Below are 138,941 nucleotides of genomic sequence, written 5' to 3' on the forward strand. Positions count from 1 at the left end.
CGATGGTCAGGACCACCACAGAGCAGGTATTATTTGGGTGGTGGATCATTCTCAGCACTGCAGTATCCAGCAAACAGCATCCTGTGACCACTGATGAAGGTTTAGAGGATGACCAACACAAACTGTGCATCAACTGTTGAGCTACTTTCTCTGACTTTACATCTACAAGGTGGACCAACGAAGTAGGGGTGTCTAATAGAATAGACAGTAAGTGGACACAGTGTTTAAAAACTCCAGCAGCACTGCTGTGTCTGATCCACTCGTAGCAACACAACACACCACCACATCAGTGTCACTGCAGTGCTGAGAATGATCCTCCACCCAAATAATTCCTGCTCTGTGGTGGTCCTGTGGGGGTCCTGTGGGGGTCCTGTGGGGGTCCTGACCATTAATGAACAGGGTAAAAGGGGGTTAATAAAGTATGAACTACAAAATACATCTTTATTGTAAATGGACCTGATAAACTGGACAAAGAATGTAGATACAAGGTAGGTGTACTTAATGAAGTCACTGGTCTTTGTGTGTCTGTGTGTGTCAGCCATTGACATGATGTGTCCAAGTCCATTATTTTCCCAACAAATAATTTAACAAATACATGACATATCAAATTATTCAGCTCAACCTCTTTTATGTGAAACAATTTTCAGTGCGTTCACAAAATTTATTTGTTTCTTTTTGTTCCAAAAGACTAAAAATGTCAGGTGGTGCAGCTGTCCAACAATTTGTCAATGAAGTAAACTACTAAAAAGGTAGTTTAGTTATATAAAATTCCAGATAAAATAGTTTGGCATGTTTTTATGTTTGTTTTCATTTTAAAAATTTAAATGTTGCTAAATTAAGCGACTTTAAAAGTGCTCAACTCACTGAAACTTTTGTCCACAAGTTCTCACTTCCTCAAATGTCAGGTGGCACAACCAAAAACAAAGGACTTTTATTTTGTTGTGCTTTCATGAAAGAGGGCCAGGCTTGCAATGCCAAGATCCGTAGCCCATTTACAAATTTTGGAAAAAATATCATTTTGGAGTCGTGGTTAGAATGGTTCAGTTTACCACATCAGGTGGTGTGACCTCAGAAAAACCATTAAATATGTGTGATTGTTATAATATTGTTTATTTATTTTAAAAAATATAAGTATAAACTCAAGGTAAAAGGTTTCTGCGTGTGTCTAAGTAAATCTGTTTAATTTACAATTAGTCTGTAAAGTCAGGTGGCACAGCCATTAATTCAAATGGCACAACCAGACCAGTATAGTTTTAATAACTGAAAGAGGCAATTTAAAGCTTTGATATCACTAACTGTATTTAAGATAGAAAATGTGCATAGATATAAATGCAAATATGATATGCAGATGCATATCATGTCCTTTTTGATAAGATTTTTAAAAATTGTCATTTAAAAAACCTTAGTTGTCATTGACTCTTGTATATACAGGGTTGGTATGTAATAGAATGCAAGTATTGGGAATGTGTGTTCAGAATGCAAAAATTAAGTATCTGTATTCAGTCCAAGTTACATTTTGTAAAGGCAGTATGCAGAATACAGTTATTTTTACATTTTTAGAAGAATACGTGTAGAATACTTGCCCACTAAATAAAAAACATACAGTACTGAAAAGAACCACCATCAATGCTTGTTTATGAACAATTCTAGAATCATCGCACAGCATGTAGCAAACATGCTCATTACACAAATTCTAAAGAGGAGCTCAATTAAAGGCTTGTTTACAAACACTGAAGTTCCTGTTAAAGCCTGAGTAGACTGATTTATCAGTGTGATGAGTCAGTTATTAATCTCAATGTTACTGAGCTCTGCTAAAGCCTGAGTAGACTGATAATGTGATGATCAGTTATTAATCTCAGTGTTACTGAGCTCTGCTAAAGCCTGAGTAGACTGATAATGTGATGATCAGTTATTAATCTCAATGTTACTGAGCTCTGCTAAAGCCTGAGTAGACTGATAAATCAATGTGATGAGTCAGTTATTAATCTCAGTGTTACTGAGCTCTGCTAAAGCCTGAGTAGACTGATAAATCAATGTGATGATCAGTTATTAATCTTAGTGTTACTGAGCTCTGCTAAAGCCTGAGTAGACTGATAAATCAATGTGATGATCAGTTATTAATCTCAGTGTTACTGAGCTCTGCTAAAGCCTGAGTAGACTGATAAATCAATGTGATGATCAGTTATTAATCTCAGTGTTACTGAGCTCTGCTAAAGCCTGAGTAGACTGATAAATCAATGTGATGATCAGTTATTAATCTCAGTGTTACTGAGCTCTGCTAAAGCCTGAGTAGACTGATAAATCAATGTGATGATCAGTTATTAATCTCAGTGTTACTGAGCTCTGCTAAAGCCTGAGTAGACTGATAAATCAATGTGATGATCAGTTATTAATCTCAGTGTTACTGAGCTCTGCTAAAGCCTGAGTAGACTGATAAATCAATGTGATGATCAGTTATCAGCCTCAGTGTTACTGAATGATCAAACTAATCATCTACATGTTTGCAACTGATAAATCTATTATTAGTGTTGTATTGAACATCTGCTCAGGGGATTGTGGGAGCATTAGTGGACTAAAGCAGGCAGTGAGAGAGGAAAAAGTAAGGAATTTTTTATCCTACTACCAGCTTGAATGACAATGTAATTTTTTTACAAAACAGGAGAAAATGATATTCGAGACATTTATTTTTTCATATGAATCAATCCACTTATATTAAAGCTTTATACATTTCTGGCAAAGTTCATGCTATAGATAAATAATCATGTTGCAATATAATGTTAACTATTGTAAAACATTTTTTTCATTGTTCATTGAATTTTGATGTTTGTGAGGCATTTCCTGTTTAACCAGGGAATCCAGAAGCAGTCTGTTCCTGCAGGAAGAAAAGAGTAGAGGAGAAGAGAGAAAACTGGAAATTGTCAGATAAGTGCTCTAAAAATACCATATAGGCCTGCTCTGTATCCAATGGTAAGGGATGTGAAAGACTAATTTTAGCCCCGAAGCATGGAAGATCACAGCTCTAATTTTAGCCTAAGGTGATGGGCCCCTAATGTGAGCCAATCTCAAGGGACCAATCCTTGAGTATCTGATGACGACTAAGAGTCTGTTTTTCATCTTTTTCATGTAGTCTGAAAGATCTCACCCCCACTCTCCTGCAGCACCCTGGGGACTGTGTAGAGAAAACAATGGTAGGACTGGGTGATTGACACCACTGGCCATCTCGAGTGTTCTTACCACTATATAAAGACAATGCAGCAGGTTATATAAGGCTTACCTCTGGGAGACACTGGACCCTGATATTCACGGAGTGGTGACGCAGGTACTTTGACCCCTCGCGCTTGTACGGCCTGAGCGGGGTGTGATGGTAACAGCTTGAAGGCAGTAGGTCGTTTGAGGGTTTAAGGCCTGAATCACAACCTTTTTGGAGCAACCAATGGTTTCATAGGTCTCCTGCCAGGCAAAGGTGAGAGATGTGAGAAGTAGTCCACGGGAAGTATAATATTTACGACACATGATAAGAAGCATCACCTTAAGGGATCATCTTCAATAGAGCCATGGAAACAGCCTGAATGAAAAATGACTGCTATAACCTACACTAACTGGTGCAAGTTGTCCACTGCCCTTTTTGAAATTATGCAAGGATAGTTGGGTCTCTAATAGCTGTGTAGTTACACATTAACAATGTGTGCAATAACAATGTAACTACTGGTGATGTATTTACTTTTGAAAATGAATTACAGTAGTACAGCTTATCTAAATGCAAGTTTGCCATTTACTTCCATTTTTACTCATACAATTATACATGTATACCTTGATAGTTACAACAGCATGTTTTCTCTTATATAATTACACATTTATAATGAGTGAGTGTAATTACAATTGTATAAATTGCTGCTTTTCCAACAAGACTTTTTCTGATTTTAACAGTTGTGTGTATTTAACTACATTATGAGAGAACCTGCACTGCATCTGCACAGGGAATGCCAACTTTCCCAACATTTAGCAAGCTGTAGTATTATGCTAGTGTTGTGACATGGTAAACAAAGTTCTGGCTTTAAACCATTCTGTGATGTGCAAATGCCTCAAATAAGTGTGCATAAAAGTTCTTTTATAATGTAGGTTATTACACACCAACTGTAATAATCAGAGAAGTCTTGTTGGAAAAACATCAGTTATTAACCTATTATATACACATAATTACATAAGAGAAATATGCTGTTACAACTATATACACTTGTGTAATTGTTTGCATTGTTAATGTGTAACTACACATTTATTAGGACCAGTAGGACCAATGGTTGTTGAATAAAGTACAAGGCTGAGTATATATATATATATAAATATATATATATATATATATATATATATATATATATATATATATATATATATAACCCCAAAATAGATTGTGTTATACTCAGTGACAACAGAAGAAGGATGTACTAACCAACTCTGGAATTGGTTAGTATGGTTTAATATGGTTTTCTACACTCTTTTACTGTACCATGATCATTTGTTGCAGCAGTTAATAGTCCTTCCTTTTTCTTCTTAATTATTATAACATCATTATTGAGGTATTTTGCTGAGATATTGATAGCAATATGCAGACAAAGAATTTCAGTGATAATGGAAAAAGAATGTCATTGTAATAAGCAACAAAAGTGATTCTCTTTACAGTATTATGATATTATTTCTGTTATTATTTGCTTTTTTGTTTTAATATTGATACATAAAGCACATATGTAAACCTAAACTTCCTGATGTTGGTCCCCCTCAGACCAAACTGACCCCTGCCCTCACTCTATTTTAACATGTAGAATATAGATACACTTTGAAGTTTTTCAATTATTGACTGTAGCCCATCTGCTGCTTCAAAGTTTGCAAGCCCCCTTTTTCCCCACCATCAATGGGAAGGGACCACCACAGGATCACTGCTGACCAGATGTTGTTTGTTTGGTGAGCCATTCTCAGCACAGCAGTGATAATTGGCAGGGGGTGCTGCACTGGTACAGGTGTGTCAGGCACAGCAGGCTTGCTGGGGTGTTTAACACTGTGTGTACTTACTTTCTACTCGATTAGATACACCTACCTTGTTGGTCCACCTTTAAGGCGTACAGTTTGTGACTATAGCTCATCTTTTTTCACCAATTTGTCAGTCATCTAGCCCTTCATCAGTGGTCATTTTCTGACCACAGAATGCTGTTGCCACTTGTAACAGCACCACACATGTTACTTTGCCTCTGCCATACTGAATTCACTGCTGTGCTGAGAATAATCAGTCACCCACATAATATCTGCTCTGCGGTGGTCCTGTGGTGGTCCCTTTCCATTGATGGATGGGATACAGGGAGGCTAATATATTGTACGGCAGCAAATGGGCTTTATTCAGTAATTGTAAAGTACATCCATATTCAATGGCCAATAGATGTAAATGTACTTAATCAACTGGATAAACTGGATGCAACGAATCATTCAGATAACATGTATGAACTGGTGAAGCAATGTCCAGACACTGCAAAAAGGTTCTTACTGTACCTTGTCCACTCCGTCATGTATGAGGTATAGCCTGAATATCAGCTTTTGAAGTTTTGCGACTGAGATTCTGGTATTCCTCTCTCCTTGAAGAGGGGACCGCGGGGGTCTGATGTGTACCACAATCCCTTGTTCCGTCACATTCAGCTTAATTTTTGGTGGACTGAAGATGGCTGTAATACAGAAGAAACTGTTTCAGTTCACATAATGTGTGTCACACTTTTTTAAAAAAAAAAACATAGGTTTCAAATTGGCACACCATTATTAATTTGTGGTGAAGTTTCCCGTGGTGCCCTGGCAAGAATAACAACACTTTTTTGTTTTTTTTTAATGCTTAACAAGGTGGGAGAACACTTGCAATACATCTCCTGTTCCTTTATATTCTTGGGTCTTCACTTGTTGACTGCCCTCTTCAATACACACCACAGATTTTCATTAGCATGGATTAACCAAAATAGCTGCCAACTCAAATAAGACAGACGGTTGTGGACCTGCACAGATTAGGAATCGGTTATTAAAAAGTTGGGTTCAAATCTGGGGGCCAATGAGGGGGCCATTGCAAAACTTTTTTTTCCTGCAGTTATTTCTGTGTGGATTTTAATGTGGGTTTGGGGTCATTATCTTGTTGAAACGTCCACACACGGCCAAGTTTCAGCCTTCTGGGAGAGGCCGACAGATGGACTAAAATCTCCTGGTGTTAAGTGGATTTCATTACATCATTGATTTTTACAAGTGTCCCTGGACTCCAAAGCAGCCTGTGAAAAACTTTGATGTTTGTGATGACGAACTAAGAGGGTTCCTCTTAGCCTCTCTTACCATCTTCCTTACTGTACACTGTGGCAGTATACTCATGCATCCTCTTCCTAGCAAATCTTCAACTTTTCTGTGCTTTTCAAACTTTTATTATCACCCTGATTGTGCTTAATGGTCGTTTCAAGTGGCTGTTTGGTTTTACCCACACAGATGGATGACAAAGGAAAAATGTGTAACCTCATATTTATGCCCCAGGGAGACATGAAATGGTCATAGACTACAATGGAGTTGCCAGAGTCACGGAGTAATAAAAAGAAAGTTTTTTTTTCCTCAAAGATGTAGATTCCTTTGGTTTCAGTAAGAATATTCTTTCAGGGTGCCAATAATTTTGCCACAAAAATTTATGCACACACACACCACCCAAATAATACCTCCTCTGTAGGAGTCCTGACCACTGAAGAACAGCGTAAAATGAGGCTAACAAAGTATGCAGAGAAACGGATGGACTACAGTCTGTAATTGTAGAACTACAAAGTTCTCCTATAAGGTAAGTGGAGCTGATAAAAAGGACAATGAGTGTAGACACAAGGAGTGGTTTTAATATTATGGCTGATCAGTGTATGTCTATGTATGTTTGATAATTAGAAGAAAATATCTTACAATAACTCTGTGCTAAAACATTTTACGAAGTAACGGACAAAAATAGTAACTTTGCCTCTTACTGTCCCATTGCGGGTGAAATCTGGAGCTGATGACCCATGGTGACAGACCTTCTGAGGATGCAGACTGGACCCTGGCGTAGTACCACTCTCTGGGGTCTGATGTCTCCTGGCTCAGGTCACACTGAAGCTCTCGGATGGCCTGACAGAGCTCAGCTACGCTCCACTGCTTATCTCCATAGCTGAAACCAAGACAAGCAAGTCACCATAGAAACTCTCCATAGGGGAGATAACCAAAGCTGCTTAGCATTGACTCAATCCTGTGTGCCATTTTACCAGTTTAAATGCATTCGTTCAGTTGTTAAGTTTGTGTTTAGGCATATCAGATGCTACTGCAAAGATTACAGCTACAAGACCTACTCAGTGTGATCAGGTGAAATCATCACAGTGATGTATATACAATGTATACATGTACATGCAACATACATACATGTATGTACAATACAATACAATATAATATTCAACTTATCGTACAGAGCCCTGCTGGTGACATCCTGTATTGATAAAAATAACGCATGGCCATGACTTAGTAAGGTGTGGGAACAAGATAATTAAGTAGTGGCCACGCAATAGGATCTTGTTCCCACGTGTTAATAAGGTGTGGCCATGCATTATTTTTATTTGTATGGGATGATCACCAGCAGGCCTCCGTATTATTGAAATTTATAAAATGATAGTTCCGGTCCTAAAATCTGATTGGTTGAGCCGTTGTAAAATCCACGATATACCACACCTATGACCACCTCACAACAACTGAACTATGTATTACTGCGCTACGGCACAAAAACCTTGTGCTGTTAATGGAATAATCTTAGAATCTCATACTGCTCACATGGACCTCTGAGAATATTGATGAAGTAAGAAGCCATTTTTTCTTTAAACTGAGGGGCTGGTGACTTGTGTTCTTAACTAGAACTAGGCTAGTCAGCTAGCTAACAGGCTAAAAGATAGCCAACAGCCTAAACACCTCCATCAGTAATATCACAGGCTTGAATTAAAGCACTTACAGTATGACCAACTGTAAAACAGCAGTATAAAAGTCTAAAAAATGTCACTCGAATGGATTATGCGCTTCAAATGTTGTTTCAGTCAGAAGTTGCGTCAAACCCACCCTGTATCCCAAATGGCTCCATACTGCCTAAATAGTGTGCTAACTATGAAATTTTAGAAATTCTAGCCTCTACAGCCAAATAATGCAGCATTTATCGAGTATGGATGTGGCTGAATCCCAAATGAGTATTTCTTAGTTGTATTTTGCACCATTGGGGTGCAGCATCCAGTATTTAAATTCCTATGTAGTGCACTTTGTAGGGAGCAGGAAGCCATTTGAGATTCAGCCCCAGTGTGGGAAGAGGGGCGACACTGGATTTGTGCTAAATAAGACTCTGTGGTAATTTGGTGACAAAAAATTATATTATAAAGCGAAGATTTATTGCATTAAACAGTGCTGTGTTATCATATGTTCATTCTTATATGACAAAATTAAAAAAAATATATATAAGAAATGACTGCAATATACAGCAATGAACATTCTCCTCATTCAGCAGTCCATGGTTGCTTGGCAACAGTGCTTTAGTATTGTACAGCACTTATTGAAATATATTGTATTGTGCTATGTTTAATTCTGTTTCTTTTTCTTTAGGCATCAACATAGGCTTTGGTTTCTAGCAATATCTGAGCTCAGGAGTAGCTTTCTCTCTAACCTATTTGTAACTAGCAAAGATACTTTCTCTGAGTGGACAACAAAGCACTTTTGTAAGTCGCTCTGGATAAGTGTGTCTGCTAAATGCTGTAAATGTAAATTATACCTTTTTTCTTGTACTTCATTTGAAAAAGCCAATTGCCTTTTACATTTCATGACATATGGGCCAAAAGAGATGTTCCAAAACTGACTTGAAAATAAATCTTGTTACTAAGTTCAGAAAGTTCAAACTCCTATAAAGTTCAATAAAGTTAACAATGTGTGTGAAGTTCATCATGAAACTTATAAACTTACATTTTATACTGTACAAAGTACTGCAAGTCCTCTGGTGCCCTGGGATGGTGTTTCCAGTGCAGGACGTTTCTGAAGTCCACTGAATGGAATTCCACCTCGAGGGGCGCCGTGTCATCCTGCAGAGGTACAGTGCCTTAAAGACACAGAGTGGTGAAATAGTAGTTATATTCTCAGAAAGCAGCATACCTGATCATGACTCACCAGACCCAAGCTAGAGCTGAAGAAGACAGAAAAGTAGCAGAACTTAGACAGTAACTTACAGTCAACACAGCAGAGGAGCATTATATTACAGAAGAGCAGCAGTGTGGTCAGGACAGACATGTTCTCTGCTGAAATGTTAAGGGCTGCTTCACCTCTTCTAGGCTTCAGTAATTCCTCTTCCACCTCTCCACCCCCTCTCAGCTCATTAGTTTCCTAATATGGGCTGAGGAAGTACATATATATGTCTGACCTTCTTTCATTTATTTCATTTCCAGACAGAACACTCATTAAATGCAGGTTAGATGTAACTTAATCTATTAGCACAAGGAAGGAAAAAGTCAAAGGAAAAAAACACTTCAATAGTTTTTTTTTTTCAACAATATAGAGAAAAAGGCACTCCTAACAACCATGCAAGACCTGGTAGAGCACCAAAACTCACTATCACATAAACAGTACTTAGACCTTTCATCTTTGAGAGAGAGGAGAAAATCAAGCTCCACTCTTACTTCAGATCTGAAAAAAACTCACAGGTGTTTCTGTCCATCCTTCTACTGTGAGAAGACAACTTAGCCCTGAGCCTGAAAGGATGTGTAGCTGTCAAGAAGCCCTTAAAGAGAAAAGAAAATAGACAAAAATTACCGTTTGTTTGAATGTTGGATAAAAGAAATGAGCCGCTGGTGTTCTCAGAACAACGGGCTGACCACCCCAGAGTCCAGACCTCAACATCACTAAATCTGTTTGGGATTATTTGGATCATGAGAAGCAGAAAATGCAACCAACTTCTAAGACTGAACCTTGGAGGTGTGGATTTCTTTGAAAAGAATGGAAGCTGTTATGAAGGCAAATAGTGGCCACAACAAATACCGTGAAATTTTAATATTAAATTTAGTTGCTGAGGTTTCTGTGTAATTATTTGTTAAATATACAGTACAGTTTTAGGTACTCAAAGGTTTATTGGCTCTGAAAAACTAATATTCAAATAAATACGAATAACATTAATACAGTAAACAGTGATTTTATGTATGTCAATGTGTTTGTTTAACCATTTCCAAACCTTGTCTCCAGAAAGCTCCGTATGAATTGTAGCTATCATCCATTAACTAAGTTGGCTAATCAGTGCTGTAATAAAAGAAATCAGGGGTGCTTCTGATCCCTGTAATGTCTAGGCTTTCCAATTACTTTCCTGAAGGAAAAAAAGTCTTGTTTACTGTATCTGTGTGGATTTTATCTTTACTGTATTTATGTTTATTTGCCTTATTTCAAATTATATATGGTGATTTTACAAAACAAAAATTTGGTACAAAACACACTTATTGCCCAAATGGTTTTAAATAATGGTTTTAAATAATGGTTTTAAATAATGGTTTAGGTGCTTCAGACTTTTGCACACAACTGTATGTGTTCTGCTTTTTTTTCTATGAAAAACTTGAACTTAATGGCCATTTTGATCGGATGTTAAATAAATGAAGGGTGACCTCTGACTTTTACAAATTGTATATATGCATATATAAACAAATAGAAATACAGTAAAATGTAACAATATTTTTTGGTATAAAAAAAGTAAATCAAGGTAAAACAATAAAACAAATAGATATATATTTACAGGATTTACGTATGATTTTTTTCAGAGGCCTAAGACTTTAGCCCAGTACATGATGTACATAGCACTATCTCTAAGCACAAGCTCAGAGGAGTTTTATTATGAACTCCTCCCTTTTAGCTCTAGCTTGCTGGTGAGACTGTAGCCGATCTGCTGATGCACAGTTTGTGTTAATCATCCTTTTACCCTTCATCAGTGGTCAGTTTCTGATGGTGCCCCTGGCTGGATAGTGGACCACTCTCACATAAAACTTCTGGAAGTATATGTTCATCCATACATTAATGTCTGTGTAACAGCCCAATTAGATTGCTGCATTGCTTTCTACATATTTCAAATTTTAACTTTTATAAACCTCTCAGTACAACAAATAAAAAAACTTTTCTTCTGTCATAGCTATAGTCCTATTGATTGAGGTCAAAAGCATTTTTCATTTATGATGCTAATGGGAAATGACTGAACAATTGCTGTCTCATGTCTCGTGTACTCATCTTCCTGCTTCCTTTTTCTCCTTTGTGATCACTCGTTACTACAGGTTAGTCTATACAGCAGAAAAATGACAATGCGGGCCACATGAAGCTGGGAAAACCACTACCACATTTCCTCCATTACCTGAGTGCGGTGTGAAATGTGTTACTTTCCCCATTGTGATACACATGACCTTTTCTTTTGTTCCTTCGTCTTTGGTCTACCGCGCTCTCAATTCACCTTTACTGTTAACGTGGCATTTATGTGACTGCCATTTTCAATATGACTCAGTTGCGGTGGGCCCTCTTTACTGATGGGCATTGTTCATGCGTTACCCATCAAATATCACATCCGCAACGCAGCAGCATTGGGAAATATGACAAACTGGTTTTGCAACGATGACTCTACTCATCAGCTGTGTTGAGGCAAGGAAAATACAAACATATGCAAGACCGGGATTGACTGTAATGAATCAGGTTCAACGGTGTTTTACCAAATTGCGCCAAGACAAATTACCTTCTACATGAGCTTAACATCCTCCCAAAGCTCAACATTTGAACACATTAGAATGGGTAAACATGCATTGCTTAGAATGAAGCTTAATAGAAAAGGATGTGATGGTGAAGTCCATTGTGCAATGGGATTTCTGGCCTGGTGGATAATTAACCTGCTCTGCTGCAACGCATGTTTGAATTATGCCATTGTGTTAATTTCCTCGTAGCTTCGATTTGGCTACTTCCCTAAAACATTAAATAATAATTAGCAGCCATAGGCAGGACATGGTTGAATAGGGGTGAGATGGAATGAGCAAAACAATACAAGACATAAGATACAGAGTTTCTTGAGACAGTCCATGTTTACCTCCTCAGTCCCAAGACTGGACACATTAAAAACATGTTTTTTCATAAAACATGTTCTCCGCTGCGTAGGCCTACTAAATAACATAATATGGTAATTAATTTATGTGTACTAGGATGCATGTAATATTCAGTGTCCAGTATACTGGACACTAGAAGTGTGTAATGTAAAAGTTTCCGATAAATAAACATATTTATTATAATTAAGAAAACAAGACACAAAGCAAAGCACTGAACTTTTTCTGTGTTTGCATGTAATGGTTTCTGAACTCTAGGAACTACCTGAAATAATTTTCATAATAATTTTTATATTATCATAATGAATCAAGAGCTTAAGCACTGATTTACATGATTATATGTAAAATTAACAGATGGTTGAAACAACCAAGCCAGAAAACATTACATAATCTATGTTACATATTACATGTATTTATATGTAAAGTAAATAAATGATATACATTTATATGCTAGCCCAGAGTCATAGACAGAAATGGCATTTCTGTGTTTCAAAAATAACATTATAATAAATCTTGCAAATTCCATCTGCCTAATTCCAATGTCCAGTGTACTGGGCAGTGAAATCCACTGAAATAAAAAAAAATTATATATTATTCCCGAATTCTCAGATTATCATCTACTGTCATTTCAATATACACATAAGATTCTTCTACTTTTAACAAAATAAAGGAAAATCTTGAATGATTGTGTTTTGTAATGCATGAGTCTACTTTACTAATCAAAGCATATTTTACTATTCAAATGTCCAGACTACTGGACATTAAACTTTATCTCAACATTTGTGTATGTAGAAATAAATATCTACCATTTCCTTTTTTACCTTTCACAAGAGGGACCTTGTAGAGCAGGGGTGTCCATTCTTATCCGCAGAGGGCCAGTGTGGCTGCAGGTTTTCACTCCAACAAAGCAGGAGATCACCTGATGAAATGTTTGAAGACTAAGACCAACCAATGCAGTTGTCAGGTGTGCTTCAGCTTGTTTGGAGTGAAAACCTGCAGCCACACCAGGCCTTTGCGGATTCAATTGGACACCCCTGTTCTGGAGGGACATACAAGAACATTTCTGAAATAAATAACAGAAACAGAAACAGTGTTTCATTTGGTCTTGGAGGTGGTGAGCATCCATCTAGCTGCCATATTTGTTTTTGTTTATGACAAGAATGAAAAAGAAAACATTCTACTAAACGATCAACCAATACAAAGAGTTCCTAAAAGTGAGTGTGGTGACGAACCTGCTTCTATAGAGCTAGAATACCTGGGAAAATACTGTCTAGTATACTGGACGTTTGGAAGGAGAAGATTGAGCATGTAAAAACCATAAATGAACATTTCAAGGATCTATCTTACGGTGTCCAGTGCAGTGAAGGGACAGGCTACTTTCTGCTGACCAGGCTTCAAGGCCTTTTGTTGCTGTGGTTTTATTGTCCCTCCCCACAGCTGTCCTGGCACCTCCGCCCTGCTCTGCCATGTCCCATTCTCCTCTCTCTGATTTACAGTCCTCCCCTGTGCGAGCTTTGTGTTGGTGCTGAACTGTGACGCTTCCCCTTGGCATTATTTCTTAGGATGCTTCACGCTATTCTGTGGATGCATAGCTTCTGGCTGAAAGGGTCTTTGAGGAATGCTCTTTTGCTGGCAAAACATTCCTTGTCTCGCATCCAAGCCACATGCAGTAAATAAAGGGCACGGATTCACAAATGATTTACAATGGCTAGCAGAAAGTTTAACGTCTCTTCTCTTCACGCAACATGAGAAGAAGAATCCAAAAGGCTGCATTCCCCCCAGCATCTCACCCATACCACCCCCGCATTTGTATTAGTTGTGTCTGCTATTGTCAGATGACATGATGTGCATTTGTTTGGAGGAACCTTGACTTCCCTTCCCCCTCATAGTACATGCTCTGGATTCAGAAATGCCAGTTCATGAAGTTCAATAATGTGTGAGCAAGAAAACATGATAATGGCTCAGCCAAAAATTTTATTTACACAATTGTCCCTTTACTAAAAATCTAGCTGACCAGCCAAGACATGTTTGGTGTCTGAAGTTGGCTTTTTTAGTTTTGCAATGGAACTATGTCTATGACTATAAACTGCATTCTTAAATGATCACACACTGGCCAAATACTGTATCAAGCTGTTAAGTAATCTCAAATAGACTTGCTATGGTTCCTGACACTTTATGCTACATACTATTACCTATAAAAAAGATTAGACTTGCATAGTTTGCTGGACCACTATCCGCTGCGTGGTGTTTGTGTTACACAACTGCACAGAACGGCCTTGCATTATGTGCATGGTGCGAAACATTTTAGTCCACCTGTGCAATGTCTGGTGGATGCCCACTCAGTTTTTTTATCAGCCAGTTTTTGTCAGTAAATGCAATAAATGAATAAGTCACATCTTCTACTTTCATAGCTCTGCTACTACTACTACTAATGCTAGTACTATAATAATACAATCCAATAAAATAATAAAAACAGACTAAAATCTGTGGCTAATCTTCGTGGATTAGTTTTATAATTCTGACATGACATCCACTGCTATGTCATAAAAAATTAATTAAGACTGATTCAGCTAGCTCTGTAGCTAGATCTAAATTAGCAGGCTGTGGGACTGTTATTAGCATATTAACAGACTCTAAGATGATTTCTACTCACACAAATGTCTACAGTTTGCTGCAGTTACAGAGTCAGGAGTAAAGTCAAGCACATTGACCATTTCCTCTTAAGAATGTACAAATATGACCAAAATCCACTTATACTCTTGCTGCTAGCATATATGCTAATAGTGTTAGCCTTATAGCTTCCAGGCTAGCTAACTTTACATTGGCAAACTGTTTTCAAAGTGATTTTAAAATAGTGACTGACATATCAATAAATTATTCCAGTTTACATTCGGGAGCACTCAGTGGTCATAGTGCTTGATGACTCTATCCTCACCTGAAACATTGCTATTTAGCATGACTTAGGCCTGACTCACACATACTACCTCTGCGTGGTGTGAGCCATTTTCATGATGCGGGGCAGTATTTTAGAGAATAGACCAGAAGCTGAATTTTTCCATATGCTGCACGCATCACATGGCAAAATCCATTGAAATAAGCTATGAAAATCTATGAAAATTAAACTGAAAACTGAATAAAAACTTAAAAGATGCTACTTATCTAATTAAATTAATTCATGAACGTAATCAAACAAAGTACTAGCTAAATCAGAATGCTGTCATGGGTAAACAAGCATACTGTGCTCTTTTATAAGTTACATTTTATTGATCAGAGTGACTGATTTGAGTTTTTATTCTGAAGGACTATCTGTATAACTTTATGGCTGCTCTGCTCTGCGGCACAAACGCAGGATGTATGAAAGGCCAGCATGTGCAAGTTGTAGCACTCATGCTGCGGCATCACTCACGCCACACTGCCGTACTGAAGTCAGACGCAGCACGAGCTCAAATAAACACTTAGTACTCATGCTGTGTTACTGCATCCCTCATTAGAAACAGTTTAAGGGAGATTTTAAGATAATATGAAAGATTTGTCAGGTTACTAAAGTAGTAGATCATTTAATTACTAAATATATTTTGCTGTATGGCCCTCTCTCTGTAGGCTCCAGCACCCCCACCGTGACCCCAGAAGGATAAGCGGTTTAGATGATGGATGGATGGATGGCCCTCTCTCTGTATGTGCAGCTCTCTGTGTGTGTGCTTGGATGTGACCCTGAGGGTGTTATAAATTGTATTAGTGTGTGCCAACTGAGCCTCATCAAAGACTATGGCCTGGAGAGTCACACACACACACCGAGATTCTGTTGTACCATCTATTATTAAGAATGTCTTTGAAAAGGAGAAGCACATATGTAGAGCATAGACCCCTCCTTTGCCCAGAAAAGAGAATAAAAGTTGTGGGTGTTTTAGGGTTGGTCAGTTGCCGTCTGGGCCAACTCAGATTAACGCTTGCCTGTTGGGAAGCCTTAATCTCTAATAAAAGAACCTGCCAATTCTGGTGTTTTGAGCTTTATTTTATTTATTTATTTTTTATTTGGAGCAAAGCTGCCTATTTTGCTTGTGCCATTTCTAAGAGGTTCTTATAAAGGACCACTGCTTGAGCATCTTGAAACTGAATTATCCTACTAAAATTCCTGTTTACCCAGGTGAAAGGTGCCACTGTTGGACAAGACTCTGAGATCCATGATGATGAGGTGAAGAAGGTACTTCAAGAGAAGGTGTCATGAGCCAAGACGAGAAGGTTATTTTGAAATTGTCCTGGCCACTCCAACAGCAGTATAGTGAAAGGCAGGAAGGTGTGGTACTACTGTTCCAGAGTTCCTGAACAAGGACAACCCCAGAGAGCAGTACAGGATGACATGAGAGCAGCTGCAGCAGAGGGAGAACCTTTACAGGCTGCTGATCCTGAACGACAGCCTGGAGCAGAGGGAGCAGGTCCATCACAATAGCATGGAAGAGATTCAACAGGGGAAGAGCCTGAGACTTCAGATGGACGTGGAGATGTTAGAGAAGCTGCTGCCGATGCCCAAGAAGAAGACTATTGGGATGGGGCTGACATTGTTCTCCAGACGATGCTGATGGTGTTCCTAGTGTGGGTAGTGATGGTAATCTTGAAGGACATGAGAAGTGAGTACTGGGATCCTGATATCCATGTGGCACCAAGCACCACTAGAATGGGACGAGTGGAAGACAGCCCAAGTCCCAGAAGGTTTGACGAGTGGGACAGCAGAATCCTACACCATGGCGAGAGAAGCGGGGTTAATGGCAGGTAGAAATAGTAAGTGTACTGATCAGTGAAACAAGGACAACTGCTGAAGGATCTGGCTTTTTGTTGACGAAAAAAGGTGGACAAGGGACGACGGAGTAGCGTGAGAGCGTTATTGTTCCTCAACAACTAAAGACACCCATATGAGAGCACCTTACTTTTCTAACCAGGTAAAGCCTGAATCTAATGATCATGAAGAGTCTGAATCCAAGCCAAGGAGGACTTGGGGTTTCAGGAATTGATAAAGGTAACATGTTGTTTTAGTACATGCAGCTTACAGTTCAGTTAAACTCTGAAGATTTGTGTGTGGCCTGCAATAATAACTGCCTGAAATATTTCCATTAAGGGGCTTGGACAATTGTAAGGCAAACAAAGTACAATGCCCATTGCCTTGTTACACTACGTGAACCCTCAGTACTATATAGAAGACATCAGTTCCTGTAATGAAGAGAAGCTTCGCAGACCTATGACACCCCCACCACATGTTGTTTTGGATCCAGGTGTACACTATCCCATTTGTACAATGCAAATAGAGAGAAAAAAAACTTCGCTGACAAATGTGATGGACTTCTAGATGCCATGGGAAAATGGATATACTCTTCTGGTGCGACAATGCTGTGGATTATACTGGAGGGACTATGCCAGTGGCTGATGTTTTCTGGGTTTGTAGGGAAGATGAACTATTGAAAAACTTGCCAGAAGGATGGGAATGTTGCTGTGCCCCTGTAGCTCTGACAAGTAATATAGTGTTGCTCATATCTGACCTTTTGCATGGAACTATTTTTGGTACATTCAGCAGAGATTTATGAGCTATACTAATGGTGTGCTAGAAGCACTAGGGGGACAACTAAATGCTACATCTAGAATGTCTATGCAAAATAGGTTTGCTGTAAATGCAATGAGAGCACCAGATGAGGGTGTCTGTGTCCTTTTTGGTGATCAATGTTGCAGCTACATTCCAATGAACACTGCAGATGAGGGTAATTTTACCAAAATGATGGATAAGTTGAAAACCCCTAGAGATGAACATGTTAAGAATATTCAGGGTGAGAGTGAAATAGAAAGCTGGTGGTCCTGGTTACTTTCTGAAGGATGGAAAGCTAGGCTCACTAGACTGGGAATGATTGTGTTAATAGTACTGGTGGTCCTGTTGGTAACCTCTTGCTGCATAGGTCTGTAGCAAGAATTAAGCCTAAAAAGGTTAATATGGAGACTTCCAACATTCCATGAGGCCTGTAGAGTCAACTAGGCCTTGAAAGGTTGAATTGTGAACACCAACTCCGCTCAGTTAACCATACAATAAAACTTATTTTGATGGAATTTATACATGTAGTTATTAGGTCATGGTTGCCCTCAAGAGTTATGTTGGATGAATTAGTTTATGATTTATTTTGATTTATGACATACCTTAATTCACTTTTCTTGATTTATGTTGATTGTTTTATGATGTATGTGCATGATTTATTTTTGATTGATTGTTTTTGAGTTAATGATTCCATATCTGTGATCTTGCAAACAAGTAACGTTGGTGATTGGTTTTTGCAACTTGGAAGAAGTCTTAAAAGGATGGACCAGGATTGTAATGTTGATTGGGTGCATGTGCTTGTAACTTCTCACCAGTCCACCACCATGCCTGTTCTACTCAGCGAATAGTCACATACAGGCAGAAGATTTAACCGCTTGACAGCCTTGTGTGGTGATCTACTATGGACTTGCCTTTTGGTTGCCGCTGTAATGTTTATTGTAGCCTCACATCTTGTGCTGATCTCAGTTTGGAAATAATGGAAGAAATTTGATAAGAAAAAAATGATGATGTGAATAATGACGTGAATAATGATGTGAAAAATAATCGAAGAAACAATCTAATCTTAATGAAAGGTTAGGAAATAATGGTATTCAATGATTTGGAGATAATGGTGTAAAAATCAAAAGAGATGAAACATTTGGGAGGAGCAAGGAGGAGTCAGGTGTTGATCCCTCCTTGCCCAGGGAAGAGAATAAAAGTTGTGGGGTTTTTTGGGTTGGTCAGTTGCTGCCTGGGCCAATTCAGATTAACCAGCCTGTCTGTTGGGAAGCCTTAATCTTTAATAAAAATATTGTGCCTTTTACTGCTTTTTATTTACTTTGAGCCTTATTTTATTTTATTTTTTTATTTGGAGCAAAGCTGCCTATATTTGCAACGACAAGTTTTTGTTGTTTTTGTAAGATCCATGACATGTTTCAATGAATGGGTGTTCTGCTTTCTTAAATTATTTGTATGGCAGCCCTACATTATGGAGTATGCAGGCAATGATGTCACTTCATTTAATTAGGTGTATACTGCCACCTACTGTTTGCCCACTGTTTGTTATAATGTTTGCACATGTGCATTTCAACAATGGGTATCAGTGAGTCACTTAGTGAGCCAGTCAGACTCAGCGAGAGAGCAACTTAGTAAGCCTAAGCATTGAAGGTTAGAGGAAATTTGGGTAAATTAGATTTTTGGCCAAATCACCACTTTAATACACAATATTAAACAAAAATCATTAATAGAAAAGAAAAATTAAAAACACTGCCCAAATAAAGCAAGTGCTGATAGAAGTGGGCGTCTGATTTACAAGCAAACAATAGCTTATTTTTTTAAGTTACTGAGGATCGAATCCATCATATCTACAGTACAGAGTGTCTGACTGTCAGGTCTGTAAACATTTGGACATCAACAAAATTATTTCTGTTTTAGCTGTCTACCACAGCAGATTGGAATTTAACTTGAACATTGAATATTAGCTTTAATTATTCAGACTTTAAGTTTAAATCTGAGAATATTCACATCAAATACAAAGCCTCTCATTTTTACACACTCAAAAGTAACTTGACAATCCGCTAATTAGCTCTTCCATGCCCAGGTGTGTTGTTCCCTCATTATTTCACTTACAGGCAAGCAGATAAAAGGTCTGGAGCTGATTTCAAGTGTCATATTTGCATTTGGAATCCATTGTTATTAGCTCTCAAAATGACAAAACGGTCCAGACTGAAACACTTCTTATAACTTCAGTTTTAAATGGGTGGGGCTAAACTACTGCAGTCTGACTAGGCGGCCATTTCTGAATGCAAACGTAAATGGTTTGTTTTTTCATGACATCACAAAACCAGTGCAATTCAAAATGCCTGTTTTTGCAGCTTCCATGTATGAACTGTATGGACTGGAGAGTAAACGGTATGTTTTGAGACATTAAAAATACAGTGTAATTTGTGTTTTCATGGGGCTCTTGTCTCTCTGGGGCCCTAGGCAGCTTACCTAGTGCAAACATCACCCCTGCCACCAGCAGTGAAGTTAAGGTTAATTTGGAAATGAACTGAGACCTGCAATTTTGGTTATTTTGTCACACAGACCACAGAATTTCTTTTTGATAGGCTGGACCAGATATCGGCGACCTGAGTGGTTGAATTCAAACTGACACAGAATTAAACCAATCAATCATAAAGAAGACAGAGTCATGTGACTGTAGAACACAAAAAAACAGCTTTTAATAGCTTTCCAACAAAAGTGAAGCCACACTGGGAGAAGTTGTGTTTAAGGGAGAATTGGAGAGTACGGTTATTTTATATTGTTGGATTGTAGTTAATTGTGTTACTGCTATATGCTTATTCTGTCTACCAGAATAGTTGTTCTGTCTCTAAGGGCCTGATCTTCTAAAGTCATCTCAGAATCGTCTAAAACTTTGATATTTGTGAGGAGGCGTTATTTGGGTCATTTTAGGGTGATAACACTCTCTGCAATTATTGTTTGCTCTCGCTCTCTGTGGGAGAATCAACTAAACTGGTGATCTGTGAACATCTCTGTATGAAGACATCTTGAAATAAATCTAACTTTCTCGTCAAAAGAGCACGACTCCATCTAGTTTATTCTCATTAACTTCGATAACGACTCCACAAGTCAACAGTATTACCAGAACATAAGTGGGAGTAATTTTTAAATAATTCTTAAAGAAATAAATAATTAAATATTAATCTAACAGTAGCAATTGTTAAAGGTGAAACATTATCTCGGAAAACAGAATGATGCAGGTTGGTACAGTGTAGTGGATAACAGCATCAAACAGAAGTAGGAGAGAGAGAGAGAGAGAGAGAGAGAGAGAGAGAGGTATGAATGGTCTCCAGCACAGCTTGGGAGAGAAGCAGAATCATTTTATTGTTGAAATATAGGCTAATACTGTTGAATCAGTATCAACAAACAGTATAAATAGCATGTAATTATGGAATTGTAGATGTAAAGCATGGTGTTATGAACACTGTGTAAAGAGTAAATGGTAATGTACACTAAGTGAACATAACAATATTCTATTTGCACTTAGTGTAAACAGCATCTGCCTTGTTTTATTACTTATTACTAATTATAGCTTATATGCAGACCTTAAACACCTTTATTTTAATGAAACACAGTGAGTGAGATACATGAGTGAGATATGTCTTGTTCTAACTTCTAATCAGAAATTGAGGATTAAAAGCTAAAACTGCTTTTCGTATTTAACCAGGCTACGATAATCACACAAAGTCGCTATGCGACCTCCTGCAATGCGGGTGTGAGACACGTGGTGTCGCTGTGGGTTTTCTACAGAACAGAGTTCAGGCGCGAGTGAGAGTTTTAACGATTACGTCATTTTCCCGCCCTGAGTTCGGATCAGTTTGTTGGCGGGATTCTCAGAGCAGGAAGTCAAACAGCGGCGGGTCCATTATTGTTTTCGTTGTGTTCGTATCTAATCGCTTTAGGCAGTTTTGTGAGTTTAATAGCATTAACTACAGAACCTTTGTGTGACTTTTTGCTTCTGGCGAAGCTTGTAGCTGGTAAGAGCCGCTAGCAGACGGTGTTTTACATGGAGAGCCACGTAACCTAGTTAACCTAGTTAACTTAGTGCTTAGCGTTAGCTCGCTGACGTAGTTCGCAAATAAGACCTTAAGTTGTGCTGTAGTTGAAGTGTAATGCTTTTAAAGTGCATTTCTGGTTGACATGCTGTATGATGTTCTTCCATGTAAATGTTTGCAACCAAAGCCAAATAATTTAACTACAAGAGGCTACTCAGTGTTGTATCTCATCTTTTGATGGGTAACTAAGCTAGATTGTGTAACTTTAAAATACTTGGCTAAATGAGTAAATAAGTCGTTTTTCTCTTTTTGGTTAGGAAATCATCATGCAGTTCACAGGCAGGAGAAGAAAGCTGACCGTTCATCCGCAGAATGAGCTCTACGGCCACTGTCTGCAGCTGTATGGACAGCCACCTCTGGAGAACATCTCCCTCAGCGAGTTTGAAACCTTTGCAGTGGAGAGGCTGAAACGTAAGCTCAGTACTTCATTGTCTGTTTACTAGAGGTGGCAAAGTGTAATATCACGATACTTCAGGATGATGTGTCACAATATTTTATTCTGATATCTGATGAGTTAGAACAGACAAAGAAGTGGCACATTTATAAAATACTGTTAAAAATCGATGACGACACTTACTTGTATTCAACGTTTCATGTATTGTGCCACACTAAATCTAATTAAGCCAGGCAAATTATTCTCTGTTTGTAATCAAACATGCAGTGGGGAAGTGTTGTTTAAGTACTGATGATATCCACAATATGCTCAGAAAGGCATATTGTGATGTAATTTATCATGATAACGGTATGTTTTGTCCCGTTGCCGAGCTCCACTTCTAACCATTTCGCACAGTGTGAGAGTTTGGTGTTACAGGACTGGTTCAGATTCATTCTTTTTCTCTCCAACATACAGTCTAACATTTTCTGCAGTTATTGTTTGAACTAATAATTAGTCAAGGACCTCAGCACAGACTTTTTTGTCCTGCAGTGTTGAAGACCGTGGAGAACCTTGGTGTCAGCTATGTGAAAATGTCGGAGCAGTATTCTAAGAAACTGCATGCTGAAATCTCCAGCCTCCATTTCCCACACCGACCAGAAGTGGTGAGGGAATGTTCAAGTTTCCAGTTATACCACTGACATTTATTGTTATTAGCAATATTAGCAATTCGTCTTCTAAAAGAAATAGTTGGAGAGCAGAGTTTAGTATTGCCATTTGTCTTAGAAAGCTACAGGTTTGTTTGTTGACAGGCATCACAGCTGTCTTTGCTTCAGTGATGTTTATTGATATTTTTTGATAAATTAGGATGAATCAAGCTTGAACAAAAGTCAAGCCGTACCAACTGAATATGAGAAGCGAAGGAAAGACCACATCTCTCATTTTATTCTGCGCCTGGCATATTGTCAAACGTAAGTGTTTTTTTTCCTCTTTCATAGGGATGTCCTGATATAGGAATCGTAGGCTGATACCGGTATCTCATATTTTTCATGTACATATCACATTGCTTTGTGTAGAGATACAAATGGAGCCAAATCAGTAAAGTGCAGAGACTTTAGCACATTAGCCCAGTGTTGTGTAAATATTCTGCTCTTCTGGAGTACAATAAAACATCACCATGTATCAGTTTTAAAAACCAGTAAAATCTAAACATCTGTCCGATACTAAAGTGTTTTAAATGCAGTTATCTGCCTATACTGACATGATTCCTATAATCATTGAGCACCTCTGTGTAGTTGTTTTAATGAAATTGCCATTGTATAATAATGTCGCATTCAGTACTTTTAGAAATGGGAGCTAGTTTCTATTTCCCGTCTGTGCTTCTGGCACGTTGGTCACCCAAAGGTTGCCAATAGCATAACATAAAGGATACCTATCGGGTGGAATCATCCTGTTTTAGAAAACAGGTTTTTGAATGCTCCATTCAGTTCCTTGGGTATAGCATCTAGCAAAGGCACTTCCTCTACAGCACACTGTTGATGCCTGAGACTGGAGTTCCTCTTTAGTATGACTAGCCATGCTCTTCTTCTGTGGCACAGATGACAGAATCATTTTCCTGCTTTAGAGTAATGCGGGTATTTGTGCTTAGTAGTGGACAGAGAATGTTGAGGTGCTTCTTAATGCGGCTCTTATATGACAGGAACATACATAATATAATAGGAAAGATCTGTGACTAACGTTAGCTAAACTGTCCAATACACTGTTGTGTATTTTTACAAGCCGAGCTATGCATTATGGCCCATTCCACAGGTCACGCGTGGCACAGCTAGGATGGTAGCAGTAGGGATAGCAATTGCAAAATCTCAGAAACAGAAAATTCAGTATATATTTTTTTAAAAGTTTAAGTAAAACTTTTCTTGTTTTACAATACAGAATTGAACATGTAATTATTTAAACTGACCAGTTGGTCTTTGTTCTGTAGTTTTGAAATTAATGCAAGAATATTGTTTATTTTTTTTTTAAAACTGAGACACAGACTGAGGTTTAAACTTTCTTTCAGGGAGGATCTCAGACGGTGGTTTATCCAGCAGGAGATGGATCTTTTTCGCCATCGTTTCACTGACCTTCCACCAAAGTTCAAGACTGAATTTCTGCATAGAAATAATCTGAAATATGACACGGTAAGACTGTTTTTCTTATGCTTCATTTTACTCTCCATCACTAGGTATTACAGGATTTACAAGAGATTTTTTTTATCTCTGCTGACAAACCTGTGAAAGGTACAAACTGAAACAAACCGATTACTGTTTAGGCTGATTACTATTTAGTTTTCAAACTTGACAGGTTCGCTTTAATTAAAATGAACCCTGGTGCAAGTTCTTTGTTAGTGAATGCTATGAAAAAAAGGACCAAAGAACTCTTAACTGACCCAACAGAATGTCTTTTGTCTCTTAACCTGCTTTGGTACGTGGAAATAACAGATTTCTGAAGCTGTTTTGACACATGCATGTGTATAATCACAGATTCAGAAGGTCTGAATCAGTAATTATAGAATGGAAAGTTCCAGTTTTAAAACGAGTCTGAGGCACGCTTGAAGCCATTAAAAAATACTCGACTTACACAGACAGTACTGTACCAACGTTTTAGGCACCTGAAAATGACAATTTAAAAAGCTGTTATCTGGAAAATAAGCATTTGTATGTTCTGAACATTCATAATAGGCTGAATACTAATAACATCAGTACAGTTGCAGTTGCTTTGTGTGTGTGTCAGTGCGTTCAGTTAGCCATTTCCAAGCTTGTCTTTGAGGAAGCCCAGCATTATTTGAAGTTCTCATCCAATTCTTAGTGTGGCTAATCTGGCCTTTATTATGTTAAATTAAGGGCGCTGCTGGTGTAATCTAACAATTCCATGCGATGGAGAAATCTGGAACCAAACTTCAAAGTAGGCTGCACAATATTAACTGTAGTTATTTTACTTTTTACTGTATTTTTTATTTTACTAATTACTGTTTATTTATACTTATTCTAATAATGTATGGTGTGTCTGCTAGCAAAGGCACACTTACTGCTAAGATAAATGGTTTGTAACAGCGGTAGGTGCCCAAGACTATTACACTGTATTGTGCATGACAACACTTAATGTGGCAAGTCCTTAACGTTTTATTAAAGCAGTTATACACTCAAGTCTTTGTTACAGTGATTTCGCTCTACTTGGAGTCGTTGGAAAATCGTGTTAACACATGACCTCTCATGGCCAATTGGTTTAAATTATCACAAGACACAAATGAGACATATGTTCATAAAACAAATGAGCTCGATTAAGCAAGAGCACAACATTTAGGAAACAGGAAAGTTGGACGTTACCATAGTCATTTTCCTCAAAATGTATGTCACAATATCTGTCCTATCAGTTGTGACTTTGTAGGACTCTTGTTTACATCTTTTGGTTCTATATCAATGTTGGAACCATTCGATTTGGTGACCTAGATTGAGTCACATGAATGGTACAACTAATCTAGTCAAAGTGACAGATACCTACTGTCAAATCTAAATCCAATCTTAATTGTATGTTAAATATAATTGGCTGTGTGAATTAATTCCCACTGTTAATACCTCTGCTCCAACTGCTTTGGCTTTGCCTCCCAATTTAAAAGGCATGTACAGGTTTGAACAGCAGGTGGAGCTGGATGCTCACAAGAAAGACCTCCTGTTTCCATGAGAAGATTTTCGAGCATGTTCATTATGCAACTCTCATTTGTGTCCTGGTTGTTGTAGTGCAGAATGGGTTTGAAGTGGTGTTCCCTCATGTACATGGCTTTGTAAAGCAAATGGAATTTGGTCCAGAGAACAAGCTAATTCGTGTCTTATTTGTCAGTGCTGGGCTTGCTGGCTGGCGGCCTTCATTTTACAAGCTAAATAAAGCGTTTACAGAGAAAGGTTGAATAATGGTAATCCTAGTGAACTAGCACTGATAACCTAATTTCCCCAAAGGCTAGATATAATTTTTATAACATATTAGAACTGCTGTTATTTTCTAATTTTCTAATCTCTCACTGATTTTGCTCATATTTCTACTAGTTCATGTTTCTAGTCCAGCATCTTTGATGGTCTTACACCAACAACCAACATCATGCCCCCTTTAATACTACACAGATTGTTCAGCTTTGTTAAGGTGTTTGCTTTGATTTTACGCTGTGGTGGTAGGTACCTGTTTGGATGATCGCTGTATGTGTCCTTTTTCCCTCCCCTGCCAGATAAGTGTGGAGGAAAAGAAGAACTTAAAAGACCAGCTTATAAACTCCAGTTATGGTTTTAGTGGAACTACGGTTGTGGAGCAGGACTTCTACAAGGTAAGATCAAAACTGTGTTCCCATCTTATAGTAATCAAGCAGTTCTGTCAATTTCTGACGTACAAAATATTATGAGTGGGCTTTTAAGCTGTTATCTTGTGTTTAAAGTGATGTCTGTTGTTTTTGTATGAAATGAATTCTCGTGAAAATACGGAAGTGAATTTTTAACATAGGAATTGTCTCCAGGTTTTATTTCATAGCATATGTGAAGGCTAAGGAGGTCTGCTGATGACTGAATTTAGCAGGAATTTATTATCCATATATCATTTAACCAGAATGTCTAGCAAATATTGGAAAAGACTGACTTGGAGGCTTTTGACTTTTACTTTGGTACAGGTCCCTTTTCAAGATGCTCTGGATTTAGTTAGGATGAGGAAAGTCTTCTTGCAGGGTGGCTACGCCTACATTCCCCATCAGGAGATTGTCACAATTGTTCTGAACGATTTCCGTACGAGGCTCTCCAAAGCACTTGCAGTAAGTCATCTTTGCTACTTGATCAGTATAATCTGCCTATACACCAATCAGGCATAACATTATGACCCTTGTTTCTACGCTCATTGTCCGTTTTATCAGCTCCACTTACTATATAGGTGCACTTTGTAGTTCTACAATTACAGACTGTAGTCCATCTGTTTCTCTGCATACTTTGTTAGCCCCCTTTTACCCTGTTCTTCAGTGGTCAGGACCCCCATGGACCCTCACAGAGCAGGTACTATTTGGGTGGTGGATCATTTTCAGCACTGCAGTAACGCTGATGTGGTGGTGATGTGTTAGTGTGTGTTGAGCTGGTCTGAGTGGATCAGGCACAGCAGTGCTGCTGGAGTTTGTAAACACCTCAGTGTCACTGCTGGACTGAGAATGGTCCACCAACCAAAAATATCCAGCCAGCAGCATCCTGTGGGCAGCGTCCTGTGACCACTGATGAAGGACTGTGCAGCAACAGATGAGCTATCATCTCTGACTTTACATCTACAAGGTGGACTGACAAGGTAAGAGTGTCTAATAGAGTGGACAGTGTTTAAAAACTCCAGCAGCACTGCTGTGTCTGATCCATTCGTAGCAACACAACACACACTAACACACCACCACTACTATGTCAGTGTTCCTGCAGTGCTGAGAAAGATCCACCACCCAAATAGTACCTGCTCTGTGAGGGTCCATGGGGGTCCTGACCAGGGTAAAAGGGGGCTAACAAAGTATGCAGAGAAACAGATGGACTACAGTCTGTAATTGTAGAACTACAAAGTGCATCTATATAGTAAGTGGAGCTGATAAAATATTTGTTCTTTGTGTCTGTGTCATTTTTGTCAAATTAGTTTTCATTCACTTCACAGATTATGTGCTCAGGGTGCTTATTTCATGAGTTCCCGAGGCAGCCTTGTCTTGTCAAATTCATAAAAATGCTGTAAATAAACAGACAGTATTGCAATAACACCAATGTGCTGCTGTCCAGTAACTAAGACTAAGTTTTTTTTAAAAGAATTTTTACCTTATTTACTTTTTCCTCTTTTTAATAAACTTTTGACAGAAATAATTTTGTGACATGCTTGCGAGATTTTGATCAATATACCATTGTCTGATCATGCCCACTAGCCCCATGTAGGAGAAAGGTGCCACAGATATTGCTTGAGAAGCTGCTTTAATCCTACAGACTGAAGAGCGTTTCAGTCAAGATTGGCAGCACCCTTCTCCTTTAACCCCTTTCAGCACGGTGCCTAATGCAACAATGCCACAGAGAGGCCTGCTTAAACCAGAGAAAATAAACATTTCTGTCAAACTTGCTAACTTTGTCCTAACTTTGCTTGGTATGGCTTGATAAAATCTCACTTACAGCCTGTAAATTGCTTCTTGTTAAATTAATACAATGGACAAGACTTTCTGTGTTAAGTTAGCCTCCAGGCTACTGTTACTGTAGCCTGCTATATATTATTGAGCTGGGATATAGGAAATTGTATTTTACTGTCTGACAACTCTGATGGAAGTATACTGTCAGTTAGATAAGCCAGAGGTTATGTTTCACAAAGAAAGATGTTCTGTGCGTGAAGAGCAGCAGCACAGCTTTATTTGTTTAGCCAGCTCGACCACAGAAAAAAACATGCTGCCTCATGCTGCTATAGAATGTTCTAAAGCCAGACAAACTATCAGGACTGATATAGGACATAGGCTACGCTTCACAAGAAAACAAGACTATATAGACTGTACACTTTGCGTTGTGCTTCTTAAAGCTGCCGACAGTGTGTTTTCTGACATTTAAGTCATCTAACTTGATATATGCCAGCTATCGACAGTTTCCGATACCATCATCAATCACCTCAGGCGTGTTTTGTAATGCAAACAGCACATAATACATCCGTCTTTTTAGGCTTTGTCTCAGATTTCTAAGTAAGATTTGGACACAAGTCACAGTATTGTATCCCATTTAGGAATTAATTATAGTCAGCTCAAAGATATTTGGTCAGATATTAGCAGATTTAAGGGAATTAAGTAAAATTTCCAGCATTGGTTTTCATACATGCCAGTGATTCTGTAGATACCTGTGTTCACCACTACAGATAGATGATGGGTGTAGAGTATAGAGGAAAATAAACTTGACCTCTGTATCCACATTCATTGTTTCTTTGTGCAGTCTGTTATGCAAAGCCATTAGTGGTAAAACTGAAAAATGTTAAATATTTATCATGTTGCAGAGAATGAATGCTAGTGGAGAGTTTAATACTAGATTTTACTGGATGACTCTGCTCAGTTTATTGGATTTGTGTGTGTGTGTGTGTGTGTTTGTGTGTGTGTGTGTGTGTGTGTGTGTGTGTGCGCGCGCTGAGAGCATTGCCATACTCTGAGGCATTATCAAGGGATTGTGGAAATGGGGGCTCGTCTTTTTTGCTCAGGAAAGCCAGAAAGCAGGGTAGTTGCTCATTTGTGCAGCAGAGAGGAACATGCATATCAGAAAATATGTATATAATATGATATTTCACTTGTACCATGTGGGAGTTGGCCTAACATAATCATGGGCTGATGTACTGTGTGAAAGACAGAGATCGCCCTTCATTTATTTAATATTCAGTCAGAATGTAAGTTGTTAATTTCTCAGGAGATACTTCAGCAGTGACATAATTACAAGGAAGAAGAAAGTCGCAGAAAAATAAGTATAAAAAACAGAACTTTTTAAAACTGGAGTTTGCAAATGGAACAAAGACACTGCTGGTAATCTCAGAACAATAGACTGTCCAAATTAGAGTCAGCATCACTGAATGTGTTTGGGATTACTTGGACTGTGAGAGGCAGTAAATGCGACCAAATTCTAAGACTGAACTTTGGAGGTGTGGAAAAATATCCCTGCAGATTTCTTTAAAAAATTGAAAGCAAGCCTGATGAAAAGAATGGAAGTTGTAATAAAGGAAAATACTGGACACTCTAAATTAGGGGTGGGAATCTTTAGGCACCTCACGATTCGATTCGATTACGATTCAGAGGGCTGCGATGCGATTATAAAACGATTATCGATGCATCTTTTTTTTCTATATAGCATTTATATTTTCTTACTGTGTGAGCTCAAGTTTCGAGTTCAAGTTTCAAGTTTATTTGTCACTTATACAACATGTCAGGACATTTATGCATTGAAATGCTTGTGGTGAGGCTCAGGTAATCACTACAGTAAGTAAATAAATAAAAATACAAGAAAAACCAACTGAAATATATTAAATATACACAAAATATATACAGAATATAGAGACAATATACATTTTAAAGTGACAAAGTAACTGTGTTATTGATATTTAAAGTGACTTGGTACTTTTAAAGCAAAGTATTTGTAATGATCCATAATGAATTTACTTCCAATATCTTTTTTAATAAAACAAATGGAAGTGATGTGGCAAGTGAACTAGAAGGCTCTCATTCGGTGCTCTTGTTTGGAGCACGAGAAGCTGCTGCTACTAAAATGCGCAGTTACGGTGAAATAAGATCCAGTGGCAGTGGATGTCCACGCAGCACATAGTAGTTGGTTTCCTGGCAAGTAAAATCTGCAACGAGAGACTGTCAAACACTAAAAAGTGGCGAATTCTCCCGTTCCACCTTAAATAGTGCCGCATTTACATTCGGCGCCTCAGTTAGAATTTAAGGTGGAACGGGTAAATTCGAACAAGAAGCTGGAGAATAAGAAGCGACTTTAGCCTCGTAAAACAGTCAAAAGTTGAGAGACATTTAACTGATCAACTTCTGAGGAAAAGTTTTCTGGTGGAGATGGGAGGAAAGCGGCTGTAGGCAAAGCTTAAAGCAGAGCGAAGTAAATCTGCGCTCTCGTTTATACTGTTTAGCCTAAACTAGGACATTAACACATACTGAGACACACTGGACATTAAATGTTGAGGCTCCCAAGCTGGTTTGATTTTTGTTGAAAGGACAAAATGGCTCTTCTTAACATTCGTGTTGTGACTCCTGACCTAACCTGGCTTTTAATGCAGAGGGAGCTGGTCGGATTTCTCACTCATCCAGTTGTGTTTTTGTTATGTGCCGCCACAGACTGTCCGGGCGCCGCACTTCCGCACTTCCAAGTTGCGCCTTTTGCGATCCGTCAACATTGCGTTATAAATTAAATAATTAGAAACATTTTTGACATTTGTGAATCGATTCAGAATCGTTCACATCCGCATCACGATGCAGCTAAGAATCGATTTTTTCCCACACCCCTACTCTAAATACTGAAAAGAATACGTACTTTGATTAAAAATTTTAATAAATTAAGAGCGGTTTCTGCGTCAGATTACTCTTATGACTTTAAGTATGTAGGACATCATTCAAAAGCTTATAGTCAAAGAAAATTGCTCAAATATGTGCTTCATTTTGGAGGTTGCTTGTGAAATTATACGACCTTGTGAAGCGATAACCTGAGATTGTAGATTTTATTTTTAATTTTATTTATCTATTTATTTATTTATTTTAAGCTGTTAATGAGGTCTGGGACACGTTCAATAGTTTCAGAAGGCTTAACTCATGCTTAATGGTGCACACTTAGGCTTGTAGGTCATGTTCTCCTTCATAAGATTAAGTCTAAATGAAGGTGATCTTATTGGAAGGGTTGTTGGCCAGCAGATTAGAGAGAGGACTGTAACTTGATGTTCTTGCCAAGATAGTGATGCTAAACTGTATGCATCTCAGTTTGTTTTATTCCTGCCAAATCCAAAAGCAATTATGACACTCCCTCACTGCTGCGGGACTCTGGTGAAATTGTAGAGCCAAGTATACTTTTCTTTTATGCTGCCATTTGTTCTCATGAATACTAAAGCAGTAATGTTGTTTTTAAAAAGATCTTTTGTGATTTGTTTTAAAGTGAGTTTGAAAGATTTAGAATTATCATGAATTTAATGTTTTAATAAAAAATATATTTAAGTATTCGTTTAAGTAAACCTGTTTGTGTTTTAATGAAAAATTATGATCTTATGTCTGTACAGCTGTTCAAAGCTGGCTAGCACATGTGTCAGTCTCCAGTCCTCGCAGGACAAAACACTGCAGACTTCAGCACACTGCCTCATCAAACACACCTGATTCAACTCATTGGTTAATTAGCAAGAACTTCGCGAACTGAGTTCAGAGTATTAGATGAGGGTAAACGCTGATCTCTGTAGCACTTTGGCCTGGAAGATCCCCAGTTTGACATGCCTGGGCTAGCGTTTTTGAGTTTTCTCAAAATTACCAAATGTTTCAGTAGTGGTAAAGTTTGGGTAGTGTTCTGATTGTTTTGGTAGTGAAATGTCAGACAAATATTGTTAACAAGTTTAGAAAAGCTTGAATAACCTACTGCTGGGAGTTTTCAGTCTTGGAGTAGTGGGAGGGATCTCAGAGAGAGAGAGAGAGCAAAGTGAGTAGCTGACGTATACATGTTTCTAAGTCTGACTGGTACTTTGGCCGATCTGACCTACGCCAACTTTAGTCCCACCCACCTCGTATCAAACTAAAGAAAACGGCAGAGAAAAGTACTTTAAAAAAACACTCAGCAGAAAAGACCAACTCATTCCTTCACTGTCAGTTCATTATAAAGACATCACGACAACTAAAGGTATTATTTAGAAGACAATCATGAAAAAAAGTAGACAGAGGCTTTAACCTTTATGTATGCTCTTATATCAAAATCAGCTGAAATACACATCCTTAGTTCTGCAGCAGCAGTTAGACACTTGCTGAATTTTTGGGATTCGCCTAAAAGATTAACAGTCATTTTTTAATTATGGACTGCTTCCTTTTCTTTGCTTGATTGAGAATGTTTTTTTTTCTTCACATTTTCTGCTCTTCCAGTAATGACCAATGTGCCTTTTCACAGTAAGGTCAATTAGTGCATCTCCAGCCAGTGTTACTTGCTTAAAATGTTTAGCGTACTTGGGCTTCAGATCAAAATCCTCTGAAACTGACCAATTCATTGAAATGCATTTCAATGTTAACACAGCATATGAAGAAATAAATTAATAATGATGTTTAAAGCAGAATTGATTGTCTATACTGGATTCAGTCAGGCTGGTTTCTAGCAGGTATTCATAGTTTTGACTTTGATCCATCTGCATGTTAAATCTTGTCTTATGTTTGGAGATTCTTGCATGATTGTCAGAAGTGGGTGTATGAGGGGAAAATTAAGACTCTTGTCAGCTTGGCATATTATCTCACAGCTTGGCTGGCGACACCTTCTATCCACCAAATATCAAACTAGACTATCAATCAGAATTTGCCAGAAACAGTTGGACAGCTGGTGGGATGAGTTTTATTTCAACTGAATGTTTTCCCTGTACTCACAGAGAAGTAATTTGAATCGCTATTCACTGAGCTTACATCAGTTGGAGGTGGGCGAAAAAAAAAGATATTGCTAGTCAGCAGTCTCCCCTACGTCAGTGTGTTGAAGCTGTGTGAACTCACATATTAATCCATCTTGGCAAATGAAAACACATGCTGCCTGCACATTTCCCCTTGTGTGGTGTATGAGAGATCATCCCCTGGAAGAAAATGAAATGTGTCAATCTTCATATGTCAGACGCCTCCATGAATCAGTCTTGGAACGAGACTTTTATGATGCTGTGAATAGTTACCAGTAATGCTGAAATCAATTGCCAGGTTGAAAATCTATTCCGACACTTGAGATGGGGGTCCCCACCTCCAGTTTCACTTATTCAGTGTTTGCTGAATGAAATCTTTTTTGCTTGGTAAGTTGGCAGGTGCTGGACGTTCAGTGTGTTGGCTCTGGCAAATGGATAATAGAAACTGTTGTTGGATAACAGTGGAAAGTGGGCAAATCTGTTTTTTTTTTTTTGTTTGTTTTTTTTCCCCCTTTCAGAGTAATAGATACTATCCAATCACAGTTGGCTTGTGAATTGCTAGTTGAAGTCATCACTTGGAGTAACACTGATTTGTTGCACATTTTCAGAGTTTTGAATTGGTGAGCTAATAATGTACTTTATAGGTCTAACAATTACGTTTTTAATAACGTAGCACACCAGGTCATCTTTTAGGTCATGTCTAGGCTTGTGAGATCGTGCATAAGGTTTCAACAACTAATTGACATTATCGATATCGTTGATGACAATCCATTGGCAACAAATCTTGTTATTGTTTAGATGGCTTGATGACCTTGGCGTACCCCATTCATATCACTGAGGGATGGGAAAATATAGATGGCAGAGACTACAGCACAGGACTATAAACGATAAATGGTATATGAAAACACCCACATTTTGACATTTTCTAAAAAGAAAATTTTCTATAACGTGTAAACACCAAGCTCACCTTTGACGGCAGTGCGGCTGTTATGCGTGTGGATCTAGAGAAAGAACATTCATAGCAGGAAATGACAAAAGCTCTGCAAGGCAAGTAAGCTGTAGTGAAACTAGTTAAAAGTTGAAAACAATGTGTGATCCATTTTTCAGCGAGCTCTGTTTTGCTAAACCAAAACAAACACTGTTAGCTGAAGGGATGAGATGGGATTTAAACTGCACAGCTTAATTGTACTTATTTGTTACTTGTGCGCTAATGAAACACAGACCAGCTTGTCCACATAGATACAGATATTTTTTGGCATCTTACCAAGATGACAAACGGCGTTTTAGGTGATTGATCATGAGACTTTTGGAAAAAAACTTGTTAATTTCTGTGTTTTCATGTGAAGGAATGTTTTTGAAAACGCTGACATCACATGCAGGTTTGTTGCTGTTGTGGTGAGCGTGCTTTAAGACACTGCATATCTGACATGGCTGATGACTGGGCTGCTTTTGTGTGCTTACTAATGTTAGGGTTGATTGATGTTACTGAACACAAACTATTTTTGTATTATTATTAGAGGAGAAACAATTTGACTATCAATGCAAAATTTTTGGAGAATCAAACTATCTCCATAATAGTGCTTAGCGGGCCTTGTAAGTTTTGTTCCTGCATTGTTCCTTTCCTTTTTTGTTCCTCCTGTTTTTGCACCTTTCACACAGATTAAAGTATTGTTTTTGAGGGCAATGCAGAAGATCTGTTGAGCTTGATAAGTCCTTTTTTGCCAGTGTGATTTAGCATATTTTTGCAAATATGATTCAGTCGTTTTATGTTTGAATGAACGTTGTGCAGAAGGAAGGAACAATCAGTGTTTTTAATTTCTCGGAAGAAACGTTGTGTATGAAGTGAAATATACTGTTTCAGTGCATGCAGGAAAAAGGAGCCATAACTGTAGGCTGCAGACTAGAGGTCTCAGCGAGGTGTTTGTTGGTGTTTGTTTTTTTGTTTGTTTTTTTGTTTGTTTTTTTTGTTTGTTTGTTTGTTTGTTTTTTTTTCTCCCCCGTCCTGTTTGTCCTGCTCCCACTGCAGACGGTTATGACCGGTTTCCATCTGTGTTAGTCACCACTGAAAATGACTCGTGTAGGTCAGACTTACCTTTAGTCAGTTTTGTCATCTATTCATCTTTTATTAAGAGCACTTTCCACAGCTACGGCTGTCTGACTGTCTCTGTTTCTGTAGTCTACAAGAATACAATACAAAATATGTGAATCATGTGATTGTCCATGTGATCGGTGGCTTCTATGTAGAACTTGTTTAGAACGTCACTTTAGTAGTATTATTTTTTGTTTTTACTTATTGTTATTTATTTGTGATAATTATTAAGTGGTTATCATATTATTTGGCTATTCATTCATTTGTGGGATATCTCTACACGTGTTTTCCCACTTCCACCCACACTGTGCTGATTGCTCTCGCACACCACACTGTAAATTTGCCCAGCACCACAAGATGTGGTGAGTCCCATGGGAATGCCGTCCTCTACTGCAGGCTGTTCCTTATATGAGCAGACTGGTCAATATTTACGGCACTGTGGTTCAAAACCCATTTCAGCACGGCTGGTTTTGTGGTAACACCACACTGTCTACTATACCTGCTTAAACCGGAGAAAATAAACATACTTTTAAGAAATTTCCTGGTATGGCTTGGTTGTTCTTTGTATGGTTTGGTAGTTGCTGCTGTAAAGTTAATAAGTTGCATGTTTACAGCCTGTAAATTGTTTCTTGTTAATGCTATAGCTAAAGCTTAACCTTCACCTAAAGGCTACTGTTTCTTTAGCTATGCGTTGTTTGTTTGTGTTTAATAACTAATGTGATCTCAACATAAAAAATGAAGCCCTCGTTTATGTTTCATGAGGGAAGCCATTCTGTATGTGGAAGGCTGCGGCAAAATCTACCTCATGCAGCTACAGAATGTTCTAAAGTCAGACAACTAATCAGGTCATTACATATTAAAAGAAAGCCGATTGCAAGACAAATGTAACTACTTACCTACTTTTGTGAACCATATGTTTTCGGACATTGTCCAAATTCATTGACAGTAGCGATAGATGGGAACTGTCATCAGTCGGCTCAAGCCTAGTCAGGTCACAAGAATGCAGCAAAGTGAAACCAGATGTACTTGAAAAAACGGCACTTAGCATGTTTTATGTAAGGTCCTGTACATGCATGCCGCAGAATCTATTCTGGCAAATGATCTGTGCTTCACTGTGGATCGGTTCCCTTCTTCCTTCCCAGGCAGGCGACATGCTGGGCGTGAATTAAGGAGGAAAAATGGTTTTCTGTAGAGATTTCGGTGGGCTTTGCAAGGAATATAGTACCTTAGAATTTCCAGAAGCAGAGAAATAGTCATGTTGATTTCATTTGTGTCTCAGACGAACAAATAGAATGCCCGACAAGGTACTCTTAATCAAGGCTAAGCAGAAGCTTACACCATAGTGTTTCCATCAAGCCATTGTTAATTCTCACTCATGTGAAAGTCACTGCGAATGACTTACACCTAGTCAAAATTAGTCCTGATATAATGAGGCATTCTGTTGGACGGAAATAGTTATGAAGCTGGGTCTCATTAGAATCTGACATTTCTCTTCTGGCTTTCTTTTTTGCTGTAATTTTCTTAATGATTTGGTTCATAGCCTTCTCAAACTTGAGCGTCTTATAATACTGCTCTACTGATGTGCATGTGTGTTTGTGATGTTAGTAGAGGAATGTTGATAGGAAATTGGAGACATTCAATGCCCTTCTGGGAAACAATTTCAATAATAAAAGTTCCTGAGACATTTTTGGATGATTTGGTGCGCAACTTTTTAAAAACATTAGCAACCCAGCATTTATAGAAGTCTCTAAAATCGAACTGTATGCTGGTTTTGTAACTTTATTTCACGTTATACTCATTAGGTGAGCGAACTATGCTTGAGTTTACAGAACTTAAACCATATCTATTAGTGACATCTGCACTTCATTGACTGGTTGAGTCTAGGTGAAAGATGTTCTTTAATTGATTTTATCTGCTAAATCTGCTTTGGTCAGTGTGGATGAACGGGACAATGCAGAGGAAAGAAAGCAAAAGATTGAAATAACTCAGTCATGAGTTGTTTGAGGCAGAAAGAGCAAGAAAAAAAAAAGATTTAAGTGCCTCTAAAGAGTGAGTGTTGAGTGCCAGGAGTGCTGGTTTGAGTGTGCTAAGAATTGCTGCACGTTTTTCAGCTCAGCAGTATCCTGTATGTACCTAGACTGGCATACCACACAAAAGACAGGTCAATGGGCAAAAACACTCATAATGTATCACTTATCCAAATAATGTGGTCTATGATTAGTTAACAGACTATTCTGAAGGTGTCGAGTGCAATATTGTGAAGATGCCATTTTTTATATATTTTTTTACACTACTGTAGGCCTGTACTCAGTGACAGTCAGTGACGGTTACCGTGGTAACAGAGATGATAGAAACTAATTTACTGCTGATTTAAAAAAAAAAAGAAAGAAATCTGCTTACTTTTATTGCTTGTTGATATATTTCAGGCAAAAGCAGGACAGTAGTGTTTCACACAAGAAAATAATTAATATATAATTTTAAACATGTTGGTTGAATTGACATCCTACATTAATACAACCTTTATTACACCTACTCATAGATGAGATTGTTCTGCTGTATGCTGTTGTGGCAGGCAGATATATGTTCGAGCAGTTGCCCACCTTTGGCATTTGTGTATGTTTCAGAACATCTTCAGACCACAGCGTCACATTTCAGACATCAGACATAGCCACGTCTCTCTCTGGGGGGAAAAATACTGTCAAGGCAAAGCAGCTTTGGACAAAAAGGCATCAGGCTAAGTGGCCACAGACAACCTGGCCTCAGACAAAATAGCTTTGAATGGTAGCGTTCATGTCACATTTGCTGTTGTGCTCTTTCCTACTAGATTATTTACTTTCATGGCTGGATTAAAGATAACAGTATGCACTATGTGTCAAAGTTTGTAGACACCTGCTCATCCAACATGTTCTGAAACCAAGGGTATTAATAGGAAGTTTGCACCCCCTCCTTTTGCTGCAGCAACAGCCTCTGCTTTTTTGGAAGGCTTTACACAAGATGTCAGAACAGTGATTGCATTCAGCCATAAAAGCATTAGTCAGGTCAGGTAATGATGTTGGATTATCAGTTCCGGAATACAAACACCACTCCAACTCCTCCTAAAGGTATTGCATGAAATCACTCCATAGAACAAAGTTGCACTGCTGGGAGGCTGAGAAGCCGACACTTGACATTTTCTTTGACAGAGATTAAGCTGTAACTCACACACCTTCACTGTTTACTCCTGTGTCTACTACAGTGTGAAGGCCCCTTGCAAAACCACTGGAAGAAAATGTGTTGCTATTATTATTTAATGTCCTTGTTATTGTTGTAAATGGTATGTTTAAAACCCTGGTTTAATCGTTTGCTGCTTTTATTGTCCACATCATTATCTGAATAATAGGATTCTGTTACTGGAACAGTTTTAGCTCCCTGTAGGTGTTCTCTATGAACTGCAGTCATCATTGATGGAGAACAAGGTGAGCAGCTGTGAAATCTTGCACTGCTGAATAACAGATTTATGACACTGGTCTGGTCACCGCTTAAGCCTAGGTAAAGACTAAAATGGAGGAGTCAATGAAGTGTCCTGAATGTTGTTACAGTTTTAGTTCAGGACTGTCTGTATCCAGAAAACGGGCCAATAGGGATAAAGACACCCAATGCTGCATTCACCTACCACAGTAACATGATTTAATAGTAAGTTGCTTGTGTAGTAAGGTGTGTGTGTGTGTGTGTATCTGTGTGTGTGTGTATGTATGTATGTATGTATGTATGTATGTATATATGTACACACACTGTAATGACCTCCACTGTCCTGGAAAGGCTTTACACTCAGTTTTGGAATGTGACTTCACCAATTTGCTTCCATTAGTAAAGCCTGGTACAGATGTTGGGTGTTAAAGCCTGGTACAGATGTTGGGTGGTAAAGCCTCCACACCAAACTCGGCAAGCCACTAGTTTACGAAGCTTGCTTTGGCCATGAGGCACTGTGATGCTCAAACAGGAAATTCAAGCTGGTAGCATCCTCCTCCAAACCCAGACTGGACCACCAAACTGCCAAATGGTGAAGTGTGATACGTAATTAACCACTCCAGAGAACGTGTTTCTACCACCACAGAGTCCAGTGGTGACACTTGGCATAGCGCATGGTGATCTGGGACTGGTGGGTGATTGCTTGGCCATGCAAGCCCAAATTGTGAAACTCCCGATGAGCAGTTCTTTTGCTGACATTGCATCCACAGGCAGTTTGGAGCTCAGCAGTGAGTGCTGAAGATGATTTTTATTTGCTACACGCTTCAGCAGTCTGTGGCTCCGTTCTGTGACTTTGTGTTACTGTTTTGCTCGTGAGCTGCTGTTGTGCCTAGATGTTTTCACTCCACAAACACAGCCCCTCCTTCCTGGAAAAGCAGAATTCTATGACACTACCATTTTGAAAGTCTTTATTATAACCCGTTGTACTGCCAAAAGTTGTCTATGGAGAGTACATGGCTGAACAAGTGATGGGTGTAATGGGTGTGGCTGAAATAGCCAAACTCGCTAATTGAAAAGGCGTGTGCAGATACTTGTGCCCCTGTAGTGTTTTATATGTGATATTCCAACACTAAATGGAAGTTTATCAACAAGTACAAGCACGGTTGTTTTTCTGTTGTGCATTAATTTGTATTCCTGTAGGAGATGGCTTTTACTATTGGCTTTGTCATATGTCCTGATTAATGGTGAAGTGGTCTACTTTTGAGCAGCAGATTATAAAAAAGGTTGTTTTGGTTTTTACTGTCTTTAAACACTCTCCTGGGAGCTAACAGTTTGGCTAGGCCCAGACATTTTTCAAACCTGTGCTTTCAGCCCTATCAGCATTGACTCCTGTCTCGTTGAAATGCAGAACAAAGTTTAAGTGTACGGTTCTCTTATTTACAGAAGACAAAAGCCTTTCACATTGTGTCAAAGGCATGGTTGTTACAGTTGGTGCCCAAACAGCTTTCAGATTTAACTCTGAACGTTAGTGCATTATCAGTTTTGTTAAAGAGCAGCTTAGCTGTCCAACTTGCAGAATAGTGACCACATTTAAATAGCGAGCCTCCCTCAGTGCAGAAGACTAGAACAGTCTGTTGTGTGTGGTTGATAAAGAGAGAGAATTTTCCACTTCTCAGGGACTCTGAGCCTCCATTTTTTGTCAACATATAATACTCAGTCCGTATTTTTTTTGTTTATCTTTTTTTAAAAACAATTTGCTTATTGTACATTTCAGTATATTATCTCATTAAGAGTCAATAATGATCATTGTACTATACAACAGCTCAATGTCACATCCTCAATTATAGAAAGAACAATGAGTATGAAGATAATGGACAAGTGAATTATTCAATTTTGCTCTCAAACGCTTAAGCTAAGAGATGCCGTGTACATTTTCCACTGACACTTTATTTAAAAGCCTGAAGATGATACGAATGTGACATTTGATGGATCATTAACTGCTCAGGAAGTGGTGCTGGAACTTGACTGAGGGAGTTTGGTCTATCTTCTGTTTGTGGGTGTGAAACGTTTCCAAGGAGACTGGCTAACACTGTCTCTGCCTGTCATCCACCCACTTATGAAATGCAGTTGTCACTTTAATTTCTCTCTCTCTCTCTCTCTCTCTCTCTCTCTCTCTCTCTCTCTCTCTCTCTCTCTCTCTCACAAAAGCTTGAGCTAATAAACGTCTTGAATATTTTAGAGCTGTAATTATAGGAGGTAGAGGCGCTAGTGTTTAAATATTAAAGACTTCATCTTTTACTGTTGTGACAACATTTTGAAGTGTTCAAGCCCCATCGCTACGTATAGTCTTGGAAGGCTGTTATGGCACCTAATTATTGTCCTGTTCTGTTGTGTGTGTTTTATCTTGCCATTTCATTGTTTTGAATATCTCTCCTTGTAAGATTGAATGTGTTTGGTGCTAATTTTGAAAGCCTACACGTTTAGATACTTCTGCTACTAAAATTAAATTGTGTAAGTAATTGGAATTTATAGTTTTGACTCCAAAGATGTGCTTTGTTCTATGTAACACATGGATTTTAAGAGATTATTTGCAAAATATGATGTATTCTAAGTAATACAGGCTAACCAGTTAAAATAAAAATAAGAGCTAATGACCAGGAGCCAATGAAACTGTGAATTCTAGGAAGCTCTGCCCTCTGTTCTGCAATTTCAGCCTATACATGCACCTTTCCATCAGTATTCACAGTGTGCGGTATTAGAAATCAGTGAACATGCACTTTGTTGCGATTTCTATTGCCGAGTGACCTGTACCAGTGCTGGATTTGGTTACTTTTCTTGCTGAGTTATGAAGCGTACTGATCAAGGATGTGTGAGTGGGGCTAGACGTAGTCCAGATTAGGGCTGCCCGGTAAACCATATTTGTGTCACTATCTCAATATTTCTGCTTGAAACACATGAAGAGCTGCACAGAACAGATCAGTTTACAGCACCAGGGAGATGTCATTATGTTGCTGGCACAAACTGTTAAAGCCCAAAAAGATTATCTCGATGCTGGAATTGAACTTTGCTTTCTTGCGTGGGGGACAGGTAACTTAACCATTAGGCTAATTGGCCAGGCGTATTTGTTTTTGTAGCCTTCTTAGAAAAAACAGTTGAGGTAATGCTGACTGTTTCTCAGCCTTTCAGTGCATAAAAATGTGCTTGCATTTCTGCTGTAAGTAGCATTTCTTTTTATTTTGCATAATAGTGAATGGTGCTCCTGTAATTTTGTGTTTTGCTGTTTGCTTAAAGGAGAAGTTAGTTAGATTTCTGGGTACATATCCAACTAAAAATGTCAGTACTTGCATCATATCTAGTCAGAGGGACATTTTGATAATAGTTTATCGCTTCATATGGTTGTTGTGATATCTGACCGCTTTAGCAAACATTACATTTTATGTCAGTATGGTACAGCCCTACTCCAGACTATTGATTGGTCACAGTCACGCATTATGATGTCTTGTCACTCGAGTTGAACGATTGCCAACAAAAAAGCAAAACACAAGCTAGCCAGATTCGCTGTCTGTGTGTCTTCACCTTGACGCATCAGCATTGTTGGTACTGTTTGTGTTTACTGTGAACTCCAGCATCTCGTGAGAAATCATGTGACCAGAACCCCTTGGGATTGTTGTGTGGTAAACTGACAGTGCTCAACTAGGATACAGATGGTTCTGCTTTTGGATTAGTAACCATATCATTCTGTACCAACTGCCAAGTATCAGGGTTTTTAGCTTCTTATAATCAGTATCTGTGTTGATGGAATTTTTTTATTGGTCAGTCCCAAGTTTTAAGTCCAGCTTTGGTCTACTTAACACGTTGTGGGTGGCTCTGACAATTTCTGAAAGTGGGATAACTATGTATTCCACCTTTATTAATGCGAGGACGAAAGACTTAACTTGCGTCCCGCTTTACTGAGTCATCACCTTTTATCTTTAATTTCTTCAATAATTTCTGCACAAAATTAATCCTGGAGTTTCTACATGCACCACGGCAAATGTGTTGCAAACTGACATTTGTCCTTGGCATACTAGAATTATCTCTCAGTGTCTACCACATCTCGGCATTCCTGCCCATATTCTCTAATTATCCTATGAGTTCTATTTCGTGGTTTGGGGAGGTTGAAGGGGCTGTCTCAGTATGTTTGACAATAGTGTACATTTTGACTGACAGTAATGCAGGACTTATTTAAATTATCACAGTATGACTAACTGTTAATCATCGTTACTCTCTGCATATGTAACAGAGAAGAAAGAATGAAAAGGAGGTTTTTATTTGAAAGTAAATCTGGTAATTGGCTTTCTTTATATCAGAACTATTAAAGTGACTGGTAAGGATGTTGAAATAATCATGATGTAGGCGTAATATGAGATTTCTAAATGATTAAGCATTTGAGTTTTCAAGTTAGCCAGCTTTTGATCCATGCGCAGCAAAGAAATGCAAATGGTCTTCCCTTATGCATCAATTTAAAGCAGTCAGCATGCCACATGGTTTGCCAAGCTTTAATGCCAATGCAGCATTTCTGCCATCGTCCTTGAACTGCAGCACATTTGCATTAAATGACATTTGCTGTAATGCTAACAAAACAGTTGGTGTTGAGTCAGCTAGTGAATGGCTTTTAACTTTTAATATTAGCACTGGTACTCTTCGGAAATGACTGATCATGTTCATGCTGGGGTTGTAATGCCAGCCAGTCAGGAGTAAGGGTGTTCCTCACTTTTGCAGAGTTTAATTTCAGCCTTAATCCTTTGCTTTAACATTTAACTTGCGTTTAAGTTTGTTTGTCCCAATGCATAAATCCAAACTAAATTATGAGGCTATAACAATTTTAATACAGTATTGAAAACCTTGATAAATAACATTTATAATCAATGTTCAGAAATATCTTTCAGTAGCCCAAGTCTCTATTTTTGCCATCTTTTGTAGAAACCAATGTCAACAATGAATACTATCACCGCCTGTTTCAGTACCACTAACCTGCCGAGGGTGAGTGCGTAATGCACATCCATATTGTGTTAAAGTGGGCAAGGGCAAGTTAAAAAACAAAATTAATGAAATGGGGCCTAGGCTCAAATAACTGGGCTTTGTTTCTTGGAGTTTCTGAAGCTTATGAATTGTAGATGTTGCAATTTGTGGGGCTTGTCTTGTTAGAGGGTTGACACAGCAGGTATTGAAAAAGTTCAGCGCCAAACCAGTCAGTGTAGTATGGTAATCAGTGTTGTAGTATTATAATTACAATTTACAGTTTTTGTTTAACACAAAATATAGCAAAATTTAAATTGCCTTTTGACCTCTATATCAAACCTGAAAATTGTGGACTGTTACAGCCATACTAGAGTAGAGGTGCTATAATTTAATAAACTGGTACATGAGCAAAAAATACAAACCATAATATTTAACATTTGTAATTACTGCAAACCCATTTATTATGCAGTCCACAAAGATTTAATGGCCTAGCTCATGAGCACGAGCTAAAGCCTCGTATTAGAGCTTTAGAACAGGCAAACCTATTTTTTTGAGGTTTGACATAGGCATAAAAAATATACTGGACAAACCTTTGTCTTTGAATTGAACTCACTGTAATGTATTTAAATTTTGTGACCACCATGTGATCCTTTTTTTTCTTTTTTCTTTTTTTCTAAAAGAATCTGTGTAACGTTAACCACTAACACAATCTCTTGATTTGTTGTGGTGGCTTTAGCATCTCTCTCTGCCCCCTAGATGCATTTCCATATCTTTGTTGGACAGATACCCCTTCATGGTTCCAGACAGTTAATCTTGTCAAGTCAATTTTGGTATTACTGATTGCTTATCAAGACGCTGGTGTCTCTGTCAACAAGGGGAAGATGACTTTGCCACTGATTTCCAGACCATGGTAATCCAATACTCGATATAGCCTATCTGGGGATTTAGGAATGCAACGCCGGCCGTTCTTCTTTACAGCATCTGCTTATCCATCTTTGGAAATGTGGAAGGGTCTGTTCAATAAGTTATCGGCAAATCTTTGTGCGTGTGTATATATAAGGATTTGAGAATGCATCTTTGTGCTTTTTTTGGTGACTAATTCAGGTTGTGATAAAATAATCAGTAACCAATAATCAGATGCTCTGTATTAAATACAACCTTTATTAAAATGGGCATGAAAACAAACCTGAATGTAAATATGAACAATTAGAATGACTCTGAACTGGTCACAGTACATTCATTCCAAATGATAGTGTTCTACATATAAAGACTTAGAAAGACTGGCTTGGCTTAAAATTTAGCTACGCAAAGTCTCCATAAGTTACAGCTTACAGTAATATAAGCTTCTTGCGGCAGTTGTCCAAATATTGCTTTTGAAGCCTGAAATAGATAAGCAAATGTTAACACTTACTAACTACAAAATGCTTCACAGCTGAGGGACATTAATGACCACAGTTCAGGGTCCTGACCTGTCCGTGCTGAAGTTTCATAGGTTACTTACTTTGCTGGTTAGTGTTCCTTCACTTATTTGTCATTTCCATGGCCAACACGTTCCTAGGGATATGCATTACTTAACGGTTGGCATACTTGTAACTAGCAGCATCTTGGCTATCTGTCAGTCCCTTAGAGAAGGGAGCTAGCTTCCAGTCAACCACACTGATGCCAATTAGCCAAAGTAGCCTCTCACCATTTTGCATGGCCCTTGGCAGGATGTTGAAGGGCAGCCCAAGAGTTTAGGTTCCTGACAAGCACATCGCTCCATAATTTCTTATGTTGCACCACACTTGAATCACCATCTGGCTGGGTGCATTCATTAGCTTCTCCTGTCTGGGCTTTTTCTCCTGCTTTCCATTGCCAACTCCTGAATGAGTGACGGAGAAAATGCGTGGTCAGAGAGGGTTTTCTTTGTTAGTGAACAGTTTTCGCAAATGTGCCAGTGTTGCTTACCAGTTTGGCCAGAAAATCTCTAGAGCCAGCTTGATGCTGAAGGCTAGATTTAAAGCAAATAACATGTAGACCTCAAATGAATCATTCTTGAGTTCTTTTTTAAACTATTCAGAAGTTTCTTCTGAAATGTGGTCATCTTGATAAATCTTTATTGCATCTTTATTTGTTTATGTAAGGGTTATGTAAGGTGTTGTTTTTTAAGCCCCTCATTTTCATTCTGCCCTTTTAGTACTTGTTGTAGCCTGATGGGGGCGCTGTTTCTTCAGTGTTGGTTGTCTTTTCCAAAAGCACCTCTCATTGAAACAACTGGTTCCCTCAAGCTCAGAAAAATAAGATGATTATCAGTTTGAAAACTGAGTCTTGCAATATCTTGAGTGAAGTGAGTTTATTTGTTTGGCGCTCATCCTGTTTCAGAATTACATATTTACAAATATGTAATTACAAAAATTACAAATGTACATATTAGCTTCTTACGTACTTGAGATTTAGAAATCGTTGTTGGGGTATTAAGATGTTTTTCCAGTTTGGTGGTAATTGCCTGTCTTAGGAAGACTGAAATTTATTTAATTATCAGGAAAAGAAAGAACCCTTGACAGAACTTGTCCATTTGTTCTCCCATATTGATCAGTTTCTACCTTGAAATGGAAGCTTTTGTATTTGCTTCTTACTTTCCAATGGCTCTGAGGGGCAAAGGAGTTGATGATGCTGAAAAGCAGGCTGATGACAATCTGTTAGTCAATACGCCAATGAAGTAGACTGCATTTCTATTTCAGCAATCCTTTATCATTGAAGGTGTTGTTTTAACCCCTATAGAAACGTCATTCAAGTAGATAAAAGGGAGTGTGTGCCTGTGTGCATGAGTTCTAGACTTCTTGAGTGTCTCATTTCATATTGAAGGCTAAGTTAAATACAGTTTTGTTTAACAAATATTTCATTCATTAGCCTGTAAAGAACAAGGCCAAAGAACAATGTTTGTTTATTTATTTATTTTTTTGCCTCTCTGCTTGTAGGAAGTGATTCATATTGCAGTGATTGGGAATATTTCATATTAGCATAGGTTGAAGGCATGGCCGTCATTAAGGAGGATATGCAAAATGAGTAGAACTAAAATTGTGTCCGCAGTGTTAGCAGGATCAATAGCTAATTGTGCCCCAACTAGGCTCGGCGCTCAGTGCCAGAGCTTCAGCTATTAGCATATCACAGGAAGGCGATTTTAATTGGGCTGCTATTGAAAGCAAATGAACACCAACACACAAACTCTTATTTGCACAACAAGATAAATTTGCCAGAATTTGTCTGAGAAAACACTGAAAACATTTGTTTGTGAAATATTTGTAAGTTCATGCTCATAACAGCTTTATTTCCATTGTTGATGGTGTTTTAATGCAATTCAAACTTTATCAAACTACATTTTTTTGTACTACTTCTACTCATTGTGTCACTGTCTTGATGGCAGTTGTCCTTTGATGTTTTGCTCTTTACTTAGACATATTAGCTTGTGCTGTGTTGCTGCTGTATTTGGTGAATGACTAATTGTACATTTTACCACTCAGTGATACCCCAAGCTATGTTTTATTGTGGGTTCAACCTCTTTTTGCAATTTGTTAAAAAAAAACATCAATGAAAAAGCCAGAAATAATAATAATAAAAAAAACGCTCATTAAATGGGCCACTGCCCGCTCTGTCTGGCGTTTCTGAACTGTTTGGGCTACAGCCATGTACAGTTGACAGAGGGCTGTCAGAACTGCTCTACTAAGAGCTAATAAAGGTTCGAGTACCTCCACTGTATACGCCACGCATATACTGTGAGACTCTTGTACAACACAAGCCTGTCACGTCACCTTCAAGAATTTGTGCATAACTCCCGGTGATAAATAGTTATTATTTCATTTTCAGTTAGTATTTCATTTTCTTTTCCAATTTTTTTTGGAAATTAGCTTAAAACTTGTGAAAAGTTTAAATCGAAGGTGCATGCATTTCATCTCCTGTAACAGCTGCTAAGTGCGCTAATAATCTTTTGCCATCTATAATACATGCTGAAAACATGAAATCTGTTGCATATTATTGTATGTATAGTCACTTGTATGCCTAATACATCTGTTGCAGATAAGTGAGAGCTGAAAAATAAGATTGTCCAACTTTAGATATGTTTCTGATATGTACTTTATATTGTGCAAATTTTGTTAGTCATGGCCATGATCATTCGAGGGCGCACACCTAGCTGTAATGCTAGCATACTGTTTTATACATCATTGCTATTCAAAGAAAAACATGCATCTCCATTTTTTCGATCTTTTCTCCATTATTTGAGCACTGTAGCTTTACATCCTGTGATAATTTCATGATGAATGAAGCAATAGAAATGCTCCAGAATTTCTTGGAATGAATTTTCTTTACGTTAACTTGCATCGAAAGTGAAGAATGTTTTTGTCCTCTCCTGTAAACATAACATTTTGGAGATGCTTGTTTTTCTTTGGACAGCAAGGATATTCTGGACTTTGGCACTTCCGTCTATCTGACCTCTACTTTTTGCCAGTTTTCTGGATCACCAGCATGCCACAGTGAAGTGATGATTCTGCCTCCTTCCTGACCGTTAGTGAACCATTGAGACCAGTGTGTGTGTGTGTGTGTGTGTGTGTGTGTGTGTGTGTGTGTGTGTGTTGTTCTAATGGCTTTTCACTGCCATTACAGAGAGTATCTCAGTAAATGAGTATTAAAATGTAGCCACTATGATCTGTCCTTGTTTTTTCTGGCCTGACTTTTCTTTACAATCCTGACAAGAAAATTATCTTTCAAAATGTACGCAGATGTATTCTGTAGGTTTAACACAAGTACAGCACTGTTATGTTGCAAAAGGATGTCTGAATGTGTAATTTTGCAAACAGGCCAAAAATTTAGCAAGGTTGAGTTGCAGGAAATTCAGATTTTACTGGTATGCCTCAGATTAATCTTTTTTTCTACTATATTTTTCAAATTGTGCTTTTATTACATGCTTATTGCATCTTTTTTGTGAGGTGGATGTTTATCTCTGAGCCTGGAAAAACTAGTTTTTGCAATGTTGAGTCCAAGTTCCTTGCACTGGAAATGTTACTGCAATCTGTCACTGCCTTGTTAGCTTGATTATGTCCAACTTGTCATGTTTTTATCACTTTGTTTTGCTTTAGTTACCAGATGCGCTTCCCTGGCTTTGTCATCATTTTTTAAAATGATTTGTAATTTGTACTTAGTGGTTGTTTTGAATTTCTCCTATTAAGAGTCTACAGTTGAGTAAAGTACTATATTAGTTTGCAGATCAAATTTTATTGTACTTTTGACTAAATTACCTTCATCCAAGTGTCAATTGCAGTGAGGCAGTCTGACTTTGTGGAATTATTAATTTTAAACCATACTTTATATCCTAAAGGGCTCATTTCATGGAAATCAGATTTCTCACATTTTTAAAATAGGAGTTTAAGATAGTGTATATAAACATTGTTAAATTTACAAAATGAACCGTTCACTCCACAGTCCATACAGTCCATATATGAAAACAAAGCTACAAAAACAGTCTGCTTTGCATTCATTGTCTCTCTAATTTCCCGAGAAACCAACACATTTACACATATGCACCTATTCAGCCTACACCAGTTTAGATCTGCCAGTTCTTGCTGAAGTTATTCAGAGTGTTTCAGCCCAGATTGCTTATTGAATAAGGGCTCAACACAGCGCAGCCAATCAAAACAGATTACATCAGTCTGTAACAAACAGCAGAGTAACAAAAACAGCTTGTTTGTTTGTAAGGGATAAAGAGAGGTTGGAAAATGGTCATTTAAAAATGAATAATACCTGTTTTTGGTATATAAACCCACACAAATGGTATAAGTAGACGTCAGGGAAAGAAGTAAAACACAAGAACAATATAGAATGTTGTCTAATTCAAGCAATATTGTAATACTTAAAATACAATCCTGTGTGCTGTTTAAAGTATTAAGAGTCTGCTCCCACTGTTCTGGCTCAAAGACTGCAGAGGCTAGTGCAATCAGTGTGGACAGGTTTCTTGTTCAGTAATGTCCTTGTTTTCTATTGGAATGGTTTGTATTTTATTGTATTGGAATTCTTGAGCAATACAATTAAGCAGTCTGCACACTAGTAGTCTGACTCTAAATTAGGGCTTCTTAACCTTTTTCACAGTGCCACCCTTTTTTGTGGTTAAAAATATAAAATATCTCACGACCGCCTCTTTGCCAGACTACCCTCACCTACCCACACACACCAATGTACACTAAACAAAAAGAAATTTTGAAGAATATGCGAATATTAAGTCTACTCATTTACTGGGTCTACATTTCTTAGCTGGCACTTCACCACAAACCACCAATCTTTAGCCTGATGCTGAAAAAATGCTTCAGGTTTAGCAGTCAGTCAAGACCCTCCCTCGGTAACAAGCTCACCCATTTGAAATTCATAATCAACATTAGCCTGTCTTCCATGGTCTGTAAGTGGACCCATTCAGCAGAGCTTGTATGCACTCAAGATTATTTTCTCTTCATTTGATAAGGTATGTCTTTTAGCACTACTCTTGCGACCCTCAAGTCAAGTCAAGGTTAAAAACCCCTGCTCTAAATCCACTCCAGAAAAAAACACAATCCCTGCTCTGATGCCTTCTTGCTGATGAACATCACATTTCATGTCTTACCGTCTCACCGTGGTGCAGTTAATGACTAACATGGAGAGTCTGTGAATTTAAAATAGCAATTTGGTTGTGGAATTTGTTCATGGGGAAAAAGGCAAGAGCCCTCTTAAAGGAAAAGATCATAGCAGAACACTCTTCTCCATGTTTATTTTATGAAATGTTTACTGAGGCATGTAATTGAAATGTCTGTTTATGTTTATTTGGCAACATATAAACATTTGGTTGTGCAGTTGTGGGGAAAAAAAACAAAAACTTAACCTTTTGACCCTTAACAATGGTTTCATGTGTTTACAGCTAACCGCGAGATCCTTACCAGCCGTGCAGTCTGATGAACGACTCCAGCCACTGCTGAACCACCTCAGGTAACTGGCTTCATTAGAGCAGCTCCTCTGCCGCTCTATTATTTATCATCTCAGTATGGTCATTAGGGTCACCTTTCATAAGTCAACGAGCGTGCTGCCGTTTCAAAGGAAGATAAGGCAAGGATTTTGTGTTTCTGTTGAGCCAAATGCTTTGACAAAGCATGATGTGAAGAAACATTGTTAAAGTTAGAAAATGTAGTGTTTGCTCTGAAGTCCATACAGGCCATATATGGAAACTAAGCTACAAAACAGCTTGCTTTGAATTAATTTCTGTGATTTCACGAAAACCAACTCATTTACAAATATGCAGCTGTTCAACTTGCAGCAGTTTAGCTGTTTCTATTCGTATTGAAGTTTTAAGGAGTGTTTCAGCTCTGAGTGCTTTTTGAAAACAGCCTGTTTTAATTCTAAAGGATAATGGTCATGTAAAAATGACTAATGACTGTCTTTGGTACATAAACCTGAAAAAATTTTTAGAAGTCAGGGAAAGAAAGAAAACATGCTTACTAACCCCTCTGGTGAAAGTTTTTCTCTGCATTTTCTTCTGCTTTCCTCCTGAAGTTGTAGGTAGTTTCTGTCTGGTGGTGTTTTCTGACACTAGGCTTATTCTGAAGCATCTGAAGCTGATCACCACATCTTTTTCAAACTACCTCCCACGCAGCATCGTAGAGCAGACATTCTCGATTGGCAAGCACATATATCTCTATTGACAGGCACGGAACAACTCCGGAGTCCTTTTTAACCAATGAGAGCGCAGTTGCACTCTTGTAGCTTCACTGGGAACGCTCTGTGGGACGTGTTTTTCCTGCCCACTGATGCTGCAGAAACATTGTAGTTATTATGAGTTTGCGCATGCAGTGATGACATCTTGCCTGTTAATTTCTCTTGTTTTTCTTTTTGTGCCTTTTGTTCTTTCATACTGTTACCTCACTCACTTCTGTGCATGACCTCAACACAATGTCAGTGATTCATCCTGGGCCTTACACATGTAAACGAGGTTGTGTTGAGTGCTCCTGGCCCCAAGGGGATGCAGGTGTATATTAAAGCCCAGCCTGGAGCTCATTTGCCTTCCACTGCCTGTCCACCTCTACTGCGTCCACAGAAGAGTGCGTTTTGTCCATTCTCTCTTTTGTGAAAGAAAGGAACAATGGCAGCGTGCCTGACTGGCATCACAGCCCGCAGCCATTTCATTTGCCTTCAGATAGCCCCTGAATGCAGCCTCTTTAATTGGATCTGTCTGTTGAGAGCACAGAGGCAGTGGTTGTGGCAGTGATTTCTTGCTGTAAGGTACTTTTGTTGTGTGTCATCACTGGTCTGGCTAGATAAGATGGTCGCGAGGGCCGGTGTGACCCTGAGCAATGCGGGGACGAGTCCAGTTGTGGATTCAATCGTGGACTGTCCTCAGAAGAACTGGCAAGGACACTCTTTCATAATATCACATACAGTTGGAGGGGAGTCATATGCTTATACGTTTATAGTAAACTGTATCATGAAGAATCTCAATCTGAGGGCAGAGGTCCCAACAGAAGATCAAATAATAGAAATGGTTAAATATGATAGAGGATGAGTCTGTTTTGGGAAATTGAAATAGTATACTTATGAGCACAGATTGGAGTGGGTGATAAACCAAAATTAATTTTCCAAACCAAAATATTTTCCAAGTCTGAAGTACTTTTTTTAACCCCTTAAAACCTGACAGGCTTAACATTTTATTACACACTTCAGTGACCTAAGAATAGCTCAGTGAGTTTGCACTGAAATACGTGTAGTTGCTCAGTAATAAGCCTTAGTATGTAATGAGTCTGGGATATTAAGGGGTTAACATTTAACACGGGGAACGAGGGAAGAAAATGCAGAGAAAGAAGAAATGGATTCATTGTGTAGTAATGGCGACATAGATGCAGACACTTAACAGCCCATTCTGTTAACAAACAGCGTTGAGTTCACTCAACCCACACGAGCTGAAGCTGTATATATATATGTGTGTGTGTGTGTGTGTGTGTGTGTGTGTATATATATATATATATATATATATATATATATATATATAGTAAAAAGTGTAATTATGAGCTCTGATGGGAAGGACAGCATTAGTGTTAGTGTTCTGCTTTTTTTGTTGTCTTTAAAACTGGACTTAAGGCCTTAAGGCTTTGTTGCTCCATGTAGTGCAAATGGAACCTGTCCTAGATATACTGAATTTGTAAATAAAATACCCGTTTTTAGGCCTTTCGCAACCATTACATTTTAGTTAGTGATTTACCATATAAATAATACAACGTAACTATTTAATTGTCCTTTTTGTTCATTGCGTGCCATTATTAAAGCAACACCTTGTTTTTTCATTATCTATGATGTCTCTCAATAAATGCATTTTCTGCTTAATTTATTCATTTTATGCTTGCTTTTGCCTTGCTTGTGACTTTGAAACAGATGTGGAAAATAATTGCAGTCAGCTCAGATAATTGCAATGAGGTGATTATGCAATAATTGGGACAGGCCTACCCATATTTTTAATAATAATAATAATTATTATTGTCATTAATGTTGTCCTGATTTTTTTTTATTGTTATTATTCAGTCCTTTGTTTACTTTCTTGCTAGTCTTGTAATGTAAAGTTATGTTTTTTGTCAAATAGAGCACAACAGAAGAGTGAAAAGGCAAATAAATTCAGTTGTTTTCAAAGGTTAGCTTGGTACATGTCCCAAAATAATCAATACCTGTAACTTGTAATTTAAAGAATCATTTCATGTTTAATTAATCTTAGGGTCAGAGCTTTTTGTGGTTTAGCATTATTGGTTTCAGACCTGTGTAATTTGTACCATGGAATGGTACCACACTGGTACAAATCACGGCACTGATCACTTATATACCAGAAAAATTCCCTTCACTAATTGGAGCATGGATGAATTGTAACATCAGCTAATATGGTTTATTATTTACAGTAATTATGTACTTGCTTCTTTTTGATTTTTAGTTATTTCCCCATCAAACTGCAACCACTAAAACATGCATGTCTTTAACAGTGTTCCTGTTAAGAAAGAAAAGTAAGCTTATCTCTCGATGACTGTGGCACTGTTTCTGCAGTTCCTAATTGGGATTTGAAACTGCTTGTTTTTCTCTAGTGAATGTCAGGCAGTGATTATGTTGTGTACTTAATCTCCCAAGTGCTGCGGTTGAGTATCTGAATGTGCCATTTGTCTTTGGTTTTAAGGGAAAATTGCATAAATATTTTTTATGATTGGATTGATTGACCGTCATTGATAGTCAGAGAGAAAAGTGTTTTTATGCTGCTGTGTTTACCAAGATAGAACATTCTTATTTTCTGGGGTTTGAATTGCAAGGCTTGTCAGAATGCTTCAACTGGTGAGTCTAAAAATGGATTCCTGTGGCAGTCTCGCAGCGTATCTGTGACAGTTGGGTCAAATATGTGTAATAAAAAATTATTTTTAGGAGAATTGTTCCTTTAAGAGACATATCTTGGTATATGTTGCTCTGACTCATACATAAATAATCCACCACATAACTGCAATTGTGTAGTTACATGTTAAAATGCTGTAAGCTTTCTTTTCTCTCTCAGCTGTTTTGATTTGTTTTGTGTTGCAGCCATGCCTATGTTGGCCAGGATTACAGCATCCAAAAGAACATTGGGAAGGTTTCCTTGGAGCAGATTGATGCAGTGAGTACTCAATGGGACATGATGCAATTCAAATGGAACAGAAACACTCACATTAGCATATTTGACTCCTCCACCAAGCGGGGCAGTTTTCCATAGATGTAATCTGACACTCCTGGGCACTGATTTCTCCAGCTCATTTTCTTCCAAGTGGCTTTTGACCATTTAATTATTGTAAACATACAATGCTACATATAACAAAATCCCCACATATAACCTCAGTATCTCTAGAGCGCTGCTCTCAGCAGCGTCTTTACTGGCTTAGTGGGATATTGTGCGTGTTGCTTTGGTGGGTATGAGCAGACATTTTGGGCAGGAGAGCTGTCTGCAGATGGAAATGTGTGTTGCCTCCGTATGTATTGTTTCTTTCGCCACCTCTGAGGCGATTGCTGTTCCAATTAAGTGGCCTGTCAGCTCATGCAAATTTTGTCCTTCAGTTTTTACTTTTATTTGGGCACATTAAAATGGAGGCACTGTGTTCTCGTGAAATTAGTGCCTCATTTACAGTGACACCGCAGAATTTAGAATTCAGCAGAGTTTGCAATTGGCTTCCTCTGCATGCAAAGCTGGTCCATGTCTTGTTCCATCTCAGTGTGTCTCTTTCTGCCTCCGTCACACACAACTAGGCACACTCAAGTATGTATTGCATGCTGAATTTACATTATGACAGTGGAGCAGCAATAGAAAATCTACCACCAGCAGTAGCAACGGCAGCGTACTGCAGTGGTCTGCAAACAGTCCATCAAGATGTCAATTTCGTAATAAACCAGATGTTGAATTTTGGTGAAAGCCACGTCATCTCGTTGTTGAGGTCCAGGTGCACCCAGTGTTTATACAAGAGTACAGAGCATCCACTACTTTTTTCCCACCTTTATTATTTGAGACTGATAAACTGCTCTGCTGATAATCAATTTTCACCTGTGATGCTGTCAACATGTCTGCATGCCACCGTCATAACATGTACTAGCTATGAGTCATTTTGGCATCTTTTTAATTATTTATTTTGGATGGAAATATATAAACATAGCATTATATTTTTTGGTTCAGCTCCCTAAAAGGACAGTGAAGTTTGACCTTTTTAACTTTTTGCTGGATTTTAAAAATCTTAAAACCAACAATTAGACCCTTTTTTTCAGTTTTAACATCATGGATTTGTTCTGATTTACAGCTGCACATGGACAGCATATCCACTATATATTATGGCGGCAACTATTGAATATTTTCATGTTCAAAAATGTTATCGAATATTACCTTGAGTATTTGAATATTCTTTTAGAGTAAGAAATGCTTAAGATGTTTCACTTTAATGATTGAGTGAAGTAAGATTGAACACTATTGTTGGCCCTGTTATCAGCACATTGGGAGTACAATCTCCAGTGATGCTATAGCCATCCATAGCTGGGAGTCAAGAGAGTGCAATTAGCCTTGTCCTCTCTGGGTGGGTAGGATGGCCCTTCCTCTCCTCCAATCAATCCAGCGCGATGCTAGTCAGTGCAGGCATCTGCTGACGTGACAGAACTGGCAGTTGGTGTTCTCCTCCAAGCGCTTTCAGCTGTCCAGTGCCATTACGTTAGCGGCAGTTCGAAAGGATGCGTGTGGTAGCCTTCACTCTCCTGGCGCTGGTAGTATCGTGTGATTGCGGAGACCTAACTAGCGGGTGGAACTGGACACAAATAGGGAAGAAAATTAAGAAAAATGCCAAAAAAAAGTTATCAAACTCATTGTTGTGTGAAAGTTTTGTATGATTGCTGGAAGCTTCAGATTTCTGTTTGTTTTTGCTTTTGCCTTTTTAATGAAACTGGAAATACTACAAGGTATTTGACAAACATCATGTGTAGTAACATTAAATGCTAATCGGGGGACCTTGGGAACTCAGAAAGCATGCGGAATAGTGTGTTTTAACCACATTGTCATAAAAGCAGTCACTTCTGAGCAAGGGGGTGACCATGTTTTAGATTCTGTATAGATTGTCTAGTTTTTAGGTTTTTAGAAACCACTTTATACCTGAGTACATGCTAAATCTGCTAAGTCCAGCATGCTGTCATTAATTCTCTGCAATAAATGCAGCCGAGAGCATGCTAGCTAGCAATCCAGAGAAGCTGGAAAGTCAGTTGGGCTGCAGTGGGGAATTAAAACAGACATTAATGCCTCAAATTAGCTCTCCAGTACAGGCAGTTAGGAACAACAGTCACAACAGCTATGACATGAAAAAAGGCTAACCATAATTCACTGTTTGTGTGTGACGTGCAGGCAGATTATATGGCACTGCTACTGTGTGCTACTGGTGACTTGCTAGCGTTTAGCTTTATAAGCAAAACTTTGTTTCCAGTTAGACGATAAAAAGTGATGCTTGGAAGCACAAGGTTTCATAAAACGGGTAAAAGTGTAGAACTGTACTATGTCAGTAGAATTACATTTTTTTTTTAAGGTTAAAATGAACAGTAGTGATGGGTATAGATAGACGCTTAGATCAATTTTTTTAATATATAGCCAGCAGATGGCTTGCTTTACCAGTAATAATGTGTGAATCTCCCTTCATCCCTCCATCAGCTCTCAGCAAAGTCCTTCCCTCTGTGCATGAGGCAGCTCCACAAGGCCTTGAGAGACAACCACCACCTGCGCCACGGCGGCCGCATGCAGTATGGCCTCTTCCTCAAGGGCATCGGCCTCACCCTGGAACAGGCGCTTCAGTTCTGGAGGTCCGAGTTCATCAGAGGCAAAGTGGACGCTGATAAGGTAACTTTTAGCTACCAGTGGAAGTTTGTTCTCATTCTTTGCTCTTGTATATGGAGCTTTTCATTGCTGGCTTGCTTCTGTTCTGTTCTTTTGTTGTGCTGATGTACTTGTTCTCCCTTTTGTCCTTCAATAATTCTCAAGTAATGAAGGTCACTCAGACAGATGAGCGCTCTCATACTGATGGTGATGCTGGAAATAATTTGGTACCCTTCCTTTGTGTCCTTAATTACGAAATTCTGGAGAACGCGCTGTTTTTGAGTCCATGGTACATTTAACAAGAAAATTACGCTCCCAAGCTGAGCCCTCCATTTCTCTCCTCCTCTCGCTCTTCGAGCGAATGTTTATTCCCAATTGCTTCTCAATCAAGGAGACGCTAATGAAATTCACATCCTTACCTGAGAATGCCTGTCCTGTTGGGGACACATTTGAATATAATCAGTTGTCTCTCGAGAGTCAAGTGCTCACATACGGAGTACAGAAATCCCCTCACATTTGTGTAGAATTGCCCTCTGGCTTCTCCAGCTGGCCAGTGACTGAGTTTTAGTTAATTTTTTTTCCTGTTTCCTCTGGAGTCTCTGTCAAGTGTGGCAGGATTCATACATCGTCCGTATCTTAGCACCATGCTGTTCATCGCATGAGGTGGTTTTGTGGGGAAAATGTTAATTGGCAAAGCAGCGCTGATGTAATGATTTTCTGACTTCTGCTGCTTTCGAAGAGGTGGGTGATGCTGTATTGCTTCATGCAATATTCTTAATTTCCCTTTGAATTTATAGTGGACAAATCTATTGACAGACCTTTTTGTAGATGTGAAGGATTGCTGCATTAGTGCCAGAATTACTCTGTGGAGCATCGCTGTACGTTAATGGCTGAGGATTACACAGGCCTTCAGAACCGAGGCACAATGGAAAAGAAATTTGTTTGAATTCTCAGGCAAGATGCAAAGAATTTAACAGTTCAAGGGAACATTACTTATGCCTTCCGAGCAGCGCAATTTGTTTAGCCTATACTTTTCATATACTACATTTGTACTTTAATATTCTGTTGAGCTTGTATAATTTATGGATTAAGGAAACATGATATGGTTTTAGCAGCACAGTGAAAGAAAACAAATACTACAGCAAGGTTGTTTTCTTTTGCCATTTTTCCCCCTGAGCTGTTTTATCTTATAAATGAGCATAATATTCGGCTAAATGCATTATTCATGGTTTAGTGCACACCGACTGCAGCATGTGTATTGAACAATACAGTCCTAGTAATGCTGTGATGGGCTGTTGCTTTCGACTGTGAAGAGAGGTGAATATCTGCACCTGAAGTAATCTAAAACGAATAAACTACACAATAGATCTGTCTATTTCTGCACACACCGCACTTCCCTTCTCCATCTATGAAATGGTGTGCAATTTTCTGTGACAACATTGTAAAGGCAAAAGGGAGACAAATTAAGGTCATTTTCGACAGAATGGAGCATTTCCATTTTGGCGAAAATAAGATGTCACTTTGCGTGACAAAAGCAGTGAATGAAGATCAAGAGGACTGCAAATTTGGAATGTGTTTCCAGGCCCCAGTCAAAAATAAGACAGCAAAATAATCACAAATAGCTGTATTTTCCTAATTTAGAGTGACATCTATAAGTAGCACGGGTACTTTTGAGTTTTGCCATATGGTTTAGCTGGGCGGTAGCAACTTGTTTTTAATGAAATGAATAGAGATCGACCTTTATGGGAATTATGGGCCGATGCAGATATCCAGTATTTTTCATGTACGTATATTCTGCGGCTGATATGTAACCCTTTGTAAAGTAGAAATTGGGTCTGAATCTGAATTATCTGGATTAGCATTACACAGAAATTTAATATTTATTGTTATAGAGTCACAAATACAGTAGAATTATTAGAATGCAGATATTTTAGCACAATAGCCCCGTGTCACCCAAACATTCGGCAGTTCCAGAATACAATAAACACATCAAAAATATTAGTTTGAAGCAACAATCCAATCAAAACGTTTAACAACTTAACAACAGCTTAACTTTAACAACTTATTATAGAAATTGTTTGTTGAACAAACGCTGTTGCTATTGTGTCACCCCTGAACAGCATCCTCATGTGTGCTTTGCGTGAATATTAATGCTTGGGATGTAGGTTCTGAGGGGTGTTCTCAGATGAACTAAACTAGTGCTTCTTTTAAACAGAACTGGATAGTAGAGCTTCATTAAAACAGTTTCAAAGTAAGATAAAATAAAGATGCTGCTGTGGTGTTTCTTAAACAGCATACTAATGTGATACCAAATCATTCAGTCTCTTTAAGGGTGGAATCCACTTTAAAGTTAAAATTAGTGACTAGGCAGAGAGAGGAAATATTCCATCCTACATAAGGAAAGACCCGTGCCCCCGTGAAGTGGAAAAGCAATTACATTTTCTGGAGAAATAGTGTCCTTGAGCTGTGTCAGTATTTAAGCTTGCTAAGCACCCAGTATCATTGCTTCTCTGCGCTACCACCATGCAGACCCCCTTATTGCTGATACTTAAAGTCAGCTGTCCAGGCTAGAAACAGTAGGGCTTAATGTACATATGAATTTTTGAACGTATGCAGTGTAAAGGTGTCTGATCTGACAGACAAAAAAAATTATACATTACTTGGGTTTGCTGATTTGACACCTTATAGTACACCTTATAGTAGATGGTAGCCTATATTTTTCTGTAAAAGCTGCTGAGCTTCAAAATGAGCTATTTTTAATCGAAACACTAAAGATCATACATGAAAACTCGTCATCTTTCACCAAAATTTGCTGTTTTGGGTGATTAACATGCCATTCATGTGAGCTGTGTAGATTTAATAAGTTTTTAATATTGTGAAGGGGGGTCTACAGCTAGCTGAGAATTGTGAGAAAATCCCTCCTCTCCACCAAACGCAGCTGGTGTGGTTATTTTAACAGCAGCTGCTCAAGGTCATTATTCAGCCAACCCACAAATATAGTATTTAATTTTTATTGACCAATCAGATCTAAAATAACATGACTGAAACGTAAAGAGTCACATTTTGTGAGTGGTCAAGTGTTACATTTTAGCACATTCAGATTTTTTTCCTAAGTAGCTTCTGAAAGATGAAGGAGAAGCGTATTATATATGTAAATTATCATTGTTAATAACAAGATGATCAGCATCTAATTTGTTTTTTGTCTGAAATTAATGTAGAACAATAACCACTATGCAAGCTAAACGATTGTCAACAAATTACATGGCCAGTGGCAATCATCAGGGTCCAAGCACTTTTTGGGTCCAGTAGAACACAAATGAGTCTAAATGAATTTTCAGAATGGCCTCTACTTATAAAAGATATGGTCGCAAAAGAAAATGTCTGCAAGATTTTGTACACATTGGTCTTGGTAAAGTAAGCAACTTTTTTTTTTTTTCCCCTTAACAAAAATGTCAGTGTCTTAAAAAAAAAAAAAATTGAAAATTGAAAATGTATGGGCTATAGGCTTGGCGTTGTATTTGCATAGTGGTTGAGCTTGATGAACTAAGTAATTCCACAGGAGTTATCCCTATATTTTAGTCTCAGAATACAAGAATTACATGTTAACTTAAATCCCCAACTGCAGTTTCCCCATACAGAAGTGTTTTCAGTATCAGTCCGATCCAGTATTTTTCAGCCCAGATTCAGTTTCTAGTAATGAGTAATTTTAACTGGTTTTATTCAACTCAAACAAATACATTGAAAAGTTCAGCTGAACAAAAGCAGTATTTTACATCAGGTAAATCTTCATACACTTCAAATCAACTTATGCTCTGTTGCACATTTTACAGTGTAATGATTTGTGCACCCTGTGTTGAACACGGTCTAACTTGCATTCTAAAACATTAAAAAACCCTGTTAGATGAATGAAAGATGCTGAAAATCAAAAACAGAAATATAATTTTATGAATTGTTTCAAATTCCAGTATTTTAATATAGCCATTATGAAAGCACTGTATTTGTGAAATCATCTGACTTTCTTTTTTTTGAATGCAAAAGCTCTCTACTGTGTTTTTAAAAGACAAAAATCCTCAATTGATTTAAATTCCATTATTATGCTCAGACCTCATTTGTATTTGGCTATTTGCTTGTAGCCTAATATAGTCATTATGAAAGCACTATGTGAAATCTCCTTGCTTTCTTTTTTGAATGAATTGTTGTGCAGCTATGTAACCTTCTCTCTTTCCCTTGAGACTTGAGCAGTGCTCTTAAGACCCAGACATTCGCCATGCCCCACAGCTGGCAAGAAACATGCTGCCAGTTCAAAGAGGCTCTTTTGCTTTGACTACTGCTAAGCCACTTTCACAGACTCAAAAGCATTTGGAGGGTGTCTGTTTACCCACACTCCCCTCTCTTAACCCCCATCCATGCCAAAAGTCGGGGAGGGGGGAAAGGGGGAGGGGGAAAACCCACATCCAGACAAACACATTCTGTGAGGGTCATGCACTGCCACTCGCAAGAGTGCCCCATTTCCAGGGTGGCTGCATCCCCTCAGCCTGCCCTCTCAGGTGTAACCCAGTCAGCCCCGCGCTCCAAACGGACTCTATGTTCCGTGCCACAGGCTGGAGTGATGTGCAGCAGGCGGCTGCGGCTCCGTGAGTGATGTATGTGTGGTGTCAGGGACAGCAGACCGCACGAGGGGTCCCATTAACATTCCACTATTGGCAGCAAAAGAGAGCCCCAGCAGCACAGCCCAGTCTGTTCCCAAGCAGTGTACAGATTGAAGATGTGATGGAGACGACATTCTCCGGCTATAACCTGTGCAGTTTTCACTGGAAGATGTTTTTTAGATAATTGCAAAGTAGAGGGGCACCAAACATACATTTTGGATCCCTATTCTGATTTCTTGATAGCTATTTTTATTTATTTATTTATTTATTTTTTAGACTGCATTATAGCATCACTTGTGGTTAAAAAAAGGAAATATTCTGAATTTGACAGCATGCCAAATCTAAACATGTCTACGTCATATTGACATCCTTGCTTTTGTTTTCATACAACTTAAGCAGTCGTACATGTTTGAGCTGTGATATTTAGTTGATAATAAGAACATATATTGCTTAAAACTAAGCCATTCATAAAACCAATCACTATGCACATTATTTAAAACCATCTGTCTTGGCGATTAAAGAGCATGCAAGTTAACATAAATACAGTGAAAAGTAACAAGAATTTCTTTGCCCCCAGCCACTGTTTGTATTTAACCTCCATTACCAGCACGCTTGATTTAACATAGTGAAGCACTGATTAGCCAAACCAGTTACTGGATGATAACTACAAACAGTACTGGGCTGTTTGGAAATGGTTAAGGACCACCTTGACATAATATATATACATACTTATTTATATATATATATATATATATATAATGTGTGTGTGTGTGTGTGTGTGTATGTATACAAACCTATATACATGCACACACTTACCTGTGTTAAAGACTTATTAAAAAAAAAAATTAAGGGTTGCATGTTCAAAAAAAGAAAAAAATCAACGCTTGGATCTCTTGAGGGACAAACATGCTAAGACATTTAGGGGTGGTTGTAGCAGTAGCATTCATGGCTCATGATATCTCATAAAACTGCAACACAAATCTGCCACAATAAAAATAATACCTCTGCAGATTCTGATCTGTGCAGCCCTAGAGTTTATTTCTCTTCCTGGTTTAGCCTTCTTTCTTCCCTGACACATTAAAATATGACACCACTTAGCAGCAGTGCGGTTAAGGATCTTTTCTAGGAAACAGAAGAATCTTTTTGTGCTCACCCATACTGCCTGTCCTTGTGTGTTATTATTGATTGAACAATAAGTTTATTTGGTGTGAATAAATAATGACTGGCTCCATAGCCTCTATTCAACGGCTTGGTTATGACATCTCATAAATATTGCACTCAGTGTAGGTCTCTAAATGCACCTGTTTCATATCAGTGGCTAGAGCCTTGTTCTTTTCTGATTTGCGCTGTAGGCCAGGGATCTGTGGCCTTCTGTGCTCCTCTGTGACTAAAAGGCTAGTGTTAACAGTCATTTTGATTGAGCATGGAAAACGTGAGGTGCTCCAGGTTGAAACTCATTAGACTTGCACACGTCCGCTTTAGAGACTCTTTCTCCTCTGCCCAGGGAAGATTCGCTCGTCGTGTGTTAATATTTTTCATTCTTAACTTTCACCAGGTGAAGGCAGATGACCGATCTGGACACGAATGTATCTGGGCGGTACTCTTCTGTTTTCTTACTCTTCTTTTTAAGTATAACACAGCAGATGCTCGCAACTTGTGGAACAGGTGCTAGTGAGGTCTCTTTAAAATGCAGCGCTAGTGAAGTCAACACAGGAACGAGCTTCTCTCCGCCAGCACTTCACACACTTGGCTGTGTGAGGAGGTCGCATTGCAATAACTGCCCTAAGGCCAGGGTTATACTGCATGACTTTTACCCAGGTTTTAGCCCTGATTGTCAGTGTGGCTGAGTCTGGGCTGGTTGGCTCTAGTCTGTAGATTGTAGAGCTGTCAGAGTCATGTGCGAAGGGGCACACTACTCAATTTCTGTTGAGTAGTACAGACTACTCTATCATGCTCTGATCGTGTTTCAGACTGTTTGGAATTTACACATTTTTATTTTTTATTTTTTTTTTTCCCCCCTTCCTGACTCTAAGCATAATCTACTAGTGTATACTGGTCAGTGACTCAATCTGAATGGGCTCCTCCAGCAGGCAATGAAAACTGACTGCGCAAAAAAAGAAAATATAGGAATTTAAAAAAGAAAAATAGCTAAAAGACAAAGCTTTTTCAATAAATATGTTTAAGGCATGAGCACATTCGAGTGCATGTACATCTAAAACTCTTAATTACCACACTATTTGTACATAACATCTGTACATCCATGACTACTTAAATATGTTTACCTGCTGCTTCTTTAGCTGCTCCATGTTTGTTTATTTGTGAATCACATGAGTTTGAATTGAATTCAGAACCATCAGCCATCTGTGTTTGCACACTGTCGAATTAGACCTCCGCATTTAACCCATCCGTGCAGTGAAACACCCACATACATGCACACTAGTGAACACACACACTAGGGGACAGTGAGCGCACTTCCCCGGAACGGTGGGCAGCCCTGTTCATGACGCCCGGGGAGAAATTGGGGGTTAGGTGCCTTGCTCAAGGGCACTTCAGTCATGGACTGTCAGCTGAGGGGATTGAACTGGCAACCTTCCGGTCACAGGGCGGGTTCCCTAACCTCCAGCCCACGACTTTGGTAAGTTTCATTCAGTTCAGCAACTTAAATGTTGTGTAATATGTGATTCCAAATTGTGTAGTTTGTGATCCTCAATATTTCAGTTGCTTAAAAATATAAATTGTTGCAATTAACAAATTAATTTTCTCTTTTTTCAATGTATACAGCTTTTTAATATACAAGCTTAACGTGTCCAAACTGGCTGATTAGTTATCTGGCTTCCCAACTAATGACAGTGCTCAAATAAACAAACATTACTGGTAACAGGATAGAATAGCAACTGAATTATTATCAAAAAAAAAATGTCAAGAATTATAGAAATCAAGTGATTTGTCTTGCTTACAATAATTGTCATTTGGCACTTGAAAATGAGATCAGTGTAAATATTCAGCATTTAATGGACCCCTATTATAAAGTTGTTCAAGTTCTGCTGTTGCAGGACCTGACAGTCTTGACCGTGTACCTGGCATCATGGATTCTTTGAAATAACAGGCCAATTTGGAGAAGAATATGATGCCTTCAGTGCGTAAATTAGAGCTTGGTGATCATTGGACTTTCTAGCAAGACAGTGATCCCAAGCTCATACATCTGGTTTGACCAAAGCTTGGTTTTAGAGATTGGTTCTGGAATGTGCTTGATTTGTCATCTCAGTCCCTGGTTTTAAATCTCATTGAAAATCTTTGGTTGGATTTAAAGAAAAGTGTGGCAGTGCAGAAACCAATGTATATTAATGAGCTGTAACCTTTTGCACATGAAGAATGAACAAAAATTCCAATAGAGAGTTGTCAGAAGCTTGTGAGCACGGAAATGTTTACTGCAGGTACTTACTTGTATAGAATTCTCTTTAATTTTACCAAAGTACAACTTTTGAGAAGAGATTCGTTGGTGACCCTACAGGGCCCTATTTCCTGAGAGCATTCTCCTCCAGTAACGGTTTAAGAAATTTAATTAATTGGCTAACCCAATCTTTCAATGGCTCAGTCTTTTCTTGTTCTGGATTTCTTATGAAGCATGCATGGCAGGCTGAAGCTTTTAAAGAAGACATGATATCCAGTCAGACAGCAGCATTTTAATCACATCAAAAGGGTGAAGATCACAAAATTGAGAACATAAACTCTCGTAACTCACTGTCATGGTTGTCAAAGGTGGTGAAAGATCATAAAAAAAAGAAACCCAAGAGAGTGTCTTCAGTGCACAGTAACAAGTAGCAATGTTCATATTTATGGTTACATAGTGACATGCAGTTTTCAACTGTACATTACATATTGCATTTCAAGGCAGCCTTCATTCCATAGTGGCTATATGTAAATTACAATGGCCAGATAGACTAGACTGCTTTATAAGGAGTGACAAGTAAATGTATGTATTTGAGAGCATGAAAGGTACAATGAAGTTCTCTTTAATGTAATGATAGGCATCCATCAATTAATACAGGGTACTACTTCTTTTGAATTTTAGATCATATGTTTTCTGTATGTTCTGCAACAACATAATTATGATATTTGACGTGTGATATTTCCTCTACTATTAATATTTGCGGAAGCCCTCCAGGGCGAGAATATCGGCGCTAAGCCGCTTTCTGAAATGCTGAATGAAGTTGGAGAACACTTGTTGAGGCACCTAGGACCACTCCTCCGTGAGGAGGAGTTTCTTGATATTCTTATACTTGATCTTTGCTTGTGAACTGCTCTCTTCAACACACACCACAGATTTTCAGTTGGGTTCAAGTCTGGAAACTGAGAGGGCCATTGCAAAACTTTTTGTTTTGTGTGGATTTTAATGTGTGTTTGGGGTCATTATCTTGCTGAAAGGTCTACAACCTAATTATAGCTTTCTGGCAGTGGCTAACAGATCTTGGTTAAAACCTCTCGTTATTCAGTGCCATTGATTTTCATGAGACTCTGGACCACTAGCAGCAAAACGCCCCAAAGCATCAATGACCCATGCCGTGTTTGACAGTATCAGGTGGCTTTCATTGTGTGCAGATCATTTTTCCATCAAACGTGATGCCAAGCATGGTGTGAATTGTGTCTACTCACTATATCAGTGCCAGTGACATTTTGCAAAATTGAATCACTGCATTTTGTGGCTTGTTCTTACGAAAGGCTACTTTCAAAGAACAGTGATTTTTAAATTTTAAACCTCTCATTATGTTAATAATGTAGCAACTCATTTTTCATTTCACAAATAACACTAACACATGTAAATCTGGACATTATTATTCTATTTAAAGTTATGGCAGGCTGTTTACCGTGTTCTTTAGTGTTCTTCTCTTTCTTACTTACCCCCCACTCCCAAAAAAAAACACAAAAAAGAGGTATGAACTGTAGCTTGAGAATCGATGGATGCAAAGTTCTTTGGTTTTATTTTAAATATATTTTTTTATAAATTTTTATTTATTTATTTAATTCAAATTTTACTTGGTTATTGATTAAGTTACTGACCTTTATGATCATTGAGTGTTGTAATATTTGCGGTAGAGTTGCCAGCTCCTTCAAAGCCGCTTTCATTCCATTCTGTACTTTTAACTTTTGTTCAGTCTCCAGTATAATAGAATATTTTGCAGCTAAAAGAATGTCCCCATGATAAGTCTTTAACGTTTTTGTATGCTTTAAAAAATATCATATATCATTTATATCATTACTTATTGATTTAAATTATGTTCCTGAGGTTCATCAATGTTTAATTGGTCTGAGGTTCATATGATTCTAGTTAAGGACTTTAAAGGAAGTTGGTGATATAATCCTTTTGACTGTCTTCAGGCTTAATCTGTGCTGGCGAAACTAACCTTTATTTTATTTTCTTGGTATATGACAAGTGAAAGTGAAATTCTAGCTTGACTTTTAGATGTTGTCAGAGCTGTAGAGCTTTCTTGATCTTCAGCTATGGCCTGCTGATTAAATATTCTCAGACAATACAGGATAAACATTTCCAGCAAAGTTAATCACTGGCACATCTCTTTCCCTGAAAAATGTGTTTTGTTGAAAGAAAATCAAAACCGTGAATCTAAAGGGATAAACAGAGGAAAAGTTGGTAAGATGGTAAGCAAAGTTCATTGTGTCTTCTTATTACTGGCTTAGTCCTTATTGATCCTCACATTAAAGCTACTTTTTTGGCATTGCAGAGTTTTAGATAATTGCAGAGCAACCAATCTTCAGCTATGCGAAATTATCTCAGAGCTGCTTTGCTCCTTTTAGTATTGGCGTCTTTATCCTGTGCCCAATCACCCGGGATTCACGTTGGGATGGGAGGGGGTTTTGTGGAATTCAGTAGCACTGAGAACATTTGCATGCAAAATATTACATGAAAAGACAAAAAGAATTACAGTGCAATTTAGCATTCTGCCAGTAACCTTTAAGAAGAGTGCATTATTGTTGGCTTATCCACCCATGCAGTGAAGAAGAAGCCTTGAAGGATAGCCATGGAGATCAGGGCTTTGGAGAGTAAAGAATCGCTTCCCCATTCTCAGATAAAACAGAGCACTTTTCATGTTTTCTACCAGCCAGCCAGCCAGCATGCAGTCAGAAAGCTCAAACGTGTTATCACTACTGCTCTGAATGATGCAAATTAAGTCATTAACATTCAAGAAAAACGGAATTTGCAATGTAATGTTCTCAATGCATAATGCAGAGTTTTAGTCTATATTCTGTAGCTGTTGCGTAGTGTGGTCTCTTACTTCCTGCCTGTATTATTTTTATTATTTCATTGTATATCTGTTTCTTTTATTGTGTCACTTGTCCTAGCTCTGTCTTCGCTTGTCCCTCTGGGACAGCAGTGACTGTAATTTATGACAAGAACTTAGCTCCCCTCCCCAGTGTCAGGAAGGTAAGTGGGGTACAAGAAGCTGCGGCTGTGACAAAAGTGGCTGTGCCGTTTCTAATGGCTCCTGTAATTTTTAGCACCCCTCCCCCTCACCAGCTGCCTGTTTAATTAGAGCGCTGGTCCCCCTGAGACTGGAGGCTCCTCTCGCACGCCGCATGGAGAAAATAAGGCCTCCTCCATCATTCGGCCCCTACCTGCTCGCCGTGTTTACTCAGCCAAGTCCGCATGCTCCTCCATGACTTACCGATGCTAATTGACACAGGAGAAAAGAGCCAGTCGAGAATATATGGGTCAGGTTGTGGGAAGGAGAGGAGCTGCATGTATTCAGATAATGAACTAGTTAGGATATTGTTCAAACTGACTACTTTTTTTGCTCCTTTTTTGTGCGTGTTTGTTTAATGTGAGGTTGCAGGGTTAAGGGATAAAAAGATATGTAAATAAATGTTACCCAGTGAATAGATATAAGTCGAATAACAAAGTAGGGCGGGTTCAGCAGAATTGGGACATCAGGGAAAGTAGGATGAGTAAGCTTCATGCTGTATTGCTCTATGATTGACAGGAGCTGATCAAATGAAACCATCATTAATGATTGCACACAAAATTAGAATGCAGAGGGGTGCTTGTCATTCAGCATTTGTTTTCATTGACCTGGCGTAATCGATGTGGGTGTGGTCATAATTTGAAATTGGAGTCTGATTCCACTAAGCACTTGGTTAGCGGACCAGTAAATCAGTATACATTTTTATAGCACTCATAAGTGTATATATAAAAAGAAATTAAACAGTAACAATTTCTCTTGTTTCTTTTTAATGAGTGATTGGTTGACTAATTATAAGCAATACATATTTGATAGTGGGGGGTTGTGGTATGTTATGATCATTTAGCATACTTTTAAGAGCTAATGGAATAATTATCAATGTTTTTAAAACCAAGATGAGTCATAATGGGCATAATTATGCATGCATATTGATACTAAAATTACCTGATGCCTCTGTGTGGTGTGGTGTACAGAAGCCTGCAGGCATCAACATGGAACAAGTTTATATCATACTTTTTAGGCCTAACAGCTTTAAAATAATAGGCTATTATGCAAAGTCATGTAGATCTAATTTAGCTGCATTCTAGTATTTTATCACTTTTAGCAAATTGTCACCTAAACCAGAACAGTCAAGAAGAGGCAGAGAAGATGACAAGAAACGACTGCATAGAAAAAGAGAGAGGGTTGAAACTTAGAGATGGATAAATAGACAAGATGAAATAAAGGGAAGAGGGTACATAATGAGAGGAGTGTGGTAAAGAGAGAGCAGAGGAAGCCTTGGCTGCAGTTTGTCACCAAAGCATGAAAAGTGCTGTGCAATTCAAAGGAAATTGTTTTAAAATATTTGACCAGTTCAGTTTACGATTGTTACTCATTTAGCCCAATGTGATCAAATGTGTTGTTCCTCTACATGAGGTTTTACTGTATTTGTATAGTAAATACAGTATAGTGTCCCACTTTTGCACCAACCTGTTTCATTTCACCTGAAAACGAAACAGCTGAAATGGGAAAAATAGTTCCTGAGTTCCAGAGCCTATAATATACCAATAAACATTATATTGAGTACAGTTTTAACGTGCTTGCATTAAGGAGGCATGTGACAACCATCATAACTAATCAGCGTCCCCTGATGCAGTTACTAAAGTGTCTCACTTTTGCTTACTCTTTTAAGGACCAGGAAAAAGTCTAGTAGGAAGTTCTTAACCATACACTGAATTAAAATGGACTGCTCACTTGTGCCTCATTTGTCAAATAAAATGAAACGTTCCTATATTTGAGTTCAAATATATGAAAATCTCGAGTGAGGTTTAAGCTCTCTGAAGCAAGATCAAAGCTCTATAAGCAATAGATCAGAGCAGCCTTGGTGATAAAGTTCAGCAGTATGGAAAGGGCATGATCATGATGATGGATTATCATACTCAGCCTTCCGTTTACTGCTATTACCATTTATAGTAAAAGGCGCAACTAAGAGCTATAGGCAAGATGGCAGCCAAAAGGAAAAAAAAATAAAGAAGAAAGATGGATGCATATGCATGGTTTAACTGCTGGTTAGAGTTTTAATGGTTCCCAGCCGCAGTGTTGTATTGCCTGGAAGGTTAGCACTAGCATACATAGTTCAGGGCAAATATGCTTTTATTACCCAGTTTAATACTCTGTCCTTTAGCACAAGTACTGTGTTAATGCATTCTACAAATTTCAGACACTGATTCATTTCTGATTAAAGTGGAATTTTTACATTTTCTTAGTGCTCAGTGACATGAAATGACACTTATTAAATTGCGTAGACCAGGAGTCGGCAACCCAATCATTAAGAGCCATTTTGTCTTTTCAACAAAAATCAAGCCACCCTGGGAGCCACAACATTGTTTGTCCATTTTACCATCTTGGCTGTAAATATGTCTCAGTATGTGGTAATATCCTAGTGTAGGCTAAAAATATAGTATAAATGAAAACACAGACTTGCTTTGCTTTGCTTTTAGCTTTAGCTTGGCTGTAGTCACTTTTCTTGCATATCCAGCAGAAAACTTTTTCCACAAAAGTAAAACAGTTTCTTGTGAAATGTCTTTCAGCGTTCAGCAAGCTTTTTACGAGGCTGAAGTCAGCTTCTCATTTGCCAGCTTCTTGCTCCAATTTTCCCATTCCACCTTAAATGGTGCTTGAGGCGCCAGAATGTAACTGCTGCACCATTTAAGGTGGAACGAGAAAATTCGAACAAGAAGCTGGCGAACAAGAAACAGCTTTGCAACTTCTTAGTGTTAGACAGTTTCTCTTTGCAGATTAAATGTATCAGGAAATCAGCTGAGTGCTTACAAGCGCAAGTAAGTCCATTCATCTCTAAATTATTGATGTTCATCTTAAATTTCTCTCTTTGCCTTTTCTTTAGCTACAAGATAGGCAAAATTGTTGTCTGCGTTGTTATGGTGACCAGCACTCTGCACGCCAGTCTTCAGGTCTACATTAACACCATTTGTTGTTAACCATTTGTTGATAAAACTGTGTTAGAGTTTTATTTTACTGCAATTTTATTTTTACCCAAAAATCTAATTCCACTGTGGAGTCGCAACAGGGCAGTAAAAAAGCCGCGTGTTACCCCTGGTATAGACCTAAGAGAGAGGGTGATGTAATCAGATTTTGGTGATGATGGACCAGTAGCCCGATAACAATGCGTCAAAGGCAATAATTTAGGGCTGGGCAACATAACACTATTAATCGTTATTGTGGTAAACTCCCTTACAATATGACACAATATGCTATTCCGAGCATATTACTAATATCGTCAGTATTTAAAATAAAAAAAAACACTTCCTAATTGCATATTTGGTCACAAAGAGTATAAGTGGTGCTATTTAACTGGAGGTTTTGATAGTATTTTTTTTTAATGTGGCACTACTTTGTTCTAAGATGTCAGCAAAAATATTGTCACATATTGTGTATCGTACACTTTCTGTGATATTACATTTTTCTCACCTTTCTGATAATCGCTGTGTTGGGAAAGAGAACTGTAATGTAATGTTTTATCACAGTTTTCCGTTAAAACTGGTGCATTTCTATCGGCCACTAATAAGCAGCTGGACTGTGATAGAGTAAATTTTCCACTGTCTTTTGAGGCCTCGCCAGTTTCTTTTTAATATTTCAAGATATATCGCAATATGTAGCAATATAATTGCAATATGGTATTTGGACCATATCGTGGAGCCCTGTGCCAGATGTATTTTTAACTTATTTATTTTTCAGTGTAATAAGAAGGTCAGGTATTCATCAGAGCTCTAGTCTTGGCTGTATTTTAGAGATAAAGTCAAGACGTTGTAAGGTATTGTTTGGAACAGTCAGTGTTTTTTCTTTTTTCCTTCTTCTTTTTTTTTGGCCCATTGTGCGAAGTTGCCTCTCTTCAGAGATTCTCTTTGTAAAGAGCCTTGCAGTGGCGATTAAAGGGAAAGCGTTTTAATAGCATTAACTTTAAGATGCACTGGGGCTAGTGCCACATCACCTACAATGGCCTGTCTGCAGGCAGTCATGCTGAGATCCTGCTTCCATTTGAGGTGCATGCAAGCACACAATGAGGATGATATGATTTATTTGTAGGTGTGTGCTTGTGCGCACTTGTGTGCGATTTCCTCCAGTGGCTTGAATCTTAGCTGCAGTCCCACAAGACATATAGTATGAAATCAGTGAGCAGTGTTAGCTAACTGTTTTTCTGTTTTCTATTTACCTAACACACTCCTAATCCCTTCAATAGAGTGAACAGACTTTTGGGAGTTGAAGGGCCTTTCATGAACCCTGAGTAGTGATACTTTGAAATGTCTCTGATCAGTAGATGTTGAGGCGCCAGTCTGTTGTGGAAAATAACCTTCATAAGCTGATGTTTGCTGGTTTTCCCGCTTTTCAGTTTCATGCCATCACTTGATTTGCTTTTTTTTAAAGAGTTGATATTTTTGATCAGGATTGCAGTAGTGGTTGCATTTGGGCTTGGGGCGGGGATATAAATTTTTGAGGATTTCTGCTCTTTCCAGTGTATATAAGGCAGGCTCTGTTCATATCTTTCTGAGTTTTGCGAATTGTTAAGGCACAATTCAGAAGTAGCTCTCAGGTTTAAGCGGTCCAAAAGGCACAATTTTCAGAAGAGCTGAGCATCTTCGTGCCTGCTGCTGCTTCAGAACATCCAGTGCCAGGAGGCTTTTTTACATGCTGTTGCAAATTCATGACCAATTACCTCGCCAATTTATTTCAGTCCGGATTTTTTTTCCAAGCTTCGCCTTGGAATAGGTATGAAATGCCTCCGATGTGCATTTGCATACATTAAGGGAGCGGCTGTTGACATTAATACAGTAATTAGTTGCATTTTAATGAGCTCAGCTTGCAGGGGGAGAGAGAAAGGCAGCACAAGTGTGCAGGTGACCCACTGACTGAGTGCTTGCTTAAGAGAGTGAATGACTGTCTCACTATATGCTGTGAAGAAGTGGAGTTTTATTCACGTTTGGTGTATTGTAGATCTGGTCTCACACCATAATAGCGCTGGTGTGTCTTTTTAGTGGAAAGTCAATATGGTGATCTAAACGTAGTCTGTGGGCACATTCACACCTGCCTCGTTTGGTGCATACCTATGGAAAATTTTCTGTAATTTGGTCTGTTTTGAACTGGTGTGACGCTTCACTCGTGCTCAGGTGTGAACTAAACAACTGAACTCTGATCCAGCACAAAAATTGCCAGTCTTTGTTCGCTTCCAAATTAGCCCTGGCTCAGTTTGCTGCTTTTTGGGAATTTGAAGGGATTTTTTTGTAATTGTTCGCACCAAAAGGGGAAAATTAGCATCAGAGCATGTTTGTCTACTTCTTCTAGTAGCACCTTAGCACTACACTGTCCACATAATCTGTTTTAATATCTGACTCTTTTCAAATTCTCATATCGTTCCTGCAGCATAAGCTGCAGCTGATAGCAGCAGGCAAGCAATAAAATAACAACAAAGCAATGCCTATGATTTTGGCACAAGCAGTACAGAATATATTGCTTTAGCATCCTGATTGGTTACGTTCAAATTGGCCAACCAATCATAAATAAACAGAAATCACGAGAGGTTTATTATTGCATTGACTGTGATGCATTTCACCAATAAGCGTCTCTGTTTTCAGACAAAGTAGGAGTTGTTTTGTCTCAAATGGTAGCAAATATGACAGCAACAGGCCACTTGTATTCCTGCAAAAATTCTGCCCAGTAAACAAGCACTCAAATATGTAATTTGGTGCACTTTAGCCATTGCAATGTGAAACCAACCGAATTAAATGAAAAGGATACAATGTCATTAAAAACCTCAAGCTCTAGTTTGGGCTTTCTCAAATGAACTAGGTGTGAAAACAGCCTAACACTTAAGTTTGGTGGTGGATCTTGAAATATGATTCTTTGCACATATCATTTCCAACAACTGTATCTGGACTGGTATGTTATTATTATAAAACAGGAGTCTTCCTAAATCCATAAACCACTCACATTCTGTTAATGTGGTTAAGCTGATTTTATTGCCTCTTTAACTACAGCGAGCCTGCGAGAAGTCACCTTGCCAAGTTCGCAGGTTTTATTATAGTAGTAATGGCCTTTGAGTGCACTGGATAAAGAACACCTTCTCACTCCCAGTCCTGACAACCAACAGAGGGAGGCTGGATTTTCCGTTTGGATGGCTACCAGAATGTACATTATTGGTGTGTTGAGTTCACCACTGAGATTGAATGCAGTGACCCTCATCGAATGCTAGCACTCTAATAGTTTCTTAAGCATATGCAATATTCCTCAAGTCAGGGAGTGCACACATTAAGGTTCTTATGCTGGGGAAATGGCTGTGTAGATTTCACATCAGCGTTTTGATATGTATGATAATAGCTTTGTGAGGTAATCTCTTTGAATCTCTGCTGTTTTCTCATCTTGCATGAAAAGAATATTTATGTATTTGGCAAAGTATTCTTTTTGTGATGATGGCCTTTGCCAATAATAACCTCCATGAACGTAGCAAAGTTTGTGTCCTGTTACAGTCTTGCAAAGCCAGATGTGAACTCATAATGAAAGTGTCTAGACAAACGTGAAAAATTTTGGGCTAAATGTTGGTGGGACCATAGACTTTTTAGGGTAGGAACAAACTAAGTGTGAAATTTGCAAACCAATCTAATGCCTCGTGAAGGCAGAGCTCAAAGTAGGAGGCAATGGTGCACTTGACCACAATGTCTGACAGACAACAAACCTGTCGTTAGCCTATGGATGTCATGTAAGTTAGCGTGGCCAGAAAGTCAGTTTCCTTGTGCAGATGAGGATTATAGAGTACATGCAGTACAAATAGACATTACATCTTGCAGGGGGAAAAAAAATCTGTTTGCTAACTACAGTGTTTCACTAGCTGCCATGTTTGCTTGAGCTCTCCATTGTACTCCAGAGCACTGACTAGAGCAGTGGGCCGTGGTCTCCGTTAAGTATCAAAATTTGACATTTAACCAAAGTAATTTTAAATATAACCAATATTGTTGTGATAAATCATATTTACATCGGGTTCATTCATTGTTCTGGCCAAATGCTGGCTAGTTATGTTTATATATTCAGTGCGCCTATTGAAGTCATTTCACTTTTTGGTTATATGGAAATCATCCCTCATGGATACACAGTTAAATTCAGGGTCTTTCAGTTGGAGAGATCCACAGATCATCTTACACTAGCTTGCAGCTTTTAAGCTTTTTTGTCATGGAAATAACTACATAGGCTAACTTTTGCATCCTGCAAAGGACCTTTGCAGGCTAAAGCTTAAGGCTACACTCGACAGAAGCAACATGATATTCAAAAAACGTGTTTTTTTAAAAAAAAAAAAAACGGCTGTGGCAAAATATTCTAGCTGCAGTAGTGATGTAAACTACATTTAGGATGGTTTAATGTCTGTTCTGAATGTCTAGATGCTTCTGTGGATATATGCATTTCTCTATTTGTTATTTTTATTATCACTTTTATTCTAGGTGGACACAATTCAGAGTATGTACTTGTGCTTGTAAGCCAGAGAATAGAGACATAGGAGACAGAGCAGACACATTATCCATAATCCAGTCACAGCTATCTGTAGTTTGGCAATGCCTCTGCAGCAGGTCCCCACTGATAGCTCAGTATTTCATTGTAGAAAACATCCTGCCAGGATCCACTTGATGAACGACAATGTCTCTTTCACCCCCAACCTCAGCACTCCCAGCCCAGTCCACTGCACCCCTCTTGCTGTTCAGATATGTTCTCTTCCTCAATCTGACAGTCTCTCCCTCTCTCTCCCCCTCCCTCGTTTGCTCTCTCTCCCTGTGTCTCGCTCCCTAGTTTGACAAAGCATATGCCTACAGCATCCGCCACATGTTTGGAAAGGAAGGAAAGCGAACAGACTACACCCCCTACAGTTGTATGAAGGTGATTTTGTCAAATCCACCCAGCCAAGGCGACTACCACGGTGAGTTATAGCCGACGAGGACGTTCATTTCGTATGTGATGAAACCATTCTGATTCCCCGGAGCCAACACTCAGGATAATGTCTCTTAAACACATTTTTTGAGTTATGGCCACAAAACACACAATGAATCAATCATGGCAGAAGTTCCAAGCCACTGTCAACAGAATAATAATTACTGCACTAATTATACTGTGAACCTTGCTAACCAGTTCTTACCTGTGCTGTTCTCCTGTCTTCCTCCTCCTCCTCCTCCTCCTCCTCCTCCTCCTCCTCCTCCTCTCAGGGTGTCCATTCCGCCACAGTGACCCGGAGCTACTGAAGCAGAAGCTACAGTCTTATAAGCTCTCCCCCAGTGGGATCGTTCAGGTGGGTCTACACACACACACACACACACACACACACACACACACACACACACACACACACACACAGAGACACAATGCAGGCTCACTCTCACTGTCAGTTGAATTGAAGTCTTGCACACAGGATTATGGCTATTCTCCATTATGTGGACTCTGAGGGCTTTAAGCTGAGCTCAGTGTCATGGGCTGCTGTAACAAGCTTTAGTGTGTTCATCTTGAAACACTATGGTTGTGAGTGTTTGGCTGCTAGAGAACAGATTCATGACAATTGTAAGGTTTTACAAAGGGAATTAGGGTTGCAAAGTCTGGCCAATTCTTTTGACCCATAATAACATCAAACACAGCACTGCATTTTAAATAAGCAAAGCTTTAGGCTTTATTGAATAAAAACGCAGTCTGTCATAACAGATATAACAGTCATGTAATATAGCTTGCTTAATTACATTTACCACATTTTAGCCCAAGTTAACTAGTATGGCCTGACTGGGGCTAGCTTGAACCTCATATGTATTGGTTAAAACTGCACTGTGTAAGATTTAGGCATTTGGTAAACTCTCTGGTGGAAATGTGTGATCACACACTATGTGAACGCAACAAAAGCAACATGACATTTGAGAAAAGTCACTTGTAGCCTGCCTTAGCACTGTGTCATGTGGCTTAATACCTTAGTTGCAAGAATGTTGTAAACTACATACATAAACAAGGTTTAATCTCTGCTGTATCACCTTGTAATTAAGTTGGGTTGAGGAGTCAGCTCCATCCACTCCAGTGGCAGGAGACAGGGTGTTGGAGTTGACTCCAGAAGACCCAGTAGGGCTTCCAGAACAAGTTAGTCTTGCACTCTCTTTCATGCAATTGAAAACGGTCTTAAAGTTGAATGAAAAACCTGGCTATTCAAATATCACTTGTTTATTGGAAATTTCATTTTTTATCGGAAAGCGTTGATCAGGTAACAGTTAATCAATGAGTCATAAACAGCCCCAAAGAGAACAGACTGAACAGAAATGTAGGCCTTCAGTTTGATGGTATTAAAGACACGTACAGTGCTGTCTTATGGCCATACTTACACATTCTCAAACTTATTACTTTGACTTTTGACGTAGTTATGAGAGAATTTATTAGTCAAATGATGTAATAAATGGGTTCTCAAATGTTTTTTTTTTTGTGTGTGTGTTTAGTCAAAATCTCTGAAAAACAGATTGATTTCCTTTTGTGTAGATTTTGTTAATATTTTGTTAGAATATCTGAATTAATTTATGAATTTGAGGATTGGCCTGCCTCTTTTGTGAGGTCTTTTTGCCATTATCACACACAGGAGACAAAGTTTCCACTTAAAAATGCACCTGAAGATGACCAAAGGACACTGATCTTTGAAATGGTATCTATTTCCCTTGTTATCTGTAAGGGATTGAGAACCTTAAACTCTCCACATGCTATTTAGTTCTCTGTTACTGGAGGTGGTTTGTGTGTAATTTCACCCAAGCGTTTTTAGTTCTGTCTGACCCTTCTGAGGGCTGTAACCCAGGATTTGAAAACCAGCGTTTCAGAACACACATTTTGGCAGCTTTTTAAGACATGAAATGATGTTATAAAGGACAGGCAATAACTTGAGATTGTCTCAGACACCGATGCAGTTAATGGACTTATTGTAATTAGCCTATAAAGTTAGGTGTTAAATATGGATGTTCATTGTGCACTGAAAAAAGTATTCGGCTCCAGTTGGGTGCTTTAGATTGGATTATTTTTTTAATGCATTCTTCACCTTGTCCCCATGAAAATAAAAGAAAATATCAAAGTCTTGAAGGATACTTTTGTATTAATGTATCTGAGGAAAAGCAAATAGTACCAAATATAACTTGTCATAGTCTTAGAAAAGAGTGCATTAGACTGGTAAAAAAAATGGTGTTTGAGCCTTACACATTATTCATTGTTCACGTGAAAATGCAAGAACGTTTTGGATTTTTTTTTTTTTAATTATATCCAAATAAAAGCAAATAGTACCTAATATGAGGTTCAAGACTGCTGGGAACAGAAGCCTTGGTTCCAGTCCACCTCGAGTCAACTATTACAGAACTAAAGGAATAAGTAGATTTACATGGTGTTTGTGTGTGTGTGTGTGTGTGTGGTATGACTAACCTAACACCTGATATCACTTACCATATATGAGGTTACCATTTAGAAGTGTAAAAATGCAATGGTGCGTCATAATCTGAAGGTAAAATTGTGTTGATTTTGATATGTTGGAATTTATTATTGATTATAATATCCAGTGAAACATGCGCTCTATATTGACAAAAGTATGACCACCACACCTATATGAGCTTGTTTTAAATTCCGTTACAAAAACCATGTGCATTAATATGAAGTGCACCACTGCTTTTGTGTCTACAATGACCTCCACTCTTCTGGGAAGATTTTGAATGTGTCCTTGGATAATTTTTGACCATTCAGTCAAAAGAGCATTGTGAGGTCAGGCATTGATGTTGGACAATAAGGCCTGGCTCTTTGTACACAGGAAAGGGCCCAAACTTTGGAAGTGTGCAATTGTATAAAATCTTTGTATGCTGGAGAATTAACATTACTCTTCACTGGAACCAAAGGACTGAGCCCAAATCCATAAAAACAGACTATCCCTAACTTTAATGATGGCACTATGCATTTGGGTCTGTAGTGTTCTCCTGGCATCCACACTGCCATACTGTGAAGCATGTTTCCACTGCTTCAGAGTCCAGTGGTTTTGCATCACTGCAGGCAACGCTTGGCATTGTGCATAGTGACACATCCTCTTCATGTCTACTACCAGGAGAGAATTATTAGGGAGAATCTCTCCTCTGCCCCAAACACAGCACAGTGGCAGTTTGCTATCATTATTCGGTCAACCCACAAATATAGTATTTAGTTTTTATATACCAATCAGAACTAGGGTGCCAGTACGGAAATAATGTTCAGATTTCAGATTTCTTTCTTCAATAGTTTTCTTCAATCACCAATAAAAGGGTGAGCGAAAAAAGGTTAACCTGTAAATTAGCCTTGTAACAACCCAGACAAATGATGATGATGATGATGATAATGGTAATGGTAATAATTTACCAACCGTTCCTAAGAAGAATTGTCTTTTTAAAAAACACTTGTGCAGTTTTTACAAAGATTCTGACATTCATCAATGTTTTCTTATTTGGGATTTGTTCTTAGGAAGAACAGAATCTACACATCGAGCACAAACGTGTGAACAATTCTGCAGTTTAAGAACACGTCACACATCTAACAGACTTTTTGCTAGGACCTTACTCAAGAACAACTTTGAGAAAAACTTAGGAAGACATTGGCAAATGAGGGCTAATAATTTCAGTTTATATGACACCTTTCACAAACCCAAGGGCACTTTCCTTTAGAAGCAAAACAACCCAACATAAAAAAAAACAAGAAATAAAATTATACTTGGAGAAAAAAAATATGTTGTGCAGTAAAGAGGAAGGTTTGAAGTTGAGTTTTAAAAGAAGAGAGGGTAGAGCAGTCACACAGAGATTGTGGGGTGAGAGTTCTAAAATCCAATGAACGACCTGCCACCAACTAATTAGTCTTGTGCGTGGGACTGCGACAAGTCCAGTGCCAGAAGCTCTCAGGGAGTGAGAAGGAGAGTAAGGATGAAAGGTCCCTGAGAATTGAAGGTGCAAGACCATGGAGGGCTTTAAAAGTTAGCAGGAGAGGTTTGTACTTGATACAGTGAGATATTGGTAACCAACAATAAAGCCTGGTGGAGGATAGGGGTGATGTGTGGAGATGTATGCAGACCATCAGCTTTCATTTAGTTTGTGTCTAAATGGTGTAGAACATGTTAAGAACATGTTGTGTTGGCTGTCGTGAATGCTGCGAGAGGTAAGCACCTCTCTACAAATTACATAGAAAATGGCATTCATTGGGGTCCAAGCACAAGGTGCTTTATAGAGTCGGCAGAACACATGATGAGCAAAGTTTTTTAGAATGGCCCCTATTGATAAAAAGGTGTGGGGTTGTAAAGGAATTTTAGTAGGAACGAGGCCACTGGACCCCTCTGCAGGGGATTAGTTTTTGAACTTGTCACCTTTCTCCACTACTTATGAGTCTGTGTGTCCGAGTATAAACTCATCTGCTTGTGCATGAAGGAAAGATTATGTTGAAGAACTGCATGATTGGAAAGACCCCAAGACTCCTACAGAGTCAGTCTAACTTGCTCTGATGAAAAAGAACCCGTATGTAGTCTTCTTGGGCAAGTGCCTGTCTGCTGTGTGCTTTTGAGTCTTACCATGGGTAGCTTGTCCAACATGACCCACAGTGTGTTTGAGGGAAATGGTGGACAGCTCGCTAATGCACTCTGACAAGCCAGCCCAAGGGCTGCACATTTCTCATCAAATTAAATTCACAATTTCTTTGGTGACCCCAAGCATTCTAGCCCCCACCCCCCCTCAACCCCCACGTAGTCTCAGGCTGTTCAGAGAGGACCTGTGGGTAGAGAGCGTGGCGATGGTGGCAGTGTGGAGTTAAGGCCAGGAGCTCTCGCAGCATGCAGCCTCCTCTCACTGCAGCGCCAGCCCAGTGCGCTGGATAATTAAAAACTCCAGCGAAATGCGAGAGGCCTGCGTAGGAGGCTGATTAAAATGCAGAACATCAGTCCCTCTCAGTCACCCTGTCTGGTGACAAAGTGACACCAGAGGCCAGAAGGAGCAGGTGCCAGCCGGCAACGAGCTGTACTGTAGGAAAAGCAGAATTAACCTCTTTTTCACTTTCTCAGCGAGCACCCAACACTGCCATGTAACTCTCACTTCTGGATATGTTGAAAGGCTAAAGAATCCCACGTTCTCAAACAGCAGATTACTGTGGAGGAACGAGCAGAAAAGCCAGTAATGACCATGTCCAAAGACAGCTGTTGTTCGCTTTAGTTGGGGGCTCCAAATTCAATTGTGTATTAATCAAAATTAGGCCTCTGCAGTTAATTTGCCGAAGGCTGCGTTCAGTTTAGTAATTAGTACCGTGCCTGCTCCCTTACGGTCATTGGCTTCTGGTTATTCATAGCACCATACATTAAATGGAAGTTCCAGCACAAGAAGTCTTGCTGAACCTCTGTTCACATAGAATATCCTGAAGATATTCTGACAAATAAGTGTTCATATGGTAGTCACTAGGGCTGCTGACTTATTTCTGTAATTGAATGATCCGTCAACTGTCGTTTGGTTAATCAACTAATTAATTTAAACAAAACAGAAACAATATCGGGCCAAATGCTTCCTTTGTGAAGTTGGTTTCTTTGTCGCATATTCAGAATTTTTACCTTACAAAAGCTTTTGAAGGGTGAGCAAAAAGGCCTTATTAGAGCACCATAAAGTTGATTTTAAGCGTTTGTCACATTAGCCCCCCTAACAATATCAATGATTAATTTAGGCACATCTTTCTGTGCATTTCTGTATTCTTTAAACCTCATAATTTAGTTTATGGTTATCATTCTGAAAGTTAGCCTTTTGACTTTAATACTCATTTTCCAAGCTTAAATGCCAAGGAACCTGTTTTGTGCAGCTCTTTGTCCATAATCAGGAGTTGGAAAAACTCATTGCAGTCTGGTAGATCTGCTACACTCTCTCTGAACCCATCTGTCTTCCCCCACACTGAGCCTACTCTGTGTTTTTATGGCCAGACTTTATTTCTGACTCTCAGTTACCCAAGGCAAGTGTAAGGCTCAGTAATAACTGTTGGAGTTAAGCCTTGAGAACTGACCAGCAGTAGGTTACACAAATTCACACATCAGTAGCACAAAACACTCTGATATTGCAGTTCTTTGGGTGAATACAACTGTGTTTTCAGAATGAATAAAACAAGCGGCTGAAAGCTGTTTCTGTTGCATATCTACCTGGCCCACTATGGAAAAACGTGACCATGTTATCATTACAGAAGTATTGGAGATTATGTGCACCATGTTGATCAGGAGAAGGTTAGAAAGAGCATAAACAGTAAATGCTAAGAGCAAAGCTTGGTCTGCCCTATGTTAAATCACATTCTGTGGAAGCTTCATCATGAACTATTGATTGTAAAGTTTTATTTGTCATTACCCTGTTCTTCAGTGGTCAGGACCCCCATGGACCCTCACAGAGCAGGTACTATTTGGGTGGTGGATCATTCTCAGCACTGCAGTAACGCTGATGTGGTGGTGGTGTGTTAGTGTGTGTTGCCCTGGTACGAGTGGATCAGACACAGTAGTGCTGCTGGATCCATGGGGGTCCTGACCACTGAAGAACAGGCTAAAAGGGGGCTGACAAAGTATGCAGAGAAACAGATGGACTACAGTCTGTAATTGTAGAACTACAAAGTGCACCTACATAGTAAGTGGAGCTGATAAAATGGACAATGAGCGTAGAAACAAGGAGGTGGTCATAATGTTATGCCTGATTGGTGTACGTGTTTAATGACGTTGAAAAAATACTGTATTATGGTAACTGTGATAAAAGATTATGTAATTGTCTTGATTTTTTAAAATTAATTCATTTATTTAGCGCATGTCTACTCGTGATATTGGCGTTTGTGGTTTTGCAGAAGGCTGCAATATGCAAGTGAGCCCTCTAACGAATAAGTCATATTTTAATGTGCTTTGAGCATTCTGACTAATCACAGATGATTCAGATGAGTTTCTGCAGGTATTTTGGGGAATCAAGGCATTATAAATAACTTTGAAATACTGTATTCTGTATCGCGTCACACCAAAGGTTTTCCACTGTATTTTAATATATTGCAGAGTATCTAAATTGCAGTGTGTTTGTCAGTACTGTGCAGCCTAAGTTTGAATTATTTTAAACTTCTATTAAGAGAGAGCATGTGATAAGTCATATTGTACATGCATATCATCTTTGGGTATTGATGGTGAATTTTTGTATGATGGTTTCAGATTAATTGTACACGGCAGGTGAAAATGCTGTGATTAACAACAGGCAGCAGAAAACACGATCCTTAACACAAAGGGGAAATTAATCCAAGAGCACTGGTCTGCCAATGGATCTCTTAACAGCTCCTCTCTTTGTCTTTCTCTCTCACAGATTTTGGACCTTGTCAAGGGAATGCACTATCAGCTGGCCTGCCAGAAGTACTTTGAATTGACACACAATGTAAGGACGCCTTTCATTCTGACCCGGTCTAATTGGGCCTGTTTTTGGCAGCTCTGGGGCAGCCCTGCTGTTCTTCCGGAGACGCTCCACAGAGTCCGGCCACTGTAATCACATCCATCATTAGCTGTCGTAGCTGCTTAATTTTTATGGGTTTATTATAGCACTTAAGATTAATTTACCCTTGTATGAATTTTTAATTTATTTGATCTAATGCTTTTTAGCAGGGACCTTTTGGATCAGCAGTTTCAGTCGCATTCAAGGTTATTATTTAGCTGTTCTTTGGGAGGGAAAGTGAGCACCAGCGTGGCTTGGGTGCTAAATCTGGGAGATCTTTTCTGTGTTTTGTTGAAATCGACCGTTTGGATTGCTCTGACATGCTTTACAGAGTTCAATAATGTGTTCCATAAACCAGGACATAAAAGCTGTGGATTTGTGGGTCAGAGCCAGTGGGAAAGCAAATGAATGGGGTACACAGTTCAGTGTGCGCTGATTTCTTGTGGCGTTTCTGTCCCTGCTGTGCTTATGGTATTTTGACAGGCGACTGTAGCATTCGCGTTGGAACTGCACAATCTCCAGAAACACACACATACACACACATGAGGGAACAGCACTTCCAAACTGTGTCAGTCAGGATTAGCTGTGTGGCAGGTGCCCTGTCCCTCCACTCCGAAACAGTTCGGCTGACGCGTTAGGGGTGAAAATGTGTGCACACACCTGTGCAGAGCAAACAGTCGCTGTCTGCTTGGTGACAGGTTAATTTGAGTGAAAAGGAGAAAGTCTTTGATATGAAAGTGAGAGGTAAACCTTTTAATGTTTGTCATCGGTATGATACAAAATGCAAGACTAGAGGATAAAGGAAGAGAATTCTGTATAAGGATATCAGGTTATAAATCTTCTCAGCACCAGAGACTGTTATACACTGAAAAAACTATTTTTAATTTAGGATAGCTGAATTGTATATGACAATAACTGTTGTGTACTTAACAATGGACACACATGGAAAATAGAATTGTTTATTATAATAGCCCACATACATTGTAAACAAATTAGCGATGCACAGTAATGAAAACTCCAGGCCAAAATTTAAATTGAACCACATGTGAAAGAAAAATGGAAGTTTTTTGCTTTTGAATAAACGTGTTCTTAAAGGAGTTCTTAAAGTAATACTACTAAAATTATAAAAGTGTATAGGCCGCAGAATGTGTCTATGAAAACCAACACTCTCAACAACAGAGAACGGTTGGTCCTTGAAGTCATGATTTCTGAAAATCATAATTTATGATTTAGCATCTCATAAATAAGACCTGTTTTTCATCATGTTGACCTAGTATCTCATAATACTGACTCTGCACTTTCTCATTATTATGAGACACTAAGTCATAATTATGAGATACAAAGTCATAATTGTGAGATAGTACGTCATAATTATAAGAAACCTTTTCATTATTATGACATACTGTATGGCCTCCTCCCAAACCCCTTTCCCCTCCCCACCCACCTTAGGTGGAAGAAACAGGCTTCCATAAGTGTCAAACATAGAGTGGAGAAGATATTGAGCATCGTACCTTCATACTTGGCATGAACAGTGATCATAAATCTCATGTCAAACATCCCTTTAAAATCGTGAAGTTGTTCCATGCAGCTGTTTTTTTTTTGTTGTTGTTGTTTTTTTTTCTCAGCTGTTTTAATATCTATCAGGACAGAAGCCCAGCATTTCTGAGAATGTTCATAAATGCCCTGATCTAGTCATAATCTGCAGGGCCAAATTCCTTCCCATTACCGGGATGTTTTATGTGTGTGTTTGTATCTGGGCTAACCCTTTCTTTAATGTCGTTATGTGTCATTGACACAATAATGGCTTTTAATGGCCAACAGTGAAAATGGCAGCGCCTCTGCGATCCAGTGGCACTATTTAGTGGTCGTTCTGAGGGCACAAAGAGTAGGGGTCGTTGCTGATGAGTGATAGCCGCAAGCCAAGCAATGTGAACAACTTATGATCTCTCAAAACAAATAAGACGTCTGTCCTGATGAACAGCTCACGCTAACAGGACTTGAAAGATAAACTACCCCTTCCACAGCACCAACGAACGCCACATATCTGAAATTGAATGAGTCATATTTTACGTCAGCTGTATGAAGAGGCATCACTGACGTTAATGTGCACAATAAAGCATACTTATTGGTGCATCGCTGGATTCCCTTTCTCCTCAGCCATTGTCTGATCTGAGATGCTGGAGTCATCACGGGCATAAAGATATGGTTATTGGGCCAAGTGGCGGGACTTTAATCACCGCCATGTGTCCCACCTGTTTTCACATCCAGGAGTTGGAACAGATAGATCGCCACTGTTCCTCCCTCTCTGGCAGCATTTATTAAAGGTCAAAATGTAATACTTCACCGATGAAATATTTACACAAGGGCAATAAATCAAGCGCTAGAGAAAGTAATGAAAAGGCAGCAGGGAGGCACATAGACAAGCACTGCCCCTCGCCACGGAGCGAGGGGGTTCAGAAATGAGCTCTCTCCAAAAACTCCTCGGGATTGATTCATTTCCGAGCCCTTGCTTAGACGCTTCATGTTTATGCATTTTTCATTTGTCACCGAGAGGGCACTTCAGTGTGGTTTTTGCTGTAATGCGGTAACACTGAAATGGATCTGGGTGTAATGGATCGCTCAGTTTTCCACTTAAACACCGCCAGCGACCCAGCTGCTCTCCCCTCCGAGATAAGGATGGGCTCAGATCTTTGATTTATTTCTGGAGAACTAGGGATGTGCACTGCCCTGGTGATGTTCCACCAGTTCAAGTAGAGTTAAACAGTCTGTTTCCATTTAGTTTAAACAATGGGAGCGGACTCAGGTCTCGAGACAAGGCAGCACAGTGGGAGCAGTCAGTGGAACTTCAAAGCAGGTCGACTTTGAGCCTTATACACAGAGGTAGAAAGGAGGGTGAGGTTGTCTGTTTCAGCTTGCAAAGGAATTACATTTCCATAAACAAACCACAGCCCTAATCTGAATATCCGCCATCCTGTGAGCTGTCGACTATTGGATTACTGTGAAGTGTCAGCAGAAGGTCATGGAATTGTCTAAACTTTCTCGTTCTTCCAAACAGATTGAAGATGCTGGCTTTTCTCTGAATCATCCGAACCAGTACTTCATGGAGAGTCAGAAGCTGCTTGGCGGAGGCAGGGAAATCAAGAAAGAGGTGGAGATGCCCCAGAAAGTTCAGGAAAACACAACCGCTAATGGTGCCAGTGTGCAACCTCAACCCAACACTACACAGGCAATGGAAGAGATGGGAGATTTAGACTCGTACTTCCTTGACGAGTAATGGTTCAATCACACAAAATGACAAATTACCTTCTCTCAGTGCTTCAACTCTTATTTTCCATTATTATTTTTGCAACAAGCTGTTTTTAATGCTGAAATGGTTTGTGGTTTTGGATTCTTAAAAAATATATCAACTAGTAGTAGTGCTACAGTATTTCAGTATTATGAGTCACTCTGTTCGCATCAGAAAATCTAATAAAATTTCAGACCTGAAAACAAATCTACAATCATGTCATGGTTTTTTTGGATATATGCTGTAGCAAGCAAAATACACAGAATTCCAGTTTGCCATTATTTGCTGCTGAGCAATTTTATGTGGGCAGTAAATAAAGGGGCATTCTACCCTAAAACTAGCATTTAGTACATCATAATTTTATTTTATGCATTACACAAATACATCATACAACCATTTGGAATTCCACCCATGGAGATAAAGAAATCCACTGATGTACCACTTATGTATAAGATACAGACATGAGATTTAGCTAGTGGCAAATAAAATTCCAACAGCCCACTCAGGTGTCTGACCCAAAGTTCTTGTAGTTTTTTAATAGTTCCTCTCACCTTCAAGATACATCAGAACTGGGTTTTCCTAGTCTTCAAATTGGGTAGTGTCACTCTTGAGACTACTGTGGCAGAGCTCTAAGATATGAGCAGGCATGTTTCCGACAGATGGGCCAAATGCTACTTTTTTATTTTAAGTACCCTTTTAACAGATATCAGTAAAGGTATATCAGAGGCCTTTTCAACAGATCATGGGTTTCCTCAGCGTTGATACCTGCTGGCACATTTTTCTTAGGACATGATTCAAGCTTTAAAATATCTATGTAAGATGTGTTTTTTTTTGTTTTGTTTTTTGTTTTTTTTTTAAATAACATTGTCATACAGTGAAAGAAACAGCATCAGCAAGTCTTTGAGATTCTTTAACAACTCAACTTTGTTGGGAATGTGATGATTTAGGCATGATGCTAATTGGTGGTCTGCTGAATAAGAATGTAGCTCCAGTACAAAGACAATAAAACAAACTTTGGAAGCCAAACATGTCTTTGGCTGATTGACTGTTTTGGGGTGGGAAGGGGGGCAGGGAATGATGTAAATTTGATTCTTCACTACTCTGTTGCTTTACACTGTTACAATTTGGTGAAGATAAGACTGAAGGGATTTTGAGCTTTGCTCAGAAAGAATTCTTGCTGAGAAGCAAACATGGACACTCGGAGAGATTTGAAGAGATCGTGTTTGGGTGCAGTGTTCTTTCTCTGTATGTCTGGTTAACATTCAGTTGGTATTCCCCATCTTGTATCTCTGTATCCTTTGTATAGCCTTGTGGTGGCTTACTTGGTACAGCAAACATTCCAACTGCCTAGAAAACCTACTGTAATCCTTGCTTGTGCAAGCAGTGGTAAAAAGTTTTCTGCCCTGCTTTATTGCCTCAAAATGTTTTAGATGTCCTTCCTGTCCATTTATAATAATGTTATTTGGCTCGACATTCTGTTTAATGTCGTGTTAAATGCAATAATGTGGAAAATGGACACAATATCGATTTGTGGAAAGCACTGGATTGACTTGAACATTAGAGCATTGGAGTTTGCACATGCAGTGCTGCTAGTGTGGAAGCTGGTGTTTATTCTGATTCTGGATTCTCGTTTGAAGTAAGCAGTCTTGCGAATTTGGTTTGAAATGGCAAAGGCAGTTTAGACACCTTTGGAATAGATTATTATAGTGAAGTTCCTAAGCCTTGTCTGAAATAGTGGAGGAATGTATTTGCTGTTGGAGTACTTTGTGCAGCAGAAAGCAGAGATATGGCGCTCAAGGACGTTCTGTAGGAAATGATGTTGATTTTGGTCTTCATTGCTCCACATCCTCTCCTTCCTGCAGACACGTCTCGTGGCTAAATCCCCCAAAGCCTTAACGTCTAAGCCTTTAAATCTTTCCATGTTATCTGTTGTAACTAAGCAGAAAGGGGAAGGATCACTATGTATAAATGGGCTTATAATCGACTCCTCCTTCCTCCCCCTTTTGAATGTCAAGCTGTTTTTGTTCTTTCATTGCCTTTTGTATGTGTTATAAATTCCTATTGTGGTTCACATCTGTCTTTTTTTGTGTTCCAGCTGCAAATGTGCCCTTGCACATTTAAATATGCCCTTTACATGATCAAAACCTTCAGCCTGAGCTTGTCTTGCGCCCCTCTCCTCTCTCTCTCTCTCTCTCTCTCTCTCTCTCTCTCTCTCTCTCTCTCTCTCTCTCTCTCTCTCTCTCTCTCTCTCTCTCTCTCTGTCTCTGTCTCTGTACTGGTCTTGTTCGCTCCCCTCTCACCGCGTGCCCAGGACAAGCTTGGCTTGCTAAATTTAGAGGCAATTAGAGGCACTGCAGTGTTGGACCTGCATTGTGAATGCAAATGGGTCCCCCCGGTAGGGCAAAGACAAGTAATAGTGCCATTAAGGGACAAATTTAATGAATGCTCCTACCTTTGAATATGCATATGCTTTCAGCCAAGTTTTATGTAATGTGGCTGGTGGTGTGTTTTTTTTTTTTTTCCCTCAACCCCACTCTTTTCAGTCCGTTTCTTAGTCATGCAGGGTTACTGTGTGTCTGCATACAAAGCTAAAAGATCCCACTGTTTCTTTATCCATTTAGGACCTGAATGGTCACCTAAATGACGCCTTTGAGAGAGACCTCAAAAGAATTGACCCTTCTGAATGAGGAAGGTTTCCATGCATGGAGTCAGTCCTTTCATTTTGCTTTGAAGCATGTAGCCACTGCATTAATAGCCTTTAGAATCTGGGGCCTTATGGTATTAGAGGAAATCGCATCATTTCACATCAGGCCATTTCAAAGATGTTTCTTGTGGAAAGGTTATCAGGCTGAGGCAACTTGTGCAGTCTCTCCTTGAAGGAGTACAATAATTACTGCTCATTAAGAGCCTTTTGTTCTTGTCCACATGACAAAAACTGAAAAAAAAAAAGGACTTCTCTGCTATGTTTGCAGGTTTGAGCGAGACTATCGCTTCCTAAGGTTTCCTCAGGGCACACGCTTGGCTGCAGAGCGTGGTACACGCTGGAGCAGAAACGGCTGCTTGTGCTTGGATCCTACCACACTGCCGGAATTAAATTTGCTTTCTGGATCCGAGCGTGGAGCTTGACAGAGAAGGGATTTGCGCTAAATAATAAGGCAGTTGGATATTAACAGTGCGCAGCTAGGCCATTGTCAGCAAGAGACCTTGATGTTTAATACTCTTTGGAGCTTGACTGCAACTGACAAAGCTGCCCCTTTTTTTTTTCCCCCTCACAGACTGCTTGCATCAGTACACCAGCACTGTGTTCACCTCAACGAATGGATTTGCAATTATTAGCCATATTATGGAGTACAGTGTGATTTGTCATCTTTCATTATTGACTATGTGGCCCAGAGGCTATATGGTGAATGTTGTTTTCTGGTGGGGTTTGATGGACCTGGGACCTGGGGGGGGGTGGGGGCATCTGGGGGGTGATTTCCCTGCAAATGTACGCTGAGCCAAACCCGTCTGTGCTCCTGAAAGCCGTGACACTTCTTACCTACCTGCATGCAGGGGTAATTTCTTTCCATTTATCTTCTGAAAGTGAGATAAATGGGGTTCCTCCGTTTACAAGTGTTTGCTGTGGCATTTCATTGTACAAAATGAAATTTGCTCTAATGCTTTAGCTGTGGACCTTTTGCATTACGCACGCTTTACCTGCTCTCATCCCTTCACACTTAACGGGTCGTGTTCAAAGCTGCTATTTCCAATGTACAGGCGTACTTGGGATCTTTGAGATTGCAACCAAACGGATATAGCTGAAAGAAAATCTGCTTTAAAGGATTTACCTAGCGGCTGATATAAAAGAGGACCTTGATGAGACAGAGCACACTGAGTGCTTATGATCCTCCTCTGTGTGCACTCTGGTCTCAAACCTCTGGATGGTAATTAGTTCCATTTGTCAGTCTTTCATGAGGTTAATATTAGAGAGTGGGCCGTGTGAGGACAGGGCTAATGCAGTGGGGCCTTTGTGAGGCATTGTGTGCTTGCAGCTATGAACTTTTGCAGTGCTGAAGTCATGTTATGATTAGGCCCTACTTCTCTCAACTACTTTATTTATTCCTGTATTGTTGTGTCTAACCTGAATATGTCATTCTCTTGCTTTTTGGGAGGCTTTTAAGCACTTTTATAAGTCATTAAGTACAGTTCATTCTGACCGCTCTAACAGATTGAAATCTGTTCTACCAGTGTTATAATCTGATGACAGTATGTTTTTTTCCATCTTACCTGGATCTTTTATGTTGCTAAGTAACAACAGTGGTTGCTTCAATCTAAGCAGCCAAAATTACTTTTTTTTGGCAGAGGGAATTGCCAATATTAATATTTAAAACTTTTGTCTGGGGCTGCTTGAGACTCACCACACTCAATGGAATGTTCTATTGCTTAAAGCCCCAGGGAACCTTAATCCATTTTCTTTCTAATTAGGTTAATCTTGTTCTTGTGGGCACACAATATAAATGTACAAAGTATGTCCTGTGAATAACTGTCCAGCGTCCACTAAGTGGCTGATGTATTTTGCCAACATTCTCCTCTTTCAGTATAAACTGGGCGGTCCTAATCTTGGGTCATACATATGTACACATTACCCTCACCAGTCACACGGCTGTTGTGGTTTGACCCGTTCACAAGGTTTTAATAAAACTTTGTTCTCCTGCAGTCTCTCTGATAGCTAGCTTAACTTACCAAGTGAAAGCATTCAACCAAACGAAAACGAATCCAGCAAGCATAACTTCTGTCGTCAATTCATTTGTCCATCCATTCATTCATTTAGCTGGCCATGCCTGTATGCCCTGGATGCAGATCCTGCAGGAAAGTGAATAAATACCTTACTTTCAAGACGTTGCCATATAAAAACTGGATAATGTTTTTAGTGTTGCATATGTGGAGCAAGTGTGTTTTACTCATTTCCCCCCATTCTACATTGTTCTATCCAACTAAGCACTGTTGTTGTTAAGGTCTGTCAGTCATGCATGTTCATCAGAACATTAGGACCACGCCCAGAGAGTTCTCAGATAGGGCTGATTAATTATATTTCTGTATTTTTTTTCTCATTTAAACTTTGCTGGAAGTTTATGACACTCAATTTTAGTATCATACAAACATTTCTGAGAAATTTTCAGTGGGACTTAATTAGTGGTTTTCAGTCCTGTTCCTGGAGTAGCACTGCCATGCACATTTAGAGTTTCCCCTGCTATAACACACCTGATGCAAACTAATGGACTAATTAACAAGCCTTACTGAGGGGAATTGGGTGCGTTAGAGCAGGAAGAAGATTACAACAAGCAGGACAATGGTACTCCATGACCAGTACCAAGAACCACTGACTTAAATTATCTCACTGCCAAGTTAGATGTGTTAATGCTGGGATTTGTCCTTTTACTTTGATGTAGTCTTTGACAGACTGATGTTATGTTACTCATTCATTATTAATCCATCTGGCTGTGCAGCTGTTTACTTTGACCTCATGATGGCAGCGCCAGTGCTCAAAGCTCTCCACGCTAATCTGGGTCTCCTTGATTTCTACATTTTTTTTCTCAGTACTCCTTCTTACAGATGAGCCCCAGCTTTATTTTGCAGCTCTGTCTGCACTAGCTGCTTCACTATCTTGATGTGCAGGACTCGTTTTGTCATGGCTTTTATCTGCTCTTGGTGTAATTTCTTCAGCTCAATTCTAGCTGAAGATACAGTGAGAGGAGAAAAAAGCGTGTTTTGGAGGTGTTTGCACCCCAAGGGAGTAATTCTGTACTTTGAGGTGATTCGGCCTCTGGTTTGCTATGTAGCAGATGAAGTATAAAAGGCCGGATTTGTGGCAGTATTTTGATCATCCATGCTTTTACTGTGAACCGAGATACCACAGCCCAATATAGGATAGATTTGTACGTTATTTTATTTTCGATCTGGAAACAAAGTGAAATCTATGAATAATGAATAAGTTGTATTGAGATTTTGAGTTGTTTGGCTGTCCCCCTGCCTGCTTTTTCAGCTTTTTTTCAGCTTTTGTGATTGATAAAGAATAAATTTGCAGAACAAATGCGGACTTGTGGTGTTTTTTCCTGGAGGGGAACAACAAAAGCAAGTTTAAAACAAGCCTGTTTGACTGCTGAATGGATTCCATAATTTTTCTTTGCCATTAAAGCCCTGAGGTATGTTGATAGATCTGTTAGACTGCTTGCCTTTGGTGGAAGCCTTTTTTTTTTTTTTGTCGGGGGTGTCTCTCACGTCATAAGTTATGCCTTACTTTGGCACTTAATGACACAGTAGGTGAACCATTCTCCTTCTGCCGCTGCACTCTAACTTGTTCCTAATCTGTCCAGACATTGACTAATTAGCAGGGGCCTGCAGTGCACTCGTTGGTCTGGAGAGAACTGCACTCATCTCAGCTTGATGTTCTCTCACCTGCTCCCACTCATTTTTCTTGCTGGGCGTTTCCATAATTGTCCTCACCCTTTCCTTTCCTTGGAATCCATGCATAACAATAAGTAAGTAAGGGTGAGTAGCTGCACTGGCTAATCTTTGGTTCTTTGACAGTTTGCTTCACTGGATGTCAGAGTTGAGGAGTGTGTGTGTGTAAGGCAGTGGAGTTGGTGATGCATTTGATCATGCACTGTGTGACAGTAACAGCCAGTACAGAGCTCATACTGTTAGGAGGGGGAAAAAAGCCAATCTGACAAGAACCTCCACCAGTGGTCCTGCTCATTTCAACAGGAGAGCCGGGGGCTTGATGTGTGCGAGGATGATGCGGCTGGCTCTTTGGAGCCAAGGCTCATATATCACACTTGCCTCTACAGTTTCTTGTGTAACCCTTATGCTGGAGACATTCACAAATTCTGTCTCACACCGCCCACACTGGTAAGTCCTACCATAATAGAGTTGAGGATAGTTGGATTTGAGCACGGTATTAGTTGAGGCGGCGATGTTTCAGGCTGACTCACTGCCTATATATAGCCGTATGCAAAAGTTTAAACACAGCTGGTCAAATTACACAGACGCAAGGCCCGTGGCACAATCCTACCAGTCCGTGAAATTATTTAAACTTTCTATTAATATTATACCTTTTCACAGTGCGTTGCACTACGATCCCCAGCATGCACTGCAAAGTGCTCTCCACCTCTACACATCAATTCTACCAAACCAGATATATATACATATATAATGTGTGTGTGTGTGTGTGTGTATGCACACACACATACATACATACACAGATACAAAGATAGTTTTAGTACACAGATAGTTTTAGTACAAGTACCTATATTTCACATATTTTCGTTAAATAAGGGCCAGTTCAGGTTGTAGCAAAATTTGAATAAAAAATGAAATACTAATGAAATAATAATTTGACGCTGCTGATCTAAGTGAACATATCGTCCACAGGAAACAAATGTAAATACGGCATTTTTCTCCGAATTTTAGTGTGCAATTTCTATGTATTCGTTTAACATAGGGTTGACACGGTGGCGTGGTGGGTAGCGCTGTCGCCTCACAGCAAGGAGGGCCTGGGTTCTATTCAACGTATTTTGTCCTTTCTGTGTGGAGTTTGCATGTTCTCTCTGTGTCTGCGTGGGCTTCCTCCGGGTACTCTGTTTTTTTCCCACAGTCCAAAGACATGCAGTCTGGCCAATTGGACATGCTAAATTGCCCCTAGGTGTGAGTGTGTGTGAATGTATATGTCTGTGTCTGCCCTGCGATGGACTGGTGACCTGTCCAGGGTGTATCCTGCCTTCCACCCAATGACTGCTGGGATAGGCTCCAGCTCCCCCCGCGACCCAGAAGGATAAGCGGCATAGAAGGTGTGTGTGTGTGTGTGTGTGTGTGTGTGTGTGTGTTTAACATAGTCAAAAATAATGAAACATTAAATGTAAAATGTGTCATAACTTTTGCACAGACCACTTTTCTTTGTAAATAAACAAAAAAAAATGCATGAAAAAGTGCAGAAGTGTGAAGATGTTAACTTATTTTCAGCATGTGTTAACATATGGTGTTGACCACTAAAGGCGAGTCCAAGTCAGGACCAAGACTTTGTAGTAGTCCAACTCAAGACTGAGACCAGATTTTTTTCATATTCTAACAATAAAAAGAAGGAGAAATGAATTTGTAGTTAATTGTACATTCATTATCATTCATTATACATGCTATAAATTAATAAATACTATTACATATTTTGTAATATATAAAATAATACAGTGTATAGGCAAAATATATTATTAATTATTATTATATTCTTAGTCTAAATTTGCATTGTAACGTTTGGAAGCAGATGATGGTGAGGTTGTTCTGTGTCTTCTCTAAAATGTATTCCAAAGTTCCACCTAAAGTCCGAGTCACCTAAACTAAACAACATGCATCCATTTTTATTAGAATTGAAAACAGTAATAATAAAATTCTGTCCTGTCTTCAGGTGATATTTTTGAATTCGGAAACCAGTGAACATCAACAAACAAATAATAGTCAGTTATCATCAAAAGGATCAATTATGTCCTCAGCTGGCAGTGAACAGATTTTATTTAAACATGTAGGGAAACAGTTTTATTCTGTTTGAAGCTATTGTTGATATTCAGTAATGGTTTCCGGTTACCTCAGACGGAGGCATTGCAAAAACTGGTCTCGAGAACAATTTCCACCTTACTGAATCCATCTTATTTCGAGACTGAAACAAGGCTGAGTCCAAATGATGTTGAGAACAAGACAAGGCAGAGACCGTAAATTTAGGACATTGAGACAAAACATGTCATTTGACCAGGGGCAGCCAAACAAAATCTACTGGGAATCTATTTGAAAATTCTATCGCAACCCCTTTTTTTAGTTATTTATTTATTTTTTTGGCCTGATGACAACTGTGAATCTAAGTGCTTTGCGAAAAAAAGGTATCAACCTTATATTGCGCAGCAGTGGTAATTATCTGATTTTTTTTTTCTTTAAACAACTATATATACATCACATCTCACATCTCCATTTATATTTGACTCAAATTCACAAGACTGAAATACTTCCAAATCCGGCAGTTCTTTGATTGACAAGGAAGTAATTTGGCTTTCACGCTCTAGGTTCTGTGTTACATGCTTTACTCTAATCTGCTGTTTCCTCTCAGGCTAATCAGTCAGCCTCCTCCTGTCTTCCAGCGTCAGCTGCTGCATCTGATGAAGGAAAATCTCTCTCTCATCCTCCCAAGGTACAACCAGTGTAGCCTGTAAGTAAGATCAAGCGCATTCTGATTGGAATGCAGACTGGTGTTTTTGATATCATCTTTAACCGTTGGGGCACTTGCTTGCTTCCATCACTACTACAACTGGTAGATCTGCTCTGTTCTCCTGTGTTTTTGTTATGTACAGTGTTAACACAGGCATAAACGTTCTTTCCCTATGCCGATTGTACTGGATGTAGGCTGTGATAATGGATGGTTTGCAAGAATGATCTTTTGTGTGAAAGATGAGGCGTCAAGCCAGGGCTCTGCAATCAACACTGGCCCATTCCTTTAGAAATTTCAGGAAAGGAAAGTGAATGGATTAACAAAACCACCCATGGAAATTAATTTGCTCCTTCGAGCGTAAAACGCGTGATCTGTGCACTTCCCCCACCCCCCTCCACCCAAAAAAAACGAAAGGGAATAACAAAGACCTTGTGTTATGTTTACAGGCGTGGAGATTACAGAAGGTATTTGCTCTGCTGAACAAAAGGGAGGAGGATGACAGCAATGCTCAGGATGAATCAAAACTCTGATTTCCTTCAAAGCCCCTGCCCACAACTACAGAGGCATTACTTCTAGGTGGGAGGTGGGGAGCTCCAAGAACTGAACAGCAGCTTAAAGGATTGCGTTATGTGGGCCCATAAAATGGACTCTGCTTTATTTTGCAGTTCGGAGTCTTACCCACGTTAGCGCAGGCGTGGATTGCTAAATTATGAAGCAGAGAAGAACCCTGAATCTGAATTAAGAAGCGGATAGCAGAGGAATCCCTGCAGGTAGAGGAGCTCTCAGAGAACCTGTGCCTCCTCAGGTACCTCTCAGCTTTTTGCACGCTGCCTGGCACAAAAGGAAAATTAAACACAGTAAATTGAAAGAACGCTTCATGAATGTAATTTGAGTGGGAAGAGCTGGAGGACTGTGGCCCTCTGCCTGCCGCAATATTGCATGTCAACAAAATTGTTATTAGATTTGCTCCTGTTCCAATATCCTATTAAGCCGCTTGTTTGTTTACAGGCAAGTTTTTTTCTGTTTTTGAGTGCCTGTCTCTCGAAAGCACAGAGCTTTGGCGTGCCTCTGCCATAAATCATGCTAGCCTGCTGCACTAGTGATGCAGCATCCCTCAGGATGGACTGTTTCAGACCCTATCACGTGAGGCTGCATAGCTGAGCTTTACACTCACCCCATCCATGAACTGTGCCATGTTGACCTGCTCCTGTTGAAGCTACATGCTATGTGCACAGATTACGTCTCTATTTAGATCCCAACTGTGTGTGAAAATGAGTTTTTGACCTTGTCATGTGGTTTCTTTTTAATCTAGAGCTGGACTGATAGATTATTGTAGCGGCTGCCAGCAAAGGGGACGGCACGTCTGCTTAGAAGGGCAAAACTGAGCTGAGTCTCTCCCAGCACTTACTGACTTAACCGTTTTTCTCCATTACTTTCACAGTCCTTGAAGCATTCACTGCACCCTCATAGCAGCAGTACAGCCTGCAAACCACTGCACACGTTTTTATTTTTATATGGATCATTCAACCAAATTGGTTCCAAATTAGAGTTGAAAACTCATTTCGGACATTTAACTGACTTGAACTTTTGAGTAAAATCATTTTGCTGCGAGAGACCTCATGCCTTACTTGTGCTTATTTTATTAAATAAATGACTGACCATTTCATTTTGTCACTAGGAAAACAATTCATTTTAGCTCATTTTGAGCATAACTTAGAAGCGCTAGCTAGTGCATGACTAGCAGACACAGCTTTGAACCGTTGTACACCTAAAATTCTAACATTTTTCATTAAAACACAAAAAGTATTTACTTAATTGCAGAAAATGTATTTCGTATCGACAAATGTCACTGTTACACATTGATTTTCAGACTCATTTATTTCAAAACAGTGGGATCTAACTGCTCACCATGTGGCCATGAGGGACAGGGATGCAGTCTCAGTTGCTGCTCTAAAAAGCAGGGGTATGGCTAAAATGAGGCTCTGTCTATTGACCAAATCTTTGTCTTTTTTCTTTTGTGGCGTTTTTATTTAAAAATTAAACTTATGATAGATCTACATCTTTCAACTTTAAAAGAAACCAAAAAGGCCTTTTAAAGATCAGAAAAAAACAATCCCAATAGAAAGTACCCTGTAAATATTGATTTTGGATAAATATAGCTTATTAGTATCTAAATTAATGCCTTACATTTAAGTACATCATGAGATAACCCTTGTAAATGAGGTCTGAATATGTAATTAATTTTTAGGACAGCAGTTTGAATAATTTGGACCTGGAGTAGCCACTCTCAGCCTTGTGTTGTAATTCTGCACTTATTGTGTTCTTATTTACCTTTTTTGAATGTTAGCCCATTGTTGCTACCACTGCTCCTCATTACAGACTAATAAAACACAGGTTAATGTTTTTTGAATGACATAGAGCGGCACTTTCACTCACGTCTGAATGTTAAGCCACCTGTAATTGTTCTGGTCCTTATGGAGCTTGAGGCTCGACAAACAGACCTATTGGACTAGCCCATTAGAGAAAGAAAAGCCGTTTTGCACTTCAGCAAGCAGAGAGCGAATTTCTTGACTCCTGACCGCACATCTGCTCTGGAGCTGCCTGAGCAGCAGGCACAGAGATGAGGAAGTAGGCCATTATGGCGGCCAGCATATTTTCCTGACAATAGAAAACCAGTGGGAGTTGAGGGCCTGATAGCACTTTGGAGTCCTGTCGGATCACAAGTTTCCTACTCGCCCCTGAAATGCAAATGAACTTGAGAGGCTGGGGCATTGGGAACTTATTAACGTTCTGGATTTTTCCCCCCCTCCTCGCCTCTGAGGACATAAATGTGTGGTTTGGAGAGAAGAGGAGAGTGCCTGTAACCCGCGTTGCTGTAAATGAGTCACTTAAACGTCTGATGGGAATGCTCTGAGCTACCGGCCCGCTCCGCACAACTCCCACCTGGCAGCCAAGAGTAACACACTCAATTTTTCTTGACATCTGGGACAACGAGTTCATCGTTTTTAAATGGGACATTTGCACAATATTACCTGTTTTACCAAGACTGGTTTGGCACTCTTGACTAATGAGAAAAGTGAAAATGTAAGGGTGTTGGAAGACGGGGCGGGTGACATTTTTCATCAAGGACGGCCTATTTGCCACCTTCCATATTTAGCAACTGGCAAATAATGTTGATGAAAAAGAGTTGTCCACCGATTATAAGTTTCAGGGTCATGGCATACAGACACTCTTCTCTACACAGTATTCATTTGAAGTGAATGCTTTTGGTACTCAGGTTCTTTGAACTGTCTTTTTTTTCTTTAAGGAGGCATTTGAAAGGATGTCCAGCTAGCAAAGCTGTTGTTGTAGCAAAATCTTGTATCTCCATTTTTATTGTTATTATTATTTTTTTTTGTTTTGTTTTGTTTTTTTAATTTTAAGACACCAGCTGCTCCATACATTCTTTGAAAATTTAATGATGAATGGACGAATTAAATTGCTCCAAAATTATGTTGAATAAAATCTTGCTATCTTAACTTTTATTGTAAGTTAAGGCTGTTTTGTTCTTGCTGTGTAAAGTTGGCATTTTACAGAGATATGACATTACCGATGTCATACAACTGAGGTTAGATAGACACCTTGACAAGTGAACTTCCTGTAGTACACAACTGGTGTGCTTAATCCTGGTCCTGGAGATCTAGCACCCTGCAGAGTTTAGCTCCAACCCAAATCTAGCACACCTAATCCAAGTAACACAGGCCTTCAGGGACACCTGAATATTAGAGCCATGTGTATTAGATCTGGACTCTCCAGGGTGGTCAATCTCCAGGACCAGGATTGGGCACTTCTTGTGTACAGAATCTAATATACATTGTAACTCTTTCTGTGGATGCTTATCCTGTGGATGGTTATCCTGCTCATATTCTCCTGTAGACTGTATAGTTTCATATCATAACTGCATCTTTTTTTGACTCCCTCCTACCCAAGAAAAAAAAATACTCCAACAAACATTAGTCTAACAAATAAACAGCAAACAGTGTAACTGCATCTGCTGTGAACAGATTGATCCAATTAATGTCTTAAGGTGCAACAGGAACAGATGGCCTGTAGCCGCATCAAACCAGTTACAGTGATTCTATTAGTTTCTGGGGGAAAAATACACAGAGAAGAAAAAATATGCTATCATGGTTATGGGAAGTCTCCATCTTTGTAATCATCCACAGCCACTCATGTCAAAAGCTGTAACAGAGGAATGTCAAGTAGTGAGGAATGCCACAGAAATCTCACGCCTGAACGGACATGCAAAGAAAAGTGCTAATGTCGAACTACGAATACGTGGAGGTTCCTATTGCAGTGTTCTGTGAGTTGAGATGAATACTAATGTACGTGGTTCAATCCTGGGCCATATCTGCAGTCGTATCTCAGGTTCTTGGCTCGGAGACCATGCACACTTTTGTGTGCACATTTCCATGTCAAAGATCCCGAGGCTTTTCATAATTCTAATGCCAAAGTTCCAATCAGTCAATATCTCCCAACATGCTGGAGGGCTGAGGTGTCGGGGCAAATGCTCTTATGCGTTAACAACACGGACATCAAACCTCACTGGTGGTTAATTTGATCACATAGCAGCATGGGCTGAAGTGCAGTGTTGTCTAGACTTGAGGAATAATTTAGCAGTTGTACAGACTAGCTGTTCACATGGGATATTAAATAGGCATCTAAAGCCCCCGATATGCTAATGATGAAGTAATTAGTTTTAAAATGACAAGCAGATGATGATAAACTTCTCCTCGATGATAGGTTCCCGCCTCTAGCGGGTTTGCTTTGGTCTTTCTCAGACATCAGATTTCTCTTTTTCTAGCAACATTTTGAAGCAAAAATTCCAAAAGAATTACTAGAAGTGATGCATATCATTCACTGTTATTTTTTACTGTGTGAAACTGATAAATGATAAATGGACCAATAGAAATGGTTCAAAATGACATAAAATCATCACTTAATGTACATTTGGCATTTCGGCCTAAAACAAGCAATGTTGCAAAATGTTTATCTTTTGCAGTATTCTGTAGTGGAGAGTTTTACTGCTAAGCCTCATCAGTTTGACTTATTTTACATTTTGCATCCTTTTTGTTTTTTCATCCATCAATATTTTCTCACTACAATACCCAGCATGCACTACACAAGTCATAAAACCATTGGAAATCCCGAACACAGCAACAAGGAAATCCTTTCTGTTAACATAGCCACTGATGCAGAGGCTAACAAATGTAGACATGATATTTGTAGCAGTACATCTAGCTATCCGGCTTCTAAAAGAAGGGAAAAAAATAAACATTTTAAGCAGTTTGCTCTCAAGTATGCTTGTAGTTTTTCAAAAGATCCTCCCACCTTCAAGATACATCGTCAGAAGGGTGTTACCTAGTCTTTAAACTTGAAAATATCCTTATAGACTACTCCAGCACTGTTGTAGAATGTGAGTATGTATGTTTACAATTGATGTTAGTGATGGTAGCAGTTTGCAATTTGGCTGGAGGGCCCTTTAAAGTTAAGAGCTTTTTGCCGTTTGAGGATTTGTTATGAATCAAGATAAGGTTACGTTTTTGGCCAAGTTGACCCAAAAAAAAGTTGCTCTGTCTTGGACTTGGACTTGTTTTTAATTGTATAAAACGAAGTGGACCTGGAATTTCGTCAGCCACCATTGCGTTCCAGAGCCTGCTTACAAAGCGTGAGCTGAGTAGTTGATTAGTTCTTTGTAGTGAGAGAGGCTGAGAGAGAGAGAGCACATGGTGTATTCCTAGTGAAAAGGACAAATAGCCATGTAGTGCTCATCTCCGTAACCTGCAGAGTCCCATGATGCCTCAGCTCGCCCGGGGCCTTACTCTGTCTCTCCTTCCCAGCGCTCCTTTATTCTAAATTTGTCCTGCAGGCGCAGATTTGCGGACTAACATCATTATCCCAGTTGTATATGGCACAAATAACTCTAATAAGTTTGTGTTGTTGTGTGCTGGGTGTCAGTGGGTGAAGGCCCAATCCCCTTGCTGACCCACAGAGGCTGCAGGGAACAGCAAAACAAATGAGCCACTCCATGTTTCCTCATTCATCAGAGGCATTCTCTCTCTCTCTCTCTCTCTCTCTCTCTCTCTCTCTCTCTCGCTCTCTCTCTCTCTCTCTCTCTCTCTCTCTCTCTCTCTCTCTCAGCGCAAAAAAAATAAAGGCAATTGCATATTTCCTGCGCTCATAGTCAGATAAATATTTACTGATGTAAATAAACACACAGTGCATGTTTTTTAAATGCATATCATAGTGTATGTCACTCATGCTCAGAGTGAGCCGGCCTAAACTGATAGCACCTAAGCAAACAAGACCAGTTCATAAAAGCATTCACTTTCGTTAGGCAAATGGCATCAAAACGAAATGGAAACTGGGGAGAAAACAGGCTAATTGTTTGATTTTCATAATTAGATTGTCTTCACTAATATCACTTTTTACTGAGTTTGGCTTTCTTCCATGGAAAGCGGTTAATCATTTGTGCTCTCAGTCAGATGTGTGATGACTGATCTGGGAAGATTGTGGCTTTTGATTCACATTTGTCATCAGTTCACAGCATTCAGTGCTCTGAACTTCAGTTTCTTTATATAGAAAATGATTAAAGGGTTGCTTTGCTTACTTTTTTCATCTGGACCAGAGGATCTTCAGATTGTATCTTTTTTTTTTTGTTCAGACACCGAATGCTTTAAGTGCTGCAAATGTCAAAGTAGTTTTATCTTTCAAATGGAGAAACTTGTCATATGGAAATGATTTCTTTCATTTCTCCATATGTGTCTAAATTTAAGTCGATTTACAAAGACTTTAACAGATCACCTTATTTTTCTTCATCTCCAATCCAAAAAATGGCATATTATAACTTGCTGAGATACAGATTCTCAAATTACTGAAATTACCAGGGGCCTCTAGCCTGGTGGTGTTCTCCAAAGAGCACTTGTTGAAAGAATGCAGGGGGAAAAAAGTGTCCCATAAATATATTCACTGACCTGCCACTTCATTAAGTACACTTTCTTGTATCTACACTCATTGTCCATTTTATTGTCGTCGTTATTATCGTCACTGTCCAAAGAAAAGCTTATTTTTTTTCAACATTTACTTTTCTTCATCATTTGAACTGAGTAGTTGTTCTTTACATTGTGTGATGTCATCATGAATGGACAAAAGAAAAAACTGCAAAAGCTCCACAACTGCTTGGAAAAAAGTCTCTTCACATTAATTTACATTGAAAGTTAGGAATATTTTCACCCTCTCTAAAGTGTCTGTTTGGAGGGCCATGTTTTTCTTTGGACAGCAACAATGCATTCACACATATTCACACATACACACATATTCACACATACATTTAATAACATGGGTTGTGCTTTGGACCCCTTCCCTGAGCAGATGAATCTGATGATTACGAGCGTGTGGAAAGAGTATTCAAAGAGAACTGTCAAAACTTGGTGAACGACGTGTCTTCTAGGGACATAAATGAATTATCTACTAGCTTCGTCGTATCTTCATTAGTATAATGTTGATTTTGCATTAGAGACCTAAACATCGAGCCTGATCTTTCTTTTGAGCCTAAACGTGTGTGACGTAACACGTAAAGATGTATGGCTTGTTCCGAAAACTTCCAATGAAATCCAACCTGATGCCTCTGACTTTTAAATTTTTATTTAAAAGTCAGAGGCATCAGGTTGGATTTCATTGGAAGTTTTCAAATTTAATTATGAATTTTAGCTTTTTTTTATCTAATGTCTAAACAATGGGGGGAAAGTATACATTTTAACTACAAAACATGCACTTGTGTAAGTGAATCTCAGCTTTTATTAGCAATTCTTCTGTCACTGAAACAGGCAAGTGAGGTTACTGTGAATGAGATGTTTATAAGTGGTTAAATCTGCAGTCTCAGCTGATTTGATAATTCCATTAATTTCTTATTTCTGTCACATTTTGTCTGGCATATTTACATTGATGGCATTTGGCAGACACTCTTATCCAGAGCAACTTTCATAAGTACTTTGTTGTCCATTTAGATGAGTGTATCATAACCAGTACAAATTTGAGATACACTGATAGAAACAAAAGCCAGTGCTGATATCTAGAAAGAAAGATACAGAATTTAGACAGAGCATGAGTGCAATACAAGGTATGTTCATAGGTGTTAGATCAGTGTCCATTTAAAGGCTTCAGAACGTCAGAAATGAATAAATGAAGGCAGATTATCTAAAGAAGAATAGCAGCTAAGATAGTTATAGCTAAATTAGTCATGCCTGCTCACTGTGATCATGTTTTCAGTTGAATGGTTCCTCTTCCATGCAGTACTATACTTTTTATTTTAACCTTGTAAGCATCAGCCTAATGTTATTTAGCTTATGCTGGGTAACCAGCTGCAGTGTCTGGAGCATAAAGCAAATGTACCCATCTGGTATAAATACTTAGCCATAGGAAAAAAGAGATTTAAGGATAAATTGTAAATGTGTGCTGGGCCGCACAAAGCTGTCCCACGCAGGCCGGATGGCCTACAGCATAAGCAAGAAGGACATGCAGAAGAACTTTCTGAACACATTCTTTTGATATATTGTCTCAGCCATATATCCCTACAGCAAAACGCCCTGAATATTACTGGATATTACCACACTGCAATATCACAGTGATCCTGTGTGAACTCTGACTCAAACACACCCAGAAATGATCAGCATAAGCCTTAGGAAGCAGTAGCACATTTCTCTTGTACTGCATCCTGCATAAATATCACTGTTTACCATCTGTTTTCAGATTTACAGGTTGCTTAAACACTTTTGGCTCCAAACGAAAGTTTTTCTTCATTATTTTAAGATGGAACCTCCAAGAATGATCACTTAATGTCAAACTAAGTGGAGAGCTTTAAGTGTTTCTTGTAAATTAGGATGGTTGCATCATGTACCAGGTGGTGTGAAATGATAAAGTACTGAAAAAAAGTCAATTTTCCTGCCAAAGATCTCAAGCACTGTCATCCATCAAGCGTTAAGAGACCCAGTCTGTATTTTTTCACTATAGAGGGATAAATATACAGGAAAATCTCTACCATTTTATTAAGAAATCTGTCAGTGCCAAGTCATGAGTAAATCCTGTCATAAACACTGCACTGTTTTTACACATTAGCATGTAACCCCAGGAGCACTCATTCATTTGTATGATGTAGAGCAGTAAACACTTCAGTGCTGCTTTCAGACTGAATGAAGAGGTATTTAGCATCAAAGTCCTGACTGGGACAAAATTAGCACGGGCTACGCTCGTGAAGAGCCCCGCTGCTGGTGCTGAGATTGGAGGTGGGCATCCCGAGGCTGTATGTAAACTCTTCATTATTCCGCTGGGGCTCGCTTCATTAACCTCTGCTCCACGTGACCTTAGCGGCATGTTTGATTAACTTCACTCCCTAACTCCTCTCTCTAAGCCCCACCTGCAGCACTCTCAATGTCACAACCCATTAAAGTCGGAGAACACGCGCTCGGAGAAAGGGATTTGGAGCAAATCCCGCAGATGTGTAGAGCAGCCTCCAGGCTGAGGAAAGGTCCATGGGGTAAACATGCTTCAGGACCAAACCCCAGTGTGACCTATTCATGCACCTCCCAGAAAGGTCTTTTCATAACAACTGTTGCAAGAGAAATCTTTACAGAACGTTGGTAGAACATTCTAGTCTACTTGATCAGAAATTGTGCTGAACCATGTTTGTCAAAATAATTACACTTAAAATGCCTTATTAATTTCATATGCATGTGTAAGGCCACACTGTAGGGACAGATCAGGTGTAGCTGTTTTGGTAACACTAGCTAACGTTAGCTTGATGGCAAATTAGTTGTTGTTTCCAAGCTCCACTACCTGCTATTGCTAGGTTCGATCAGCATTACAGATTGTTGGGGGGAAAAAAATATAGACCAAATCAGAATGTTTGTAAACATATAGGTTGGCTATACTAACAGGTGGATAACTCATATTCAGTCGGTGTGAAAGTAGGTCAGTTTAGTAAATACAAACACAACAGAAATAACACTGGCAATAATGATAACATATTCTTGTATTTGAAGCTGCAATGTAAAATGTACACAAGTACACAATGTTTTTTGCCAGTTTTCCCATTTTACAGCTTTTGTTTTGGGTAATATTAATCCCAGTGAGGAATCCTTTCTTTGGTAACACTTGCAGCTGAAGCAATTAACAGTTTAGCGAATCCTTTACACTTTCAAGTGAGATTCAATCACTGTTAAATCACCAACAGTATATTTTGATGATTGCTTTTCTTCAAATTATTACTTTGTGAAGGGTTTGCGATAAGGTGACACAAGCTAACACTATTAGCATTTTTGGTAGCCTCCACAGAGCGAGTGTTTTTGCTTTTCATATTTTGCAGAGACAAATATAAGCTCTTCTTAATTATACATGTAGATATTTGTGTGCAGAACAGTGCAGTATATTGTTTCATATCAGCCAATAAGCAATGTAGGTAATTAGCTAAATTAGACAATTCAGAGTGCCATAAAGTGACCAAAAAGACAATTAAATCGTTGATCATGCTTTTTTTTGAAACAGATGTTTTGTCTATGTTGCAGATGTCCCTCATTCAGATGGAAAATGAACTAAAACTAAAATCCTGAGTTCTGTTGGTTCCCTTTTGGGTCAGTTCTTATTTTTGAATGTACAGTGTAAAAAATGATAAAGTGAATACATCTTTGTTATGAGGTCAGTAGGCCTGCCCTATCACCAAGACTGTTTTGGGACACTTTGTGTAGACTTTGGGGAAAACAAGAATATATATAAAAGCCAATGTAAAAATGTGCGCATGTATTTACTCTCCTTGTCTCTCTGCTCCTGTTTGGGAACAGCAGTGCATCCAGCTTCCTCTTATAGTAGCCAAAAGGCCCCCATTTAACTAAAGGTGAGGGGCAGAGCCTGACATTGAGGTACCTGTGGGAGAGATAGAACAGTGTTAAATATAAGCAATTGAGAACATACTGTTTATATGAGTGAAGGGCCAAATGACGCCAGTATTTTTGTTGTTGACAATGATGTTTTCATGAATATACTAGTATATTCTCTGTTAACCCACTTGCACTTAGCAGTGAGTTAGCCCAGTCCGATTAGGGATGGTGCTACAAGTGTAAATGTGGGAGCGATTCAGTCTGAGGTAAAAATGGCAGGCATGAGGCCTGTTTGTGGAGGTGAAAGTCAGCCTTGCTGCTTTAAACTGGATCCTGTACTCAAGTTGAGTCAGGGAAACTTCTTTTATTGGACTGATGTTTGTGGACTAGAACAAGTCAAGTGTGTATGTCTAGAAACTGCTTTTAATTAATTTATTATCCTTTTTTGCACAGTTTTGTTCCTTTTTTTGGGTGAATACTAATAATATGGACATTTTATTGGAACTTACCTTGAAGTGCTGAGCAGTTCTTATGCTGTGAACCCAGGTTCCTGCAGCTACCAATCAACCACACATACAACAGTTCCAAATTTCATAAAACACTGCAGTGAAATAGTGTATAAGTGTGGTGAGTACTTGCTTTAGTAGCACACAAGTTTATTAATATCAGCAGCAATTGCAATAGGATCTAGTTTGTCAAACTGTAAATATTAGGTACACAACAGTATTTTAATATTTCATCACAAGATCAATCAAAGCTTTCTCTTCCAGTGTCTTGGGTAAATAACCCTCAGGATAAAAAAAATCCTTGTGTAAAATCCTGTACTGATGCAGCACTACCAGCATTATACACCCAGAAATAAATTCTTTGCTGTTGACATTTCTGATAATTCTGATTTGTCCTGTTCAAGCCAATAAATGTTGCCTACGACTCAGTCTTCGTCAGAATACATACATGTAGAGCATGTTATTATAACAACAATAATATCAATAATTATAACAACAATAATGATACATGATACAGCATACAGCATGATACTTATACAGCACTTACAGCAAAGATGCTTACAGTTGTAATAAAACACTGAACACCAGAAGACGAAAAAAGAAAACACAATAGTACAGAAGCCGACAACAGAGAAGCGGTAATGAGAAGGTATGATTAGCTTGGTGGTGAGTTGTGGGCTAGAGAGAAGAGGTGGTTTTTAAGATTTAAATATGGAGAAAGAATAACACTGCCAGACTTGTGGAGGAAGAAAGTTCGAGATGAAGAGCAAATCTAGAAAACGCTCGGTTGCCAAAGTTGTTAAGGTTGGATGGAGGAATCGTTAGTAAATCAGCTGAGGACAAGCGGAGGGTACAGGTGGGTTTATCGGGAAGATGATCAGACAGATAGAAAGGAGCTAACTTATTAATTATACTTTGTTAATGAGCAGAAGATTTTTTAAATGAATATGGTACTTTACAGGAAGCCTGAGGAGATCAGGGAGAACAGTGTAATGTGGTTATGAGAGTGAGTGCGGATCAGAAGACGAGCAGCAGAGCTCTGGACCATCTGAAGCTTGTGAAGGGAGGAAGAGCTAATGCCTGCAAGGAGACGATTACAATAGTAAAAGATGAAAGCGTGTAGACCAGATTTCTCTTGAGGGGAAAGGGGGACCAATATATTGTCATGTGAAAGAGTTAAAGAGCCAGTTTTGTTAAGAGCTGATACAGAGCCAATGAGTTAATAAACGAACATAACAGAACAAAAAATAATGGAATCTTTAAACAATTAAAGTAAAATTATACGATTTTTATTCCAGAGCACTATATATCCTTTTTTAACAATTTTGGATATGATGGGTTTTGGACAATAACACGCATTCATTTCTCTAATAAAAGTGGTAGGTATCATAATATGGTAGGTGTCATAATATAGCACTGATATTTCCCACTGCCGTCAATGTATATCATTTTAGCAAATTCTTGAAGATGGTTTGAAACACATTTAATCTCACAAAATACTTCAAATACAAGTCATCATTGATGTCTTCATAAGATATATTTCTACCAATACCATGACTGACAGACTTTACCACTTGTAGCAAGAAACAGCTTTGTTGAAAGGTCACTCTATTGGGGTAGATCAGATGTTGTTTCTGGTTAGCAGTAGATTTTAACTGACTATAAACTTCACTCAGCATGTTCTCAAAATCAGCATGAAGCTTCACTCAGCATGTTCTCAAAACCCCCAAAACAGTGCAGTAACCCTCAGAAGCCCTTTTAATGTCTAGATCATCAGGACACAGTGTACACAGAGAGGGACCGTATCTCCCTCCACAATAATGGAGCAGAAGTGCATTTTCTTTGGCTCAAGACCCACTCACACACACACTCACACACACACACACACACTCACACTCACACACACAAAAAAGCAAGGACGTTTGGAGTGGACTCCATTTTCTGCCCATTTCTCTTTCCCCACAAGAGCCACTAATGGGCATGTAATTAATTTTAATTGGAATGTGAAGTGACAAAAACAGACAGAAATAGCAGTGCACGAGCCAGGCGAATCGTGGCTGCGGGTCTGCGTGGAGTCGTGGTCGCGCTGTAATTATCCCTGCACGCTGACGGAGATCCATCTTAAAACCATCTCATCGCAACGCTCTGCCAACTCTCAGGCCCACACTCCTCTCCGGCCCAGCGACTCAACTGTCGCAAAAAATACAAATACGTCTGCCCTCCTCTGTCTCCTTCCTGCACTGCTAAGTGGATCCTGTCACACGTATTAAAAACAAGAGCACGTCAGACTGTGACACATTAAAAGGGGGGAAGGGGTGCAGGGATGGAGGGGGCTGGAATGGAAGTCAAAAAAGAAAAAGAAGAACCCTCATTAATAGAGTGGGTTGCGGGTGCACTGGAGCCCTTGGAGGAAATGTTGGGAGGACATAATGGCACTGACAATCAACCGGCTGAGTGCTCTTGCACTCTTCTCAGCCGTTGTTGGGGCTGGGCTGGGGTTTGAGGTTGGGGAGAGGGGAAGGAGAGGGGGGGATTGGTATGTCTCTGAGCCCTACATGCAGCCAGGGAGCTTGTGCTCTCTAAGTGGAGCGGAGATAAGCACCAAGAGGACGTTTGGAGACCCAGTTAGGAGTAATCGCTCGGACGGCCCTGTGACATTGACAGATTAAAAGAGGGAAGAGAGGAAGCAGAAAAAAAACAGGAACAGGACTTGTGCGCTTGGTGTTGACTGAGTGGCGTCTCTAAATGAATACATCAAGATAAACCTCTGATGGCTTGAGGGACTTTGGAGAGAGAGAGAGAGAGAGAGGGGAAAGGGAGAGAAAAAAAATAAATCAATCTCATTGCAAGATTGCAACCATCACCACTTACAGTTTCTCATCCCCCTCACACTGAATTTCCACCTTTAACAAAGCAAACAAAGACACTAAATGGCCTTTCCTTCCCACCGGGTTGCTGGTGATAAGCTGTACCATGTGCACTATGTGAATTAATAAATGGCTTGTTTGCCTGTCTCTGTGGAGGAATTTGACAGGCCTGGCTGAAAGCGTGCTTAGTGATGATGAATATATTGCATTCTCTGTAGGTGTGCGGTAGTTAGATTAAGCCAGACGTTGCCCTCACAATTTGGTATTCATAAAAAAAATTGCAAATGTTCATCTCATTTTGTCCTTTTCATTTTTCTCCATTCGTAGATTTGAGTGAGTAGGCAAAATGTTCCATCAGTGCCGATGTAAAAGTTATACTGAATCTGAATCTCACTGTGTTTGTGTCACCTGTCACATAAACACTTATTACAACAATTATTAGTTCACAAGTAGGTTATCGGAAATTATCTGCACAGCTTCGTCAAAGCCTACTGTGCTGTATCAGAACCTGTTAATGGCACTGATCTTCTGAGTTAATTATAATAGCCTCAAAGCTGAATTCCACCATTTTTTTTAAAGAATTCTGCTTAATGACTGTTCAGATGTAAACAGTCATTTAAAGTGGTTTGATGTGAAATGCTAGAGAAGCCTGCCTACTTAAAGTTGTTCACAGTGGTGGTGATAGGAAGCAGACGTCCGAAGCTTTAATGCCACTTAATAGTTCCCTCAGAGAAAGCCACAAAATGGTTATGAATTTTGTGGCTGTCCAAAAATAAATAAATATATATACATATATATATATGTGTATATATATATATATATATATATATATATATATGTGTATATATATATATATATATATATATATATATATAAAACAAGTGTTTCTCTTTTTTTAAACTTCTATTTTTTTCATCATTTGAAGATGCAGCTGTTCTTTACATTGTGTGAAAATTTCATGATGAATAGACGAATACAAAAGCTCCAAAATTGATTGGAATAAAATGTCTTTACATTAACTTAATGCCAAAAGCAAATGTACAGCAATGTTACTTTGCCAGTTGCTGGAGCAAATGTTTTCTAGTAGTTTTGATAGTTTTTGTTTTTTTTGTTTATTTTTGAAACATGTTTGTTCATGGTTGAGATTCAAGATTACATGCAGGACAGTGGTCACCAACCCTGGTCTTGGGAGATATATTTTCCTGTGGACTGTAGTAACCACAATCTGCCATACCTGCTCCAGCTAGTTAACTTGAACTGGATCAGGTGCATTGGTGTTCGTATGAGGAGGGTCAGTATGTTAGATACAGGCTGGAACTAAATTCTACAGGTAAGCAGATCTCCAGGACCAGGGTTGGAGACCACTGATGTGCTGTAAGACAAAATAGCACACAAAGAAAACCTTGCCGCCCCCCCCAATCAACATTACATATAAAAACTCAGTGGACACATGTAGGTTCACTAATCGTTTTTGATACTACATAAAATGGATATATTTGCATTGTACGTATTGCAACCCCTTGTTCCTATCACCACCAGTGAAATCAGTTGCTAAGTTTCTTTGCAATAAACCATTTCTTATCACAATGCTCTGAATGACTTTGTTTATGCAGAAATTTTGAAAAATCGGTGGAATTCCTCTTTTAAAGCTGCCTCAGTGGAAGCATGTACAGGCTCAGGCTTATAAAGGGGCACATCAGTGTTTTTCAACCTAATCTACTGCATCTATAACATTTACTATGGACAGTCGTTTTGCTTGTTCTCAGTAAAACAACAGAAAGCCCTTTGACTCAAGACATAATAGGTGATGAGGGGCAGGTGCTGAAATTGAAGCATCTTCTCATATTATTAATGTGTTTGGAGTCTGTGAGGTTTTCTGTTTTCTGTAATATAGGCCTACCTCATGGTATAAATACAGCAGATAGAGATTATATCATAAAACACTGGCAAATGTCTTGAAAGTTAACATTGATTGAATAGACGTTAGCTGCCGTGCACTTTCCAAATACAAGTATACTCACCTAAAATTTGTAGGCATGCTTGTACACACAGGCATTAACCGTACAAGCCTGAGACAAACTGGGCCTGACTGAAATCCTACTGCAAACAATGAAATCCCACTAATAGGACAGACCTCAGCAAGTGTTTGGAGAGAGTGCACAAAGTGAAAACCAACGGCCTAAAAATACACCCAGAATGTGAGAAACTGCAAAGCACAAGCTTCAGCTGTGAGAAGGCGTCATATCTCCTGCACAGAGTGACAGTTCAGCTTGTGCAGACCTCCTCATTAGAGCACAGTGTTAATTATATAATTACAAGGCCGTATGCACTACTGATATGCCTCTTGCCATGCATGGCTGCCTGATATTGTTAATGTCGATGTAGCCTGTGCACTGAAACCAGCAGGGTGCTGAATTTCTGTGCATTCAAAGCCAGAATATTGGGTTCTAAAGCAAAAGCTGTGAAGAGAAAGGCTATGATCTCATTGGCCAGTTACATTCAAAGTGGTCAGAGTTATTTTACTGCTGATAGAAAACTTTACTGGATCCACAAAATATGGAGAACTCCTTATCATCTTTCCGTCTGCCAATTAAAGCAGCGTTGCTGCTGATGCTCTACAGTCACACCAATGTACCAATTAACAAGGCAACTAGTGACAGTTGGACTCTTCTCTGAGTGGACAGTTGCTCTTGTCTGAACTTCAACTCTTTCAACTCTAAACTAAAAGTGACAAATATGCATAAGCTTAATGCCACAAGTGCTGCTGTAAATGAAAAGAAAAGTAAAGATTTTGAATGTCATAACTGGCCACTCCAAAGAGCTACTAGAGCAAATTGTTACTAGCGCTCTGCACATATTCCAAAGAAACAAATCGTGATAACAGTTCGCTTGAGCCTGCTACATAACACTGCCATAAATATGTCATGGCAGATATTATAAACTGTTTGAATTGCCATAACATATTTTGTTGTGTAATTTAACAGTGTCATGTTATTGGTAATTGTGCTGACAGACGCCATAATGTTTGATGTCATAACGGCTGAAGTCACATGATTTTTTGACACGGTTTTGCTGTGTACTTTAGTTAGGTATCATAACATAAAACATTATGACATCTGTCAAGACAGTTCTCTTAATAGTAACATGACACTAACAAAATCTGTCATGACAATTCATAACAGCCTATGACATCTGCCATGACATTTATGGCAGGGTTCAAGCCAGGTATTTCTCAAATATTAGAAACCCCCTAGGTGTACATATACATAAATGTATACCTGAGAATCAGTCTTTTCTTCTTAGATAAAGTTTGGTACAAAATTAAACAGTTCTTTCCAAAAGGTTTAGTTTATGGATGGAAAAACAGATCTCAAATGTATTCACAAAATAGCTTTTTATCTGGGTATAGAAGGGCATATGTGTCTTTTTATTATTATTTTTGTGTTCTACACCTTTTTGTGTTCAATCTCTCCCTTTTAGATGACTGTAAGCAGCACAAAATATGGCCAAAAGTATGTGGACACTTGACCATCACACCTATATGAGCTTGTTGGACCCTTCTCCTTGAAGCTATAAGAGCCTCTGCTCATCTGGGAAGGCTTTCCACAAAGTTTTGGAGTGTGTCTGTTGGCATTTGTGCTCATTCAGTCAAAAGCATTTGTGAGGTCAGGCACTGATGATGGACGAGAAGCCCTGGCTCACAGCTGACGTTTGAATTCATCTCAGAGGTGTTCATTGGGGTCGGGGTCAGGGTTCTATGCAGGCCATTGGAGCTCTTCCACAACAAGCTAGTCAAACCACAGAGGCATAGTCATGCTAGAACAGGAAAAATCCTTTCTCAAACTGTTGCCAAAAAGGTGGACGTTTCTAACCGTCTAAAATGTCCTTGAATGCTGTTGCATTAACTTTACCTTTCACTGGAACTAAGGTGCTGAGCACAAATCCTGAAAAACCCTCATTATCCCTCCGCCACCAAACTTTACTGTTGGCACTATACTTTCTGGTAGGTAGTGTTCTCCTGGCATCTGCCAAACCCAGATTCGTCAGACCGCCAGATATATAAGGTTAATCAATCCAAAGAACATGTTTCCACTGCTCAAGAGTCGAGTGGTGGTGTGCTTTATACCATCCAGCTGATGCTTGGCATTGCACATACTGATCGCAGGATTGTGTGCAGCTGCTCGGCCGTGGAAACCTATTTCATGAAGCTCTTGACATACAGTTCTTGTGCTGATCTTGCTTCCAGAGTCAGTTTGGAACTCTGTAGTTGGTGATACAACAGAAGATAGGCTTTTACGTGCTATGTTGTTGCTCCTAAACGTTTCCATTTCATAATAATTGTACTTTTTCACAAACTGGCATGGCCACCTGTGAGAGTGCCATGTTTAAAGACTTCTACAATATGACCCATTCTACTGCTAATTCATGTCTATAGAAATTGCATGGCTATGTGCTTGATTTTATACATCTATTAGTACTGAGTGTGGCTGAAATACCTGAGCTTGATAAATTGAAGGTGTGTCCACATACTTTTTGGTCATATGTGTAACTCTACCTTCACTGTTCTTGAGGATTTGTATTTTTCAGATCAAACTGAGAACTTCAATAAATAGACTTGACAGCATTTCTGACAGCATTCCAAATATGAAAATAAAAGAAACAATGATTCATACCTACAACCACTCATTTCTCCACAGCTAACAGATGTGTTTTGAATCCAGTGAGGTTATAGGTATGAATTGTTTTCACATGATATAACATGGGGTGTGCAATTTCTGAAGACTAAATCTACCATGAAGGGCTTCTTCATGCTCCTCCATGATTTAAGGGGCACATTTTGAACATTCTGTGCAGAGTGGGCTCTGAGTTATTTTCCTCTTCAATTTTTTAAGACTTTCTGAAAGTGTTCCCCACTTGTTACCATGGGAACCCATGCGGACAATTTTATTTGTACAATGTTATATACTTAGCTCTTGCCATATTCTCCTGGCGCCTGGTGAAGTAATGAAATAGCACCTGAGGAAGCTGGCAGTGTTGCAGAGATACGGTGTACTTTACAAACGCTTGTTGATGAGGAAATGATTCAGTAAAACAAAACCAGAAAGGTGTGATTGCACGCTGCCGAACTGCACACCTCTTTCACTCCGATTGTTCCTCATCATACCCAGCTTTGTCATTCCTGATGCGTTTTCTGTGTCAGTACGGGGGCTCAGTATGAAGAATTCCAATGAGGAGCTCACCTGGCTCAAGAACAGGTTACTCTGAAGCCTGTGGATGTCAGGTTTTGATGTTTTGTGTAGCGTTAGGTCTGCTACACACGTATGGCTTTGACCCTGCAGTATAATAGTTAAACCATAGTAAATGAAGCCGCTTACAGATCTTCCTCTGAACTACAGCGGTGTAATTTTAAGACAACTTTGTAGCTGATGATGTTTTTTTTTTTTTATTTGATTTACATGTACATCCTCTCTCTGCTTGTATGTGTGTGTACAAATTTTTAACTAAAATTCTTGTAGGATTACGTCATGTTGTCAAATCACCATCACTGAACCAGTATGTAGAAAATAAAGGTTTACCTTTTTTAAATAAGAGATTTAACAATAAAGTAATAAAACAAAATGGTATATGATATAAGGCCCCAGCAATTGACTGTGGAGCAGTGGGAATGCATTCCCTGAAGCGGACCTTACAAATGCATTTGTGTCTGAATGCAATCAAATCCTCACAGCAATATTGCAACATCTAGTTTAAAGCCTTTCCAGGAGAGTAGAGGCTGTTACTGTAGCAAAGAGGGGACAAACTCCCTGTTAGATAGGAAGGTGTCTGCACACCTTTCGAGCCATTAGTATATATAGTGTATGATATTTTTCCATCTGCTGGAGAATGCTGGAGTTAATGTTGCTGCCAGGAGGCTGAATATCTTATTGCAGCTGTATAACTGCAATAACTGTCTAAAAATTATCATTACAATAGAGAGAACAGATAACTTGAATGACAGAATGGCTCATCAGATGAGGAGGAGCTTAAAGCTAATATCAGTGAGGTAGCTACCTGGTTATGTACCTTAGTTTGGCTTCTTTTCTCTAGCTGAAAGGGTAAAAAACATATCTATGGCAATTTTTTTGCTGAATAAAGATTCTCTTTCAGACTTTCTTTACGATTTAAGTTACACTAATGCTAGCTTGGTTGTATTCATTAGCCTGTAGCTCACTATCTAGGCTAGCAGTCAGGATTGGTTGACAACGCAGGGATTCCCAATTGTTGTATGGCATATTTGCATAATGCATGCTGGGTATTGTAGTGAGAGAACATTGATGAACAGAAACATGAAAATGATATATAAAATTGTGAAATCTGTCAAAATGATGAGTCTGAGGGCTACAATGCTGCACTACAGAATGCTGCATGACATGACAAATGACACACCAAGCTGTAGTTTTAGCCTGGAAAGGCCCTTTAATAAAGCCAGAGAAGTAAATGGTTTCATATTTTATTATGTTAAGTCCTGTAACGTTCTGCCATCTTCCTGCAAGCAGGAAGTCATGGTTGTTCGGACTGTGATTACCAGGCCGAGGTGTGTTGGGAGCAGGAACAGAACAGAAATGTGTGCTGGGTTGAATACCTCTGGCCTAATTCTTTCCTGTGACCAAGCCTGACTGTTTGAAGAGCCCCAAAAGGAGAAAATTGCTTGTCTTGTGCCCTTTTCCTACTTCAAGGTAGAAAAAAATACCTCCATGTCATATATTCAATAGCCTATCTGAGACAATAGGAGCATTGAGAGATTTGCCACGCAGTGTGAGAGATACCATTAAAACGAAGGAACACATTTCTTTCTGGACAGTCCTATTACTGGAACAAAGGGACAGAGTAGAAAAGTGCACCTCCCAGGGCCCATTTACACAGAAAAACAACCTACCAATAATCTATAGTTATTATTATGTGTTCTGGGGGCTGAGGTAACAGCATGTGACTTATTCCCAGCCATTTCTCACTGTGGAAATGAGAGCCTTGCCAAGACTTTCTGTGACTTTAAGCACTAAATTCATAGCAGACTTCCAACTTAAAGATGATAAGGGAGATTCTCGCCTCTCAGCCCACTAAATCTGTCTATTTAAGAGAGAAAACAGCAGTTGTGGTTATTTGTTTGACCTGCTTTTAACCTATTCCCTGTTGGTCAAGGCCATACCACAGCCACAAAGCAACGTGTGGGACGCTGTTTCTTCGTAATTGTGACAGGTTAGAGTTTTCTCTTATCTAAATGTTCTGAAAGCCTTTCACTGTGTACTGTCAAGTTTGTTGATCTGAGCACCCAAAAGCCAGCGAATGTCTTCAGATGATCAAAGTGTTTCGTCAGTGGCGCACGTGTCAAAGGGTCACACAGTCGGCGAGCATCAACATTCTGATGAGGCCGAAAACAGTCGAGGGAATGCACACGCAGAGACCTGCCAAAGTCCACGAGCAAATGGAGAGAGAAAACATTGGAAAATGTCAAAGTGTCTTTGCTTGCGTTGCCACAGATTTTCCTTTCATTCCTCACCGAAATTGAGGTGCAGTGTTTTCTCGGGAGACAAAGCCAAGCAAACAGCGCCGCAGGGCTCGCCACATTGATAAGGTGAGGTCAATGCAAGCTCGTAATCGACTTCAGCAGCTTAGAGCGTCTGCCCACTGGGAATCTCCACACACCAACAAAAGCAGCTCAGCTGAGGAAGTAATAATCCAGTGATATCTGCGCTGTGGCATGGGACCGCCAATGCCAATGGCTTCTAACAGAAAATAGTTCCTGGACAATTCCCCCTTTGATGAGGAGAGCACAGTGTTTTTTAGTGATTTATCAATACAGATTGAAGCTTTGACTTAATTCACTTTAACCCCCCTGGGTCCTGAGCCACGAAATTTATTTTCCCTGCATTACAGCCCATCATAAAATCACACAAAAGCATTTTTCGTCTTTCACAGCCTGGATGAGCAGATTCTCCGGTTGAAGATATGCAGCTTAAATTCTTCAGGTTGTAAGGAACAGCTCGCAATAGTGCTTAAGAGCCATCAGAAGGAGATACCTCACTGATTTAATGATTTCACTGCCTCATTGGTTCCTGTGATTCATTTCAAATGTGATTCATTTCTGAATTATTACAAAGAATGAACAAAGAGTTCAAATGTTATTAAGTAAAACTGGAGATCAAACTTCATATATAAACACAAGCAGACAGCTTTGCTTCCACCACAGCTATGTCCAAAAGTATTTAGACACATCTTCTAATTACTGAATTAGCTACTTTAAGGTGCACCAATTGCTAACATGGGTGTTCAATTGCGCACACACAGCTTGTATAATCTCCACAGAAATCACTGCCAATAGAATGGCCTGCCAAAAGGAGGTCACCAGGCCTAATGCCAAACTGTAGCTAAAGGGGCATAAAGCCCCCAGCTTTGGGTTGTGAAGCAGTGGAACTGTATTCTCTGGAGTAAGAGAGCTCCATCCAATACCTGAGTTGGAGTGGCATTTGTGATCCAGAACTGATCGTTTGACATCATTGTCTGACCTCACTAATACTCTTGTGGCTGAATGCAATCAAATCCTCACCACAGTGTTCCAACATCTAGCCTTCCCAAAAAGTAGATGGTGTTAATGCAGCAAGTAGGAAATTAAAATCTGTATTAAAATTCTTGATTTCAGGAGAAATGTTGGATGAGAAAGTGTCTACAAACCTTTGGATATGTAGTACATATTGAACGTTTTATAACATTCAATATATACTACATATATAAAGAAAAGTGAAAAATTGTATCTTGAGCAACCTGAAATAACAAAAATGTTCAGAGCTTTAATATTGTTGCCCTTTTTGTAATAGAAAGAAGAACAATAGGTCTCATTCTCCAATGTCTTCTGAAGTTTTTGCTAAATTTGTTCTGGAGAAAGGTCAGAAAACAGCTTCATCAGATTCATGACGTGTTCTTAAACCACTGAATTGTTCGCACCTTTGTGTTCTTTAGAGTGTGTAGATTCTGGTGAATGTCAGAATCATTGTGAAAACTGTGTAAGTTGATTTTAAGATGAAATTTCTTCCTAAGAATGGTTGGTGAATAAGGCCCAATGTGAGCTGTTTGACTGATATAACGTCTTTTATTGTTATTCATTATCACTATGCAATAATTCCAAAACCCATTCCATATTGCTTCCACAACAGCTGGAATATCATCCTGCAAAAGATTGGTTTAATCAACCTCCGCTGGAAACACTTCGATGTGAATTAGAAGGCTTTGAGGTCTTGGAGACAAACGTGCAAATCCAAAGTCTCATTGTCGCAGCTGAAGTATTAACCATGTGGTAAGTTTCTTAGGTATGAACCATCTGCCAGTCACTGTTCAATTATTAATCATTAATTCATGTGCAAGTGAAGCTGATTTCTTTCCCCTAATGACAGTAGTAGTAAGATGAGCTTGACATTAGCATAGTGGCACTGCTGCTTTATCTTGGTCTACACTTAGCTGTCAGTTTATTAGGTACACCTATCTTGTGCCTACAGTGACATTGGCCATTTTATCAGAAACACCAGCCATGAAGTCCTATCCAGATGTGGGAGAAAAATAAAACTTTTTAGACATTCATCTCCCGTACTCCTCATTTAAATGTATCGTTTTAAAAATATTCTGAATGTAGCTCTCTGTAGATCCCACTTGAAAAAGAGAACCTCGGTGGGAGAGCCTGATAAATAAAGTATGACAAAAAATAAATGTTTTAAAAAAAAAGCATTAATTATTGCTAAGCGAACACGCAGAGTTTGACGTTCTAGGCCGAGGCTTGAGGAAGAGTAGTAGGAGCTGCGTGAGCTCCATCACTCTGATGGATGGTGGACTGTGAGTGTGACATGAGGGCGTTTACCTCATTGAGCCATGTGTCTTGATCCTGCTAGTGAGAACACTAGTCTGTGATGACGGGCCACAGGAAGATCCTGAGGGAAGGACACACACCATGAAGAGCTGCTAAAATCTTTATGTGGCGCTCTCATCTCTTAGGAATTGATGCGCTTCCCGAGTCTTGACACAGCAGTCTGTAGCCATTAGGATCAAATCCAGCTATGGTAAAGCCTTCCTTCAACTGTGACAGCTTTGAAATAGAGCCACTCTGCGCCGGCTGTGTCCGGCACTGAAACAGTGGCTTGTGCAAAGCCAAGGCCTGGTGAAGGACAAACATGTACCTGGCGCGCAGTATTCACACAGCATTGTGATCTGCTTGTCAGGTGAAGCTTTTCATAATGAGGCTCTCCTTTCCTCTTGTCCAAAAGCACACCTCTTGACTCAGATAGCATGGCTTTCAATCATTTAGGACTTCTTGGATGGTTTATTATGATTGTCTAGATTGGTATTTGGATCATGTTTACTACTGCAGTGCTAATTGCACATTTTTGCATTGAAAAAGTGACTTTGTAGTACTATTACAACACAATTAAATGTTTAAACTTAATTTAACCTGGCTGCCTTAAAATTTATTGAACCTTAAATGACAACTTGACAGGATGTAACACGCCAAGTATTGTCCTGTTAATATTAGGGTGACACTTTATTTTGAGTGGTCATTTTAGATGAAACAAACACTCAACAGACTCTTGCTAACATGTCAAAAACATATGAGGGTTAGGGTTAGGTTTTGGGTTGAGGTTAAGGTCAGGGTTAGGATTAGGGCCAGGGTTAGGGTAAGATTTTGGGTAAGGTTGGGTAAGGTTAGGTTTTGCATAATGGAAGTAACATATTAACAATATATCTACTTAATGTAAGTAATATAACAACAGAACATCTACAAGATATTTACCTCAATGTATTCAGATGCTGCACTACTGCTACTTCACTGATATGTTGTTAATCTGTTACTGATAATCTGTTTATTAATCATCTACAAAGGACCACTCCAAATAAAATGTTACCAATATTAGAGGGTTAATGAACTCATTTTATTGCAGGTTACATCAAACTGTGACACTGTAACAGTGTAAAATGGCAGGTGTGCAGTAGGAGCAATGTAAGCAAATTTTTGTTCTCGGAACAAAACCTTGTATCTCCAAAATGAACTTTACAGGAGAAGGAAAAAACATCCTTTACATTTAATGTAAGTCAATGGAACCAGACTTTTTTCCAAATCATTATGTGCCATTCATCATGAAATTCACACACTATGTAAAGAGCAACAGGCATTTTCTAATTATGTAAAAAAATGAAAAATGACAAAAACAATGGAGATATGAGGTTTTGTTCCAACAGCAACAAAATGCAAGTCCATAGTTAACTGAACTTAATATTCAGAGATCTCAGCAGTTCCTCAATTTTGGTGGACAGATGTCTCTTCTGCGGTTTGAGTTTCAAACATGTGAGGTTTTATTTCTGTAAGTGTTTCGTCTCACCATTTTATAATAGTGCAGTATGCCAAAGGCCAGTATGCCAGACCTCTGAAGTCATCCATCATTTTGTAGCTGGTGTCCCGTCCAAATTATGGGCCAGTTTCCCGGACATGAATTAAGCCTACTCTTGGACAAAGTTGCAGCACCAATGGAGAATCACCATTGACAGTTCATTTTAGTCTAGGCTTAGGCTTAATCTGAGACTGGGAAACTGGCCCTATAAGTCATAATGTTAGGAAGTAAATACATGGAGAGAAATAAGAAATCACCAGTAGAACGATTCCTGAAAAAAATGACAGATGATAATGAACTCTATCCAGGACTGACAATCTAATAATCAAACAACTGAGTGGGTACCCATGGCGGCCAGTCCAATTTCTGCCCCCTCTGAGAAACTACAGCTACCAAAGCCAAGGAGCGTTAGCTTGCATGTAGCATTATGTGTATTTTTACTCCTTGACAACCTCATAATTCACAGGGCTGAGTGACATTTGGGTTTTAGTAGGTAGACTACAGTATATAAAGTGTGTTTGGTGCTGGAATAGAACAAATATGTGGGCTGCTGTGGTCCCTGAGGACTGGGGAGATCCTCTATGTTAGATAATGTGAAGACCTGTTCTTTTCTTTTCTGCAGTGCAAATGTCTCTAACAGTGAAACAATACATACTGTACAAGTCAAATGTGAGAAGAGTGTGGAGATCACCCCTTAAAAAGCTTTTAATGTGGTAGAACCTCATAATTCACAGGACTGAGTGACATTTGGGTTTTAAACATTTCTGTTTACCACATGGGATGATAGCAGTGAGTTTTTTTGTGATCAGCGGTCTGTAGCATAACCATAACTATAGCATGACCAGGGCAGCGGTACAGAAGGGATGGGGTTGGGAAGATGGGGCGTTTCCAAATTTGCATATAAATACATATTCATATGTCACTGCAATCTTGGTAGATGCTCCTAGGCCAATTTTGTAGTTTCTTAGGCAGAACAAGTGATGTATAAAATATTTAGCAGTTTATTATTTAACATTGATGTTTTTTATTGGTTTAAATTAAGACTGAGTGCCACCATAGTTACTTGCAAAAAAGGGTCCTCTGTGGACGGGTGCGGTGGGCTGTTAGAGAACAATCTGCAGGACAAGTTGGCGGTAATAAGCAGCAGTGCATCATGCGTGCAGTGGCAAGGCTGCATACAAAGGAGAATCCATAATGACGAACAGCTGGCGAGCAGCTCACAGAGTCTCGTTAAAGGACTCCTCTCACACACATCTGGGGAGAGATGTGTGAGAGAGCTCCGGGAAAGACAGAACTCATCACAGCTCTGCTTAATAGACAAATGCTTTTGGAAGAATTACTCCACCCTGACAGACTTTTTTTTTGTCCTTTGCCCGTATCTCAGTTAGATTTCACTTTAGAATCAACTGTTAAGCCTTCCACGCATCACATACGTAAATTAGTGACATAAACCTATGGCAAAAATAGTATATGATAAATTCTCATGAAATTCATGAAGTGCAACCTGTTTGAAATTCTGGTTTTATGTAAATCAGATATGTGGGCCCCGACGCCTCTGAAACCGCACAAGCTCTTTCCGCGTCTATTTTTAGGAGCTGTCAGCTATTGCAAACGCGAGGCGACGGCTCCATCCACACGAGCATAAGTGCTCTCAATGCGGTCCATTTGCAGGTAATGTGGTACTTGAACAGTATCATCGTAGCCATACAACTCTATTCATCCTTTAAATATTTCATTTTGCTCAATGAGAGCTGCTTTGGACTTTATTGTGTAAAAGATATCAATATTATTATGAAATAGGGGTGCGTTTGTACTGTATGTACATATAGGGGATATCGGGGTAGGTGGGCACAGTTTTCACTCTCTGCGAGGGAGGACTTTTACTCTCTGGACTTGTCGGGATTTCGCGGGAGTTTTTCAGACCACATCATGCATCCTTACATATTAACGTCACACACATAAGCTCCAAAAAAGAAGATCCACCTCAATGTTTAGGCCTCCAGTACAAAATCATCATTATAAAATAGATAGTTCCGTTCCTAAAACTTGATTGGCTGAGCAGTGTTCGAAGCCATTATAAAATCCACTGTATGTGCACGCCTATGACCGACTCATAACAACTGAACTGTGTATTACTGCGCCACAGCACGAAAAAAACCCTTGTGCTGTTGATGGAATAATCTTTGACTATCTTGCTGCTCGCATGGACCTCTGAGTACACTGATAAAGTAAGAACCCGTTTTCCATTTAAACTGAGGGGCTGACGACTTCTTTTCTTAACTAGAACTAGGCTGGTCAGCTAGCTAACAGGCTAAAAATATTCAAACAGCCTGAACAACTCCATCCATCATTAATATCACAGGCTCGAATTAAAGTATACGGTATGATTAACTATAAAACAGCAGTATAAAAGTCTAAAAAATGTCACTCAAATGGATTACACACGTTTCAGATTACACGTTTCAGTCAGAAGTAGCGTCAAACCCAGGCTGAATCCCAAACAGCTCTGTAACATACTCTCTAAATAGTGTGCTAGCTAGGAATGTTTAGAAATGTTTGCCTCTACAGTCAAATAGTGCATATATTGAGTATGGATGTGGTTTTTAGCTATATTTTGTACCGTTGGGGGGCAGGAACCAGTATTTAAATTCCTACGTTGCGCACTATGTAGGGAGCAGGGAGACATTTGCGATTCAGCCCCAGCACGAGAAGAAGGGGGCCACTGTATTGGTGCTAAATAAGACTTGCTGTGGAAATTTGGTGACCAAAAGGTACTTATAAAGCGAATGTTTTTTGCATAAATCAGTGCTGCGTTGACATACATTCGTTATTATATGACAAAAAGTTACAGCAATAGGTGACCGAACGTTCTCTTCATTCAGCAGTCCATGTTTTTTTTTCCACAAAGAAAATGATTTAGGCATGTCACTGATTAGTATCTGAGCATATCACTGAGTATAAATCCACGATGTGATCAGTGGTCTATAGCTTCTAAAAGATATCAACAGTATTATAAACTAGGGGTTCATTTATACTCAACATGTACAGTAGAGCAGGGTTGGTTGGCATAGTTTTCACTCCCTGTCATATATTAAGAAAGCCCAACTAGCAACAAATGAAAGCTGAACATCTTAGCTAAAAAACAGACAATTTCTTTATACAACAAGTGCTTTCATGTTGTGCACATTCAGCTCCAACAGATCCCTGTGCTAACCAGCCCAGTTCTTCCTTAGCCTCTTTCATATTTGCATCGTTCATAGGATACTGGTACACAAAGAAAACTTTTCCATTAGAGCTCTATGCAGCACTGAGGAAAAAATGACTGGCTTTTTCAGTGGGTAGGCTACAGTATATAAAGTGCGTTTGGAGCTGGAATAGAACAAATATGTGGGCTGCTGTGGTCCCTGAGGACTGGGGAGATCCTCTGTGTTAGATGATGTGAAGGCCTGTGGTGTTCCATGAGAAAAGCCTTTTCTTTTCTGCGGTGCACATGTCTCTAACAGTGAAACAATACATACTGTACAAGTCAAATGTGAAGAGTATGCAGGTCACCTTTTAAAAAGCTTTTATTGTGGTAGAAGAATGAAATTGCAAAGGAAAATGGCTCAGCAGGTAAATGAGTGTGATATTTTTTATTATTAAAGACAAATCTCTGAATACGAAGTATGCACTGGTGCTGTATGGGGTGAAGAAACCATAATGTAAGATCATTTCTGATCTGTCTGATTATTTGCAACCTGTATATTTAAGTTTACACCTTGACTGTAAACACTAAAGATTGAATGGCTGCTAAGATTATCGTTTATGTGATGTAGATAGTTGGAAGGGGGCACAAGCTGGAGAGTGTTGGTTTGAAAACATCTTTAACAGATTCCCTTTAAAAGTATCACATTAAAAATGTAGAGTCTGGTCAGCAGAGGCTCCTAAAAAGGGTCATCCTGCATATATTTTGTATTTCTTCATTTTAAGGTATCATTTTAGGTTATATGATGTGGGGAATTATAAAGTGACAAAGAAAATACATTTTCCCACCAATGGTCAACATTCCCATCATTCACCCCTCATTTGTCTCCCTCTTAATGTAAACATTTAGGTTAGTTTTAGATGCTAGTGGGTGGAGTGGCATGCCTCAAGAGCTTTGGCTTATTTGAAGCATAACAATAGTGAGTAATCAAGCAAACTACATTGTCAGTTTTTTTACTTATTAAATAATTTGGGGATGAGGGGCTTTAATTATTTTTGCAGTGGAGCAACCGAGTAGCAATATACATGACCAAAGCATAAATCTCAGCCCACAGTACAGTAACTCGGCATTTTGGATCTCACCATGTGCTAATGCTGCTGGTCTACTGATAACATATCCCTTCAGAAACAAAAACAATGAATAATGAATTTGGGTTGCATTTGCATGAGGGCCCACATTAAATGTGCTCTATTTTGGTGTGTGTTTTTGTGGGTAGTCTGTAGTCGTTTCTGGATATTTTACATAAAGTGAGTAAAACAGAGTGATAGCATAAGCAATTAGACCTGCAATGTAGGCCAGGCGCAATCTAGGAAGTTCTGTTTCTGTCCCCAAAAAAAGAATGAGTCTTAATCAAGATCTCAGCGGCCAAGTGATCACAGTGATGAGCGAAGGGGAAAGGCAAGATTTGAATCTGAGCGAGCAAGAGAGAGAGACACGGAAAGAGGCCCTCAACCATCTCCAAATAGAACTGCAGCCAAGGGGTGGACATGGGTGGCCAGCGCCACCCTGGAATGAAGCAAGGCCACCCTTCTGGTCACCCCAGTTATGGAAAGTGAGATGGTCAATCAGTGTGCAGAATACCCCCTGGTATTCGAGGCTGTCCCATGTTGGCTGGCTACTCCAGCATTGGCTGGATGCTAACTCACTCGCCGTAGCGCGTTCATAATAGCTTCAGAGGCAAAATGTTTGGTTTAACAATTTTTCTTTTGGAAATGCTCCTTTCTAGTTTGGTAATGCGCTCTTCCACACAGTAACTAAGATCTTACGCTAAGATAGTAGTAGCTTTTCCGAGGTATCCTGGGCATAGTTGCTAGGCTATGAAGGACCAACTGGGTGAACCAATTTGCTACGGTGCCACCCTGAAGCAGACCTCTCCAGTTTGTTAAGAACACCAAAGACAGATGCTCTTATCGTGGGTGAAGCAGCTGAACAATCACCTCTCCCTGAATTAGCATTTGGGCGTCTGTTTTCCCTAACAGACAGCATAGCTCCATAAGTTTATTTTCAGGAACAACCCAGAATTTTGTTTTCGAGACATTCAGGGGGTCCAAGAGGTTAATTTGAGTGTTCCGAACCCCCCAGAACCACTTGTATTCCACACATTGCAGTCAACCATCATCAGTCAGCCATCAATAAAGCATCAATTATGCTTAAGGTGAAAATCTGCCACCAGGGTAGTCATAAGAGTCTGTGTTTAATAATGTGAGAGGTTAATTTGCTCATCAAACTGGTGAGTGGATGTGCTCTGTGAGCTACAATATAAAGTAGGCTGTGCGATGTACAGATGAGTTAACTATCAAAAATTAGTCAGCTATAATTATAATCATTAGCCTCATGTGTAACCTGTAGCGAGTGCAGCCTAAATGAAAACTTCTATGGCCGGTCTAAATTAAATGTTTTTCTTAAAGTTAGAAAAGTGATGCATTTAATTTATTTAATTTACTTTTGGTGATGGTTGTGTTTCATTGTTGTTAAAGGGCTGAGGAAGGTATTAATGTAATACTGTATTTATGTGGAAATGATATACAGGTTTAGTTGTACAGAGAAAAACTAATACTCTCTCTATGTCATTTTAGTACAGTAATGCTTATTTCTTAGCAGTGTGCCACTCCCAGAAATCTATGGGTCTTACCTAGCCCCCCTATTCTAACAGATCTAGCTAAGCTCTGACTCCAAAAAAGGGAAAAGAGAGAAGAAAATCATCTAAACATGTCAAAGACTCTGAAGAAGCATGTCATCATGACTGTAGAGCCTCTGTGAGTTCGACCCCCTTTTTAACTCCAGCCATGAGATAAGGCTGCAGCTCATCAAACGCTTGTGACTGTTTAAACAAAGCCGAGTTTGCTCAGCTCCGTCCTCCAGCCAGCAGGAGCGAGGGTGTGTTTGAGCTGCTGCTCGGGATAAGAGCTCACGTTTACTCCCTCTACCCAAACCATCAATATTTACATCCATTTTCTGCAGGGAAATTCTTCTCATTATTCTCCTTTAATCAGTTAAACAAACACACAGAAAATCGGCAGAAATATGACAGGTTTAGTATTCATGTGTTGTCTGAAGGCGACAGCAGGTTAAACTGCAGTTTGTTTTGCAGCTCAGGAAAAACGTCAATATGAAAACACAGAAAACAAGGACTGTTTGAAATTCATTACAGTTCAGAAATTCATGAGTGCTGAAATGTGGAGGTTTCATCAGTATGTCAGGACAGAGTACGCAGCTCTGTGCAAAATCAGAGACCACCCTTCATTTATTTAAGTTTTCAGGAGATATTTCTGAGGGGATTGGATATGAGATTGCACTTGCATAAGGAAGGAGAAAGCCAAAGAAAAATAAGTGAAAAAAAAACAAAAGTTTTCAAAACTGGAGCTCAAAAAATGATTAAAAGTTATAGAGAAAATGAGACTCCTAACAACCATGCGAGACCTGGTAGACCACCAAAACTGTGACCATCAGATAAACAACATGTAAAGCTTTCATTTTTGAGAGATCAGAGAAAATCAAGATCCACTGTAACTCAGTACTATGAGTCTGAAAGGATGTGGGGCTGTCAAGAACCATTGCTGCGAAAAGGAAATAGATTAAAAAGAAGAAAATTTGTAAATCAAACAAAGAAGCTGCTAGTGTTCTCTGAACAATTGACTGACCACCCCAGAGTCCAGACCTCAACATCACTGAATGTGTTTAAATTATTTGGATTGTAAGAAGCAGAAAATGGAACCAGCTTCTAAGACTGAACGTTGGAAGTGTGGAAAAATATCCCTGCAGATTTCTCTGAAAAACTGAAAGCAAGTCTGAAACAAGTGGAAGCTGTAATAAAGGCAAAGAAGGCAATCATACTTAGTTGTTGAGGCTTCTGTTAAATATATTTTCTGCTTTTTCCTCTGACACTGATGTAGTCAATTGCCTTTTGAATGTACAGTTAAATAAATGAAGGGTGGTGTCTGTCTTTTGAACAGTACTGTATGTGGTTCTGTACCAGATGTTAACAAATAGTGGTTAACAAATAATCCGGTGAAAGTCAGCTGAACATCAAAAGTCAATGAAGACGACATGAAAGTTAAATCAAACAGCAGATGTGCGAAGACAAGGAAAAACAACACAGCAATCTTCAAAAACCTAAACCTTATCATCACTGTAGACAACAGCATGTTGCCACAGCAAGCATGAAACATGTTTATGTCTTACCTGTAATGACCTGATGCATATTTATCCAGGCGTCTGAACATAACTACTACATAATTTAAGGTGGAACAGAAAATGAAGCTAACTTCAGATTTATCTAGTCTCTATCCACTGTACGAGTCTCAGTTACAGTCAGTAAAACGGGGCTGTATCCCCTGAGACGGGAGCCACTGGTTTAACCCTTAAATACTACTTACATAGTTCACAGTAACCAGCCCAAAACACGACCGGCCCACCGGGAGTTCTCCCAACTTTCCCGATAACCCACTCTTGGATTGTAAATAGATTGTTAAAACTAAAGTAACGGGCCTGTTTTAAAAATGTAGTGAGTAAAAAGTACAGATTTTTCTTTAGAAATATAGTGAGTAAAAGTAAAAACTAGTTATAGAAATTCCCAAGTAAAGTACAGATACCTAAAAAAATTACATAAGTACAGTAACAAAGTACCTGTACTTTGTTACTTACCAACTCTGTTTGCTACTCACAGTATTATGTCAAAATCAATAACAGATCAGTTGCACATCATTTTGTTTTTGTTTTCTCTCTTCAACATCTCAAAAATCTTTAGCATCTATCAGTGTAAACAGAGATCTTTCATTTTCTCATTTATTTCCAGCACTTCTTACAATGAAGTGCTCAGTTAAAGCTCATCATTTCTGTGGAGGAGAGGTTATGAGATATAATTCAGAAATTGGGCATCCAATATTTTATTCCTTCTAAGAAAATGTGACTTTACAAAACATTACCTAAAAATGTTAACATGCAGCCCTAGAGATGGTCATTTGGGTGGAAAGCTGCTTATACTCTGAATTTTAACACATGAGTCATGTTTATATTTACCTTCATCACAGATGTTTGCCTTAGTAGAAAATGAGAGTGGTCAAAATAGAGGTGTTCATGGCAAACAGCTAAAATCAATGAGGGTTAACTACCACAGACAGAGATCCAAATCACGATTAGCTGTTAGTCTTCATGGATGCAGCGATTTTGACTACGGGAGGACGGACAGCTAGAAGATCGTGAAACTTTAGGACGAGCAAGCAAAATGCATTAATGCTTTAACTGGATGACTAGCTGTCATAAATTCAGTCAAACTATGCCTTCGAAAGTTTAATGCATCAGTAAAGCCACTTAATGTCACGTATACAGTGCCGATTCAATGTAGGCATCATTTTAGTTTCAGACACTTATAATTTAGACACTGATGTACATTTGTATATGAAATTGCTGTGTTGCTCCCTCCACTTCTTCGTTTACTTTTATTAAGCCACCATTTCATTACGGTATATACTGGAATTTGTAGTGTACATTGTCTATAAGCTAAGATATGCTTTGCATTATGGGTTTTTGTTAGTGATCTATATAGGGAGTGAAGTGTACTATATATCTGAGATTTTAAACAACACTGCAAAATGACCAACACACTACATAGCACAGTGTTTCTGTAATAGGGAATGTTTCTGTAATACTGAATGCAGCAAAAGTATTATGGTAGTTTTGAGACCAGATTTTGGCCTAAAATAATTTTTTATATAGATTATTGGTGTAGAGGTCGTTACATGGCAAAATAGTTCCCAAATATAACATATTATTTTAGATACAGCACAATTTTACCATTGTCAACATTATATGTACAAACTCAGAAGACGTGCATGTTCAGTGGTCATTTTGAATAGTAAATAGAATGGCTGTATTTGTGTACACATTGTGACACCTGGTTTCCATCACCACCACTGTAAAAAAGTTTACATAAGGGTCTTCTACAATGACCCACTTCAGATCACTCAGAATGACTTTGTGTACATCTCAACCACTGAATTATCTAGACATTTTGAAAAGTTGGTGGGATTTCCCTTTAAGTTTTGGTAGCTACTCGTGAGTCAAGGGTAAAACTGTGCAAGTAGCAATATCAGTGGTCTGACAAAGACATCACTGGGCTACAGGCCTCAGTGCAACTGCCCTGCCTGCACTGCAGATAGACGCGCCATTGTTGCAGATGCTCCTTAGCAGACGTGCTCCTTCACCGTGGGCCAGAGGCGCTCAGTCAGACTGCTTGTATCTCTCTCTTGCCATCTTCCTCTATCTCCCTCCCTCTCTCTCTATCTGCTGTTGGGGACACAGCAGTGGAGGAAGGAGCAGCTGTGACATCTGCTCTGAGTGCCAGCGGTAGGCCTCCATGTCTAATGAAAGAACACGCTGGCATTTGGCACTGCTTTACACGCCATTTATTAGCAGCAGTGAAACTCAACCAGGCTCTGCCACGCACTTTATTGATGACACACGGCCACTGACGGCACCATCGTCTCAGCAGACACGTTTACTCCATCACACTCACTGTTCTCTTCACCTGACAGACATGTTCAGCAGTGGACAGTGCTGTTCAAAAGTGTGGAATCACTCATTGTAACCATTTTTCATTTTCTTACATACAATATTTATGTAGAATTACATTATAAACCACAAACCATTATTTAAAGGTGAAGAATGTACTGCAGTGATCTGTTTACACTCATCTCTGTCAACTTACCTGCCTTGAGATTTGATACTCACTTTGCCATCAGGCAATATGGGGAGTTATTTTATTATCACTTCATTATTGATGGTCATAACTCATCGTTTTGGATTCTGGATCTAAAATGTCTTCATTTGTTACTCAGTCCTACTAATGATTTTAAATATGTGAAGTTGCAGTATATTGGAATCATGTCATACATGCATCTGCTGTCTTGTTTTGTTTATATTATTTAAAACACTGACTTCAAATCTTTATATAATAATTATCTTGCGAAATCACTGGTTTAAAGGACAATGGTTTTTACATCAGTGACAACAGGTAACACAAATGCTTTTATTGAGTAAAAACAAGCAGTAAAATCGTGCATTAGAAATGTATCCGCCCTTGGTTTGAATCTTTCTTGGAGAAGCAGGCTGAGTGGTGAAGGAGCTGCTGGTCAATTAGAAGCTTCTCTTTAGCCAACGGAGATGCCTGGAACACAGAAATGCAAATGTTATTGTATCTGTCACTGTTTTCATCAGCATACAGAAATACACAGTCATTACACCTTAGATGAGATGGACTCTTCAATAAAATACTCAAATGTTTCTAAAACCTACACAAACCTACATTTTGTAAAATAATGAGTGTAGCCCCTTGAACAGCAGGTTTATTGTGTAATTTCCAAACTAAAAAGCACATTACATCAACACAGTTTTGTGCTTGTGCAAAGAAAAACATGTATCTCCAAAATGGTAACTTTACAGGAGAAGGCTAAAATGTTATTTACTTTTAGTCTAACTTTATGTAGAGAGATTCCAATGTTCCAAGCCATTCTGGTGCATTTCTATTGGTCCATTCACCATGAAATTTTCATACAAGTGCAGCTGCTGAGCTCAAATTATGAAAAACTGAGATATTTGGGTTTTTTTGGACAACAATGTTTTATTTGTTTAAATCAAGTAAATCCAATGCATCACTTTTGCATTTACAGTAACTAATATATGAGTTGTGTGGTTATGAGAGGGAAGACTAGGCCACACATGGCCAGTTTTTAACTTAAGATCACAACATCGTCAATAAATAAAAACAAACAGAAAACTGCACAGTGCCTGTTTCACATAGTGGTGCCCAAAAGTTAATAATGCTGTAAATAAATAAAACAACTCTGAATAATTCAGTCTGCGTTATCCTATTGATTGAGCTGTGTGGGCAATCTGATGCAAACATACTGTTCTTATAAATGTTTAATTTTGGATCCTTGTGGTGCAGCAAACACTGTGGTGTTTTGAAATATTGAACTTTTTTTTTCTCCACCAAGGACAGAACACTAAAACCAGGCACAGCTGTCACAGTATTATAGCAATTTCAATTAGAGACAAAGGCTTAAACTGATTTCAGCAGTCATTTCTGATTCTTCATTTACAGTTGTTAAAGTTTAATAGCATGTCAGATGTGTTCCCTCCAATCTAGCACAACATAGCACATTTATGTGAGAAAGAAAATGCCTCTCTATTGTTCTTTAATGGTTTAAGCTTCACTGTTTGTCTAGTGAAATGTTACTAATGCTCAGATGTTGCTAATTAAATGACTTAAGTAAAAAGAGCTAATAAATGAACAGTATGTGCCGGCTGTCTGTCTGGATGTACAGCTCTTTTAGCTCCTATGTGGAGCACATCTGTTTTTGCAGTAGCAGTACGGATAATCAGAGTACTTTCCTGCAGAGATGGAAAGATCAGGCAATACATGAACACTACAAAGCCACAATGACACATGTAGGGAGACACACTATTAGTTTAATTATTATTATTATTATTATTATTATTATTTTACAAAATTTTACAATGAATATTAGAATCAGTTATAATTGATTATAATAATGATGTATTACAAAGACATCCTTACTTTGAAATTTATCTGTTTAGTTACCATGACAGCTTCAGTTAGGACTGAATTTAGGATAGTAGCTATTACAGACCACCAGTTCCCAAGTTCATAATCTTATCCTAACTCCAGAAAAGAAAAGAGCATTACAGAAGCATCTTAACTAGAAAGAATTCGCTAAATATGTATATATGTTGTTTTTTCCAGCAGTGATGAAAGCTGTCTGGCTAACTTACATTTTAACATCATTTTGATTATGTGTTTCAGCTGCGCATATATTGAAATTAAACTGTAGTTAGCCTATATAATAATTGATACTTAACAGCCCTTTCGCAACTCAGCTTTGCCACATATCTCACATAATTTCAACAAATTGCACATTTTTTGGCCATGGTAGCATTCTTTTTCTATTTTTAAATCTAATATCTTCCCAAAATCCCAAGCGAACATTCCACTGTTATGTAAATAGTTCTTCCAGTCGTGTGTTTTAAAAAATTCTGAATCATACTAAAAAATTTAATCAAATTGAACTGTGGTGACATTTCAGAGATAATGAAGCAGCCTATCTTTTCCTAAAGAAAGAAAATCATTGGGAGGTCAGAAATTTAGTAAACATGATTTTGTAACGTTATTCCATTAGAAGTACGATTACGCATCAAGTTGCATATGTTCTTTTGTATGAAGTGATGAATAGTGTGTAATTGTGTCTCCACTGACCTGCCCAAAAAGCTCTGATGAGAGCTGGTCAGAAAAGGGCTGGCCTCCAGGGCTATCATCTGCTCTCGTCTGCTGAAAAGGACAAAAAGGACATCACTCTCCTCTGGGTGCTGCCACAGGGGCCTAATAACACAGCCACTTCATCCTCATCAAACTGCTTGTTAATCGTTTACCAGTATATAAAACACAGACTGTTCATTAGGGTCAAAATAATGTCTCACTGCATAGACAAACCCTTAACTCTTGCCTTTTAAAGGAACATTGCATTGAAAATGTACGCTGTTTTATGTGCTTTCTGACACTGTATGACATAAACAGATAAATTGAAATAAAATAGAAGTAGTTGCAGCCATACTGAAGCCCGAATCTTGTCCATTTTATTGATATCATCATGTCATGCAGTGTCAGAAACCACATAAGCTAGTCTAACATTGTTTCACCAGCCTCACAGTATGCTGGGCACTTTACACATTCATGCTAACATATCATACATACATATATATATATATATATATATATATATATATATACTTTATTTATATACTTATACTATTACTTATTCAACAAGTTTCATTACACATTACTTTGCTTCTAAGTTACTCTGTACCAAATTATTGCACTACATTGGCAGATTATTTTGCTTGTTTTATGTACTATTTCTTAGTATTTCTAGCAGTCATCTGCCATTAGAGTGAGATCATTACACTTAATAAAATTACTTTAGTAAAATATGTCTAGAAATATATAAAATAATTTTATAATACCCTTACAACAGTCTCCAAACGAAAAATATTAGACATACTGATTAGACGTAAGATGACCCTTAACTAATTTAAAAATGTTTGTCTCATAATCACTAAATCCACCCCTTGATGGGCACAACAGCAGTCAGATATAGTAACAGTGACTGCAACAGTAACACTGTAAAACTGTTGCGAGTCAGTAACGGTGACTGGTTTTCATGGAGCTATTTCTCATTTGAGACTCTGACAGGCCTCTAACAATAGTCTTTTTTCTATAGTAAAACCTGTATATTAACTGTAAAATCGTATTCTTTATTCATATTACTTTTGTTAAATTATTGTTTTGCTATCCGGTGTCGACCAGAGGAGGACGTGTTCCGCTCTGAGTCTTGGCCTCTCTCAAAGTTTGTTCCTCTTGGGCTTAAGGAGTTTTTCCTTGCCACTGTTGCCCTTGGCTTGCTCACTTGGGGCTTGGACTTGGATTTTCTGTAAAGTTGCTTTGTGACAACAGTCATTTTAAAAAGCGCTATATAAATAAATCTTGACTTGACTCATTGCTCCAGTGCAAGGGTAACGAAGGAAACTTCAGATACCAAACATATCTTGACTGATTGACTACAGTTGGGATAAGGGGGGAAAGTGTGTACATTTGATTTTGTCCTTTGTCCTTTAATGTGACCACTGATGTGAAACTTTTTTGATTGTACTGGTTAAAAATGAAATGCTTCATTCACAGAAGATTTCGTTCTGACAGAAACCTGGAGCTTTTCTTAAAAATGGCTGACTGCTAAAGAGCGTCTGGCATGTGTTTAGCCAACACACAGAAGCATTCTGCTGCTAAAGCTAAGCACTGCTCTCTTTCTCCAAGCATGCTTCCCTCTTTCTCTTTCCCTCTCTCTGCCAGTCTATTTTCACAGCAACTGGCACAAGGACATGGGTATTCTGCTCAATGTGCAATCATCGTCCGTGCCATGCATTGATATTTTGCCAGGCTCATCCCTAAATGGCAGGATAACGAATCTGTGCAAGCAAGAGTGCGTTTGCAGAATTCAGACTGGTGGGGGAAAACAAGAGGAACAAAAACAAAGGCAAACAAAGCAATTTCATGGATAAACTGCTCATGTGTGAAGGCCTCATTGAGCTTTCTTATTACAGTGTAATAATTCGCCTTTCTTGTGGGCAACAACGAAGGCTAAAGTTTTTTTGTTTTGTAAAGACTGAACAACCGCATTCACACATCTTAGGTAGAAACACGTTTCAGACAGCATTGACGTTAACCTTCAAGAAAGTGCTGTTAACTTGACAAGCTTCAGTCAGTTTCTACAGCGCTGCAATTATCTTTGGTTTCCAGAAGAAATCCCTCGACTGACTTTGCCAAGTGTGCTGTGTTACCATTGTGTCAATAAAGGGGATTGAGCCAGTGCTCTCCTGTGAGCAGATGGTGTCACTGTATCACTGTCAGACATTTGAATTCTCAGTCAGGTTGCATTAATTGACTCTTCAATCATAAGACACTGTCGTCTGCGTTTGGTGGATCAGTGAACAGCTTTAGCTACTCTAACTGAGAACTGAATAAGGGCTTTGGAAATGAACACTGTAATCCTTATCGTTTAGGCTTGCCTTTAGAGCAGATCGTGAATAAATACATGTGAGGGAATTAACAGTGCGCATAGTAGATATAAGCTTATTGAGCATGACGAGCACAAGCCCTTATGGCTAGGTTTTAATATGACACAAGACAGTGAGTCATCTGGGTTATTTCAAAATGGCTATCAACAAGATCATCTGACCATGAATCCCCATAAAGTGAAGGGACTAAAGCGGTTGGTGATTAAAGCTGTTGTGGTTGAAGGTTTGGGCTGAAAGCTGAGTCACCGCAGGTCTGTATTCTGGAGTGGAGCGTAAACAGCATTGCTCCTTTCCCCTCCCCTCCGCCCTCCATTCGCACACATGCGCTAAGCGCTCAGAGCGCGTGGCCCCTGGCACACAGAGCCACATGCTCACTGTGAGAATGGCACTGAGAGAAGCTTCTGGCAAACGCGACATGAATGACAGAGGCATCCGTTTTTACCCCAGCAATACTAATCATCTGAATCTGCAACTCCAAATAAACAGATGCTAAGCAAACATGGCCTGCAGGATTGGGCTCCACACTCAGAGTGGATAAAGAACAGCAGAGAGCCTTCAGGAGGATGAGTCTCACATTTAAAGCGGCGTAGAAGGAGGCATGATTCACACATGGTTTAAGCCACTGGAGAAAGATCTTTGTACTACAACTGTAGACAATATACTGCCTCACCGAATAGCAGATACTAATTGAGATTCAGTGATACTTTTGATATAAAAAGATACAGACTCTCTGAGTTGTAAAGCCCAGCTGGAGCTGGTATAAGTTTACTTGTGGAGGTTCTGTAACTTAAGTGATTATGGACAAGATCCATGATTTTTAATCCAATATTAATCTGCAATGTCTGTAGTTTTTACATTCTGACAGTCATAAATACGGAGTGAGAGAGTGAACTCAGAGCTCCCGCAGTCCTAAATTTTCCTCATACTAATGAAATAAAAAGGCTAACAGACATGGCTGTGCTCCGTGTTGTTATTGTTATTGAAGCCCTGCCCCAACTGGTGCACTTGCAGTGCTCACTTGTGCAAACCCATGCATGTACCCTTTCTCATTTTGATGTTTAAAGGGGTGCTTGTGAGTGTTTTCTGTGTATCTTTAGTGTGGCAAAGCCCACATCAGTGTAGACTATGTATCACTCTGTTATCCAAAATTCCTCACAATACATTAATTCACTTTAACAGAGGATGGAAATTTTTACAGCTGCCTGATCAACATGGCCAAGACAAAAATGCAAGCATAATTAAAATGCATTGCTTTATTAATGTATCTTGTCATTGAGCTGCATTATACTTGTAAACTACATTAAGACACTGTATATATGCAAACTACCTAATTATGATACATGTATATCTGGTTCATCCCAAAGACACACTTTTAAATCTAGCACCCCATTAGAGATTAGAGCTTTAATTCTAAATACAGAGACCAAGCTTTCTGGCATATGACAAGGTTAGTGTGTTAAAACATGTTAGTCAATGAGTCTCTTTAGTCTAGAACACTACAATATGTGCAACAGATGTTACTCATACATAATCCATAACCCTGGGCACTTCCACAATCCTCTGGAACTGGAATCCAGAAGCTTTAAGTGAAGTGTTTCATGTCTTCAGATACTCACCAGGCCTGCAGCAGGCTGTGGCTGAGTGGAGCTGCTAGGCACCTCTAGCAGACGAGAGGAAGCTGCTCAGCTCTGGGTGGGCGGCTTTATCAGCCTGCTCCATGTACTCGCTGCAACCAGTCTGAAACAGAGAGACGCTGCACATGTTAGACAAACAGAGCATTTAAATGGGCAGCTAAAAAGAGATAACCAGCTCTTAGAAACGCCAGCTGTGGGCGGCCTTGAGTTTTTCGAACGTCTGATGCAACTGTTTGCTATCTGATAATGTGTCTGACTGAGAGCAGGCCTGAGGGAAGGAAGCGAGGTGTGCTGAAGCAAAGTGAATATGAAAATGTATTTCAATTGCATTTGTTGATACTGTCTTTGCCTTTGGAATCCTTCATTTTAAATGCAGGGTGGGT

At 39.1% G+C, this 138,941-nt stretch overlaps 2 protein-coding genes across 4 annotated transcripts; one reads left to right on the forward strand and one right to left on the reverse strand.

The window, feature by feature from the left end:
• Nucleotides 1-2,814: 2,814 nt before the first annotated feature.
• il22ra2 (interleukin 22 receptor, alpha 2) lies at nucleotides 2,815-9,386 on the reverse strand. Of its 2 annotated transcripts, none has more exons than XM_036573470.1 (6): nucleotides 9,261-9,386; nucleotides 9,001-9,133; nucleotides 7,008-7,186; nucleotides 5,536-5,705; nucleotides 3,275-3,450; nucleotides 2,815-2,872 (listed from the first exon to the last, which is right to left on the reverse strand). In XM_036573470.1, the coding sequence occupies exons 1-5, from the start codon at nucleotides 9,319-9,321 to the stop codon at nucleotides 3,301-3,303; spliced, it is 693 nt and encodes a 230-aa protein (XP_036429363.1). In that variant the 5' UTR covers nucleotides 9,322-9,386; the 3' UTR covers nucleotides 2,815-2,872; nucleotides 3,275-3,300. The 2 variants fall into 2 exon arrangements, with proteins under 2 accessions (XP_036429363.1, XP_036429362.1); XM_036573469.1 differs by lacking the exon at nucleotides 2,815-2,872 and adding an exon at nucleotides 2,984-3,169.
• A 12,149-nt stretch (nucleotides 9,387-21,535) lies between these two features.
• On the forward strand, nucleotides 21,536-87,941 carry prim2 (DNA primase subunit 2). Of its 2 annotated transcripts, none has more exons than XM_036574429.1 (14): nucleotides 21,536-21,728; nucleotides 22,064-22,217; nucleotides 22,732-22,844; nucleotides 23,047-23,150; nucleotides 24,239-24,359; nucleotides 26,435-26,530; nucleotides 26,867-27,004; nucleotides 50,775-50,842; nucleotides 54,446-54,518; nucleotides 57,066-57,251; nucleotides 76,174-76,300; nucleotides 76,584-76,666; nucleotides 83,718-83,786; nucleotides 86,896-87,941. In XM_036574429.1, exons 2-14 carry the CDS (start codon nucleotides 22,073-22,075, stop codon nucleotides 87,112-87,114), a joined length of 1,542 nt encoding a protein of 513 aa, XP_036430322.1. In that variant the 5' UTR covers nucleotides 21,536-21,728; nucleotides 22,064-22,072; the 3' UTR covers nucleotides 87,115-87,941. The 2 variants fall into 2 exon arrangements, with proteins under 2 accessions (XP_036430322.1, XP_036430323.1); XM_036574430.1 differs by having other exon boundaries at nucleotides 21,559-21,661.
• Nucleotides 87,942-138,941: the final 51,000 nt, after the last annotated feature.

This window comes from Colossoma macropomum, unplaced genomic scaffold (assembly GCF_904425465.1).
Source record: "Colossoma macropomum unplaced genomic scaffold, Colossoma_macropomum, whole genome shotgun sequence".
In the NCBI taxonomy this organism is placed as follows: Eukaryota; Metazoa; Chordata; class Actinopteri; order Characiformes; family Serrasalmidae; genus Colossoma; species Colossoma macropomum.

Coding starts and splice junctions, on each gene's coding strand:
- il22ra2 (XM_036573470.1), bottom strand. CDS start 9,321: ATGTCTGTCCTGACCACACTGCTGCTCTTCTGTAATATAATGCTCCTC. Junction 9,134..9,260: donor GCTCCTCTGCTGTGTTGACT/GTAAGTTACTGT, acceptor TGTGTCTTTAAG/GCACTGTACCTCTGCAGGAT. Junction 3,451..5,535: donor TACATGACGGAGTGGACAAG/GTACAGTAAGAA, acceptor TTTGCCTGGCAG/GAGACCTATGAAACCATTGG.
- prim2 (XM_036574429.1), top strand. CDS start 22,073: ATGCAGTTCACAGGCAGGAGAAGAAAGCTGACCGTTCATCCGCAGAAT. Junction 76,667..83,717: donor CCCCCAGTGGGATCGTTCAG/GTGGGTCTACAC, acceptor TCTCTCTCACAG/ATTTTGGACCTTGTCAAGGG. Junction 83,787..86,895: donor ACTTTGAATTGACACACAAT/GTAAGGACGCCT, acceptor TCTTCCAAACAG/ATTGAAGATGCTGGCTTTTC.